Raw genomic sequence first — 144179 nt, 5'->3', positions numbered from 1 at the left:
CGCTATAGTTCATGTGACTCTGGCTCGTCACGCTACACGGTGATCGATTGGCAATAACTCGATAAACAACATGATTTGGACGTATATACCATTATACAAGCTGGAGATGGACCGGGTAAAAATATATCCCATAATAGGAAAATGTATACTCCACGCTCATCGCCCAACGGCGCGAGGAAGATACGGTAAGATTCAGCGTTATTTTTCAATGTCTTCTATACTAACTGATATGATGAACATATGACCCACATTAGATGAATGGTATAACGCTGCCCACGGAATTATAAATGCCCCCTCGGCCATCCGGTCAACATCAGATGACGTGTAGTAACTTCTAGAACCATGTCCAGTTGGAATTTTTTATATCGCGCCGATTGCCATCAAACTATATTTCATCATCAATATAATGCATTTGGGGCTATATATCACGTTCTGGAGAAAGCTGCAGAAAGAGATGAAAACATACTTATACATTAGACCATACTTTACTATGAATATGTGAATGAAAAAGTTTAACGTTGCTACACAATGAACAATACATATAGGACTTTGAATGGGCCCTAATAATGGCAATGTAGCAATAGAATTTAAAAAGTTATAGCCCTGCAAAGAAGGGGACTTTCTCCATAGACAAATAGCGCTGGCAACCTACGGTTGATAATGAATTTAACCCATGGCAGCCAAAGTGTTAATATATAAATAATAATAATAAAAAAGAGAGAGAGAAAAAGGAAGAGAGAGACAAAAAGGAAGACGGAGAGAAATAAAGAGTGAGTGAGTGAGTGAGTGAGTGAGAGTGAGAGAGAGAGAGAGAGAGAGAGAGAGAGAGAGACAGACAGACAGAACTGGTGTGCACACCATGTGTACCGTGTCTCTCTGTGTGGTTGCCTGCACATGTGTACATGTTTGCGTTCCTTTGGATCGTGAATTATTGAACACGGTTCCAGTACAGTAGGTGTTAGTCTTCAAAATGCATCTGGCACTCTGACCCGTTCAGGATGTTCCATCATTGCATCTCCCACTCCACCTGTCATAGCTGTCTGCCTCGCTACACCTGGTATCTACTCTACAATGTAGAGAGTTTCAACTTGACGAAACATTTTTATACAATCATAAACCAGCATTCTAGAACGGACTACGTTTCTGATTTCCAGTTGTTATTGATATTAGCCAACACTGCAACAGGAAATTGTTCCCTAGAAACTAGGGGTGGAATGGTTCACAAAATCTACGGTTCGGTTCGTATCGTGGTTTTCGGTTGGGTATACGTTTCTTTTTCTTTTCTTTTTTTTAACACTCCAAAAATACCATACATAAAATATTATAGCCTAAAAATAATCCAACTTTTCAGTTATTCTCAAGGACGTACAGTAGTCATGCAAAAACTGAAAGAATGAGGCAGTTTGACATCAGGCACATTATGTTGACAGTGACGGTTAGAGCTAGGAGAGAGAGGGGAGGCATTGCTGATTTAAACATGCTTCTCATTTATTTGGTAAAAAAAAAGTTTACCTTTAACACTTTAAGTGCCGAAAACGTGTTTAGGCGTCTTTCCTAGCCATGCTCAAGTTGCCTAGGACGCCGTAACTCGTCTTTGATATCAATATTTCAAACATCTGTGATCGGAATCATATTTCCCCTCTGCAGCCTTCACACACAGTTCTGAGCTCCTCTCAATCCTCTAGCGGTTCAAGAGCGCCATCTGGTGGCCGATCGGCAGAAGCGCCAAACAGGAAGTCATGTGGATGAAGTGGTGATCACCCATATTACTTCCGGGCACTCGCTATAGGTCCCGGGACTCGAGTTCGACACAATACATAGCGATCCGTTGCCAATAACTCGATAAACAACATGATTTGGACGTATATACTATTATACAACCTGGAAATGGACCGGGTATTTCGACATCCCATAATGGAAAACTGTCTACCCCACGCTGATTGCCCAACGGCCCGCGGAGACTGGGGTGAGTTTTAGCATGTAGTATTACCGTGTTCGACACTAACTGCTATGATGAACATTTGACCCACATTAGATGAATGGTATAACGTTGCCCACGGAATTATAAACGATCCCCCGCCCATCCGGTCATCATCAGATGATACGTAGAAACTTCTAGAAGCACGTCCATTTGAAATTTTTCATCTGGCACCGATCGCTACCAAACTGTATTTGATCATCAATATAATGCATTTGGGGCTATAAATCACATTCTGGAGAAAGCTGCAGAAAGAGATGAAAACATACTTATACTTTAGATCATATTTTAGTATGAATATGTGAATGAAAAAGTTTAACGTTCATACACCCTGAACAATACATATAGGACATTGAATGGGCCCTAATAATGGCAATCTAGCAATAGAATTAAAAAAGTTATAGCCCTGCAAAGAAGGGGAACTTCTCCATAGACAAATAGAGCTGGCAACGGATGGTATATCATGAATTTAACCTTAGGCAATCAAAGTGTTAATAGTGTTTGGCACACAAAGACCAAACTGACAAAAATATAGGCAACATTTGTCAAAGTATTAACTTAGTGCAAACAAACTAACTAATTAAACCTTTCTATTTTTGTGGCCACATTATAGACAAAGCCCATCAACATAAAGTATGCATATGCTCAACCAGCACTAGACTTTCTTATAAAAAATGAAAAGTCACTGTGTATATTTAATATATTAACTTTTTAATTGCATGAAACATTCTAAAAGAATCTAAAGTATTATCTTATGCCGCTTTTCACTGCATGGTACCTAATAGACTCGATTCGCTTTTGCTTTTTGAGTGTCATGGATGCCGTATTTGAAGTGACGTCACACAAGGAATTAAATAGTCAACTCGTCAATATCCCCCCCCCCCCCCCCCTTCTCCAAAAAAATTAACTGGTGTCGTGGAGTCACTTCGCTGTGAGCGTTTCCGTGGTTAGCTTGCAGCTAACGCTAGTTAGCTCGCAGCTAACTTAACGTTAGCCTAGCTTGCGGCTAACGTTATAACCAGGGGTGCGTTGCTGATTTCAAAGCTGGTTGCACTGTGCTCCCGTGCACTGTTAAAGCGTTCTTTTAATTGACCTTGAAAGATGAGGAGAGGGTGTTAGCAATCAAATATTTATTACAGAGTGAATATTCAATATTACAGAGTATTTACACAAACAGCTGAGAGTGGACACGGTTCTACTTAGCTTTTGGTGGCACAGCAGAAGTGTGTCGCGCTCCTTCCATCACATTGTCATTTTATAGTTTTTCTGGTTGGTGTTCTGAGCGAATGAGGTGGATCTCTTCCAAATGAGCAGCATGGTTCAGGGCTTTAACAAATGACTATATAAGGTAAACAGTTGAAATGGCAAGGATCTAGAATTACGTCTGTCTCCTGGTGGTTCAGGAGGACAGCTGGGGTCATGGTGACACATAGGCCTTTGCTTGTTTTAATACCATATAATAATAACACATTTGAATGGTACACACATTTGTAGATATTTGTCTATACATTCTTACAATTGATAAATGGATTGACTCATAGATATTAAACATATTGTAGATCCTGACAATGCTGCCTGGTCAGCCAAAATCGTCAGCTCATCAGTCCTTGGTCTGTGGGTTTTAGCAACAGCTGCACTGATGGCCACCTCAGTAGATACAGATGGTTGAGATGTATTCAGGCTGAGACATGATAAATAAAATACATGGATAAATGTATCTAGGGACATAAATATATGGATTTTAGCCCACAGCACAAACTGTGGGCTAAAATCACACTGAGCGCAGGCACAGGGTGCGCGCTCCCGCACATGCGCATAAATGTTCCCTTGCATACGCACAGACTAAAGACAATGCCTAATTTCCTCTACGAATGGAATGTAATACATTTCATTCACAAGTTTTGTGTGAATGTATCTGAGAACGTATTTGAACACACCTGACGACCTGCGCTATTGTTATGCAAAGTAGCTAGGTGGGTACTTAGCGAGTTGGCGCATCAGTCGAGTGCAGCACATTCCTGTGTGCACACGCGTGCACATCCGTGCATGTGCATGCGTGTGCTTCTGCTCACAGAGCCAGTTGCACAGCGTGCAACCCCGTCCCATGAGCAACGCACCCCTGGTTATAACCGAACAATACACACATGCCCCGAACCGGGGAGGTCGTACCGAACGGTGTATGGTTCGAATGCGTACCGTTCCACCCCTACTAGCAACGTGTCGAACATTCCTCCTTAAACCGCCTATAGGACTTCATCAACTGTCAATGATGGGTTGTTCTCCAGAGGTGACCCTTTCTCCATGGCTGGATGACTGGGTTTCAGTTTATATGAAGGATTGGACAACCCATGACATCTTCCCCATGAGCATCTCCCTGTGGACCCACTGTGGCAGTGGACTCTCTCTCTCTCTCTCTCCCCCTCACACATAGGCGCGTGTACTCACACATTTGTGAACACACATACAGTACACACAATTCACACTGAAGCACGTGCACCCATGCACATGCAATCGCCTCTATCAACATTATCTGTCCACCCCCATTTACTATCAATATAATATACTCGTCTGACTTCATCTGATCTTTTCAAACGCACACACACACACACACAGAAGGGAGAATGCCTGCCCCCCCCCCCAGTCCTCACTCTGCCCGTCTGCTGTTCTCTGTCTATGGCTCTGAACAGGGTTAGCTTGTTGTTAGCTTACGCTAACGTAACGTTCATTTCGGTCTTTAACACGACGTGGTCATAAAGGAATGGCGAGGATTGCAAAGCATGTTAGATGCATTTGACCCGTTGCGGAATAAAACAGCAGGGATTTGTTTTGGGTCGCGAAATAGGCACACTAACCTTGTTCTGTTTAAATGTGCGTTTCAGACGCTACTGCTGTGTGCTGTGGAGCCGAGCGTATACGACTCCACAGGATTTTCAAAATAAGAGTAGCGATATGAACCGAACGTTGTTAGCTGCCGGAGCCATAGATATTATGGCTGGAGCTGTGCTTGGGCGGAAATGAGACCTGCCACAGGATTTTCAAAATAAGAGTATCGATATGAACCGAATGCCTATTGCACCAGTGCTACTGAAGTAAATCCATTCATCGCACAGACCGATGTTGCTGTAGCACGTGCGACATATAGGCGAGTCAATATATGGTTTAACCCCAAAAAAATTGATACAAAAGGTTTTTCAATGGATTCTGGTAGTATTGGGCGTGCTAAATAACATACTAAAAGTCGACCAAAATCGACCCCTCCGAAAGCCGTCATTTCCAAGATGGCGTCCCAGATGGCGCCGGGGCGATTAAAATGGCTATATCTCAAATTAAGAAAATGGTGCAAAGGATTTCTCAACTGATTCTGGTACCTCTGGGCATGCTCACTAACATACTAAAAATCTAGGAAAATACATTTTCAAGATGGCGTCCAAAATTGCGGCTGGCCAAGCTTAACACTTTGGTTGCCTAAGGTTAAATTCATGATATACCATAGATTGCCAGCGCTATTTGTCTATGGAGAAAGTCCCCTTCTTTGCAGGGCTATAACTTTTTAAATTCTATTGCTACATTGCCATTATTAGGGCCCATTCAAAGTCCTATATGTATTGTTCATTGTGTAGCAACGTTAAACTTTTTCATTCACATATTCATAGTAAAGTATAGTCTAATGTATAAGTATGTTTTCATCTCTTTCTGCAGCTTTCTCCAGAACGTGATATATAGCCCCAAATGCATTATATTGATGATGAAATACAGTTTGATGGCAATCAGCGCGATATAAAAAATTCCAACTAGACGTACTTCTAGAAGTTACTACACGTCATCTGATGTTGACAGGATGGGCGAGGGGGCGTTTATAATTCCGTGGGCAGCGTTATACCAATCATCTAATGTGGGTCAAATGTTGATAATAGCAGTTAGTATCGAAGACGGTAACGTTACACGCTGGAACTCACCCCAGTCTCCGCGCGCCGTTGGGCGATCATCGTCGAGTAGAAATCTTATCATTATGGGATATATTTTTACCCGGTCCATCTCCAGCTTGTATAATGGTATATACGTCCAAATCATGTTGTTTATCGAGTTATTGCCAATCGATCACCGTGTAGCGTGACGAGCCAGAGTCCCATGAACTATAGCGAGCGCCCGGAAGTACTACGGTCGTCATGACAACCTCTATTCAACATCCTGTTTGGCGATTGCGCCGATCGGCCACCAGATGGCGCTCCTGAACCGCCAGAGAGCTCAGTGGGTCCTGCTGGTGGATCTCAGGCCAGCGGCGGGGACATATGAATCCGATCGCAGATTTTTGAAATATTGATATAAGGACGCTGTACAGCGTCCCCCGGCAACTTGAGCATGGCCAGCAATGACGTGAAAAGACGTTTCATGGCAGTCAAAGTGTTAAAATGGCTATATATATGTCAATATAAAAATTATATAAATGATTTTGTCATTTGATTCTGGTACCCCAAGTACCCCTAGACATACTTAGGAACATACTAAAGTTTTAGGGAAATACACCTTCTGAAGAGGCTTAATTTTCAAAATGGTGTCCAAAATGACGACTGGGAGCTTAGAATGCCTGTATCTCAAATGGGAAAACATTTCTAAAGGATTTATAAACTGATTCTGGCACCTCTATACATTAATAACGAGCAAAATATCTAGCTAAATATATCTGCTAGGAATGCATCATTTGCATCATCAAAATGGCTGCCTGTAGCTTATTTTGGCTAAAATTAAAATTGGTTATTATATTCAACCTAGAAAGCTGGCTTTGGTGTTGAACACAAAATAAATGACCCACTTATTGTGGTCTTTAGGCCTACTCATCATCATCTTCAGGATCCTCTGGGAGAAACTTGTTATGTGGATTGTCACATTCATGAAGTTGACATGGTCCACAGACAGTAGTACAAGGTAGTCCATATTTTCTGCATGAGCAGCGAAGTGTCTTGCAGGCAGTGGTACAGTTACAATGAATGACCTTCAAGAGACTGTCTGGAGCAGCATTCATTGTTGACATGAGTGGGACAAATCTATTGTCCTGCAGGTTCCAGCCCCAGTCTAGAGCATCTATACCATCATCTGTTCCCATCCAGACCATGACCTGGTAGTATGCTCTACGACAGTGGAATTTGGTAGCAGATTCAGTTGGTGGTAGACGTTCAGGCGTTACCGTTGATGAAGCTGAGACAACCTTCTTGCTGAAAATGTTATATCTCATTTTTGCAAGCGAATCTGTGCACTTTCCACCAAAAAAGACAGCCATTGCTTGGCACCCAAGGTCATCGATCACATCTGTTGTCTGGTTTGGTACAGTGAATGCATTGGCACAAGCCTGAAGGACAGGATCCCCTTTTACAAGTTTTTGGAATGCTGTCTTTTTGCCAACTCCGAAGATCCGGGAAGTTGTGTCACAGCCAGTCACAGCATGGATGAACAGCAACTGAGAACACACATCCTGTCCGAGTACTTCTTTCAAATGGTTTATGGCGTACACTTTAAAACTGCCATCAGCTTTCGACTTGTCTGATCTGAAATAAAGGCCCTTGCTATCTCTCTGTGCATAGTAAAGAAGTAAGACGAGGAGATCAGTATCTTCTCCAATCAGCGTCGTGGTGTGAAGAAGAGATGATCCCACTGCGGCCCTTACTATGTCTACATCAGCATCTCCAAGTGAATTGACCACAGTGCAATCCCGTTCTTTCAGTTCATCACTTATCATGTGGATCAGTTTCTGTTTATTCAGATTTCTTGACAGGAACTCCTCCTTCTTACCTGAGAACTCTGTCTCAGCAGTGAAGTTGACAATGGGATGAATATTGTTTCCTCTTCTTTGATGTGTGTTGTCTTTAATGGGTGGCCCATCCTCATAGCCATCAAACACAATGGTTGTAGCTGAGCCATAATGTTGGATGGTGAAGTCTGCATATGACTGTGCAATTTTACCATAGCTTTGTCCGTGCTTCCATTGTATTCGGTGAAGGAGTGAACCACCATCAAGAACATAATGCTCCGTTTCTGGTACAGAATCTAGGATTGCATCACTTGCATGATCACAGATCGCGTGCGCTAGTTGTGGTTTATCAGCTTTGCGGAAGACGTTTCCGGCTTCAAAGAGGGCAGGAGGGAAAGGACTGAGTTCGTAACGCATAACCTCCTCCAATGACAGCTCTCCAGTTTGGGAGACAATAAGGAAACGTTGAAAAAGAAGTGCAGAATCAATGATTCGATCAGGAGCAACCTTGATAGACGATTTTTGTCCAAGGGTTATGGCTTTATCCTTTCTACTAAATGAAAATGTGAATGCCGGCTGTCCGATCATTTTGTGCATGATGTTGCGTCCAACAGAGTCATAATCATGCACGTTCACTCCATCCTCAGCGACAACACCTGTAACAACATTCCTTAAAGAAGAGTCTGGAGAGAAAGGTGAACATATAGCAAGTTTTGAAGTGATCTTCTCCAGGTCAGCAGCATCCCTTTTCATCCTTGCCTCTGTTGAATCCTTGTGCTGTTCTGATGTTGTGTATGTCTGGTTTGAGAACTCCTGCATTGCGGTGTTATACTCTGATGTTATGCCCTTTGACATTGTCCAAAGGGATCTCTGATTGTCGGTCATTCCACTTCCATGTGTCATCCCTCCTGTAGTCTTCAATGACCTCATCAATGTTGTTTCGATTACAAGATCTGAGCTGAGGCCTGCCCATGATTGGCTGCTGCGACGGATAACATGAAAACACTTTTCAAATTGTCTGAAGACATCTGGGTGGTTGATGTGAAGCTGACTCATCTCTTGGACATAAAAGTGTGCCGATTTCAAGTAATTGTAATGCCCAGCCGCAGCGAATATCGGCATGCATTCAGAAACAGCGCGTAAGTGCAAAAGCCAGGAACCTGTGCGATCTGCTGTTATCAGTGACCTAGCAACTTCTAACATGTGTTGGTAATTTAGCCACAACTGACTAGTTTTGGATCTAGCACACAGTTCCATCTTCCTTTTTCCCAGCTCTTCATTTATTGTAATGAGGGTCTCTGATGTGAACACTGTTTCCAATGGCATTTCACCCTTAACTATTGAGGTATACATTGCTTCAGACTGTTCAACCATTGCTGCAAATTCATGACTATCATCTACCATTTCTGATATTATCATGCGGTTAAGACATTTGTCAACCAGAAGATGGCCACGGAATGCTCTCTGAACTGATTTGCCTGTCATCATATGGGCTACTGAGTTCTCCCCATAGACTACCCCTAGAATGTCCTTAAGTCCTGTACCGTCCATCAGTGTACCAATTGCTCCTAGCAAATTCATAAATGTGTGAAATCCTCCTAGGAGCAGGACAAAGGACTTGAGGTGACTGCACTGTGGTGAATCTAGGATTATCTCTGCTGCTTTCCAATATAGGGGTTGGTCAAATGTAACTACTGGGGCAAGGTGGTGTTTGGATGCCAGACCACAAATGAACTCCAGTGTTGACAGAATGCATGTTTTGTCTCCGGAGAAAGAAAGAAACTGATTCAGAAAAAGAAGGCTTCAACGATGGTAGTTTGGGAGCTGGAGAGTGCAAACACCTCTAACTATAACAACTATAATGGTCAAAAAGAAGGCTTCAACTATGCTAGCTTGAGAGCTGGAGAGTGCAAACACCTTTTTTAGTAAGCTATTTGTATTTGTATAGTCATTTTAAGCTCCTGGGCGCCAGTTTGGACGCCATCTTGAAAATGATGCCTTTCCGGAAGGTGTATTTTCCTAGATTTTTAGTATGTTCACAAGCATGTCTAGAGGTACCAGAATCACGTGAAAAATCATAGTTATATATTTTTTTCTATTGAGATATAGCCATTTTAAGCTTGGTCTGCCGCCATTTTGGCCGCCATCTTGAAAATTAAGCCTTTCTGGAAGGTGTATTTTCCTAGATTTTTAGTATGTTAGTGAACATGCCCAGAGGTACCAGAATCAGTTGAGAAATCCTTTGCACCATATTCTCAATTTGAGATATAGCCATTTTAATATCTCCACAGCCATCTGGGACGCCATCTTGGAAATGGCGGCTTTCGGGGGGGTCGATTTTGGTCGACTTTTAGTATGTTATTTAGCACGCCCAATACTATCGGAATCCATCGAAAAACCTTTTGTATAAATTTCTTTTGGGTTAAGTGCTTTTTTTTCATAGATTGCCTCGCCTAATATATCTCGCACTGTACAGCCCTGCATACACACAAACAAATAGTGTGTATGAATGTATATTGCACACAATTCATGCACACGTACACACACACAATTCATGAACGACTCCCTCCATCATTTAGAGTGTACCGTTCCATCAAGCAGTGGGGTGGGGCAGGCAGGAGGCAGCTTACAACATACAGTCAGGCTCTATTTCAGACATGTGACTCACTTGTTCCATGCATCTCGTAGGGAGCAAAGATGAGCAGAGGGCGAGAGAGAGGGAAGAGTGAGAGAGAGAGAGAGTGAGTGAGTGAGAGAGATAGGGGGGGAGTGAGAGAGAGAGGGGGGGAGTGAGAGAGAGAGGGGGGGGCGAGAGGTGAGAGATAGAGGGAAAGCAGGTGAGAGAGAGAGGGAGTGAGAGAGAGAGAGAGAGAGAGAGGGGAGGTGAGAGATAGAGGGTAAGCAGGTGAGAGAGGGGGAGAGAGAAAGGAGATGGAGATAGAGAGAGTGAGAGGGAGAGAGAGTGAGGAGAGGAGAGAAATAGAGGGAAATCGGGTGAGAGAGGGAGTGAGAAGGGTTCTCTAAATCTACCACAGGTTTACTGGACATCACTGGAGAGATAGGACAATGTGCACAGTGAAATATGTTTTACGCCACCGCTCTTATCTTACCTTCGGTTACCTACACACCACAGCACACCCAGCGACGATGGAATAGAAACACCATGTGTTGTGCAGGTTCTGATCAATACATGTCTGGCTGGGCTTAAGAATGGACGTTTTCCTGGACACATTGTCCCATGGTGCAGATTCTACAGAGGCCTTTAGTGGGATTACAGTACTGGTCGTCCCACGGTGCACGTTCTGCAGAAGTCTTTAGTGGGATTACAGTACCGCAAACACCATACCGTTCTCATTTTGACGTCTTCGAATGTGAGGACCTTACAGTAAGTACCTGAGACGAGTCAGCAGAAGGCCCTGTGCAGTGGATTGCTATGCTAGCTCTTTTTAGTCTTCTCCAGGGACGTGCACGGAGAGGGTTCAAGGAGGGTTTGAGCCCTGCCATGCACAGGGAAAGAAAGCCCTCAAAGAAAGTGTGATATATCTCTTAGATCTATTTTAATGTTGGGTCATCTTCTAGGGCGAGATTTCTATGGGTGGTGCATTGGTTAGCACTGTTCCTCACAGCAAGAATGTCTTGGGTTCGAACCCGATGGGGAGCCTTTCTGTGTGAAGTTTACATGTTCTCCTTGAGTTTGCATTGACCAAGGTACTGGCATTACAACTGGAGTTGGACCATGGCTACTTAGGATAGGATAGGTCAAATGCAGAGGAACAATTTCGAGGACAACATTTTGACTTAAAAAGAGGTATCCTATATAAAAAAGAAAACTGTCCTCCCTGAAGAACTATGCATTTTGACACATCTGTGAAGTGGGTGACAAAAGACAAACAGACCTGAATATATATATATTACAGCAACACCGACTTGGCATGTGTTTTTCAAAAAAGTATTTCAGCACCCTTCAACAAAGAGTAGCCTACATTTAATTGTATAATTCTTTAAGTGATTTCATGATAAAATACAAATAAATAATAATTTAAAAAAAGATTGCACAAATTGTGATTAAACTTTAACGTGTTACACAAAGTGCCATGCCTGTGAGCCACCACAAGTGGGTGAATGTGTGAGTGAGTGTGTCAGTGACATATCAGTCAGTGACGTCAGTGTTATCAACGTTGTCTACATCATCTTGTAGATAAAACTCTGATGTTTCTGAAACCAAAACCACACGGACGGACAAGCCTGCCGGACGTCGCATGGTTCCTCCCAGAGACCGCTCCCCCGGGGCGACTTCCGGAAACCAAACTGTGCGCGTGCCACGTCCCCCAAAAAGGCATCTTATTTACGAACGCTAAGAGAGTGCATACAGGTGCTTCACATCGAACAAACACGGTGATCTTTCACAACGGCAGTCATGAACCATGATCTGCTCCGTACAAACATTATACAACAGCAATCAATGTCACTTCTGCCTGATGGATAACCTAAATGAAAGAGGAGAACTCTCATCTGCCAGTGGTGATAACATTAAAACAAAAGGCTGTTAAGTTGTGATGAACGAGCGCTTAGGAAAGCTTTCACGTCACACGCACTGCCTCCACATCCATCTCTACCACTGAGAACCCCCCCCCCCTATCCCCATCACCCCCTTTCCCCAGTAGTCCTGTTTATTTGTAGAGTAAGCAGCCAGCTGGCTGTCTCGATATTGCTAGAAACTTGTGTCAATTGGCGGAGTTGACATAAATCTCTGCGGTGAATCCTAGGCAGGCGATAAAGAGACAAGCCAACAGGTGAAACATTACCTGTGAGAGGCGGAGCCGCAGGGAGTCGTTTCTCAGCTGGCAGTAAACATTGACTCTCCAGGGAGAAGATTGGCCAGGAGCGGAGAGATAGAGGGGAAAAAACAACACCTTTTTATGACCTCTGTCAAAGCGAGAGAGAGAGAATGTAGGATGGAGAGAAGGAGAGTGTAAGAGATTGTGTGAAGAAGAGTGAGGAGATTGTCTGCAAGAATGTGAGAGGAGAGAGATAAAGATAGAGGGAGGGGGAGAGACAGAGAGAGGGAGGAAAGGAGAAAGGAGAGAGATAGAGAGAGAGAGTGAGAGTGCTTTGTCCCCCCCCACACACGATGTGACCCAATGAGCAGTCATAGAGGGTGGGGAAAGACATAAATTTGAGACAGGTCACTGAAACAGTGTGGTCAATCAAGTTTGATTGAGGGTGTTCCTGGCTTGGGATCAAGCCACGGTCAGCCATAAAGTACCTTGTCAAGTGCAATTCAACACAGAGGCACAGTTTCTCCAATCCCATTCTGAGACCAGGAGTTATATTCCAATACTGTTTGTAAGCATATTTAATTGGGTGAGACTTATCTACAGCAGCAGAGCTGCCCCAAATTTGGTCCTTGGTTACATTATTTTGGTATGATTTCAGAAGGTCATGTGGGTTTTCTTTTTTGTCTACTTTGGTGTAATTACATTTTTATTTCAGATTACAAATTGCAAAAAAACACAAAAAACGTGATCATTACAAGGAACAAACACACTGACAGAAGACCTAAGTCATTTCCATGTACATCCCTTTTCAATCACATTCTCTGGCCCATATCATTGCATTTACGAGACTGGCTTTCTGCACCAGTGCACATCTCCAGAATAAATATCTGTATAGTCACTTATTTACAGAGAAAGAGACAAAAAAAAGGATGCAAGTTCTAGTCGGGAAGTAATTCAGTGTGAAATTATAATTCCTGTTACAACCGCTCTCAAACATTTTAAACATCGCGGTGAGTGGTTTTCCAACAGTCCAAACACATTACCACAGATGACTTCCTCAGACCGAAGGAGTGATGGAATTATGCCCCAGAATGGTTGTCGCTTTGCTCTACAAAACCCGTCAAGCCGCACGGCCAGGGAGCGGTGGCGGCGCCCCCGACACCGGGAACTGTTAGCGGGGGCCACTGTAGCCACTGTAGCGTGGGATGACCTTGGTGATGGAAGGCGCCGCATCATTTCCTCTATACCGATGAGAGGAGATGAGATGGTGGCCACACGCCACAGCTCAGCTTGTGTCCTTCCACAGGCTTTAACCGCTACTCCTACCAACAAGCCTTACCGGCCGTAGTGTTGTTCCTATACCGGTGTTGTTCCTGTACCGGTGTTGTTAGATTAGATTCAAATGTATTGTCATTAATATTATACAGCACAAATACAGTACAATGAAAAATAAGTTTGGCATCCAACCAGAGTGCAAATGTAACAGTAAAGTGCAATAGTAATATACAATGTACAGGTGATTAAACGGGGTATAAAATATATAAATCAGTATGACTATAGCGGTGTAGTGCTAATCAGGTGTATGTACAGAGTTGTAATATCAATATGTACAGTGATACAGGCATAAAGACGTACAAAACAAATGTCACAATAGGATGTTTAAAGCATGAGAATGTGCTGATGACAGTGGATATGATCTTTCACTATAAAAAGGCTTCAAGACCGTGGGATTAAGTCGGGACACTGAGAAGCGACCTTGGGTTTCTTGAAAGGCGCTATATAAATTTGATGTATTATTATTATTATTATTATTATTATTATTATTATTATCATGAATAATAATGTGAGATGTGGAAGAATTATCCAACCCCACCCACCACATCCTGTAAGGTTCATGTTGTGGATTGAAGGGCAAGGATGGTTTGAAGGGCAAGGATGCTGTGATATTTCTGCATTAATAATAATAACTTTATTTGTATAGCACCTTTCATACAGGCGATTGCAGTTCAAAGTGCTTTACATCAGTAAGAAATAAGACATAAAATCAGTGTAAAACAAGCAGCAAGAGCAAAGCATAAAGTGGGATAAAGTAATGCAGATATATTAATCAAATCATATCAGAACCTCACGTTCCAATAGGCTTCTGTAATCTGTTACAAAACATGATAAACATCAGGGTATGCACCCAGCGGATAGTGGGGCGTAAAGATAAAAGTAAAAATAACTAAAATAATAGCAATGGTAAAATGAGCAGACATATAAAATCACAGTTTTTCACATTAGGATCTAACATCCCAACAGGCCACCTTGTTTATGGTTTGATTCAGTTTTAGTAGAATAGAAAAGACATGAATGATGAAATGAGCAGAAAAAGTGCAGACATACTATACAATCACAGTTTTTTACAGTGCAATAACATTTTTCTGGATTACTGTTTAACACTTCAAAGTTGTCTACCTTCTGTTTGGTTTCCCAGTTTAAAACCTGACAGCATTACAGACATCCAAGTCTACTTACAGGCACACCATGGGGTTTTGGGTGGACACATAACGTTAGGTTATGACTATAACCAAGTTCTGTTAGTATAGCGACGCTCGGCGTCACTCTCTGCACTGTCTCGCACACGTGCACACGCACTGAATAAAGACCACAATGTACCTTTAATCCCAATATTTGTCTGACCACACCCCTATCAGCTTACCCATATAAGCAGGGGTGGGGCCACCCACTCGCCTCCTTCCCAAGCTTTCACCACAAGGCGAGATCAAGGGCTGCAGCGGCGTCGGACGCCGAGCGTCGCTATACTAACAGAACTTGGTTATAGTCATAACCTAACGTTCTGTATCGTATTAGCTCTCGCTCGGCGTCACTCTCTGCACAAGGGAGGCCGAGCGAGAGCCATCGGCCGACAAATACACCCCGCTGAAAGCCCCCCACAACCATCAGAACAGGGAGGGCCGAGCCCCCCCGACCCACCCTAATGGAGGGCACCCCCCCTATTGGGGCTTCACGGGAGGGCGACGGACCCGACCGTGCGAAGAGGCACTCAAGCAACTCAACGCACAGGGTGAGCAGACCGTGGCTTGACCCCACGACTACACACACGCACAACCCGCATGCCACCCGGGAACGAACGGAGGAAACAACCTTGTTACTGCCCCCAGAATCACGGGGTCAAGGGCAAACCCAACCCTGTGGCAAGGCCGTAGCAACGGAGCGCGAAGGAAGACCCAGACCCACCAAAGGGACTGGACCCCCTGGAACGGGGGCCCGGAGAAGTCCATGATGCCAGCATCAAGACCCCACCAGGTGGGCACTTAGTGACCCCGCCCCCCACATCGCCAGCGTATTCGGACAAAGGCCCCTCAGCCGAGCGGGCCCTGTCCCCCCAATAGTACACCGCCTGGCACACTGACCCTGCAGAACAGGCAGTCAGCATGGCCGTAAGCACACAAAAAAGGTTAACCAACGGAAGCAGGCAGCGCACCGGGGAAAAACCAGGCAACAGGCTATTAACCCTAGCCTGGAGACTGCGGACGAGACAGGCGCCAGAGGGGACAGCTGAACACAGCCGCCCCGGCGGAAGGAGCGTAAGCTGGCGGTGTTGCATGACCAAGCCTCCATTTAAAAACCCCCACCCAGAGGGGTTGAGGCAGAGAAGGCTGACACGATTGGCAGACGTCATGAACGTGCAGGGGTTAACCCAGGCCTATGGGTCGACGAAACATTACTTCGGACTGGGCCCGGCGATACGGGAAGCACAGGGTCACCAGAGGAGGTCAAAGACCACCCCAACAGGCCCCTCTTCGCCATGCGTGAGAGAGGAGCGAAAAAGAATGGAGAACCAGCCCCTAAGCACACCGTACTTGGTATTCCCAGGCGGTCTCCCAACCAAGTACTAACCAGGACCAACCTGTGTAGCGGCCGAGATCCGACGAGATCGAGCGTGTACAGGTTGGCATGGCCGTAAGCCATTACGACAGTGCTGAGTAAAAATGTACCCAACCAGGGTCTCCATAGCGCTTAACCCTGTGACACCCGGACCGACCTGGCATTTCTCCCCCTGAAAAAAGCCCAAGTCCCTCAGGGTACCAGAACAGCAGATCTGCATCCCCGGCGGACAACGGGTTCAACTGATCCGGACCAGCGTGACCAGAACCAGTCCCGTGCCCTAACCACGCCGACATGCCTACTCCAGGAGAAAGGGCAGATATGCGTGTTGATCTTAACATGAAAAGAAGGCGCCACCCGAGACGTTCGGGCGAACCGCGCCCGGTGGCCCACCCCCAGGGCGTGAGACCCCTCTACATATGTTCAGATCCATTCCGTCATCATCCCCCAGACATGAACGAGAATCCGTCGATAACCAACCCAGGTCGTGGGATGTGGTCGTCGGAAGAGGAAAAACCTCCATCCCAGTTGCTCTATAAAAACGCTGTTTTAACCTCAAGCAACCAAGGCGTGCCAGTCAGTCGCCTGTTTACAGCGAGCTAGCACTATACGTGCGTCGGGACACACCCACATCAATGAACAGGCTATTTAGACCTGTCATTGAATCCCCAAGGTGCCCAGGGGAACGACAAGAGGGGTGTGACACTTCCTAACTCCAACTCTTTTTTAATAGAAAAGAAGGAAGCACCAACAGTATGTATCCCAGTCTACACAGCCGGGGGTAAAAAAAATTCACATTTTTACATCCCACCACCCTCCCATAGGAAGGAGACGGGAATCCCCAGAGAGACTTCCCACGCGAGCTGTACAGATTGAAAATAATATATTGTACCTTGAGCCATGTAAAAAATTGGTTTTAGGGCTCTCCGGGGAAGAGGCACTGAACCCATACACACTCAATAATCGAATTGAATCGAATACATACACAATAGAATAGGACACCTTCTAGAGGGTCCACTCACTTTGACAATCTGAGGAGGAGGCTCTGTACTCTGATGGAGGCTCCCTCACATGGAAGGAGGAGTCCGAACTCACAGAAGGCCCGAATAGGCGCTTGGTGAGGAGGAGCCCTGACCACCCCCCCGAAACAGATCCATCACATGGACCTGAACAGCACACGGAAGTCCTACCAACAGAGACGCGCACGGTGACGTACTCTATGGCGGGGGAATTTCTGCGGTGCACACGCCCAATATCCCAGGCCGTGGTACCAGGAAACTCCCTCCCCCCCCCCCCTCACCCCGTAACGTGCCGAACCGTAACGTGACAGGAACCTTGAAGGACAGGGGGTGTACCCCTGACCAACAGAAAAAAGGGGGAGAGGAAAGGTTACCAGTTCACCCCTTTACGACCCCACACCCATGATACGATGTAATGACAAAAAGAGAATATGACACAGTCATAGTCAGCTCCTTGAAGCGTTTGACAGCTTCACACAGCGCATGAGCTAACCTGCTATCTGATTTTTACTAAGGAAAAAAACACAGAATAGAGAGGGCTCTCTAAGAGCCCCGGTCCAACTCACACATGTGCTTCTGTGGCCAGTCCAACCCAGTTGTAGGTCACATGACACACACAACCCATCATCACCTACAAAAAATGGCAAAAACACTCTACAGAGGAACGCCGTTTTTCATAATGAGAGAATACATAATTCTCGATTAGTATCGGCCACAGGCCTTGCTAAGCACACACGAAAGCGACCAAACAATCTTTTCTTTTAGGAAAATAAAGTTTCTCCAGCAGTTTTAGTACAACCTCAGCAATCAAGCTAAGGGTTACATCGCATCCCTACCACACAAAGACACAATGTAGTGCAACAACATGTCTGATAGGAGGATGAAAAAGTCCCCAGGGAACCGGGGGGAAACACAATCCTCCTACTTTACCCTTAATACGGCCAGTTAAAACAGGAAAACCTGTTAATATGTGAACACACTGTTCATTGTCATCACAGGCTGAGAAAAGAAAATTCTTTACTCATTTGTCACTAAGCATAGCTTCATAGGTTAGTTACCCCTTAGTTGTGAGTACACGGTACATATAAACACACATGATGTTTCTCACACAACAACCAGATCATTTTCACATCTGTAACAACAACCCGATTTGCAGAAGCTAATTACCAGTGACAAGACAATTCACACAAAAGTCGCGTCGTATCCTAATGTATTGCAGCAACACACGTTTTTGGAAAACAGCGTTATTTACAAAACATGTAGAAGGTAAAGCCAGAAGACGCGTATAAGGTCTGGCCAAACCTTTGTCCTACCCGGAGCGTAGATCAGCGAAGTGCAGTCTCAAGGCCCCATAGAAAACACAGCAGTCCTGTGTTGTTCGAACTGGGCAGCGTCGCCGCACCAACCCGTCGTTACGGACCCCTTTGTTGACGCAGGCTTTGCCGTCCTGGCCCAGGGCAGGTTCGACGAACATCCTCTGTCAAAGATGACGTCGTAGTCAAGAGTGTTTAAAACATGTTATAATCAAAGCACGTTCAACAGAGTAGCATTAAGCTAACGGCCGCTCCAACCGTCAGTCGCTACTGCCCCTGCCCGCGAGACGCCGAGCGAACGGCGCACGCGACCAGAGGGGAGCTCGCGGCGGCGAGCGAGGAGCCGGAGCTACCCCGCGCTGGGCCTTGGCCGATAGCAGCAAGCTAACGTTTCCTAGTGATCACAGCAAGCTAGCGCCGCAGCTAACAGCTGACTGGCTAACAGTAGGCCCAACATATGTAGGCCACGCAGTGATCACAGCAGGCTAACGCCGCAGCTAACAGCTGACTGGCTAACCGTAAGCTAAGCAGCTATCACCTGAACTTTTACACAATGATATAACACTCACCCAGACAGGCCGCCGTTCTGAAACCCTCCTCACTTTTTAAGAGAAAAGAGAAACAAGATGTCAACACAGCTTTACAACGGTGATTTTACCAACACCCGACGGAGCCAGCACAACACCCAAACTGGCCTGTGTAGCTGACTTGAACATAGATCTTCCGCTATCGAACATCTATGCCCATATCTCCTCGTGAAGGAATACTCTCATTTGGATATGAAAGAAGGGGCTACACGGTGACAGAAGAGATATCCACTCGTCCAGAAACCACAGGGATCACCAGTGTTAATGGTCGCGGCCCACTAGTTAAAACTATAATGGGCTTCAGACCAAGGTCTTCTGTCGCCTAAGAGGCTGAACAAAGGACCCTAGCCTGGGGCCGGTTTTCATAAACATTGTCAATTAGCCCCCATAGCACTAACAGACAAGTGGAGCCTGCCAGCAAAACATAACTCACCAAAACCAGGAACCCACCGCTTCTCACAACAGCGGCGCGTCCTACAGCCCAGCTGTGCCTTTACCGCAACCAGCACACAGCAAGGACTGCAGTTGGAAAAGCATGTAGCGGCGCGAACTCCCAATACGAAAACCGGTGGAGGATTTTTAGAATGATCATCATCTTCCAGACACTCCAGTACGAAGACAATATCGCCGTATTTTCTCGAAAATAGTGAGAGAGAAAATAAAGATATGATGTCAACGTATCCTTGTTTTCCAACTCTTCTCCTACTTCTTCTTCCATCACATCACGTCAAGTGTGGGGATCTACCGAGGCACTTCTTCCTTGTGGTGAAAGCGAGAAGGAGGCGAGTGGGTGGACCCACCCCTGCTTATATGGGTAAGCTGATAGGGGTGTGGTCAGACAAATATTGGGATTAAAGGTACATTGTGGTCTTTATTCAGTGCGTGTGCACGTGTGCGAGGACAGTGCAGAGAGTGACGCCGAGCGAGAGCTAATACGATACAGAACATCCTAACCTGGCTACCAACCCGTTCTGGTTATGAGCAGTCTGGTTAGAAAGCCTGGCTTAATCCAATAATAAACAGGTTGCTGTGGCATGTCGCTGTCTGCAGGTTCAGTGGGAATTTTGATTAAATTAATAATAAAAAAAAACATAGCAACGTACAGTCATCTATTGATAGGTCAAAGAGGGACCAGGGTGGCTGTTGGGAGCACCTATTTCAAATGTATTTCTTCTTTGCAAGTGGACCGTTTTAGGTCAACAGGAATATTCTGCTAATCAGTTTATTCATGATCCATTAACCCAAATACGATCTTAAACCTGAATATGGCCAATAGCCAGGTCACTCTGTGCATATAAATGTAGCCACTTTAGTGCAGTATTTCCTGGTAGAGAATGTTCACATTTCTTTCAGTCATCAAGCAGTCGATCAGGAAGTCAAGAGCCATTTATAATCTGTGTGGTGAAGCTGAGTAGCCTATGTGAATAACGGTGACATCATAGCTGTAAAAACCCCTTTAAAGAGCTTCTAGTAAATGCAGTCCTAGACATAGGATTACTTTAATCATGACTTGAAGCACAACAAAGCAGCACTTCCAGCTGATATACTGATACTAGCCTCATTTCTGTGTAGTGAGAACCTGGGATAAACAAAGCAATACTTCACGCAAACAAGGACACACTGTGTCAAAGATGCGAAGCATTCTGGCATAGATTGAAGTTCCACTCTCCCTCTCCTCCAAATCACCGCCCTAGGTGAACGAGAGGCTGAGTCCTTTTTCTCCCTCTCCTCCAAATCACCGCCCTAGGTGAGTGAGAGGCTGAGCCCTTTCTTTGTCTCTCTCTCCTCCAATAGCGAACACGGTTAGCATTATCTTTGCTATGACGTTACTGTGATAAGCCATTATTTCCATCACCTTTGAGCTACTAAAGGTAAACATAACTGACTCACGGTGCTTTCTTAGAGTAACATGTGCAAACTAACTTTACTGTGATGAACGATTAGCTTCATGGTGCAAACTGACATTGATGTCAACCTAATGCTTGATATTGATGTCAACACAATGCTTGTGGGACACCACTAGGGGGCAGAGTGTCTAAGTGTGAATGAATGAATTAATGAATGAATGAATGAATGAATGAATGAATGAATGAACCAGATTGTTTGCAGACCATTTTATGTTATCAGATTAGTGAACCTCAATAGCTAGGCTAAATGTAGTTTGGAGTGATGTGTACGTACCTACAGTCATACTTAAAACACTCCACCCTAAAAAGAAAGCAGATTTATTATGCCCATAATCTCACAGTTTTGTAGAGGTCATGGTTTAGTATAAATAAGAATACATTTTTCAGTCCAGCTTGAATCATCTTAATGAAATGAAAAACCATTAGACTTTTCTCTGCACTTGGATTTACATGTAGAAGTACAGTATTATGTACTAGATTTGTTCATAATGTACAACATATATTCTTTTTTAGAAACGTCTTGTGGTGGAGTTCAGGCAAGAGCAGAGACTTCAGAAATTCAGAAATTCCCAGTTTCCAAACATAAAGGTCCCCTTAAAACAAAACACAGAACACGACACTTAACTTTCTCTGTAAAATGACCGGTCTGAGCACCCTTGACAAACTGAAAAGCACCCTATTAAATGCATCAGAGCACAACAACAGAGCAACACCTGGGTATGTCCTCCTTATGGAGGGGACGACCCCGGTGTGACCAATGACACATTAATGGGCACTGGCAGCGACTTGATTCACAGATTAGCTGCCAACTAGTGAGTCAAGGTGAGTCAGTTGGAGGTTACTGTTCGGTACATGGAGTGCAGTATGTGCAACATACTACATACAACATACTTGGAGGACCTGCACACCCAGGTGGAAGTGACCATTTGTAATACCAGTGTCAGGGTTCCTGCCTGTCGGTGCTCCTCCCTCTCTGTCTCTCTTCCCCCTTCTCCCGCTCGCATTATGGTCAAGTAGGCGCAGGTGTGGTGTCAGCGAGGCAGCTGATCTGAGGTCTGTGGGCATGGTACATCATGGTATATAACCCCACCCCAGACATGGAGAAGCTGTCAGATCGTAAACTCTCGTTACCAGTTAGTCATGTTATTATGCTTGTGTTCGCTTTTCTGATATTTCTAGTTGTTCGCCTGGATCTCATGTTGTTTGACCATGTCTAACTTGTATTCTCATCCTCTCTCCTACCCTGCATGGCAAATACCTGGAGACACTGGCCTGGTTCACAAGGAAGACCTGGAGACACTGGCCTAGCTCACAAGGAAGACCTGGCCCGGCTAAGACCTGGAGACACTGGCCTGGCTCACAAGGAACTGCTCTGACACATGCCCGGCTGACAATCCCTGTCCCTGCTCTGACCCCGTCTGTCTGACTCTCTTGCCCCCGTGCATACCCTGGACATTACGATTACCACCCCTGTGTACCGACCCCTGTCTGGACATTGGCCATCCCATTAAATACACCCATATTAGGTTTTATCCAGTTCTGTCTACCGTTTCTCCTTGCCTGCACATTGGGTTCCAAAACACAACCGTTACAACCAGAAGAAGAAAATAAAATACAGCAGGGGTGTAAATAGTACCCAGAAATTATACTTAAGTGAAAGTATGGGTACTGTCTCAAAATCTGACTCAAGTAAAAGTCAAAGTATCTGGCTAAAAACACACTTGAGTAAAAGTAAAAAAGTCCTACTTTTAAATGTACTTAAGCAATCTGTTGTTGTCGCGATCCATTCAACTTCGCTCATAGCAGCATTGACTTTCTCTTTCATGGTTTGACCAGCTTTGCTGATCTTCGAGCAGACAGTGGGCCTCGTAACGACGTTAGTGCTTGGTCGCAAACCATTTATCAGGTTTTTGAATGATGGCAACTAGGGATGCTCGATATTGGCTTTTTTACCGATACCGATATTGTCCAACTCTTAATTTCCGATACCAACCGAACTGTTTACCTGCGGTCGCAGGATTAATAGCGTTAATGTTAGTTTGGCCAGATAAACAATTCAAAAATACAAATTAAAATGGTTGGACCTGCGAGATTTGTACTTTGTACTTTGTAGGTCTGCATTTTAAATGTAAGGAGTAAAAAGTACAAAGTATACAAACCTAATAATAATACTCGAGTAAAGTACAAATCCCCCAAAACAGTACTTAAGTATTGTAACGAAGTACAATTACTCAAGAACTTTACACCCCTGAAATACAGTCACAGCCGTTTCCACTTCCTAGCTAAGCAATCAGGAGGATATACTGTCAGGATATACGATGCTTCAGTGGCCAGAAGAATGTTGTTGTTTTTTGTGTGTTTGGAAGATTTTCGCCAACCCAAAAAATTGCACTGGAAATGACCCGGCACAAGAAACTATAGAATTTAAACCAACCATACTTCAAATGTCGGTGCTTTTGCTATGTGTTCCAATCTCTCTTGCTAACATTGTTTGCATACTAACAGATCACATACTGACAACTGCATATAATATAGTATGTATGGAGAACTCAGAAGCGGGGAGTCTCTCTGGGTTGAAGTAGTTGTATTTCCCCAAGTTTCCCCACTCATTATATAGAATTGGCACATATCCAAAATAGAATGTTCTTTGATAGAGTTTCCCTCAGTCGATATTGCATGAGTTGCCGTCTGCACTTTGACAGTGGTTCTATTCCCCTAGGACTTACATTGAACTCTAGACGGGGAGGTGGAGGTTCAGTGTGGAGAAAAAGATGGATTGCTGCAAGAATGAAACCTACCTACATACTACATGAGCAGTGACTATGAAAAACATCCCCCAAAATCCCAAACCTATCCTTTAATATTTGATATCCTTTAATGTTTTCACTTTGACCTTCCACTGGATATTTTTTATGTATTTACAGTACATATTAATGAACATTTTCATGTAAATATGTCAGATTATAGCCAGAGGTTCATTTCCATCTGTAGTCCCTTTGCAGGTTGATGTTAACAGATCAGACAAATACACAAACTTCTTAATCACAAGAACAGACCAAGTTACTAAACTACACAAACATAAAAAACAATAAGTGTAACAATGACAACACAATATGTGTGATGTGGCGAGACAAACCGGGAAATAGGAAGACGTTTAAAGTGCTTTAGGTACAAAGTATTAAAGTGGTGCTTGTACAGAGTGCTAATATGCTAATTGTATTGCACTTGAATTGTAAAGTGCTGGAACAGATTGCATGTTAATTGTAGATTACACGTTGCTCTTTTGCACAAAATGTCAGTATTATACAAGCTATTCCACTGGATACGCATACGTAGATGTATTTATATACACATTTTGCAGAAAGTTGTATTCACAGATTGTAATCATATATGTACTATTGTTCACAGATCAGGTTTATGCACATACAAATTAACTGAAAAATAGTTATGGGATCAGTCCATGCACAAGAAAAAAAAGGTGTAAACAGTAACTCCAGTTGAGTTCCCCGTCCATGCTGCCTGGGACAGTTCACTGGGTGCTCATAGCTGTACATCGAGTCACGAAATCTCGAGTCCGAGTCTAGTCTCGAGACTCCAGTGTTCGAGTCCAAGTCCAAGTCACAAAGAAGAGCACGAGTCTAGTCCGAGTCTGAGTCCAAGTCATCAAGGTTGAGTCCACTCCACTCTGGCAGTCAAAGAGCTGACATACAAATAAAAAAAGGTCTATGAATATGAGGATAGTTTTAGAGTGATCCTGTTGAATCCCAATAAACTCCAGCAAACGGCGCTTCAATGCATTTCCTTAGAAATCGTGCCATTTGTCGCTTGATTTATGAATCATTCTGAAATAAACGCTAGATTATCATGCACGCACGAAAGCGGCGGAGGAAAAGTCGCCCCTCCGTGCTTTGGTTGGCGCCAACGGCACGCACACACACACAGACGTGTTACGATTATCCATGATGGATTCTAAATTCCATGAATTCTGTATTGGATGATTACGAATACATTTCATTCTGCAAACAAAGAACAATACGATACGTTTGAATCTTCTTCTTAGTTACTAAAGTTGCTTATTAGCAATTGGAACTCCTCTGGTAAGATCACTTCAAAATTTTAATGTAATTCATTTCTGCTTTTATTATTAGGTAGGACAGTAGAGAAATAATAGGGATAACACAACACCGATCACAGGCTGGATTCGAACACAGGTTGACTACATAGTATGTGCCCCAGCTCTCTGAGCTACTGGGCATGCCCTGTACTGTACTTACAAGCGAAACCTTAATTTTGTATAGGAACATGTTTCAGACTTTGGCTGTTTTTTGCTAATGTAAGAATATCTATATCTATCCGTCTATAATTGTATCTATTGTAAAATTACTTAAACAGTGTCTACAATGTATTGTTTTTTTTACTGTGTTAAAGATGGCAATCTATTTGTGACGAGAGTCTGTGTTCTAAAACTGTTGAACTAAGCTGTAATCCTAGACCATGGCTTAAGTCTGCTATTCTAAATCTATAACCATGCTTAGACTTGTCAGTCTTGTTTTCTGCTGCTATTTTCTGAAGAAGCATTTTCATTGGCTTAGTGACGATATTTTCTGTTCTTGGCATAATGTTGAATGTACAGTATTGGCGTCTCCACGCTACAGTATATTCTGCCCGTTGCAATGTACTTTTTTCCTTGCAACGTATATATTTCTTTTGTTGCTTTGCTTGTTCACTTTTGAATAAACCTCTGAAAGATGAATTCTACCTTTCATTATTGATGATTATCAGATAAACGCAACACACTCCAACATTATGGGTGCTTACCGTCTTCTCCAGAGTCAGACAAGAAGATAGATGTCAATTTCCTCTTCAGTAGAAAGCTATCTGGCTGCATGCTAGCCTAGCTTAGCACAAATAAATGGAGGCCAGCTAGCCTACCTGGCCAAAAACACCTCCCCCAGAGTTTTAAGCTAGGCTAGCTGATCTCTATCCGCTTCCATCCATTTGTGCCAAACTAAACTAGTTTTCAGCATTCTACTGAACGCACAGAGATGAAATTGGTATCTATATTCTTGTCGGAGAAGACGGTAAGCACATCTCCCATAATGTTGCCGTGTTCCTTTAAGAAATTAAGCATTGTCTTGTAAGCACAGTACAGGGCCTGCCCAGTGGCTCACATTTCTACCCCTATATATTACAATTTGGGTAGGTGTGTTGGACCCAAGTGCAGTGCAGAACAGAAACGACGAGAGACAGTTGTTGATCTTCGGATTTGAGCACTGCTCCTTTAATTCGAGAAGCGTATGTATACGCACGTCACAGTGGACCAAAATAAAATGGAGAAAACGAGTCTCCAAAACACGCTTATACAAAAACACATAAACTTAACTATAAATAAAGAGGGAAAACAAAGGGGAGAAAACACTGTCTCCAAAATGATAAATACGACAGACGGAATACACATCCGACTGCGATACTGCATACACTCAGAGCGATATAACAAATTCTCATAACAGTTGACACCACAGTCAAAGTGGCACGACTGAACAAACTTATCCTCCGAGCGATAAGGCTTTGACAAAAATGCATGGTACTACTCACGGCAAGGTTCAGTGATCGACTGACAGTCTCAATGGTAACCAGGGAGAGCATATAAAGCCAACCTAACTAGACACACCAGGTGCCAATGAATGCAATCACGTCAATTACCATCAGGTAACGCTTTGCTCCCTGAGGAGAGCAAAACCCCAAACATTACACTATAACTGTCCCACATGAGACAAAAGTTATTTTGAAGTGAATTGCAACTGCTTTCATCACAACTTCGATAGCCAGTAGCAAAGTGACTGTGACTATTTCCCCTGTTATCCTTCACAGGAGCACACTTTCTTCTGACTCCACTCTGGTCTCTGGGCCACTTAGCTCTAATTACTGAACTCTAATGGCGGGGCCAATCACTACCAGGTTAATTGTTTGATCTCTGCCATATGTACAGCCTGCCGTCATGTTAATCCACTTCTCCACGCATACATGAATCAGCTGCACGGCCTCCCGCCCGGCCCAGCTGCTGCTGTCAGCATCAACAGCTTGTGTGTGTGTATGGCGTGGGCCATTGTGTCAAGGTGATTTTCCACCACGGAGGTCAAATTTGAACTTAGAAGAGAAAAAAAACAAAGTTATTATAGTAGTTATAGTTCGATTCACACAGAGATGATTGGAAACACTCAGGTCTGGATGCAATGTACTACAGTAGATGTCTGCAGTGGCTCATGGCAATGATTTCCACGCCTCTAGATCCTATAGGCCTTCTGTGTCCAACTTCCTCTGTTAATCCGCCGCACCACGCCGGTGCTCTTTAAAGCCAGCGCTTGTAAAGTGTCAGCAGAAGGTCACGCTGTATGGAGGGAGGCTCAGGAATATGTCGTTCTATTGTCAATGTGAAGAAAATTTACAGAGATGTTGTCCTTGTATGACAAGATTGTGAAACCGCGTGGAGAGAGGGGTCATTCTTATCGGTCGTAAAAAGATAAAACACACGGTCACATCAGCATGCGTGAGTGCACGCACGCACGCACACACACACACATACATACCAAGTACACCAAATAGCCTTGATGGAAAACGGCATATCCAGGGGGAAAGGACAAACATTTCACAGATCATTAGCCGCAAATATAAGAGGGAGCATCACAGCGGCCTAATGACGCTTTGATAAGCTCTGTTCTGGAAGTAAACATAATCTGTCGACTTTCAATTCCTTTGTCACACCCGCAATGATATTTGAGGCAGAATGAGGTGTCCTGCTGTAAATGAGCCACTGCCGTGCGCGGCAAGGTAATAGCCACACAGCTCTCGTCTAGAAAATCATTGTCAGGGTTCAACATGTAAATAAATACCTAATATTATATGTTTATTTTTGTTCCAAATAGATTTGTCTGCCATAGTGCCTATAGCTGTATAGTATCATGCTTTACAGTAGCCTACAGTACTTAGACATGGGGTATTGTCCGATTAGACTCGACCATCAGATGAATGTATGATTACTGATTGACTAGTGACTTGATCTGACATGCTTTTATGATTGTTTCATACAATCATTGACAAAAAAGAATGATTTTCTTATTTCTGGCTGTTTCTCTTAATTAGTTATTGGAAGAGGGCTTTAGACATCAATATCCATTAGGTCACAAGATAAAATCATACAGAAGGTTTAAATATGATATATTTGTATATTTGTCAATATACCATGAGAACATAAAGGTAGAAAATTGTTACGAGGCTGGGGGGGGGGGAAGTAGAACCCAATATGCGGATAGACCGGAGAGCACCGAAACTGCAAAATGACAGGTGAATTGAGGAAACGGAGACGGCAGTTTGCTCTTCTCAGATACTGTGATCCATTTATTAGAGAATCACTAGAGCCATGAAATATAGTACAGGAACAAACCAAACAAAAGGCACAGCAGCGCTGGCACTAGATACAAAACGAACTGATAACACGAGAAAACAAAGAAGCATAAAAACGGAATACTAAACTTACTTACAAACTCTCAAAACAATACAGCAAGGCGAGGGAGACGAAAGGAGACACGACGGGCAAGGGAACACAGAGGTAACTGGAGGTAACACAGAGGGAACTGGAGGTAACACGGAGGGATGACGCCACAACGGGGAGCAGACCGAACCACACTTAAATACAAAGGCTAATTCTAATTGGAACCAGCTGGCGAACCAGTCCAAAACACAGAATCAACAACTAGACACAAAGACATATTACAAAACAACACTAGCCACGGGAACAACATCACACAAGGGAGGGGAAATTCAACAACACACACAGTGACATCACATTAATTATCCCATTCATTATACTAAACATATGAGTTAATACAGGTAGAATCAAAGTTTAAACCATCTGCTGGTGACCACTAGAGGATGGTATGAGAGGGAGGGAGGTAGGCCTCCAATGTTTCTTCTCCCATCACAACCCAACAGAGAGCTGAGTCTGGGCTCGTTACAGGAGGGAGGTAGGGGACCAATGTTACTCCTCCCATCACAGCCCAACAGAGGGCTGAGTCCGGGATTGTTACAGAAAATAATAGCCGCGGCAATGTGTTATCAAGGATTGGCTATTTTGATTAGATGGAATTGTCTCAAGCTCCGCCCTCTTTTATTGATTTTCTAATCACAACGGTTGCTTCTCCAAAGCTCTACTGTATTTAACTACAGTGGACACAATATTCCAATTCACCATCCCTGACCAATCACCAAATCTGGGGTGACAGGGCATTCTCTGTGGATTGCACTTCCAATCCACATAAAATAATTCCCCCACACATTCAGCATTCAAAACAGCCCTCAAAACCCAACTCTTCACACATGCTTTCCCTCCTAAACTGCTGTAACCCCCCCTCGCCCTATGCTATTCCCTTGTTGACACAAACCTATTTTGTGAAAATGTTGTTATAAGTATCTATCTGAATAATGTTGTCATTATTAAGGCAACTTACGAGAATGTTAGTGAATGAGGTCCATTGTTCCACACAGGCACCACACAGACAAGCAGTGGTGGAAGAAGTACACAGTTCCTTTACTTAAGTAAAAGTAGAAATACCCATGAGTACTCTGGTATAAGTAAAAGTCCTCCATTAAAATTCTACTTAAGTAAAAGTAGAGAAGTATTTGCTATTGAATGTACTTAAGTATTGAAGTGGATTCCCCAAGCTATTTCGGTTCTGCTCTGTTCAGAACCGGGTTGTTTAGTACTCTGCGTTGTTTCAATAGCTTTAAAGCTCTGGGAATCACTTCTCTTCTTTCAGCGGTGCAGGCAGAAGGAATTAGGAGGAAAAAGGTTATATTACAGCTGTTTAATCAAAGTTTAAGAGTGTATACAAATTACAATAAGAATGCTATAGTTGTGATCAAAAACACTATGCCGTAATTGAACAAAACTAGGCTAATATAACAGTAAAGAGAATGCTAGTTGATAAGTGGTTGAAAGTCTTTGTTCTCTTGCTGATAACAAAGCAGTTGGTTTTCCCTCCAAAAAGTTCCTTTGTTCCTTCCGCCGACCTGTTTTTGGATGAGATGGTGAAGGAGGTCTTGTCGTGTCGGTTGGGTTTTTCAGAGTCCTCTTTCCCCCATCACACCCAGATCTTATAGCCAGACCTGCATAATCTTGTGATGTCATCAGAATGACATCACCAAATTCTTTCCTCCAATCCCAGGCCTGCTAAGCTTGCATTTGAAAATAAGGGTTTGGCTTAATAGGCCAACCCCCTTCACATTAACCCAGATATATTTCTTTACCACAAAGTCTGCTGACTTTCAATAAATTGCTACCAAATCTAATCATTCTTTTAGCTTACATCAATATTTTATAAACTGAATAGAATATAACTGAATAACAGATCAAATTAGAACTGGATAGAATAGAATAGAATAAAACTGATTAGCATAGATGAAGAGGATAAAACAATCAATTAATCAAATTGAACATAAATGAAAACAGAACAGACACATTAACTAATTGTAGACATTGAATTTCTGCAAACTGTAGTTCAGATCAATACAAAATGCTCATATCTCTGATCTGTGTGTGTGTATATATATATATGTATGTGTGTCTATGTGTGTCTGTGTGTGTCTATGTGTCTGTGTGTGTGTGTGTGTGTGTGTGTGTCTATGTGTGTGTGTGTGTCTATGTGGGTGTGTATGTGTTATGTGTGTATGGGTAACTAAAGCTTCCTGCCTAATAGTCTCACATTGATGATAAACATTCTACCTCAGTAAACACACATAAGTTACTACTCAGAGTTGCATGTCCTTGTGTCCCCCAGGCCGTAAAACAGCTGATAACACTTCATGGGCGCTTTGACCCTTTTAACCTCATCACCTCATTGTGTTCGCTAGGACTTATCTGAAATCCTTCCTGTCCCACCCTAGGAACCAGGTGATTCTATTGTTCAATCACTCCCGAAAGGGGAAGAAGATTGGCTTGTTCAAACAGTTTATTTTAGCTTTTACAGCCGGCTATTTTAAGTGGCCCGGGACACAACCTGTTGGGAGGATTCTTGCGTTGACTTACTCAGGCAGCTGTTATCTCTAAATATAATACCTTAGTTTGATTGTTGTTCCACTTTGACTGTTTCTTTAAGACTTTTACACAACAGTTTGATTAGATCTATGTTGGGAATTTACCACAGTATCTAAAGTAAAAGTAGGCATTCTACATGACGTTTGTGTATTCCAGTGCTTGGGAGCATTCAACCCTCGATACATTGACCTCTACAGGTTATGTTAATGTGGTATGTGGCCCAGTTATGCTGCTCTGATTATGTCCTCATGAAGTTGACTGGCTTCAAATGTGAAAGTATATAATCTTCATAAATGTTTGCCATGTTTTCTATGCAAAATCTTTTTATTCAAAGTAGCTAGTAACTAATGGGTTCAGATAAATAGTGGAGTAAAAGGTATAATATTTCCTTTGAAATGTAGTGGAGTAAAAGTGTAAAGTTCCCTAAAATGTAAATACTCACATAAAGTATAAGTACTGTAGTTCAGCGACAGTGGCTCAGGAAGTAGAGTGGTCGTCTGGTACTGTAATCGGAAGGTTCCCGGTTTGATTCCTGCTCCTCCCGGGCAGCGCGTTGAAGTGTCCTTGAGCAACACACTTAACCCCTAATTGCTCCCGATGAGCAGGTTGGCACATTGTTGCCTGCGCCGTCGGTGTGTGAATGTGTGAGTGAATGGGTGAATGTGAGGAACAAAATTGTAAAGTGCTTTGGATAAACGCTATATAAATGCACCATTTATATTACCATTTACTTGAGTAAAAATACTTTCTACCACTGTGTACAAGAGACTACAGCACAATATGCCGTGAGACATGACACTGAAACATTTTAGAGAAGGCTCTCCCTGCGAATATCCGATGTTAATTACCACGCCTGTGAAAAAATATGTAACCAGATCGCTCTCTTACTGTACTTAGAATGCAAATCATCATCCGGCCGTCATTTAAATGCGTCAGAAAAGCCGCCTCGTGGGGAGAGAGATTATGTTTGCATTTGTGGAAAGGGTCAAGTAAGGCGGCTCTCATTCCTCCTCAATAATCTCCAAATCCTCAACAGCGTTTAGAAGGCAATCCTTGCCCCAAGGCAATGTTTACTTTCCACCAATCCGGTGAGGAATGTGAGGAACACAGAGGGGTTCTCTTTCCATATTCGGCTCCCGCTCCTGCTTATTATAAACTGGACTTTGTGAAGAAGTCTTTATTCATCATGCAGTGACACACACATGCAATGGGCGGCACACACAGGAACACAATTTTCTGGGGTTGCCGATGAAATTGAGTCTCTGCGCTTGACCCATCCCATCATCCTTCCCCCCCAAGGGCAGCCGGGAGCAGATAGGGGCTGCGGCGTGGGGCCGCACCCCGGAGACCAATCGAAGTTCTCCTGTCCGTCTTCGTCAGGGAACGCAACAGCGTTAGCAATCTGTTGTGCATGGTTTTCCATTGGGTTTATCTTATCAGGAAGGAAAACCCTTGCGAGCACGGGGAGAACATGCAAACTCCACACAGAAAGGCCTGGGAGATACCCCACCTGGGTACCTGGTAACGCGGAAACCTGGTCCACAAGTGGGAATCGAACCCTGGACCTTCTAGCTGTGAGGGGAGGGGGGAGGGGGCTTTAAAAAGTACAATACAGCAGCATTAAGGGCTGCACAGATGTAAATACATATAATAGCATGTATAAATTACACAGTGATGCTGTCGGAGTGATATGAGTGTAGAAAGGACGATGTTGTATGCAACAAATGACCTTTGACCAAGGGCGACAGTGGCTCAGGAGGTAGATTGGTCATATGGTAGTCAGATGGCAGTGTGTCGAAGTGTCCTTGAGCAAGACACTTAACCCCTAACTGCTCCTGATAAGCAGGTTGGCACCTTGCATGATTGCCTCCACTGTCAGTGTGTGAATGGGTGAATGTGAGTAACAAAATTGTAAAGTGCTTTTGGATAAAAGCTTTATATAAATGCACCATTTACCATTTACCTGTGCTTCCTCCGAGAAGCTCTGGTTTGAATATCTGTTCAGTTATTCATTGAATATGCTTTGGATGTATGTCATAGGATCTCAGTTTACAGTACTTGCTCTCGTTTTAGCGCTCAGCCTGTCACGTCCACTGTTGACGCGCGTCATTGCATCTTGTGGACACGTATCGCTAACTTCTGAGGAACGCTTCGCCCTTGTGCGCAATAGCACACGTATTTAAAAGCAAGTATACAGAGACCCTGAGGCGAGTGGTTCTCGCTTGCACTCCAGTACGCCTCAGAGCGAACACAGACGTACCTTCAGATTCAGTTCTAAGATGTGAGAGAAAAGAAAATAACGTTCAAATAAAAATATCGGGAAACAATTTACATCAATTGGACATTCGTCACTCGTTCATTACTTTATTAACGTATTATTCTTGTGTTTTCAGTGTCATCTATACAATTGTTCCCATTGTATTGTCTAGGGAGCAGCTTCAGACTTTATTTTCTATTTGTATTGCAATTCTTCCTTTTTTATTTTACACATAATACACATTCACTAAGCCCCTCATATATTCATTGGTTGGTCCAAAGTGATTTTATTTTATTTTATTTATTGTGGAAACTGGAAGAGTTTTAGCACTCTAGTCTCTGTAGTATAATTTGCCTGTTAAATTATACATATTCTTAATAATTATATTAGCTCCCATTTTGGAACTCAAGATAAAGGTTTTAGATTAAATCCTCAGGTGACTTAACTAGGAAATCATTACAGGGACCAGTTGTCTTTGTGTAAATAAGTATCATGCAAGCAGGGATGTCTCAACAGAGACCAACTTTACATATAGACACCTAAGTCAGCGTCAAAGGAACACACACAAAGAAACAGGTTTGATCACATTAGAGTGGGATTTATCAGGGCCTGGTGCAAAGAACAGAGACAGAAGAAAAGTAGCTAGTAAAATAGATGTTAAAAGAAAGCCTTTCTACTTTGGAAAAGTGAATTGATAGATTAGAAGCCAAATACAGCTTAATTTGCAATTCTAGGTATAATAAAGTATATATCTTTTAAGAAAAACTCATTCTGTAACTAAGTAATCCAAGGATCAGGATATGCTGTGATTGAAACTGGAAAGGGGGACAGCTGACAAATAGTATTTGCATACCAGCAGGTCAGCAGCTGTGGCTCACAGAGGTGTGAGAAGTTAACTTTTCTGATAAACAAAGACACAGACAGTGGGAGGATTTGATATGGATTAAGAATGTATTGAAAAAACTTTAAAAGGCAATTGTCTAGATGAAATATAATTTTGATTAAACTACAATTATCACTGAAATTATGTGTTCAATGAGGGGAACAGAATGGTTTATAGCCAAACTCACAGGATTAATGAAAAAGAACTTGCAAATAGATTATATTAGTATTAAATAAATGTAATTATTTAGAAAGGCATGGTTTAAGACTTTAAGGAATCTAGGTAAATAATTTGAATAAGTCAAATGATGAAATGGAATCTTTATACACTGAAATGGAAATAATTAATGTGAATATAAGCTTGGTGGGTTTACTTTGGCACAAATTAGTAATGATTTATGTTGACATGTGTGTCCTTGAGAGAAGTACATTAATATTTATGTATCATGTTTAGCTAAATTAATAGTGACAATGATTTTTGCCTTAAAATGATTTGGAAAGAAATGCTGTCTTAAACCGAGCCGTTACTGGTAAGCCACGCCTACATTTCAAATTCAAAATAGCTGTTTGTAGATTGGAGGAAAACCGGTTGTGATGTCACTTTCTGTGAGGTCATAACCGGGACCAGGGTCTACTATAAGTAGAGGGCTGCGAGACACTGGAGGAAGAGATCAATGAGAAAGGCGAAGAAGACTTGGACAAGACACCTCTTCGATGAAGAGCGATTTCATACTCACGCTGCCAAACAGAGATCACGGAAGACGGTGTTGATAATATCACGTGGACATTTTTGTTAGAATATTTTGGATGCTGTTCAGAGTTTGAACTTCTGTTTACATCAAGTGTTTTTGAGAGCAACTATTGATTGATTTTTGTGGTCAATAAATATCCGATCAGAAGACATTGAGCAAATGTTTGGACTCAGAATTAACAGAATACTACCTCTGGTTTGAGACAACAACAAAAACAACGAGAGTACTGTATACTGTAGACGGTGTATCATCAGAAGAAGATACGACATCTCCTCATGGTCAAAGGTGTTGAAGGCCTTGAAACCACTTAATGCCTACTTTCCCAAGACTTCCTAAACTCTGGAGCTGTTTATCTGTTGAAGTAGGGCTCTCTCTCTCTCTCTCTCTCTCTGTCCCAAAGTCAAAGCAGTGTGGCCACGCTGCCTCACAGCACTGTATATACCTTGGATAACCTGAACTGTGTCGTACACGCCCTGAGGCACGCTGTCAGAAACCCCTGCCTGATGACAACCTGACAACTCCCATCAATCTTATTTACCCGCTGGACGGCATGGATCTGCTGCGGCAATCAATAACGTTCACAATTAGTCCCCCCCCCCCCAGAGGGTAGGAAGAAGGAGACAGAGGTGGAATGTGGTGGGGCGGGGGGGGCTTGGCCCTGGCCGCTGCACAGCTGGACGGGGTGTATGTGTGGCCCTGGTCCATGACGACCACATGTCCTGACATTAGCAGGTCTCTCCTGGGATATGCTGGCATTTACATACACCCAAATAGAAGGAGAGTTGGGTATGGTGTGTGTGTGTGTATGTGTACTGTATGTGTGTGTGTGTGTGTGTGTGTGTGTGTGTGTGTGTGTGTGCGTGCGCATGTACCGGTATTTGTGTATGTGAATGTGCTTTGTGGTTGTTGACATTGTGTGTGTGTGTATGTGTGTGAGTCTGTAAATGGCAAATAGTCTATTTAAGTGAATGGGAAATGGTGTGTGTGTGTTTGTAAATGGCAAATGTTATATTTGTGTGAATAAGAAATGGAGTGTGTGTGTTGTGTGTGTTTGTAAATGGCAAATGGTATATTTGTGTGAATGAGAAATGGAGTGTGTGTGTGTGTGTGTGTGTGTGTGTGTGTGTGTGTGTGTGTGTGTGTGTGTGTGTGTAAATGGCAACTGGTTTATTTGTGTGAATAAGAAATTAAGTGTGTGTGTAGGTGCGTATGTGTACATGCATGTGTATGTGTGTGTATGCATGCATATGTGTGTGTGTGTGGATGGCAAATGGTTTATTTGTGTGAATAAGAAATGGAGCGTGTGTAGGTGCGTGTGTGTGTGTGTACATGTGTGTGTGCGCATGTGTGTGCATGAATGAGAAACGGCATGCATATGTGCGTAGACTCTATTGGCGCTTTCCCACTGCATGGTACCTACTCGACTCGACTGCCTTTTCGTTTTTCCATTGCCGAAATTTGCAGCTGGTACCTGGTACTGGGAACTTTTTTTAGTACCTGCTCTGTCGAGGTTCCAAGCGGGTAGAACAGGGACTAAAAGTGCCCTGAAACACTGATTGGTCAGAAGAGAGAATCATCACTACGTCATCATTGGGGGGCGTCCTGCACAAAAACTCAAACTCGCCATCTTTAAATACTGTAGCCTCGCGACTACTAAACATTAGCATTAGCGTTATTTGTTTGCAGTGAGAACAAAGTGCAATAACAAAAAAAGATACATTCACAGTGTATTCTGCCTCATTTATTGATGAAACAAAACAAACAGCAACACAATTTACCACCAAGAACAAAGAGTTTAGTCTCACAATAAGATAGGTAATTTTGTTGGCTTATGTGCTAATGTGACTGGGATTTCCCATTATAACAGTTAGCATTGCGGCTAGCATGCATTAGCTAATAAGGTACTGGTTTCATAGCTTCATAGCTAGCTTCGAAAACCTCTATTGTGTGTGTGTGTCGCGTTGAAGATGACGTCACGGCCCCCTCGCTATGATCACTGATGGTGGGGGGTACTACCTGCAGTGGAAAACAAACAAAGTACCAGGTACCAAAAGCGAGTCGTGTCGAGTCGAGTCAAGTAGGTACCATGCAGTGGAAAAGTGGTATATGTTTCTCTGTTGCGTTCCACATGCCTGCTGCTGCATCTGTGTTCTTCGGCCTGCATTGGTATGTTTGTCACCTTGACTTAACAACCTGGAACTCTGGTCCAAAAGGGAAGGGCCGCTATATCCATCAGAGTTGATGGATCCATATCAATCTGTAAAAATAGATCATGTCATCTGCCATCGAGGTGTCAGGAAGTTAACCCTGACCAATGAGACTCAGCCACACGGAACGCCGCCAGAGCATACAAATCCCAGCCCACTCGTTGTCACTTGGACACCTTTAGCAAGCAGCTGTGACCCCCCCAGGCTGGTGGATAGATGGTTTCCTGATTATGTTTGACTTTCAAAAACAGGATGACGTAACCAATGACATTAATAAAACTCATGTGGAACATTAAACGGAGTTTACAACAACGAAAGAATCTGGTAATTCAATCAACTGAGTTAATGGGTGATACACTAGGGAACAACAAATGCCTTCCTCTATGCACACACCCTTTAATAAAAAAAAAAGGGGTACTTGAAATATTGCAGACCCCTTAACCTGTCCCACCCGACAGGACCGGTACCGGTCCCGAAATGACATCTGGTCATAAATCTATATTTTTTTGACTGTTGTATAAAATTAGAATTTAATTTCAAACGTATTCAAGTATTAACATCACTAACATGTCACAACAGCATGTAGAATGTATATTATCATCAATATGTTAGTTTAGCAATAGATTAAAAGTGTCATTAGATAGATTTAACTTTTCGATTTGGACAAGTCTAGTCGCGAGGGCGACCATTTGGGATATTTTTTATCCATGGGAATTGTAGTCTTTTTCCTGCCATTTTGTAATAGACATCACTAGCTGTCTATCAGCGTTGGAATTTTTCAGAACTACACTTCCTGGAAGATTCTATAGGGCTTCAAGGTTCAGAGTTCTGTATGAATTATATCAATAACTGTTATTATTCGGGATAATAAGCCACAAAAGGTAACGTTTTTGACAAATTTGAAAACACAGTTAGTTTCTCTTCCCTATTGTTAGCATTCAGCAACAATTAGATTTGAAAATAGTTTCAAAATGGTGCCACCCTGATAAAAATAAAAAAGCTACTGTACATTACAGTAGATTTCATTATCTGTTCTCATGCACGCCTGGTGATACTAAATCCAAATTGAACTCTGGCATTTGAAAGATAATATATATATATATATAAATGTGCGAATTGGCTATAATAAGGTAATTTATAAGCCTCCTATTCTATATTCTATAATAATATTTCAAAGCAAGCACTTTTGTCATCATTGTAGCAAAAAAGACAGGACCGGAAAAGTCTTTATCGTATGTAGGGGTGCCCTGGAATATTTTATTGAACACAGGGGTGCCTTGGCAGCAGAAAGGTTGAGAACCCCTCCTACAGTATTGCACATTGGGTATGTAGCAGTCCAGGTTCAATAGCAGCATTCATAGTTGATGTCATAGTTGACAGTCAGACAGCAGGTAAGCAGTTATATTTCCTTAATAGCTTACGCTTTGCTCTATTGGAACTATCCCTTTAATCATATCCTAAAATGAAAGCTTTCACCTCGTGTACCTGCCCACCTGCCTGACCACTCCCACATCCGCTCCTATAAAGCGGGGTCATGGCCATACAACAGCTCCTTCCCTACTTTCACCACTGAAGCCTGTGTCATAGCACTGCTTTAAGTTTAGTGTTAAAGTAGTTAGTTTAGTTATAGGAGTTGTTTCTCCCTCTCTCACTAATTTACGGGAGAAAGAAACGATAATGTCGTCACCACCGGAGAGTCTAGAAGATGATGATCATTCTGACCTCCACCGGCTTTAGCTTGTTACTGCGTTAGCTGGTTAAGGCTAGAAACGTTAGCTTGATGCTAACCGTCAGCCTGGAGTTAGCTGTTAGCTTGTGCTAAAACCGTTGGCATTAGCCGTGAGGAAGTAGCGGGCCCTGAGCACTCTGACTACGGCGTCATCTCTGGCAGAAGATGTCGTCGGCCTGCACCATGACCGGCCGCAGGATGTGGGCGTTGCGCCGGAGCGAGGCTCCAGCCATCGCCGCTTCTGGCCCCGCCAGCAAGAGGCCTCGTCAACATGGTGGACCAGCCTGTTGTTGCGGCCATTCGTCCTGTGTCCGGGGGTCAGGTAAGGACATTACACTATGCCCCACTCTTCCTTCCTCCCCCTCCTAAATGTTTTTGGTTAATAACAATGTTTTTGTTTAACAAAACGTGTTACTTCACTGCATTTTGGGAGATACGACGTGTGCTATGTGAACTCACAGCTACAAATGCTGGGGTTGCGTTTTCTTGCTTGGAGTGTTGTGCAGTTTTCTTTGAAAATTGTGTTGGTTGCTATTTTGTATAGCTTAGCAAGGCTTGTAAGTTCTAGCACTTGGCCAAGGCTTATGTCCTTCTCTCTACTTAAAAACAGCGTTCTTCTTACGTGAGTAAAAGTTAACTGGGTTTTTTTTATTGTATGATGAGAAGTTGTGTGTGTGTTTCATGTAACGTTTAGGAAACGTAGCATTGAGTCCACAACTGGTCTGGGTGTTAGAGTTATACATACAGAGTTATACATAGTGGCATATGACCAAGGGCCTTGAGTCCCTCTCTTTAGCTTGATATTTTTTGGGTAATGATAAAAATAACGGGTGGCAACTTTTCACACATAAGCCAGAGCCGTGGATAAAGCAATTTTTTTTTACACAAACGAGGTTAAGATAAGATAAGATATTCCTTTATTGATCCCCTTGGGGAAATTCAGGCATCATAGCAGCATGGGGGGAGGGGGGGGTACAGGTAGTAAAACAACAACACAGTGTACAGGTAGTAAAGACAACACAGGCAGTGTAAACAATTTGGTCAATATGGTCAATATAATTTACTATCTGACTAGCTGAAGAAATATTCACATTATTCACAGTGTCACATAAGGTGCAGTATGCATAAGGTAGTGTTATAATTTACTATCTACTGAGTATACATTATTCACAGTATCACGGTATCCACTGAAATATACATTATTCACCGTATCACAGTATCCACATAAGGTGCAGTAAGCCTAAGGTAGTGTAGGTTGTCTTCCTTGGGTTCCTATAAGTCCCAGGTCAATGTCTGGTAGCAGTCGCTGTCGCTGCCCCCTGTTGTGGAGCCTGGAGGCTGCTAGTCGCTGCCCACTGTTGTGGAGCCTGATGGCCGCTGGTATAAAGGACTGTCCGAGGCGGTTAGTTGAGTGTCGTGGGGGAATGAGTCTGTGGCTGAACGAGCTTCTCATCTTGACTAGCTCGTCGTAGAGGGGGTGGTAGGGGTTCTCCATGATGGCAGCCAGCTTCCTTATCATCCCCCTCTCTGCCATCACCTCAAGTCTAGGTAGCTCGACTCCCACCACGGAGCTAGCCTTCCTCACCAGCTTGTTGAGCTTGTTGGTGTCCCTTGAGTTGATGTAGCCTCCCCAGCATGCCACAGCATAGAAGAGGATGCTGGCCACAACAGACTGGTAAAAAGACTGCAGCAGTCTGTGGCTGGTGTGCATGATGTAAAGCTTTTACTCTACAGGTAAGTATGTGCTTTCATCTGGCACGCCATGCACCTGGTGTCACGGCTCTGCTTTTTTATTGGCGTCGTATCAGGGGTGAGGTGGTGAGGGGGTGGATAAAATAAACCTCCCCCCTCCCGGATATAGTTATATCCTTACGAAACTGATTGGCAGAGAGGTTGTGCCTTTCTATCTATCAGTCTCCCTGACGAGGTCTCTCTCGTCACAGGGGGGGGGGGTTCCTGTCTCCCACACCAAATCAGGATAGGTGGGACAGGTTTCCCGCGGCCATTTGAAAACGTCACAGGCGCTTTTTCTTGCTGGCCAAGAGACATGTCCGTGAGTTACAGGGCCTGTGCTACAGACCGCTGTCATTGACGCGGTTGTTATTCCCAGGCTCGGCATGTGAGGACCCGTGTCTGTGTCTTTTGTAGACCGGCTCCCTGCTGCTCGTCCCAGACAGCAAGGGGAAACGTTGTGGCTCTTTCTTGTTAGAAATTCGCCGTCACTGTTCTCGGGTTCTTTGCGAGCATATACACTGTTTTATGAAATCAGCGTATGGTCTTACGAGACCGATCAGTGCTGGCCCAGGGTGTTTTTTCGCACGAGAATCTCAGAGTGCTACAGGAGATAAAAACAAAAAGTTAAATGAATAAAACAATTAAAATGGATAAAACAATTCAAATGAATAAAACAACCAATGAAATGGAAGAACATAAAAGTAAAATAAAATAATAATAAAATGAATAGAAGTAAAAATAAAAGTAAAAGAAAAAATTCAGGCAAAAGCCTTGTTAAAAAGAAATGTTTTTAGGCCCCTTTTAAAAGCCTCAACGGATTGTGGTGCTCTCAGGTGGATGGGGAGAGCATTCCATAGTCTGGGTGCGGCAGAGCAGAAGGCTCGATCGCCCATGGTGTGCAGCTTAGTCCTGGGGGCTTTGAGGAGGTAGGCTGTGCCGGAGCGGAGGGAGCGTGAGGAGGACTGGGGGGTGAGGAGTTCCTTGAGATAGGCAGGGGCACCACTGTGTACGCACTGGTGAATGAGGAGGGAGACCTTGTACTCAATCCTGTGTTCCACAGGGAGCCAGTGAAGTGATCCGAGGGTGGGGGTGATGTGATCATATTTGCGCACCCTCATCAGGATCCTGGCAGCGACATTCTGGATGGTTTGCAGTTTTTTTATGCTTTTGCTAGGGATCCCGATGAGGAGTGCATTGCAATAGTCCAGCCTGGAGGAAACAAAAGCATGGACGAGTTTCTCGGAATCTGCCAGGGTGAGTGAGGAATAAGTGAGTGAGGTTATAATAAACATAGGGGGGTGGTTGTCTTCCCGGTGTGTTGGTAGCAGAGTCGACTCTCAGGTTGAGCCCGGGTCTGACCCCGGCTGCCCGAGAGTATGCCCCCGCATCTTTCATGACGTCTGCCAATTGTGTCAAACTCTTTCTCTGAACCTTGACCCCGCAGGATTAATAAATTGGCGAGGTCAGGGTTCGTGGAGATTGTGACATGGTGCACAGCATACCGGAACACCCTTTCCGCCGGGATACTGTTCTTACAGTAAGCCCCTTAGGCGCCTGTCTAGTCCGCAGTGCTCCGGGCGCAGGTCGAGTTCTACTCAGATTGAGGGATCAACCTCCTTGGAGGGTTGTCTCCCCACCATTGTGGGGGGGAAGCCTCCTTGGGAGCGCTTCGGAGCGGCATGCCAAGGGGAGGAGGGCCTTCACCTGATTTAGGCCCTGTCCGATACGCTGGCGATGTGGGGGGTGGTGTCACCAGTGACCGTCTGGTGGGGTCTTGATGCCACGGCCTCATAGACCTCACCAGGCCCCTTTTTTCAGGGGGTCCTAGCCCCGGGGTGGCCTGAGGCTGGGACCTCCTCCGTGCTCCGCTGCTACGGCCTTGCCACTGTTTTTTTTTTCTTTTACTCCAACTCCGCGATATTGGGGGCTGTGACGGGGGTTTTGCTCACGTCTGAGTAGTCGCGGGCACTTCTAAACAAAGGTAAGTCCCACGGTCTGCTCACCCTGTGCGTTTGAGGCGCTAAACCCTCTTTGCACAGTTGGGTCCGATCTCCCTCCCGTCCCTCGCTAGGGGGGGCGGGGGGGCCCGGATCCTCCCTGGTTCTGATGGTTGTAGGGGACCTCAGCGGGTGCATCTGTCGGGCTTACGCTCTGCTCAGCTCTTGTGTTACAATAGAGCAAAGCGTAAGCTATTAACGAAATATAATGAAGGTTATCCTATAACCCTAGTTATATGAGTAATAGCGAGCGCTTTGCTCTGACTCACTGAGGACCCCACGGTCTTCCGTTTCGGCTGTGAAAGACTGGGGAAGGAGCTGTTGTATGGCCATGACCCCGCTTTATAGGAGCGGATGTGGGAGTGGTCAGGCAGGTGGGCAGGTACAAACCTCCACAGTCTCCTCAGGAAATAGAATACTGAAACTACTCACTACTATAACTCTAATTATGCAGTAATGCCCAACCACCTTTATGATCTGGGGGGGGGGGGGTTGGGGAGCGGCTTAGGAGGTAGAGCGGTCGTCTGTTAATTGGAAAGTTCCAGCTTAGAATCCGGCTCCTCCGGACAGTGTGTTGATGTGTCCTTGAACAAGACACTTAACGTTAGGTTATAGCTATAACCAAGTTCTGTTAGTTAGGGGTGACGCTTGGCATCACACTGCACTCCCTCGCGTACGTGCACGCGCACTGAATAAATTCCACAAATATACCTTTAATACCAGTATTAGTCTGACCACACCCCTCATCAGCTTACCTTCATAAGCAGGTGTGTGGTCACCTGCTCTCCTCCTTCCCAAGCTTTCACCACAAGGTGAGGTCAAGGGCTGCAGCGGCCGTCTGATGCCAAGCGTCACCCCTAACTAACAGAACTTGGTTATAGCTATAACCTAACGTTCTGTTCCGTTAGGGGCTCTGCTTGGCATCACACTGCACAAAGGGAGGCCAAGCGGAGCCGCTGGCTGACAAATACACCCCGCTGAAGGCCCCCCACAACCAACAGAACAGGGAGGGCCGAGCCCCCCCGACCCCCCCTAATGGAGGGCACCCTCCCTATTAGAGGTCTACCGAGAGGGCGACGGATTCGACCGCGCGAAGAGGCACTCAAGCAACTCAACGCACAGGGTGAGCAGACCGTGGCTTGACCCCACGACTACACCCACGCACAACCCGCATGCCACCCGGGAACGAACGTAGGAAACAACCTCGTTACTGCCCCCAGAATCACGGGATCAAGGGCAAACCCAACCCCGTGGCAAGGCCGTAGCAGCGGAGCGCGAAGGAAGACCCAGACCCACAAAAAAGGACTGGACTCCCTGGAATGGGGGCCCGGAGAAGTCCATGATGCCAGCATCAAGACCCCACCAGGTGGGCACCTAGTGACCCCGCCCCCCACATCGCCAGCGTATTCAGACAAAGGCCCCTCAGCCGAGCGGGCCCTGTCCTCCCCAACAGTACACCGCCTGGAACACAGGCCCTGCAAAAGGCAGACAGCATGGTCGTAACACACAAGAGTTAACCAACGGAAGCAGGCAGTGCACTGGGAAAAAAGACCAGGCAACAGGCCGTCAACCCAAGCCTGGAGACTGCGGACGAGGCAGGCGCCAGAAGGACAGCTGAACACAGCCGCGCCGGCGGAAGGGGCGTATGCTGGCGTTGTCGCATAACCAAGCCTTTAAACAGCATGTCAGAAGTGGGATTCAACCCATGCCTCTAATCAGAGACCAGAAGCCCCATTGCTATGGAAGTTTCACCTTGAGTCTGGCTCCTTAGACCACTCGGCCATCCTGACAGCTGCCCACAGAAAAGGCCCATACGATCGGCAGACGTCATGAACGTGCAGGGGCACCCTCAACCGGAGAACCGGGAGTTGACACTGCAGCAACACACCAGAGAACCAACCACCTAGGCATTACCCCATGCAATGGTTGGTCCCATAACCCCTCAGGAAAGAAACCCCAAAAACACACCTGCGGCACCGCCGCAGCCCGCGTTCTGGTTTTCAACAGGGCTATCCCGGGCCTACGGGTCAACGAACATTACCCCGGACCGGGCCCGGTGATACGGGGGGCACAGGGTCCCCCGAGGAGGTTAAAACCACCCCAACAGGCCCCTCTGCGCCAAGCGCAAGAGAAGAGCGTAGAAATGGAAGACCAGCCCCAGCACCCCGCACTCGGTCACCCAACCAAGTACCAACCAAGACCAACCCGCACAGCGGCCGAGATCCGACGAGATCGGGCGCGTACAGGTCGGCACGGCCGTAAGCCATTACGACAGTGCAGAATACAACGCACCTAACAAGGGTTCCATAACGCTCAACCCTGTGACACCCGGACCGACCTAGCATTTTTCCCCCTGAAAAAACCCCAAGTCCCTCAGGGTACCAGAACAGCAGATCTGCATCCCCAGTGGACAACGGGTGCAACTGATCTGGACCAGCGCGACCAGAACCAGTCCCGTGCCCTAATCACGCCGACCTGCCAACCCCAGGAGAAGGGGCAGATATGCGTGTTGATCCCAACATAAAAAGAAGGCGCCACCCAGACGTGTCAGTATGAACCGCGCCCGGTGGCCCACCCCTAGGGCGTGAGACCCTTCCCCATATGTCCAGACCCATTCCGTCATCATCCCCTGACATGAACGGGAACCCATCGACAACCACACAGGGTGTCGGAAGAGGAAAAAACCCCCATCCCAATTGCTTCATAAAAACGCTGTTTCAACCCCAAGCAATCAAGGCGCGCCAGTCAGCCAATGCCCCAAAAGCACATCCTGAGCTAGCACTATGTGTGCGTTTTGACATACCCACATCAACAATAGGCCGTTTAGACCACCATATTGAATCCCCAAGACGCCCAGGGGAACGACAAGAGGGGCGAGATGCAATCAACTCCATGAATGAATTAATGAAAAAGTTTACCCAACAGACTGCAGAAAGGGTACAACCCAGTACGGCAATACACACAATAGGTTAAGGGGAGGCAGACCTGAGAAAGACGTTAGTCTTGTTTCCATCAGGGACCCTCATTTCCAATCCATCATAGACACATTCAACTCTTTATAAAAATAAAGAAAAGGCATCACCCGTATGACCCAACTGCACAGCTGGGAGTAAAAAACCTGTTTTTCACATGATTTCAATCCAGTCACTCTTTTTAATCAGAGTGTAAGACCAGACCCTCGCAGAAACACCTTCCCACATGAGACTATAGTCAAGAAAAAGATATGTAAACTGTGAGTCACGTGACCAATTGACTCAAGTTTGACACATAAACCGGGCGCAGCAGAACTGTGAGCCCTACGCCCAACCTCGACATCTTTAAGACACCAGCTCATGGAAGGCGTCGCCATAGCAACACCGCTACAACGGGCGGGGAAAACCTACCGGATCCTGTCATGTAACAGGAGTCGGTAGAATACCCCTTCCCCCCCCCCCCCTTGCCAAGCACTGGCTTGGCCCTGACTGGCTCAGCAGAAGAGATCAAAAATCCCCTAAACCAATCAAGTGGGAAAGGAGGGGTTTATTCGACACCCCCTCCCGAAAACACACCCTTAATCCCTACACACAGAAAAACAACCGTAGCCATCTTGAAAAACCTCCGGTAGAAAGCAAAGCATAGCGAAGCTAATACAATGTCCGCTACCCACAAAATGTGTAAAGGTTTTACAACAAAACACAAGTCGCCTGTGCGTGAATCCTATACCCGTTGCCTATGTTGTACATAGGAAAAAAACGCTGATCGAGAGTAAACGGCTAGGCCGTGAAAAGTGTGTGTACAAGCATTACTGCAACTAAACAACACAGCCTTGTGAAACACATATACTTAGTTCAAGCAATGGAATAACACCAGTTCTAACTGCATGTGGAGCATCAAGCTAAATAGAACCTATTACCGAGTGTACGTTGCAGACCTTGCTTAACCTCGTAACACAACTCAACTCATCCCACAACGTAAAAAAGGGCAGATTCATATATACACAACCCCACCATATGATTTGTTTGAAGAAACACACAGTTTGTTCGGCCAAAACACAGTCCCCCTCCATCGGGGAACTTTTTTATTTAATAACTAAATCGTGTCAAGGCACAAAATCATAGAGGGGCCGGGGAGGGTGTAGAGGAGAGGGGACACAGAGGGGAAAAAGTCACTCTTAACGGCATCTGCCACCTCGCGCCGCTCGAGTCTTGCCACCCCGAGGAGCCCCGGAGGGACGGTAGGTTACAGTCTGCTGGACACGACGTTCCCTACCGTCTCCTCCGGTCTGGGATGGGCCGGCGGTGGCCGAAGCGCCATGTCGTCCCCTGGCCCTCTTGGCAGGGCCAGCAGCGGCGGCGGAGGCAGTGGTAGCGGCGACGGAGACAGCTCGACGTCGCGGAAGCCTTCTGACTCCACCGGCAAGGACGGGAGGCGGAAAATGGGGTTGGAGAATGGACCTCTCCTCTGCCATCTCTCTGCATGTTGAGGTCATCAACCGCAGGGCCTTCCCAAATAGGCCAGCGTCAGAGAGGGCGGCCGTTAGAAGAGGAGCTCTCTTCTTCTCTGGCACACGGGCCTGCTCCAGCCAAAGGTGACGCTGGCCCAGGGTGGCCAGGGCGTGCACTTTCCCCATGGCTATGGCCAGCACCTGGGAAAGGTGCAGGACAGCTCCCGCAGCCTGGGTGATCTGATCGCATTTCACCTCGGTCAGATCCGTGCCGCCCGTCATTATCCCCGATACAAATCTAGCCAGGTGGGGGCGATGTTAGACGCCGCAGCTAGCGATTGTGTACCAGCGATAAATGACTGGTCACCCCAATAAGCCAATCGCCTAGCCGATTTCCCCTGGAGGACCGGCTTGCATAGTGGTTCCCACACCATATCCGGACAGAGGAGCGTGGCCATCGGACTGTCAAGCCGAGGCACGCCCTCCCCCATACCTTTGACCAACCCCGCTACCCGCGTAACTGGTACGTAGGTAGGAGTTAGTCCCATGATGTTGGTCACCGCCTGACCCCGACGAACATAGGCCCCCATCGATGGGAAAAATGGGTAGACAACGTCCACCCCTCTCACTGGGGGACGCTGCCAGGGATGGCCTATGAGGTCATCAGGGACAGGTGCAGGCAATGGCAGCGGCAGCGGCACGCCGTTTGCGGCGGCGGCTACCGCCATGAGCTCGGGAAACAAGGCCCGCAGTTCCCCCTGCGAACCTTCCTCCACCGACCCCGCATCCCTCACATACAGCAGGCTGCGACTGGTCAAGGAGCCACAGTCTGATGTGGCCGACAGTAGGGCATCCTGCTGACGAGGCCAAGGTGGTTCCTCGACATCCTCGAACAGGGCGCCCCATGGAGCCATTTCCCCCCCCTCCGGGGTCTCCTGAGGAGGGATACTCTCCTCCACGGGGCCCTCATACAAAAACCCGTCCGCCTCGTCCATGAAGTCCTCAGTCTCCATTGGAAATCCCGAGCCGGACGCATCTTCGCTGGTCTCCAGCAGCTCCCCAAACCCAGGCCGTTCGCGTCTGCACGCCACCATCTTGCGACGTGAGCGAGCAGACGCGAAAAGTTTGCGTCGCAAATCCTCTGGTTCCAAGACAACCCCCCGTTCACCAACGGGCGATTCCCCAGAACCAGAGGAACCAGAGTCGAGATCAGGCCATCGCCGGAGCGACGGCACCGAACCCTCGGCTCTTCGGTGAGGCAAACTATCCACCGGCAGTCTCCCGGGCTGGGTCGGCAACCACGAGAGTGGCAACAGCCCAGCACCGAGGCGCACGACCGAGGCGGGAATGGAGAACCGCTGGTGAAGAGTAGGTCTAGCGGGTCTACTCTCCGCGGAATACATTATGACCCAACTTTTTCTTGTACAACAGATGTAAGAGAAGAAAAAATTAAGCACAATGTAAACCTGTCACAACTCTTTTCAACTAACAACACGTCAAGTGGGGTACTACCGAGGCACTTCCTTGTGGTGAAAGCGAGAAGGAGGAGAGCAGGTGACCACACACCTGCTTATGAAGGTAAGCTGATGAGGGGTGTGGTCAGACTAATACTGGTATTAAAGGTATATTTGTGGAATTTATTCAGTGCGCGTGCACGTACGCGAGGGAGTGCAGTGTGATGCCAAGCAGAGCCCCTAACGGAACAGAACCCCTAACTGCTCCCAATGAGCAGGTTGGCACCTTGCACGGTTGCCTCTGCCATTGGTGGGTGAATGTCTGAGTGAATGGGTGAATGTGAGGCATCGTTTGTAAAGTGTTTTGGAGCGCTATAGAAAATCCAGTCCATTTACCCATTGATTTACCCATATTCATTAACACTCAACTCATTAAACTGCTAATCTGGTCTTTTCCAAACAGCTGTCAGTCTGCAGTCTCTTAACCTGTTCCACCCGTGGTGAAAATCCGCCTAAAATATATACCTAGGTAAATGGAATATTGCTCCACTTCTACAAGGTTCATTTGCATATTCTTGGTATCTAGGTACATCTATGGACCTCAGGGAATGTATTCACAGTGTCAGAAATATTGTGTCTATTACTAGGCTTGCTTAAATTGTGATGAAACAAATGAGAATATGAATTATGATTTTTCTTTGCATCTTTGACAGTGAATAACACCATGCTAATAATGACCAAACATAAAAAGTACCTTCTTGAGATCATGTGTACAAAAAATCTAAGGAAATTAATAAAGGGAAGATGATTAAACAGAAGGTTCTGTAGATACAGTACTGAATTCTCCCATCCGGACCAATGCAATTTGAAATATTATTATAGAATATAGAATAGGAGGCTTATAAATGACCTTATTATAGCCAATTCGCACATTTATATATATATACATATATTATCTTTCAAATGCCGGAGTTCAATTTGGATTTAGTATCACCAGGCGTGCATAAGAACAGATAATGATATCTACTGTAATTTACTGTACTTTTTTATTTTCACCACAGTGCAACCATTTTGAAACTAATTTCAGATCTATGTTGCTACATGCTAACAATAGGGAGGAGAAACTAACTGCGTTTCAATATTTGTAAAAAACTTTACCTTTTGTGGCTTATTATCCCGGATAATAACAGTTATTGATATAATTCATTCAGAACGCTGAACTTTGAACCCCCATAGAATCTGCCAGGAAGTGTAGTTAGGAAAAATTCGACACCTATGCACCCCCTCTACGAAATGAAGACTACAATTCCCATGGTTAAAAAGTTCCAAAATGGTTGCCGTCTCGCAATAGACTTCAGCAAATCGGAAAGTTAAAACTATCTAATGGCACTTTTAACCTATTGCTAAACTAACGTATTGATGATAATATACATTCTACATGCTGTTGTGACATGTTAGTGATGTTAATACTTGAAAACGTTTGATATTAAAATCGCAAAATGTATGCAACACTCTGAAAAATATTGATTTATGACCAGATGTCATTTTGGGGGTCGGTACCGACCCCTGTCGGGTGGAACAGGTTAAACGCTTGGTATGGCTTCTGTTTGGTGTTGTCATGCACCACTCCTGTTAAATAAAGGCCAGAGCGGACGTTATGTTGAAGAATTAACTGAAAGAGGTCCTTTAATCCCATTCATGAAGAACATCTTATATCTCTGGTCTCTCCAAGTTATGTTCGCTCTATCCAAACCTGGGTCAGGATATCAGGATAGCTCCAAGCCACCTCCACTAATGCTATTCAACCCCCACTGGTTAGCATCCACAGCGCTAAACTCACCCAAATGCTTATCAAGCAGAAGTAGTTAAGGCACATCAAAAAGGCCACATTCCCACTTTTATGTTCTTTGGAGATGATTAATGTTGCTAAACCCTTTATATAAAATCCTGAGAGAATAGCAAATACATATTCGATTTCCCCAGAGGGCGGACGGGAAAATCTGCACATGCAAGTTATTCTGCAGGAATCCTGCACAGTGGTGGAAAATGTAATAGCTCAGCATTACAATAAAAAAAGCTAAACAAACAAGAGATGTAAACGAGTTTTTAATGTAGGGGAAGAAAATAGTTTTTCCAAGGCTGAAGAATTACTTCAGGCAGGTTTTCCAAGTGTTTGAAGCTGAGTAATATAATTTATTTATCTCTGTTCAACAACCATAAAATCTACACTCTGGATAACAACAATCCATTTCACTTTCACAGCTGAAATAAAAAAATTAAAAAAATTACAAAAATAAACACATTGGAAAAAGTTGAATTGCAAAGTGGGTCAAAGAGGAGGTCTAAGTGAGACTTGGCACCAGTAAAGGAGTAAAGATGAGGTCTAAGTGATACTTGGCACCAGTAAAGGCTTAAAGGGGAATTCCATTCTGGGAAGTTACAGTAGGGAGTAAAATGAGCTCACAGCCAGTCAGGCCAGAGATGAACTACCCTAAACTGGGGTGACAGTGGCTCAGGAGGTAGAGCGGTCGTGTGGTAATCGGAAAGGTTCCCGGTTCGATTCCGGCTCCACCTTAAGCAAGACACTTAACCCCTAGCTGCTTCTGAGCAGGTCGGCACCTTGCATGGTCACCTCCGCCATCGGTGTGTGATTGTGTGAGCCAATGGGTGAATGTGAGGCATAAGTTGTAAAGCGCTATATAAATGCAGTCCATTTACCATCTAAGCTACTGTGCATGCTCCAGCTTCCTGCTTTACAAAGGACTACAAAGGGGCGGGCGTCAGACAGCGCCAGTCAAAGTTTGGCACTCCTACTGTACCAAAACACACCCTGGGAGGGGGGGGGGGGGGTTGAGGTGTTACATCTGGTTACTCCGTTAGCGAGACTCAAGAGCGACGACATGTCATTATGAGAGTTTATCTCTACCAAAGTGACACCTTCCGCTGCCGATATTTCTGAGCAGAGGTCACTTTGGCACATCCTCGGTTTGGTCATTTTCTTTTTGGTGGAATATCCTGTGTATAGCAGTGTGTGTGACTTGTGCGTACGACCTGGTCGTCCTTGAAGGTTTAAGGTCAGGAGTCTCTCGGTGGCATGTGGCGCTATTAAATCACCCCGCGTCAGCGTTTAACGTTGACCATGACAAATAATGGTGTTTTCATGTGAGCCCACGCATCGGACATCAATAAAGCCTAATGGTGTGTCAGCCCTATTAATGGATTACTGCACAGAGCTCATAAAAACACAATATCCCATCAGGCCTAAAGGCCCTAATGATCCCACCGTGTCTAGTAAAGTCACTGTAGGTCCCCGGCCCCTGATAGATATTGGCTCTTAGTCCATTTTACGTCCCACTGCCGTTAAGCAAAGAGGAGGGGACTAATAGGATGAAGAGCAAGTATGATAACTTGCATTGAAGCAAGGAGACTCCAAGACGAAGATGTAGTAAAATAAAATGTAGTTTAATATTGAAGAATATAGTGATAGTAAAGAAGGGCCTGGAGTGTGCTATAACACTAACATCGGCATTATGTAAAACCAGAAAGAGGAGGGTGGTTTAATACATGGTCAGATCCCTCAGCTGTAGGTGAGGATATACTTTTACTGCTGTTCAGTTTTGGCAAACTGCTTTGTTTTGTGTGTGTGTGTGTGTGTGTGTGTGTGTGTGTGTGTGTGTGTGTGTGTGTGTGTGTGTGTGTGTGTGTGTGTGTGTGTGTGTGTGTGTGTGTGTGTGTGTGTGTGTGTGAATGGACTGCATTTATATAGTGCCTTTATCCAAAGCCCTTTACAACTTCACATTCGCCCGTTCACTCACACGACCAGATCGACATTGTAAATAAGAAACCTGATCTTAATGTTTTATCTGGCTAAATAAAGGTTAAATAAAATAAATAAAATGCACACGCCGATGGTGGCGGCGACCACACAGTCAGGGGTTAAGGGTTAAGGGTTAAGTGTCAGGGGTTAAGTGTTGAGGCTCAGGGACACTTTGACGTGCTATAGAATAGAACAGGGAACTTTCTGGTTACCAGACGGCCGCTCTACCTCCTGGGCCACTGTCGCTCTGAGTGAGTGTCGGTAGATGTAGTTTGTGCGTAGAACCAACAGTGACAGCCTTCTCACATGGCCAATGGCCAAGCTCTCTTCTCTAAACGTTAAGCTACAACTGATAGAAAAAACGGAGTGCATGTTACAGGCTCTGGGTATTTGCTTGAGTATACTACAGTAATAGCGACAGAAGCCTATAAACCTGGTGCCAGCATTTAACTGCCTGTGTGTGTGTGTCTGTGTGTGTGTGCGTGTGTATCTGTTTGAGTGTGCTTGTATGTGCACGCCAACAATCATAAACCTGCAAGCATGCATAATGTACATGCACCCGTGGGTGTATGTGTGTGTCTGGTAAAAGCAGTATATCTCCTAACTCCAGTGTGAATACAGGCTGTTAGCAAAACCCTCTTAGCATGCAGGGCTGTAGGGAGCTTGATGCTCTTAGACTCCTCAGTATTTAGCCAGTGTCTACTGTGCTGAATACACCACCGCCATCTCTCCCTGTGCTCAGATAAATGCTGTTTACTTCATTAAAGATCATTAATTGTTTACTAACACACCAAACACTGCCCCTGCTGGGGAATGTATGTGATACATCCGTGAAGCAATGTGAGCAGACTGCAGCAGTCATGTACAGTCATCATTAGAGCTTTGTTTATGACAAGCATAATTGTCATGTTATATGCCACACCGCAGGTGAATTAGCGGTATACAAACTGTACTCGATAAAGATGATAGTGAAAAATGCATACATGAGAACATTTTCATAGCGCACGCGTTGGCGCGCTCCACTGAGACGGCCAAGTCACCACGTCAGCCCAGTTGGCCCTACAACTGGGACCAGCTTGGATGCAGCCACAGCAAAATAAGATCCAGCTTAATCAGGGGTCTGTTAGCAGTCTCTTAGAAGTCTATATTCATACGCACGATAAAAAAATACCCACGTGCCGTTAATGTGCAGAGAAACACGTGCACAGCACATCCACGCCCCGTGCACACCCCCACACAATGTGTAGCTACCGAATAATGCACACACACATTGATGCATAATGTGGCGGCACGGTGGTGTAGTGGTTAACACTGTCGCCTCACAGCAAGAAGGTCCAGGGTTCGATTCCCGCATGGGGACCAGGTTTCCATGATGCCAGGTACCCGGGTGGGGTATCTCCCAGGCCTTTCTGTGTGGAGTTTGCATGTTCTCCCAGTGCTTGCAAGGGTTCCCCCCCCCGATAAGATAAACCCAATGGAAAAACATGCACAACAACAGATTGCTAACGCTGTGGCGTCCTTGACGAAGACGGGCAGGCAGAAGCACTTGGATTGGTCCCCGGGCGCGGCCCTCGCCGACGCCTGTCTGCTCCCGGCTGCCCTTGGGGGGGGAAGGACGACGGGATGGGTTAATCGCAGAGACGAATCGCATCGGCGATCCTACAAAGACAATGCATGTGTTCCGGTGTGTGTGTGTTGAGGATAATTGCATGCCAATTAAAGACCTCCGAACAGGTCCTGCATTATTATTATTATTATTATAATTTTCTCTCCCTTCTTTCTGCACACAAGCATATACACCCTTACACACATACACGCAGTGCCACAAACACACGTGCGCTACCGCCTTGCAGAGGTTTAGCTGGGGAGTTGTTATCTCAGCTGGACAAACTCCCTGTATGATGGGAATGTTCTCAGCGCATTATCTTGTCCTCGGTATACAATGAGCCACAGTCACCTTTATCTCCACCCACAGGGTGTGGAGGGTCCGGCAGCAGATTACTGCACTGAAGACCACCAGGTTGCCTGGGGACACCGCTGGCTGACTGACTGACTCAACACAGAGAGAGAGAGAGAGAGAGAGAGAGAGAGAGAGAGAGAGAGAGAGAGAGAGAGAGAGAGAGAGAGAGAGAGAGAGAGAGAGAGAGAGAGAGAGCGCTGCCTGGGATGGTGATCCTGCAGGTAACCCCAGTCTCCAGGCGGGTAAGTCAGCTGGGGAAATCAACTGGGTGCTGCAAGCCGTTTAGGAGTATATAGTGCATAGTGTACTGTATTGTGTTGTGTCTGGACATCTTGTGAGCAGTGGCGATTCTAGTATGGGGGTCAGGAAGTTGGGTTTATCTAGACAGGTACCCTAAGTGTAGCAGGTAAGGTCATAGCTGTCAACATTGGGTTTTTAAGGGGAGACACTACAGGTGAATAGGGTAAAATAATTAACTAATAGATATCAACTTCCCCAGTTGATTACTTATATTAAGACAAGACTGGTTTGTATTACAAGTTTTCTGAAATTGTATGTTATGCAAATATGCAAATGAGGCATTCTCTACTTAAATATGCACGAATTTGCATATAATTCCAGGACAGAAATCTGAACATTGGATAAAGCCATTTTCAAAATTATAGTTTCATTTTGTTGACATATTAGAGCCAAAGGTTATTACAGAGGGGATTTTGGATATCTCTTTTTATCACACCATAAATCAGAAAATAGTCCATTCAGTAAATTTTTATGGTAAAATTCCATATTTCGCCATGTTTTTAGGAATGAAATGTGATATAAATCAGGGTATGAATGCGATATCAACAAACCCTTCTGTAAATACCTTCAGAACATAGATATGAATAGAACTGGAAGGTTTGGTGTATGTGAGTGCTACTGCAGTGGAGATTTCTGGCTCAGAGTATGAGGAAAAACTCTTAAAACTCATTTTTGGGAAAACGCCTTCAAAGTTCTGTATTGTAAAATGCCATACTTTTTTTTTAAACAGATATTTGCAAACACAAAACCTAATCAAACCATTAGTAATAGACAACCTAAACACATGCCTGATAACTGAATAATAATAATAATGATGTTATTGAACTGAACAGAACTACACACAGGCTACAAACAGTGTAGTACAGTGTAGTACCCCCTAATAGGCAAAACATATTTGAATAGATATCACTATGAAACTTTCCCAGTTTGTTATGTACATATAAACTAAGAAAAAATATATTGCAAGTTTTCTGAAATGTATGTTTATATATGCAAATGAGGCACTTCCCCATTAAATAAGTGGACATTTATGGATGCAATAAGGCAAAATGAAGTAAAATAAACAACAAAATGTGTGTTATTGACGTTTTATTGTCACTAGTTTCATAGAAGACATGTTTAGGAAGCAAAATATAACAAAATCTCAAAATCAACAAAAAAAGTATATTTGCCTATTCACCTGCAGTGTCTCGCTTTAAAATAAGGGAGATTTCCCAGCGACGGAGGGGGGGTTTACCCCCCCTGGTGGATTTTTTTTGGTCAAATCAGTTGTGCAATAGTCACTTTTGGTGAGTTGTTTCTATACAATTCACTTATATGACATTTAGGTATGACACAGGACTACAAAAGCATTTAGTATAGAAATGTGTCAACAGACTAAAGCAGGGAACCACAATATTTTGCATACAAATTATGCTGAGCAGAATGTAATATCATAACTGTCTATTATTTTTCAGCATTGCATTGCACGTTTCTAGAGTTAATTATATTGATTTGTTAAATTGTTTACACTGCTTTTTTATTCAATTTTATTTTTACTTCTCCACTGTACTATAATTATGTCACCTGTACCATGTCTTATACTACCTGTACCCCATGCTGCTATGATGCCTGCATTTCCCCAAGGGGATCAATAAAGGAATATCTAATCTTATCTTATTCATCATAGCTTAAAATGACAAGAGCAGCTACAGTAGCTAAGTTAATAATATGCTCAAGTCACCAACAGTGTTTATGAGCTTTTGAAAAGCAAAGTGCATATTTTTCACAAAATGAAGCAATGAGACACTAGACGATTGCATGTTAGCTGCATTGCCAGCAGCCTGGGTAACCTGTATCCCCTAGTCAAGCCCTTCGTTAAAAACCTGGGTGTGCTCTTTGACCCCGAGTTTTCCTTCAATAGGCAGGTAAACTCAGGCAGCTGGGTGGCGTAGCGGAGATTGCGCTCGTCACCAATGCAAGAGACTCCGGTCTCGAATCCCGGTGTCAGCATTGCCTGCGGCTTGGGCCAGTCGTCATACTATCTCAATTGACAGAGGTAGCGGGTGGAAAGTCGATGGGTGGGCATTGGACGTTGTGGTTGTGGGCTTTAGAACAGTGGCGTCGCATGGATAAAATAATAGAGGATGCCAAAAAAAAAGTTATAAAAAATAAATGTTATTAATATTTTTTTTAAATTTATTAACTTTTTTATTTAAGCCAAGCAGTCACCATGTACAGTATGGCTTGGCGGCCAGTCAAACCAAGCAGTCACCATGTACAGTATGGCTCGGCGGCCAGTCAACCAAGCAGTCAACATGTACAGTATGGCTCAGCGGCCAGTCAAACCAAGCAGTCACCATGTACAGTATGGCTCGGCGGCCAGTCAAACCAAGCAGTCAACATGTACAGTATGGCTTGGCGGCGTTACTACTATGAACAAAACAAAGCCAAGAGAACAGTTTTGACTCTTCAAATAAAGTGACTATATTTATTTTTCCAAATAAATATAATTTGAGTCAATCACAAAATTCACAATCCGTCAATGTCATTAACAATGTGTTTCCCTGAACAATGAGTGAACTAAAAACCAACAGGTGCTTTGTGCTTTGTCACTGTCAGCAGATAAAACATTTGACACTATATGAGAGGATACTGTTGTGGTCTTGGTCCATGAAACAACTATTACTTGGCATTTATAGGACAGCACGCCTCAAAAAGAATTAAATAAACCAAACAAACATCACAGGTCCATATGTCACATGTATCACAAACAGTACTGTATTTGCAAATCTGGTATGTCATAAATGTATAGATGTAGCAGTACTGTCTATCTGTATGTCATGTATGTCATATATGTTATGATGAATTGAAAATGGGGGACCCTGATGTAAACAAGACGAAAGTCTTTCTCTGGTCTGCATCCCCTTAACAATTGTGTCTATTGAGCTGTACTGTATTGTACCCATTCTGCAATCTGTTAAATAAAGTTTCATTCATTCATTCATTCATTCATTCACGTGTCTGGTGCGCCCAGCCATCACAGCGCTCCTACTGTAAAATGCGGAAGCAGCCATTTTAGCGAAGGCTAGCTCAGTTTTACTCGTTTATAAAAATTATTTAAAATGTTTATTAGCAACGCCGAGCTTTCAAACCCTGCCGCATGTGTGTGTGAAACCCTAATGGAACGCTGGGTACCTTTGACATTTATATCCGATATATTTTGGACCCACCGCTAGCTTTTAAGCAGTACTTGGTGGTGCAAATTAACCTGGCTACTATGGAGGAATAAGTGACTGCGTATTCGAGCCCCTGGCTCGCTAGCTTGGTTACGTTAGTTAGCATCCAAGCTAGCCTGATAACGTTAGTAGTTAACATCCAAGTTAGAAACTGCTTAGGCTGCTTACCTGGCCAATAATGTGGTCCTCCTCGCTCCTCCTGGACAGATAGATTTGTTAAATCATAATATCCACAGTGGTCTGCTGTGCTGGTCCTCAGTAAATGTCCCGCCGGCGAAAGATAAGTTGCTAATAAAGTGCTAATGTTTGATACACTACTAGAGGATTCGAACGTGCCCACGAGGGGATGACGTTCAGACGTTGTTTGTCACGTTAGGTGGACGTCAGGTGGAAACGTTCTGGACTGGCCCGCCACCAGAGCGGCAAATTTGAAGATGCTAGAGTGCTTCGCTGTCAGATGGCCCCGTGTTAAGGTGTGGGAACCCCTTTATTAAGCTTGAATCTTATTGGCTAATAATTGGTTGTGGAGTCCACAACCATGAATCACAAGGTGGAAGCTAGAAAAAGACACCTCCCCCTCCCCTCTGTTCTCTATTCTGCCTGAGCTGCAGTGACTGAAGCTGCAGTGAGCACAGAGTGACTGCCAGCCTGCCTCAGTGAGTCTGACAGTGTTAGAGAGTGAGAAGGAGAAGAGGGAGGGAAAAAAATAAAAAATTATAACAGAGATGAAAAATTATGATTTTTTTTAATTATTATTGTAAACTATATATAAAAAAATATTATTTTAATTTTTTATTTTAATTTAAATTTTTTACTGTTCATATTTTTCTGGGAAAGCATGGCTTCCCTTGGCTTCCAGGAGAATTCGCCACTGATTAGACTTCAAGGTCCTCTTATTGGTCTACAAAGCCCTTAATGGTAAGGCCCCTGCTTATCTAGCAGACCTCCTCACCCCCTATACCAACGTCAGGGCCCTCAGATCGTCTGACAAGGGTCTCTTAACCACCCGTAGGTCTAATTTCAAGTCTAGGGGGGGACGTGCTTTTGCGGTCGCAGCCCCTGGCCTCTGGAACAGCATCCCCATGTCCATTAAATCTGCCCCCTCCATCGAGTCTTTTAAATCGAAACTCAAAACCCACCTATATCGCCTGGCCTTCCCTGACTCACTTTGACTCTTGCCTTGCTTGTTGACGTGTTGTTCTGTTTTCCTTTGTCTATCCGTTGGTTGTTTTTTCTGTTTATTCTATACTTTTCTTTGTTCTTAGCTATGTGAAGCACTTTAGTTGACAAGCGTCATGTCTAAATGTGCTATATAAATAAATGTTATTGATTGATTGAGTGTGAAAAACATGATAATTGAGTGTCCCTGTCCTTTACAGTTAGCTAGCTAGGATGCAAATAACGTGAGACCTAGCTAGATAGCTAATGTTAGCTGGCGAGTTTTAACTATCTCACCCATTAATTAAGGCTATACCATTACTAAACAGTGGCTATTATGCTCTACTTACCACTGTATTTCTTTATTTTATCCTCATATTTTTTCTGCTCCAGATGGATAAATCCTCTTCATGTGCGCGAAAGCCACAAGGGACACGTATTAAAAATTTAAAATACGAATTGCACAAACATTTCAATATCAGGATTCAAGTGTGTCAGAGCATTGTTCAACTTACCATAAAACTTAAAAGCAGTGACTCCAGTTAACTAAATTTGCCTTCTTGTCCTTGATGAAATTGTTCTTGTTCTTCTGCAGTCTGACTGAGTCTAGTGCACACCCTTCTCAGACTGTCTGTCGTTGCACTTGCAATTTTAACTGAAGCAGTTAAAATGAGCTGCTTGGCTACAATGGTTGTTAATAATTTCGCCATCAGCTGTGACTGGTCGGTTCAGAAGAACCCACATTGAACTTGAGAGGTTATGTATCCTTCCGTTACCGTTAGTCCCCTGTGTAACTAACCAGCATTATGCATTATTTATTATTAATTTGAGGCATATATACATATCTTCTGTATATTGCTATGCAGGCATGTATAGCAACCTATAATTTACTCTTTGATGTCCGGCTCTGACCTTTTTTTATTGATTGATTGAAAACTTTATTAACAGATTGCAGAATGAGTACAATACAGTACAGCTCAATACACACAATTGTTAAGGAGATGCAGACCAGAGAACGACTTTCGTCTTGTTTACATCAGGGTCCCCCATTTTCAATTCATAATGACATTTATGACATACACGACAACATACAGATATATATCATGACATTTATGACATACAGATATACAGTACTGTTACATTTGTGACATACACGATATGCAAATATATAGTACTGTTAAACAGAGATCCTAACAGAAAATATATACATATGAGGGGGAGGAAACTACATTATTTCGGAGGGGTTTGGTGGGTGGGAGAGGGGGTTTAAACATTTACGGGGGCCAGGTGATCTTTGTCTTTCTTTGAGATTTTTTTACGGCTGTGGGTAGGGCGTTCCACATTGATGTGGCATAATTGCGAAACGTGTTTAGACCCTTGTTTGAGCCAAATCTGGGTTGAACATGAAAGCAGTGAGGTAAGTTTGTCTTCTTGAAGTTGTTCTGAATCTGCAGTGCACCCGGCTTCTCAGTCTGTCGTCGTTGCACTTCCAAATTGCAATCAGCACTGGAGTTGTCAAGGGTTGCTTCTTGAAGCAGTCAAAATGAGCTCCTTGGCTACACCTACAATGGTTGTCAATCATTTCGACATCAGCTGTGACCGGTTCAGAAGAACCCACATTGAACTTGAGAGGTTATGTATCCTTTATTCCTTCCGCGCCGACAAATTATAGTCCCCTGTGTAACTACTGTAACCAGAGTGCTACGGTCTAGTTTAAATTTGCATCAGCTTGCGCCAATATGGGCAGGGGCACAATGGGGGCACATACATTTAGTCAATTAGGGCAGGGGCACATACATTTAGTCATTTAGGGCAGGGGCACAATGGGGGCACATACATTTAGTAATTTAGCTGACGCTTTTATCCAAAGCGACAAGTCATCAGGAAGGGCACAACTCTATCAGCTGAGTAACAATGTTCATCAAAGTGTTGAGTGCTACAGTGTAGGTTAGTATATTAGGACAAGTGCATGATGACAGTAAGGTTAGTTAGGGTTATATTTTTTAATTAAAAAAAATATATATATATATATATATATATATTTTTTTTTTTTTTTTTTTTAAACTGGGGTGGCACCTCAGGGGCACCTGAAATTTCAGGGGGGGCACGTGCCCCTGGTGCCCCAGTGGTAAAATCGCCCCTGCTTGTGAGCATAATGCAGGCCCAGTTATGCATTGATCCCTCACTTCTTTTAGAGAGAGAGAGAGAGAGAGAGAGAGAGAGAGAGAGAGAGAGAGAGAGAGAGAGAGAGAGAGAGAGAGAGAGAGAGAGAAAAAGAGAGAGAGAGAGAGAGAGAGAGAGAGAGAGAGAGGGGGGGGTAGAGTTAAAATTGGCACAGGAACAGAAACAAATAACTGATGAGATATGTGATTGTTGTGGAGCCATCTCCATGGCAACTCTGTTTTCCCAGTCACATCTTTCATGGATAGGTAATGGAGGAAATGCAAAATACACAAATCCATAACTGCTGCCAAAATTTACAATAATAGGGGGAAAGAAATTGCAGATTTCACTTGAGCTCAGTATGTCAAAACAGAACTGCAGCCTTTCTGAAAACCATTTACATGTGTGCACACACACACACACACACAGACACACACACACACACACACACACACACACACACACACACACACATACGGTACTAGAGGGAACCAGGGAAATGCCTTTTCTTTTGCTTTCACTCTTGAGCTTACTTTAGCCGCCTGGCAAATCCTCTGCTTGTTTTCAAAGCATGTTTTCTCTCTATAGGTGCAAAACCTCTCTACTCGACACATCAAAGAGACACATGCACCTGCAAATAAATCACAGCAAATGGTAAAAAATCCAGACTAGGGCCTCCCAACACACGCCGTCTGATTTAATATTCATGAAGGGAGAGGCTTTGGTGGTTGAAAGCTTGTTTACTGAGATGTGTCTTTTGTCTTTGGGAGATGGTTTGATATGGCAGTTGTGTTTACATACATGCATGGATTTGCTTCCGCACTATGCTGTAGCATCATATCATATCACTCACACACACGCACACACACACACACACACACACACACACACAGGGGCACGCATCCTAGCACACATTGTGTTGACTGACACTTGTGTTTCAGTGCTCTTCCCCTAAGAGTCCTCATTCCCCTGTGAAGCATTAAAAGCTTAACACTACTTTGAAAGGGCTAATGAGAGTTTCTGTTTAAGAGCTCCTGAGGGCTCAGGCGTGAAGGAGTCACTGTGCAAGTTATAGCAAGTCAAAAGCAACGCTACAGTCTCAATACTGACACAAAGCTGGCAGCCAGACCAGACCACACCGAACTAGACCGGACCAGACAGACAGGTGTTTTTCAGAAAGAAAACCTCTCTCAAGACGCCCTGACCCTCTTCAAAATGTGTTTTCCATTCATTCAGGAAGGACTTGGAAATATGCTATTATTATTGTTGGTTATATAAAGGCTGCAACACAATATGGTACACACACAACCCAGTCGATAGACAATGTGCTTCATCTGTCTGCTGTGTTGTTTTTGTCTTGTGATGCTGTTGCTGAGTGTTGCATATTGCAATTTATTATTTGTGTAGTGTTTATCAGACAACTGCATGGCATAAGAATTATTTATTTATTTATTTATATGAAATCATCGTCATCATCATCATCATTGACTACTATATGAGTAGTCATGGCTGCACCTGTCTCCTTTTCGGGTACAATCATAACAAATCTCCAACTCTGCATCTCAATGTCAAAATGTGCACCTGCATCGAGGGATGATTTTTTTTGGCAACACTCAGAGAGAGGCTCTCAAAGTGCCGGTTTAGGGTGTGGTGTTGCTTCCAGATGGATCTCACACATCCAACTGCCCCCCCCTCCTCCCACCTTCCTCTCCTTGTTTAGACCTCAGCATGAGTCAGACTGTTAATAAGACCCACTTCACTATCATACTGAACCAAAGTATTTGAAGGTCAGAGCTGCATCTGCATCAACTCATCAGCGCGGCTGAAAGAAAGGTCAGCAGAGAAAATACAGACTCCCCGCTGAGTACTTAAAGTCACAGTGAAATTATCTTTTTGAAGCCATCAAGCGCCTGTAATGTATTTCCAAGTGAAACAGGATAGACAGGCGGGACCTGCTATCGGGAAGGATTTGATTAGATCGTTCAGAAGTGACCGTGGTGCCACCGTAACAAAGCTGGACGCTAGCTAGCCTACACTAGGGTGACCAAACGTCCCAGCATTAATTCTAAAGCGAAAATTTACATTACAGATGAACTGCAGAGAAAATTCCCAATTTACCGTCCCGGTCGAGACAAATGGGAGGCAACTCGTGCAAAGCTTGACCATATGTTTCTGTGTCTAATAAAGGTGCCGGAGATCTCAAAGCTCACATAGACACAGAAAAACATTAAAAATAAAGCTGTGCGAGGCGAGAGTTTGATGGCAAAGTTGACCGAATTGATTGAAGTATGCAGCTATACAGAGAGAGAAAGAAAACAATTTAAACAATTTTGATGCCTCAAAATGATGTTATGATGCCTCAAAATTATGTTTTGGTTTGATTTATGATGATATAAGATGCTTATGATGCAATCATTCTAAGGATTACATGTGTAATAAATAAGGCTGTCAATCGATTAAAATATTTTATCTGATTAATCGCATGATTGTCCATAGTTAACTCACAATTAATCGCAAATTAATCGCATATTTTTTATCTGTTCTAAATCTACTCTTATCAACATGAGTCAACAAATGCTTGCTTTATGCAGCCATTTAACACAAAAGGATGACCCTCATGCATTGCAAATTTGCATCAAATTCAAAACAGAGTGATGCACAAAATAACTTAAAAGAAAATAATAATTTAAAACAATGAATAAAGTGTGCATGAAATAATAGGGGAAAGAAAATGTTAGGAACTTGTTACATTCACCCACACAAGGGCTGAGGACTCACACCACCGCCCCCCCCCTCTCTCACACACACACACACACACACACACACACACACACACACACACACACACACACACACACACACACACACACTCTCCCAGCTCCCTTTGTCTCTTGCCCCTTCCTCATCTCTCACACCCCCCTCTCTCTCTCTCTCTCTCTCATACACACAGACACTTTGAGTCAGAAACAAACATAGTATCATTGAGAGTATCAATAATACACCTGAGTGAAGTCTAAAAAGAAAAAGAAAAAAAAGAAAAGAATTGTGCGTTAACACGTTAATATCGCGTTAACTTTGACAGCCTTAGTAATAAAACAAATTTGTACACTATGGCAAGTTATGCAAATGTATACAAATCTGATAGTGCACTTTATTATTAGTTACTTTATTAATTTGTATCTTTGTGAGGTTACTGTTTTAAAATGTACATCACATTGAAAAGATATAATTTTTAAAGCTGGATATTCTAATACAGAAGTGGTATTATTTAGAACAGTGGTTCTCAAACTGTGGTACTGCTGGTGGTACTAAAAAAATAAATAAAATAAAAATTATAATATATATATATATATATAATTTTTTTGTGCAGTCAGGCCACTGAACTTAGAAGCAGGCCAGGCCAGTGTTTCTAGTTGCGGTGGTGCGATAGTTAGATAACCCAAGTGGGGAACAACCAGGAGATCACTGTGACAGAGAGTAATGCAGTCTAAACAGTCATAAATCTTTTATTCAACTTCAGCCCTGATCATAACCATTTTTATTTTTAGATTTTTTGTAATGTCAGATAAAAAATTAAATACTCCCACTTTTCTGAAAAGAGTTGTTGTTAAATCTGACATTACAAAAAATTCATCAAAATCTGTGTTGTTGCTAATCATTGACACATGCCTAGCCTGTAATAATCCCCCCCAGAAAAAATTACTTTGCATTTGATATATTGAAAATATTTTACTTTTTGTGTGTTTTTTTTACAATAATTTGTGATGCCATCACACAAACTGGCATTTAAAGGGTTACAATTCGAAAATGTATTGAATATGTGTTTTTAAAATTCCTGCACCAGAATGCAGGAAATTAAGTCTTTGTAACAAAATAATTTCTGGTGGGGGAGCCCCACGTAGAAAGTGGCCTGACTGGGGCTATATTTCACACTATATTTCCCAGCCTGAATTATTTCCCCAGTCCGGCCCTGCTTATGTGAGTTGTCAATGGACAACAACATGCTGTGTGTGCGTGTGTGTGTGTGTGTGTGTGTGTGTGTGTGTGTGTGTGTGTGTGTGTGTGTGTGTGTGAGAGAGAGAGAGAGAGAGAGAGAGAGGGAGAGAGAGAGAGAGAGAGAGAGAGAGAGAGAGAGAGAGTGAATATTAGTTATTATGTTCTCAATGACCCTTGCATTGTATGAGTTGTGTGGAAGAGTTTGCTAGTTCTAGTGCTACCCCTTTGTACATTGTGGCTGTGTCTGACAAAAGTTAACAATAAATAATGGTATTATGAATACATTTGCCTCCTGTGTGAACTGTGCATAGCACCTGCAATTTGCATATCGCCCCAACAGGTCCACGGAGGACGCCATAGCCCATGTGCTGCACACAGCAGCATCACACCTGGACAAGAGGCAGGGGAACTATGTGAGAATGCTGTTCATCGACTACAGCTCAGCATTCAATACCATAGTCCCCTCCAAACTCATAGCCAAGCTCAGGGACCTGGGCTTGAACTATGACCTCTGCCAGTGGGTCCTGGACTTCCTGACGGGCAGACCCCAGGTGGTAAGAGCAGGCAACTGCACCTCCTCATCCATCACGCTCAACATAGGGGCCCCCCAGGGCTGTGTTCTGAGCCCCCTCCTCTACTCCCTGTACACACATGACTGTGTGGCACAGCGGAACAACAACACAATCATCAAATTTGCTGATGACACAGTAGTGGTGGGCCTGATCTCTGCCAACGACGAGAGGGCCTACCTGGAAGAGGTAGAGAATCTGTCACAGTGGTGTCAGGAGAACTGCCTCTCCCTGAACGTCAGCAAAACAAAAGAGATGATTGTGGACTTCAGGAGGTCGGGGGTCAAGGACTACAGCCCCCTCAGCATCGACGGGGCACCGGTTGAGAGAGTGAACAGTTTCAAGTACCTCGGAGCCCACATATCCGAGGACTTGACATGGACCACACACATTGACAGTGTTGTGAAGAAGGCACGACAACGCCTCTACTTCCTCAGGCGCCTAAGGAAGTTCCAAGTCAGTCAGAAGATCCTTAGGAACTTCTACTCATGTACAATAGAGAGCATCCTGACTGGCAACATCACCTCCTGGTTTGGGAATAGCACTGCACAAGACCGTAGCAGACTACAAAGAGTGACACGTTCAGCCGAACGCACAATTGGAGGGGGGCTTCCCACCCTCCAGAACATTTACAACAAGCGGTGCAGGGGGAAGGCTAAGATAATTATTAAGGACTCGAGCCACCCGAACAACTGCCTCTTTGAACTGCTGCGGTCAGGCAAGCGATACCGGAGTCTTAAGGCGAGCACAGAAAGACTCAGAAGAAGCTTCTATCCCCAGGCCATCAGGCTGCTAAACGAACAATAAACACTATGCAACAACCATCAAATGCACACAGCACACACACCCACACGCACACACTCACTTAAACCACACAAACACACTTTATATTTATTGATAAAGGATTTGCACTACAACTCGTACACCCACTGTAAATTGTACCTAAATTGCACCTCATCCCATTTCTGCCTTGCACTATATAGTATTGTATTAGTACACTGCACAGTATTGTATATTATTTACATGCTATACTATGTTATTTTATTTCATACTTATCTTGTCTTGCACAGTATCTGGAGCGTAACAGTAAGAAGCATTTTGTATAAAAGTATTCTGTACTTCTGTATGACAACTATTAAAGAAACTTGAAACTTGAACTTGAATAGACTGTATTTTTTTATTTCTTTTTTGCTTTTTCCTGGTCGCGCAGGACCGACAGCTTTTTCTTGGCCACGCAGGACCGCAGGACCGCAGGAGAGAGGGAGAAACGGGAGGAGAAGAAGGGAAGACATGCGGCATATGGTCACCGGGTGTGGGAAACAAACCCGGGATGACCGCTTCACGACTCAGCGTGCTATGTGGTGTGCTACTGGAGCGCCCGAATAGACTGTATTTTAACGTCGGTCATATGGTGGTACTTGGAGAGCCAGCTACATTCTCAGGTGGTACTTGGTGTAAAAAGTTTGAGAACCACTGATTTAGAACATTAATTCTTATTTATTTTCTTTATTTTTTGTCCAGTAAGACTTGAAAATAGCTATTATTTTGTTATAGGTTGATTTTTAAGTTATTTTCTTGAGATTTGTCAGATAGATTACTTTAGGCATACTAAAGCATGTTGAGTAACTTTATAAATTATTTTCTATCCATACGCCTGATCTGACTCTCCTTGTGCATTTATGTTTGTTTAGTATATCTATGTTCCTTTGTGTTCTCCCCCTCTTGCTTTGTCTCCCCTCTTGCCCTTCATGTTCCTCTGTCTGGCTTAGTACTCTTGTCTTGTGTTATCTGTTTAGTCTTAGTCTGTAGTCTCTTGTATTGTGTTTATCTGTTTACTCTTAGTCTGTAGTCTGCCTGTCCCATGTGTGTCTTGTCTTCCATAGTTGTAGTCCTTGTAGTTTTTGTCAGTCTTTCCCATCCCAGGTGTCTCTCGTTGTAATCAGCCCTAGTGTGTCTCGTCTGCCAATTAGCCATGTGTATATTAGTTCTGTGTGTCCTTGTCTCTGTGTGGGTTCATTGTATGTTGCTGTCGTTTGTCGTATGCTGTCGTTTCCTGGATGTTCCCTGGATGTCTCCTGTATCCTCGTGTTTGGTATGTGTTCCCTGTGTTAGTTTTGAGTTTGTGTGTTTTGTTACGTTTTAGTCCTCGTTTAGTTATTAAATACCTCCTTGGAATTATAACCTCATCCACCTGTCTGCAATTGGGTCCTGTCCTCACCACCAACCGTAACACAGGCATGCTTGTGACTGCAACTTGTTCTTGTTCGCGGACGACTCAGCCCTGCTGGTCTCTGACAAGAACAAGTTACATGTTGAAAAAACCCTCAGCTCGGAACTCGGCAGAATCTGCACCTGGCTCACTGATAACAAACTATCATTACACCTGGGTAAAACAGAGTCCATTCTCTTCGGATCAAATAACAAACTCAGCAAGACCGACGGCTTCTCAGTTACAGTGGGTGACAATATTGTCACAAGGAAAGATGAAATTACATACCTGGGTTCCATCCTTGAAGTAGCGGGTGCACGCTGCAACAATGTTTATGACCAATGTGAAATAAACCAAGCCAAAAAGGCTAAAGAGTTCATCGTCTCTCATCGATTCCTTTCCTCCGAATGCAACGCAAAGATAAGCTGCAGTCATTATCTTAACAAACAGTATGTGACATTTTTACATTTAAGTTTGACATATTTAGTACATTTGCTGAAATACAGTTGTTCTTAATTTTCTCACTTGCTACGTGACAGTTATTATGTTCTCAATTGTGGCTGTGGCTGACAAAAGTTAACAATAAATAATGTTATTAGGAATAGATGTGCCTCCTGCGTGAACTGTGCATAGCTGAATAGACTGTATTTTAACTTCGGTCATATGGTGGTACTTGGAAAGCCAGCTACGTTCTCAGGTGGTACTTGTAGTGCGGTGGCTTAGCAAAAAAAATTGGACGCGCCGGACAAAAGCACCAAATTGTTCCCACGTGTTCCTCATCATCATAGCTTTCATTTTGGGGTAGGGGCCACGTCATCATGATGGATTTCAAGATGGCCACCATGTAAAATCAAGGTTCTGCCCATTAATAAATATCTTGGTCCATAGCGCGCTCAATATTTGAGCGAACACAAAGGTATTGGTATCCCTGTTAACTAGAGAAGCTAAGCTTTCCATTGGTATCATTTTCATTAAGCCCAACTGTTGGGAAGGGGGTTTTAATAGGCAATGATTCAAAATTATGTTAAATTTTCGCCTAGAAAAAACTGCCATGCTCATCTTCCAAAAGGTCCCTTGGCCGTTCACATGAATATATCAGAGTGGACATTGGTTTTTTAGGTACCCACAAGCCTCTTCTTTCCAGACATACCCACTTTATCTAACTTGCATGCTATTTGGGGAGATAATCAAGCATGTTTGTGCATGTGGTACAAATGTGTAGAACATTCTAACAACTGCCAAAAATTTGAATGTTGGGTTAGGGTTTGTTGTTAGAATGTTGAACATAGAAGATACATTTTGGTGTCAAACTACACATTTATAAAACTACACATTTTCTGGGTCAATAAATGTGTTAATGCTATGAAGAATGTCACCAGATGAATATTTGTACCATTCTAACAACATATTTACATAATTTTTTACTTATTTAACAGTCAGACATGCATGAATCGAATAGACATTTTATTAGGATCACTCTATAAGAACAAATTATCTCGTAAAGTTATGGCGGAGGGAGGTGGCACAGAGACATAGGAACTTCAATAAATTACATGTATTATTATTATTATCATAACTCTTTAGCCCGTATAGGCGTATTTAACTGTTATGGAGTGTGGAACTAAGTATATGGTGCAAAGACTATGTGGGAATGATGTTGCGTATGACCAATATGCATGTGTGTGCAAGAGTCACACACACAAGAGTGTGTGCAAGAGTCCAGCATGTGTGCATGTGTGTGAGCAAGAGTCCAGAGGTAGGAAGGTGAAGCACAAGGGAGTGGTCCAGGGAAAGTTGGTTGGAGGCGTCACTGGGGAGCGAAAGGAAATGAGTAAGTACAAGCTTACACCACAAAATACAAAACACTGGAAAAGCTTAATAGAATCAAGACTGTACCGTATATGTGTCTAGGTTCTGGCACTTGACCCATGGCATGCTGGCCTTGATCCTGGTCAGCATCCTCATCAGCGGGCAGGCGGTAGGAAGGCTGGAGTCCTGGAAGCATGAGGGAGAGGTCCAGGGAACGTCTGGGGGAACGTGAGGCTTGAGAGGGGTCACAAGGTGTCTTGACGGGTCCAGGGGAATCACTGAGGAGCAAAAGCAAACACTGGTAAGCGCGGGTTGTAGGTTGTAAGGCAGCACAAAATACAAAACGATAAAAGAAGCTTAACACATCCACCGCCGGAAACGCTTTAAAACGTTATTGCCCGCCATGCTTTGACCGCCAGACCACGCTGTACAGCGATATTGAGATCAATATTAAATCTTTTCGCCATAATTCATATATACACCTCCGGCGCTGAAGCTGGACCCTACGGCTCAATACAACAACGGCTAAATACCGCCGCCTGGTGGATGGTCGGGCGAGTTACACTCGAACAACAGGAAGTGGGAGGTGTGCGTCGATTAAATTCATCCGGCCGTCAGATATTGTCGCAAGGCTCCCGACAGACTATGTACATATCGATCGCTTTATAAACTTAATAAGTTCAAGTTCAAGTTCAAGTTCTTTAATAGTTGTCATACAGAAGTACAGAATACTTTCATACAAAATGCTTCTTACTGTTACGCTCCAGAGACTGTCGATATGATTTCGGCGTTTATTGCGACATAAAAAACCTAAGCTACGTTTTTCTCTCTTGTTAGAAGAGGGATCACTTCATCAGTTAGATTTGATCTTTATTTATCTCGAACATTTTCAACCATAAACACACACATTTGTAATAACAAAAAAAAACTAAAACGAAATAAAATACAAATACAATTAAATATATCTTATGGAAGCAATAATCAACATAGCTCAAGACAAAATGGTTTTATTTGAGAAGGGACAGAAAGAAGCAAAGCTTATCTGGTCCTGCCCCTTCCTTACAATATATTATTATGTAATAAGTTATCTATCAATAGTTAACTAACGTAGCTAGCTAAACCATGAGGACTTGGATGTCTTTAACCAGGCTAGCATTTGTGTCAGCTAATCATCAGAGAAATATGAATTGTCCCCCCCAATAATATGTGCTATCAAGAGTAGTGTATCTACTCCCACTCTGTAATTATAGTTTTGAAATACTCTTAAAAGCTTCATTTGCGTATTCAAATCATTAAAATGTTCTACCGGGGGACAATGCCCCCGGACCTCCCTACTCTGCGTCCCCCCCCAAACGTGTCATGAGATCAGCAGCCCTGACCATCCCCCCTGGTTTTTTTTCACAACTCGAGTACTGATTATATCCCTTTCTTTTTTATTTTGTATCAACTTTTTCTCCCATCCCAATTTCGTATTGTCCAATTCTACCCTCCCCTGTCTCGAACGCTGTTAGGCCATGCCTCCCACAGGCCGGCTGCAATGTGGACGATGCCTTGCATCACGTGTCCCCTCCGGTACACAAGGAGGCAGCCGTCGCATCTTTTCACCTGCACAGGGCGATCTCTCAGCGGCGAGGGTCTGCGTGGGAGGGTCACGCCGCCCCCGTTGCTTCCTGATTCTGCTGCGCAGGCGCACCAACCGACCTGTAGGAGTCGCTGTCCACAACGTCCGATCCCCACCCACCAGCTTCCCACCCCTAACACTGCCAATTGCGTTAGTATGAACGACCAGCCAAGCTGGTAGCAATGCCGAGAGCTGGGCTCGAACCCAGCATCTCCTGCATTAGTGGCGAGCGCCTTGCCCACTGCGCCAGTTAGCCGCCCTATTATATCCCTTTCTTATAATTTACAATTAAACCAGAACCCCCCCCCCCCCCCCCTGCGCGCGTGCAGGATTCCTTCCCCCATTCCCCTCTGGTCACACACACTGCTAATGTTGCTCCTGTTATGTGGTTATTTTGTGTATAGCAGGAACTACCATTTGGGGAATTCGGCTGGTGTCTGTAAATGTTAGCATAAATGACAATTAGCACAGCCCTTGGAAGAGGCCCTCCAGTTGGAGTGGTAAACATGTGTTGTGATAGGTTTCCCGGTGCTCGCTTCACAGGAAGCCACTGAGGAGACCGTTGTCAGCTAATTATATCTGGCCCCCTGCTGCGCAACACACTCAGTCCTCCTCACCCCCACCTCCCTCCACCCGGTACCCTGCTGTGTTACGCTCAAAGTCTTCCCCTAGTCGCTCTCATTAGATGAACAGGGAAAGCACACACCCTCTTTCTCTCTTCATCTCTCTCTCTCTCTGTCTGTCTTTCTTTATGTCTCTCTCTTGTTCTTTAGTCCACTCTTTGGGAGTGCCTTTCTGAATGCTCTGTTAAATGAGAACCCCAGGCACATCACCTCCTGCCAAGACACCCACAATTGTACACAGACTACCTCAGACACACACACGTGCTCACGTAATTCAGTGTGAGCGCATTATTTTCACAGCCAAATCCCCCACCACAAGTAAAATGAGCACATTTACAGTTTCTACATTTTTGCTGAGTAATCCTTTGATATTTTTGTATTTTATCCCAAAATACGACCATACACGTTGATCAAAGAAGCTTGTCTGAATCATAAGCCTGAGCTTGTAGGACCAAGTAGGCTGGAAAAGCTACAGTAAGCTATGAAAACGGAAGTACCGGCTACAGGCTTTCCGTTTCCGGTCAGCCCAGTTCTGTTTATAGTCCCCAGCGAAACAAAGAACAAGCAGACGCTCGTAAATCTCGAAAACAAGAAAATGGAGTTATCAGCGGACATTTTCAACAAAACAATTATAGAAACATGTGAAGTGCACAATATTTCCTCGTTTAAGCCACTGCAACGGCTTTGCCTGAAGCCGTGTCGTGATTGGTCCGTTCGGAGGCAGCTTCCAGGGGAGGTACGTTCTACCCGATTCACACTTTCGGCCGTAGTGCTTTACCAGGCTTTATCTCACGGAAGAGATAAAGCTGGGAACGAGGTTAAGGACCAAGCATAAATTATCACTGTGTTCAAGTTCAAGTTTCTTTATTAGTTGTCATACAGAAGTACAGAATACTTTTATACAAAATGCTTCTTTCTGTTACGCTCCAGAGACTGTTCTAGGCAAAAATAGATACGTATAAAATAAGTATAGCCAGTATAAAATAGAAGTCAAGTACGTAGACAAAAATGTTCAGTATATACTAGGGCTGACCCCTATTAGTCGATTAGTCGACTAATCGGTCGAAAGGAGCCGTAGTCGACTGGCCAACCTCTTAGTCGAATATATAAAAAAAAAAAATATGTATCATTCTTTCCAAAAGAAAAGAGGCCTAGAAGCGTAAAGCCGCAGGCTCCACTCCTGGTGGTGCCCTTCCGTCAATTCCTTTAAGTGGCTAACGCTAATGGCACGCATACCAGAGGCGAAAACAGGCACAGAGGCACTGAAAGAGGATTTCACCCATCTAATGAACACACTAGACTAGACAAATAACCAGATGTATCCATCAGTGGACCAATTGCATGCTTTTGCAGAGGACAAGAAGCCTTCAGTCGACTCCTTCAGACATTAAGCACCCCCCACAGCCCAAATGGAATGATAAAAAAATAAAAGAAATTAAATCTACTTTTTATTTAAATTTTTTTGTCGACCAATAGTCGACTAACTGCAAATTTTGGCCAATCATAGTCGACCATCCAAATCCTTAGTCTGGGACAGCCCTAGTATATACATATATACAATGCTCAATGTAGAGTAGCAGTAACTGAGTTCCCATACAATATACTATACAGTGCGAAGCAGAAGTGGGATGAGGTACAATTTAGGTACAATTTACAGTAAGGTGTAATGAGGTATGGGTTGAGTGCAAATTCTTTACCAATACATATAAAGTATGCTTAGGTGTTCTGAAGTGGCTAAAGTGGGTGCTGCAGTGAGTTGTATGTTTAAAGTGAGTGGATGTGTGTGCTGTGAGTGCATTTGATGGTTGTTACATAGTGTTATTGTTCGTTGAGCATCCTGATGGCCTGGGGATAGAAGCTTCTTCTGAGTCTCTCTGTGCTTGCCATGAGACTCCGGTATCGCTTGCCTGATCGCAGCAGTTCAAAGAGGCAGTTGTTTGGGTGTCTCGAGTCTTTGATAATTCTCTTAGCCTGGCCCATGCACCGCTTGTTGTAAATTCCCTGGAGAGTGGGAAGCCCCCCTCCAATTGTGTGTTCGGCTGAACGGGCCACTCTCTGTAGTCTGCTACGGTCTTGTGTGGTGCTATTCCCAAACCAGGAGGTGATATTGCCAGTCAGGATGCTCTCTATCCTAAAGTCCACAATCATCTCCTTTGTTTTGCTGACGTTCAGGGAGAGGCTGTTCTCTTGACACCATCCCGCTAGAACCTTGACCTCCTCCAGGTAGGCCCTCTCGTCGTTTGCAGAGATCAGGCCCACCACTACTGTGTCGTCAGCAAATTTGATGATTGTGTTGTTGTTCCGCTGTGTCACACAGTCATGTGTGTACAGGGAGTAGAGGAGGGGACTCAGAACACAGCCCTGGGGGGCCCCTATGTTGAGAGTGATGGATGAGGAGGTGCAGTTGCCTGCTCTCACCACCTGGGGTCTGCCCGTCAGGAAGTCCAAGACCCACTGGCAGAGGTCATAGTTCAAGCCCAGGTCCCTGAGCTTGGCTATGAGTTTGGAGGGGACTATGGTATTGAATTCTGAGCTGTAGTCGATGAACAGCATTCTCACATAGTTCCCCTGCCTCTTGTCCAGGTGTGATGCTGCTGTGTGCAGCACATGGGCTATGGCGTCCTCCGTGAACCTGTTGGGGCGGTATGCAAATTGCAGGGGGTCCATGTTGATGGGGAGGGAGGAGCAGATGTAGCCCTTTACTAGCTTCTCAAAGCACTTCATGGCTATGGAGGTGTGAGCTACAGGGCGGTAGTCGTTGAGGCAAGCAGGCTTGGATTTTTTGGGTACAGGGATAATAGTGGACTTCTTCAGACAGGTGGGGATGACAGCCTGTTCCAAGGATTAATTTGTCAGTGAATATCGGGGTCAGTTGGTCAGCACAGACTTCTATCAATAGTTAACTAACGTAGCGAGCTAAACCATGAGGACTTGGATGTCTTTAACCAGGCTAGCATTTGTGTCAGCTAATCATCAGAGAAATATGAATTGTCCCCCCCAATAATATGTGCTATCAAGAGTAGTGTATCTACTCCCACTCTGTAATTATAGTTTTGAAATACTCTTAAAAGCTTCATTTGCGTATTCAAATCATTAAAATGTTCTACCGTCCGGTCCTGCTGCCTTCCTGATATTCACTTTCTTAAAGGTCCTCCTACCTCATGTTCTGTTACCCTGAACACTGAGTCTCCATCAGCAGTGTCCCCCCCCCTCCATTGCAGTGGCTTGTAGGCTGGTGCTGTTATTCCCAGCCTCAAACCTTACATAGAAGGTATTGAGATCATTTGCTAAGGAGATGTCACTGTTCAGCTTGAGGGAGGTGCCTTTGTAATCTGTCATAGTTCTGAGGCCCTGCCACATAGCTCTAGAGTCAGCCTGTTCATATTGAAGTTAAATTTGATCCCTGTAGCGCCTCTTTGCTTCTGTGTTGTTTGATGTGTGGAGCGGCTGACTTGTGTTTGTGCTTTTTTTTTCTTTTATGTTTCTGAAATGTTTACAAGGGTAATGTTATTAAAAGAAATTCAAACTTTGCACAAACAAATAACTAAAGAAAATAGTTGGTTAATTTCCTCTTCTCTTAGCTAAGTGGATATGAAGTCACCATTATTCTACGATGCACATACGGAGATGGGATCAATTCACTTTCTATTCAATGAATTTGTGAAGTGGAATTTCTTTTAAATGAAAATATTGAAACATTTGACATGAACATTTAAAAGTGAATTGATCCCATTTCTGCTTTGCACTATATAGTATTGTATATTAGTACACTGCAGTGGCGGCCGGTGGGTACTTCGCCACTAGGGGCGCTATACCAAACATTTTGCAAACATGTACAGTACAGTACCACGCAACAGACTCATGGCAAGACGTGAGCGATTCGACTCACGCTCACGGCAATGAATCGGCTCTTATGAACGAGTCGCTCAGCTGTTACTACAACAACACACAACCAGTCAAATAAAGTATAGTCTAGACTCTAATTCACAACTTGAAACACAATATATAAATAGAAAAGTTAGAAACAAAACTCGCCCGTCTCCAAACACAGGCAGATCTCTCCCTCTCTCCTTCTCTCTCTCACACACAGCGCGACGTGGAATCGATTCGTTACACAATCAGACCTATTATATACCAAGAATAACTTCAGTATGAGTACAGGGCTGTACACATATTTTGCATATTGTTAAACGAGCCAAGGCTAGCTATTAAACTATCGATATGAATAGAAAATCTGGGACCCTGATGTAAACAAGACAAACGTCTTTCTCTGGTCTGCATCCCCTTAACAATTGTGTGTATTGAGCCGTACTGTATTGTACCCATTCTGCAATCTGTTAATAAAGTTTTCATTCATTCATTCATTCAAACATAGACGATATTGAACAAGCCATAATCCACGTATTTTCAATCCGAGAGAGCTGCAGTAGTTAAATCAATGAGCCATCGACATAGTCAGTGTGGTACTGGTAACGTTATTATTGCATCCAAGATTGATACACGGCTGGCTAGGCAGTTGGTAGTCATAGTCTTGTGTTATAAAATAAATAAACAATCAGCAATGTCTCGCTTCATGAATGGCCAGCAGTAGCCTAACAGTACTGCTCCTAAAAAAAACTATTTACAAACGTTAACGTTAACCACAGAGAGAGAGAGAGAGAGACTCACTGTTTAGTTGAAACGTCCAGGGCAGGAGAGCTTGATAAACGTGTATAATCCACTGATGATGTATTCCAGACCACTGTCCACTGTAGTCTGTCTCCAGACTGCATCCGCCATATAGCTTGTTAGCCAAGTGTTAGCTTGTTAGCACAACACAAGTACATTCCTTTGTCCATTTCCGCTCGAACAGACTGCAAACTACCTGGCGTTCTATCGCCATGCTCTAAGACAAACTCTAACCTTAACCAACTTTGAAAGAGTGCCTAAGCTTAACAGTCTAAAAAACTTGCAGTCACGGCACGCTCGTCTAAGACAAACAGCTGCCTGCATCATTCTCACAACAACACAACTATCTCCACCGACCAACCTAGGAATAACCTAGAATTGGAACATTAGAAATTGGATTCGGCCAATCAGAGATCGTCTCTGTGAAATTCTGCTACGGAAAAAAATACTGGCGTCGGCCAATCAGAGAGCGTCTCCGCGAAATGCGGCTACAGATATTCTTGACGCTACTGGCTAGACCGCTTCAAATCGCGCCCGGATTCCAACATAATAGTCATATTTCAACGCACAACGCGTTATGCACTGATTGGCTGTGACGGATACAGCGATCAAACTGTGACGCGCACTCAGAGCGCTATCGCGTATAGCCCGGGCCGAGAAATACGAAAAAATAAAAAAAACGTGATGTCACTTCCTGCTCTGGAAAACGAGTGTTTTTTAATTGCGATAATAACGTTATATTGTGCATTGGAAATACAAACATACTTAAAATGAGTAAATATTATTCATTTTAAACATGTTTATATTATTTATAGGGCTATAAAACAAAAAACTAAACTTATTTTTCTTGTTCTCTCATATAACCAGGGTAGTTCCTGAGGGGGGGCGGCGCCCGAGCGCCCCTAGTGGCGAGCCGCCACTGGTACACTGCATAGTATTGTATATTATATGGTAACTCAGTTACGTCTATTCTGCATCGAACATTGTACATATGTCTATACTGAACACTGTGACCTCATTTTCTACTTCTAATTTACATGCTATACTATGTTATTTGATACTTATCTTGTCTAGCACAGTCTCTGGAGCGTAACAGTAAGAAGCATTTTGTATAAAAGTATTCTGTACTTCTGTATGACAACTATTAAAGAAACTTGAACTTGAAACTTGAAACTTGTGAACGTAGTTTATTATTAATTGCCAATAAATTTATCAAATGGGATTAGCCTATATCAATAATCCATCAAATCAATGTACATGAGGTGCCAGTACACATCGGATTCAATTAATCTGCGCTGTCTGGTGAAAAGATGCGACAGGCTGCCTCCTTGTGTACCGGAGGGGACACGTGATGCAAGGCTTCTATCCTACGATACGAAAAAACAAGACTGTCATTCCATGTCGCCATCCCGTGGGAAAAACATGGCGGCGTAAAAAAACTTCTCTTTTTACACTCTAATGGTTCGTTAAAATATGTTTCTCGCCTACCACCGCAGAGACTCTGGGATCGAATCCAGCTGTCAGCGGTACCTCCGGCTTGGTCAGTCTTCCGTACTAACACAATTGGCAGGAAGCCGGCGGGGTGTGTGTTTTGGTCGTTGTAAACTGCGGTTCCTACTGGCCGGTCGGGGCGCCTGTTCAGCAGGGAGGGGATCGGGGGGAAATAGCGCAAACCTCTGCACGCGTTACATTCCCCCAGTGAGAGTCCTCGCTGTCAGGTGAAAAGAAGCGGCTGGCTGACTCCACATGTATCGGAGGAGGCATGTGGTAGTCCTACACCCTCCCTAGGCCGACAGTGGGGCAATGTGCGCAACGACCAGGAAGGGAATTGGCATAACAACTGAATTGGGATGGGAGCAAAAAAAATATACAGAAAAAGTGAGAAAAAATAAATATATATATGTTTCTGACAACATTTTAGGCAAGAAATAGGATATGCAATTGCTAGATCTGAATTCATATTTGATCTGCAATACCCTAGTTTGACCGTTTGATCTGAATTCCGTGAGCCCAGGCATGCTGCAGTGTAGGTGTATTATCCAAACGTCTTCTAGAAAAATCAAACACCCTTGAAGCCAGAGTAGGGTTGAGTACAGGGATTAAAGCAAAAAAAAATCTCCTGACTGAATTTTTTTTCAGGCCAAGTCATATTCTTATTTTAACCTCCACTGTATTTTTTTTTAATAGCGTTAGCGTTTTAAGGGAGCCTACTTGTAGAGCCTACTGTCCTGACTGTGACTATGGACCCTACTGTTGTGGTTGTTTTGCCAGGCAGGGAGGCTGTGTGCTGGAGAGCGTGAATGCAAGTCTTGTGGCTAGCTTCTGATTGATGGCGAGCTAGCACCCTTTTTCCCTAAAAAAAAACGTTTCGCAATTATGCCACAACAATGTGGAACGCCCTACCCACAGCCGTGAAAAAAATTTGAATCCTCAGTGTTTCCCACAGGATTTAGTGAGACTGTGGTGGTGGGTGAACCTCTGGCCCTCTAGGGGGGTCCGGGGGCATGCCCCCCGGAACTTATTTATAAAAAAAATTCAAGTTTTAAAGTTAAATGCATCAATCTGGTGCACTTTGAGAGCAAAATTAAGAGGCTAGATCTATGATGAACGTTGTGCTCAAAACACAAAATCTACTAGACACTAGACTAGCATACATTTGAGCCATCAAAGAAATTAAGCAAAAGTGGTTACCTGTGTTGAACTAGTTTATTTTTTAGAAAATAAAAAAATAGACTGGATTACTATTACGACTACTACCACTGCCAATACTACTGATGCATCCCTATTGGCAAACTCTATATTTAAAAAAAAAAATTGATTTTTATTTTTTATATAAATCAAAATATTATATAAATATAATCAAATTGACGGAAATCCGTCTCAAGACGGAACGCTTTAATTCCTGTGAGTAACTGTGAGTCTTTTTTGTATCCACTTTTTCTCCTTATTTTTCTCCCATCCCAATTTCGTATTGCCAATTCTCCCCTCCCCTGTCTTGAACGTTGCTAGACTATGCCTCCCACTGGTCGGCTGTAGTGAGGATAGAAGCCTTGCATCACGTGCCTCTCTGTCAAAACCCGTTTGAGGAAGTGTCGGGTTACACTATGCGCTACAACCATAGAGGGGGCGTTACTGCAAATCAGTACCTTATTCACGTCAGCAATACCGTAAAATCAGAACAGCTTAGTTGAGTGAGGGAAGATCTCGTGAACTCGAGACTAGACTGATGAGTCAATATGATAATTAACGACACAGACCACATTGATATAATCCCCAATTGCTAGGATACAATGCTAAACACTGGAAAAGGCAATTTATAATGCATGGGACCTTTAAGATAATGGTTGAAGAAGTGCGTCTTTAGTCGACGGCGAAAGATTGGATGGGTTTCGGCTGCCCTAACTGGGGTGGGTAGTTCATTCCACCATTGTGGGGCAAGGACTGAGAATAGGCGACTTCTCTTTGATGACCCTCCCGGAGCTCGGATAGGAGTAGGTCTGAGGTGGCCAGAAGATGCAGAGCGTAGGGGTCTTGAGTGTGTAGTTAGAGACCATTGACCAGAGGTAGGTGGAAGCGGTTCCCTTTGCTGCACGGTATGCCAGGTCGAGGGCCTTGAAGCGGATCTGTGCAGCAATGGGGAGCCAGTGCAGGTCCCTAAGAAGTGGGGTGACATGGGCCGACGTCGGTAGGTTTGAGATCAGGCGGGCCGCTTCGCACCTTGGGCATGGAATGGGCTACAGGACCATATCCACTTAGACACCCCGCTCTCTCTTGGTGAACAGAATGGTAGCCAACACTCATGATTTGTGATTGATTGGTTAATTATGAAATGTTAATCTTTTAACAGTGTTTTTGAGAGAGTATTCGAAAACACCAAGGAGTATTCAAAGCCTGTAAAATGGTATTCGGAACAGCCCTACACTAAATATATGTTTGAATAAATGATCTGCATTTTAAACTATTAAACGCTGACTTATTCCTTCAGTCCACTCAAAATTATGCTAATATTCCTTGTTGTTTATGATATTAATTGAAAATTGCATGAGAGAGTATATAGTAATAATAACACATGGCGATATACTAAAAAGCTATTTATCATTTTTGGCTGGTAAAAAATCTGCCTGGCTGGTAGCCACCAAAAAGTGAATTTTGTTTTCCCACTCCTCACTGAGCGACACCACAAGTTCACTTAGTAGCTACAAGCTTGTAATTGAATTATAGATCGGTTTCTTTGTAAATAAAAATGTTGCTGTGTTGTACCCGTCTTATTCCTGTTTACAATAATTTACATAACATCTTAAGAAATGACTAATGTGTATGGGAACTGACAAAAAAGGTAAAGGTAATGCTTAAAATGTATTATTGCAGCGACAAAAGGTGCAGTGAATCTTTTTTGGTGCACCTAAATGATGTGCAGGTGCAACCAATGTAAAAGGTTAGTCTGGAGCCCTGCCCAGTGTCAGAAATATTGTGTCCGTTACTAGGCTTGAGTAAATTGTAATGAAACAAAGGAGAATATCAATAAAAATATTTTTATTTTTTATCTTTGATGGTGACGTTCTTGATGAGTTGAAGAGGCGGAGATGTCGGACAGACAGGCCGAGATCCGCTCAGAGACGTGGATATCTGAGGGAGGGAAGGAGAGGAAGAGTTGAGTATCATCGGCATAACAATGATACGAGAAGGCATGAGACGTGATAATGTTACCCAGTGATTTAGTGTAGAAGGAATAATATAATAATATAATATTAGTGTAGCCTAATCTTTATCTGCAACTGTGAAGAATAACCCCATTGGTTTAAACAAAATGAATAGACACGTAAAAAATATATATATATTAGAAAAATATATATATGTTTTTTTATAAAAAATAAAAAATTCGAATGTTGATTTAGAATTCGAATGCCAACATAACGAACGAAGGTCCAAACGTTCGGGGTCAGCCCTAACACATATGCTTTCTTCCTTTTCTTCTCCATCTCTATCTCTCTATCTCCCTCTTGCCTTCGATCTCTCTCACACATCACTTACACCATATACACAGAAATACCTAGAACCATTCTACTCAAAATCACCCACACACACACCAATCTGTTACAAGATAGTAGCAAACACACTCTATCTCTCAACCCAACCCTTTACGGAGAGCCACAGGGAGCTTTACCATAATTCATATGAATGAATGGAATGCTTAAAAGAGGAGATGAGGGGCTATATTTGATTTAGTGTAGATGGGAGGTTTCAGCCGTGGAGATAACAGTCTCCAGGCATTCTCTCACCATCATCATTCATCATTACATGGCTCTTTATGACAAAACAGCACTCCAAGGGAACAAAACAAGACACGCGTTGGGAGATTAGGAGAGAGACAGAGAAAGAAAGACAGACAGAGAGATAGACAAATAGAGGGTTTTCTATTATCTGGTAACAGATTGGAGGAATCTGATATCTGCCAAGACCTTTATAGCCATCATGCATTTCAATGATAGTCCATGTTATCGTTTTATGAAAAGAGGGATTTAACTTTTTTAAATAATAGGATATAAAGGTGTTTTGTTGATATACAGATGCAGCCATTAGTCTTCCTAACCATTTTGCCGTAACGAGCGCACGGTAGTCTAACGGCATGGGAATTAATTAGGAAACCAGGTTGCTGTTCTGTTATAGGCCCGCCAGGAGGCGCAAAGTCTGTTAACTTCATTAGACGGATGCTACAACGAGACCGCAAATGACATCACGCCATAGCACTATGTCTACAGACTATGAATTAATGTTGCTGAATTAAAGAATTAATAATTAAAACATGTCAAATCTAGTCTGTTAACTTCATTAGACTGCCCGACTCGCGGCTCTCTGTTCATTCATCAGGAGGAGCGATCGCAACGCTGTTATTGTAATGCTTTTTGGTAACAATACGTTTGTTTAACCTCTTAAGCCCGTCGAGACAGGTCCCAAAATGACATCACGTCATAAATCAATCTTTTGACAAAAGTAGCGTTTAATTTTTCAAACGTATTCAAGTATAAACATAACCATGTCACAACAGTAGTATTTTCGTTTTGGTGTTGTATAGTTCGCGAAAGTCTACCATTTTGGAAAATTTGAACATCGGGAATTGTAGTTTTTTCAAATGACTTCTGTATGAATTGTTTTAATATCTCTTATTACTCGTGATAATAAACCACAAAACATAACGTTATTGGTATATATTGAAGCACTGTTAGTTTCTCTTCCCTATTTTTTGCATGTAGCAACAATTAAGATTTTAAATTAGTTTCAAAATGGTTGCACCCTGGCACATAAAAAAAGCTACTGTACATACAGTAGATTTCATTATCTGTTCTTATGCACACCTGGGGATACTAAATCCAAATTGATCTCGGGCATTTGAAATATAAGATTTGGCACAATCCATAAATGTGCGAATTGGCTATAATAAGGTCATTTATAAGCCTGCTATTCTATATTCTATAATATTTCAAATTGCATTGGTCCGGATGGGAGAATTCAGTACTGTATCTACAAAACCTTCTGTTTAATAATCTTCCCTTTATTCATTTCCTTAGATTTTTTTTACACATGATCTCGAGAAGGTACTGAACAAGATCAGTGGCAGTTTTCTTTCTTCTTTAATTCTTAGCATAGTGTTATTCACTGTCAAAGATGCAAAGAAAAATCATAATTCATATTCTCCTTGTTTCATCACAATTTAAGCAAGCCTAGTAATACACACAATATTTCTGACACTGGGAATACATTCACTGAGGTCCATAGATGTCCCTAGATACCAAGAATATGCAAATGGTTCCTTGTAGAAGTGGAGCAATATTCCATTTACTTACTTTTATGTATCTTCTTGTCTAACTCCAGGGTAGATGCCAAATAAGCTAATTTCCCAAAATGTTGGAGTTTTCCTTTAAGAGGTTAAGAAAATAAAAGGAAAAGACAACCTGTATCTGGGTTTGACAGCACTGCAATTAAATTGTTCATATCATAATATAACGCAGAGGCTGACAGCGCAAACACACCAGTCGCGTGCGAAGGCGGGCGGGCGACCAGCGCTTCACTTTCGCTCCTATTGGATTATTCTAAAAGATCTCACAGGTAACCCCCAAAGTATCTATGTCCCTCTCCCCCCCCCCCCCCTCTTTCTCTGTCTCTCTTTTGACCTAACGACCTCCCTGTGCCCAACCTCCCTGTGCCCGGTCACTGAAGTCTCTCTCTCGATTGGCTCCTGATCCTCCATATCATGCTTGCATGATATCGTGCATGATGTCATCTCACATGGTGTCATGCGCATCTCTCCACTCTGTTTCCCTCTGTCTCTCTGTATCGTGTCCTGATCATGCTTGCATGATATCATGCATGATGTCAGCTCACAAGGTGTCATGCGCATCTCTCCACTTTCTTTCTCTCTGTCTGTTTCTCTCTCCATACCCCATCTCTCCCCTTCTCTATCGCTTGACCTAAACGACCTCCATGACCCTGGGGCCTAGTTCGACCCCAGTTCACAGACTGGCCCTTAACACATCCACCGCCGGAAATGCTGTACAGCGTTATTGCCCGCCATGCGTTGACCGCCAGACCTCGCTGTACAGCGTTATTGAGATCAATATTAATTTTTTTCGCCATGGCATTCATAATTAATATATACAGCCGCGATGCTGCAGCTGGACCCTACAGGTGAAGGCAACGACGGCTCAATACCGCCGCCTGGTGGATGGTCGGGCGAGTTACACTCACCTACAGGATATGGGGGCTGTGTGTCGATTAAATTCATCCGGCCGTCAGATATAGTTGCATGACTCCCGACAGACACAATGTACATAATGGATCACTTTCTAAACGTAATAATCAATATGATTTCGGCGTTTATTGCGACATATAAACCGGAAATGGACCTAGGCGATCGGCGTCGTTTACCTGGGATCTTTCACTGCCCCTTTGACGCACGGTAAGAGGACACTAACGTTATTTTCAACCCAATTGTGAGTTTCCTTGTTTGCAAACCATCTGATCAATATATCCACCCATACTACATAAAGCATTTACTGATGATCGGGGAATTATAAACGACCCCCCCCCCCCCTTTCCTCCACGCATGATGAAGCATAACGTATACCGATCATATACAGTTTAATTTTTTAATATAAGATAAGATATTCCTTTATTGATCCCCTTCGGGAAATTCCAGTGACACACACATACAGCTCATCGTCTCATTAACAACAACAACAACAACATATCACAATCATTACATTTTTACAGTAACAACAGCACAACATAAATTCAAACAGACATGTACATTTGTTGACGCATGTCGACTACAGAATGCCTGAGACACCATATGCGATAGTCGGCTGCGACAACACCGGGGTGTCGTTGCGCCAGGTGGCGGGAGGGAGGGTGGAAAGATTGTCCAGCGGGAGGGGGCAGGGATGGGGGGGATCGGGCTTTGGTGATGAGACAGTAATTTAGGCTCCCCCTCCAGCGAGCGTACTAGTCGGCTGCCGTCACCATCACGTGGGAGTGTGTATAGGGGGGAAACGGCAATCGATAATCTATATATGCGTTTAGGCCTATAACTCACGTTCTAGGAATTACTGTAGAAAACAATAAAAACATACTTATATTCTAGAAGGTATTTTTGTATGAATGTATGAATGAAAAAGTATAATGTTCGGCAAAGATCGTTAGCTCAAAGCTAATCCGGAAGGGCAGCTACAGATACAGCTGGGAAAAGTCCAGGAACAGCTGTTTGCCTGCTGTTATGACGTCACTTGGCATGGTTAATGTTAACAATGACCAGCGGGGGCGCTCTCATACCGCTGGTGACAACTGCCCGACACGCCGGCTTTTGTTCATTCATTGGAGGAGCTCCGCGCTGGACTAAGCTCGAGTTCCATTCAATTCCATTACAGCTGGTGACTTCATTCATAGGATGCTACAACGTCCTACAGTATGTCTACAGACTGCATGAATGAATGTTGCTGAATTAAAGAATGAATAAGTTAAACGTGTCAATTCAGCAGTCAAAGTGTATAATATTAAAACGTGTCAAATCTAACTTCATTAGATGGCCGACGTACGGCTCTCTTGTCCATTCATTTCATCAAAAGAAAGCGTTAGTGTAATGCTTCTTGGTAACAATAAGTTTGTGTACGCAATGTTGCTGAATAAAATAATGAAACCGTTAAGACCTGTCGAATTAGCAGTGGAGGTGCCAGGTGGGCTCTATTTATAATGATATATTTTGTCTAGTACCGTGGTCTAGTGGTTTATCCCCATTCCTTTCAAGCCGACGCCCGGGGTTTGATTCCCAGCCCTTTCTAATATTTATATATTTTTTTTTATTATTTATAAAATTAAATTGCCCGCAACGATGTGCATAATACAATAGTAATAATATATAATAAGAATCCAACCAATAGAGCGACATTGTGCAATAAACAAGTAAACAAAGTAGGGCATATCGGCATTTGTACATGAGTTAAGAGTGTTCTCACGGCGCGTCATCAAACCGGAAGTCGGCCTACTTGGCGATAAACTTGGATGTAAACAACGCGTGATTGCATCGAACTAGCAACTCTTCAAGTTCATTTTTGCTCAAAATGGTCAATTATTGCCGTGTTCTTGGCTGTACTAATAGGTCGGATAGGGAAAAGCATTTGGAGTTCTTCAGATTGCCAATTGTCATCACAAATCAAGGAGAAGAGGGCAAACAATTGTCTCAGGAAAGGAGACGTTTGTGGTTGGCCAAACTGAACCAGGATTTCCATGGCAAGACTCTTGTCAACATTCGAGTTTGTTCTGCGCATTTCTTGTCAGGTAATGTGAAATATATTCTTGGCTGGATATGATTGTTATCTCATTTCATAACCTACTACAGTAGTAGTGTAAGACTCAGTTTACGTTATGGTAACGTTACGTCAGGTAACGTTATGTGAAATATTAATAACAGCAACTATCATTTTACAGTGGAATAGTATGATGCTGGATATGATTGTTATCTCATTTCATAACCTACTACAGTAGTAGTGTAAGACTCAGTTTACGTTATGGTAACGTTACGTCAGGTAACGTTATGTGAAATATTAATAACAGCAACTATCATTTTACAGTGGAATAGTATGAGGCTGGATATGATTCTTATCTCATTTCATAACCTACTACAGTGTAAGACTCCGTTTCTGTAAATGTTCCTAAAATGTAGTGTCAAAACAAAGTGTTTCTTGTCAGGTAACGTTATGTGAAATATTAATAACAGCAACTATAATTTTACAGTGGAATAGTATGAGGCTGGATATGATTCTTATCTCATTTCATAACCTACTACAGTGTAAGACTCCGTTTCTGTAAATGTTCCTAAAATGTAGTGTCAAAACAAAGTGTTTCTTGTCAGGTAACGTTATGTGAAATATTAATAACAGCGACTATCATTTTACAGTGGAATAGTATGAGGCTGGATATGATTCTTATCTCATTTCATAACCTACTACAGTAGTAGTGTAAGACTCAGTTTACGTTATGGTAACGTTACGTCAGGTAACGTTATGTGAAATATTAATAACAGCAACTATCATTTTACAGTGGAATAGTATGAGGCTGGATATGATTCTTATCTCATTTCATAACCTACTACAGTGTAAGACTCCGTTTCTGTAAATGTTCCTAAAATGTAGTGTCAAAACAAAGTGTTTCTTGTCAGGTAACGTTATGTGAAATATTAATAACAGCGACTATCATTTTACAGTGGAATAGTATGAGGCTGGATATGATTCTTATCTCATTTCATAACCTACTACAGTGTAAGACTCCGTTTCTGTAAATGTTCCTAAAATGTAGTGTCAAAACAAAGTGTTTCTTGTCAGGTAACGTTATGTGAAATATTAATAACAGCGACTATCATTTTACAGTGGAATAGTATGAGGCTGGATATGATTCTTATCTCATTTCATAACCTACTACAGTGTAAGACTCCGTTTCTGTAAATGTTCCTAAAATGTAGTGTCAAAACAAAGTGTTTCTTGTCAGGTAACGTTATGTGAAATATTAATAACAGCGACTATCATTTTACAGTGGAATAGTATGAGGCTGGATATGATTCTTATCTCATTTCATAACCTACTACAGTAGTAGTGTAAGACTCAGTTTACGTTATGGTAACGTTACGTCAGGTAACGCTATGTGAAATATTAATAACAGCGACTATCATTTTACAGTGGAATAGTATGAGGCTGGATATGATTCTTATCTCATTTCATAACCTACTACAGTGTAAGACTCCGTTTCTGTAAATGTTCCTAAAATGTAGCGTCTAAAGTGTGCTATATTTTTCATTATTGTATTCCAGGTAAAAAGTGTCACCTGTACAAGAAAGATGACCCAGATTGGGTGCCATCTGTAAATATGACCGGAAAGCAACAGCCTTCTTCTCTGCAACCACCTAAAGAAACACAATACCAACGGCGTGTGAATCGTACCCAGCAGAAACTGAAGGTGGATGCTGCCCATGCCTTGCTTCTTATGGACATACCAGCTGCTGCTGATGATTCTGCTGCAAGTGATAATGTGTGCAGTATAGGTACTCAAACTGATATGACTGGTGATTTTATTTATTCTATGACCAATGAAGTTATAAATCTGAGAGCGGAAAACCTTCAGTTGCGTTCTGATGTGAAACAGTTGTCCTCTACCTATGACCAAAGTGCATTTGTGGGTAAAGATGAGAAGGTTTTATTTTTCACTGGTCTACCTACATTCCAGATTTTGTTAGCACTCTATGCATACCTTAGTCCCCACCTTCCTGTGAAGAAGTCGCTTAATCCATTCAAGATGCTGATGCTGACATTGATGCGACTAAGGCTTAATGTTTCTACAACCTTCCTATGTTATGCATTCAATGTGTCAATATCCACTGCTTCTAGGGTATTTACTTATTGTATTTTGCACAATCACAATGTTGAGTTTTTTTGTGGAGGACATCTTCAGTTTTGCAGGATTTTGAGAAAGCATGGCACTTGAGACAAAACACACTATATCCTATATAATTGTATTTTAATTCCTCTTGTTTCTTTATATACATTGCGTACAGCTTGTTATATTACATTTTATTGTATTTTCTTGTTCTTGTGGCCATCTTGGTCGACAGGTCATTTGTCAAGTAATTGGTCAAACGTTTCACACCGAAACGTCATGATATGATTTCAGGCTGCCAATAAATTTGGAAAAACCTGGAGTGCGTGCCTGGACATTGTTTTTCCCTATTTTTATGTGTGGTACAATACACCATTCCCATCAGAACACTTGAATAACAGAAGAGACAGTTTTGTATGTAACGTGTTTAATAATTGTTTAATAATTTTGTCACAGGAGAGATTAGCCTCTAGGATGGAACCCAGGTAGGTAATTTCATCTTTCCTTGTGACAATATTGTCACCCACTGTAACTGAGAAGTTACAAGTTGTCGAACAGAACTTGTAAGTCGCTTTGGATAAAAGTGTCAGCTATTTTCTTTTCTATTTTTTTTTTTATATCCTTTATTTATCCAGGAATGTCCCATTGAGATACAATATATCTTCTTCCAGGGAGTCCTGACCAACACGGCACACAACACGTTTCAACATAAAAACAAGGGCATTAAACAAAAAACATACAAATCAAATATGTGATAGTGGTTTAGCCACACATTTTGCAGAGATTTGTAGCAGTGTTCCATTCAGATTATCAACACCGCAAGGTTTATCTGGTTTAAGTGATAGGAGGAGCTTTTCAATATCATTTGGACTTGTGCATTTAAATTTAAATCGGCATTTCTTGTCATACATTATATGTTTTTTAATTACAGAGTCTGACAGCTTACCACTCATTGGCAACATTTGATTTATAATTGTGTTTACCTTGGAAACAAAGTAATTGTTGAAATGAGTTGCAATGTCAAATGGTTCATTCAATGTTTTCCATAGTCTCTTACTATCCCCTTTACACTCCTCCAATCTGGTTTGATAATAATGTTTTTTCTTCTGTAATTGTATTCATTTATAAATGTATAACTGTTGATTGATATGCACTGTCCCTGATCAAATAAACTGAGTAAACTCAAACGAAACTATTGTTTTATTGCACAATCGTAGCGGGCATTGTAACGTTTGGGGTTTTGCGAGAGAACCAGTGTTGCAGTGAAAGATTAAACAAGTGAGAGAGACAGATGGACAGAATGAATTAATGAAAACTTTATTTAACTGATTGCAGAATGGGTACAATACAGTATGGCTCAATACACACAAAATGTTTAAGGAGATGCAGAGCAGAGAAAGACTAGCCTGTGAAGGTGTCACATTGGATTGGCAACCCCCCACACACACCATTGAAATGCTAATTGTTGGGGGACCCTGATGTAAACAAGACGAAAGTATTTCTCAGGTCTGCACCCCCTTAACAATTGTATGTATTGAGCTGGACTAAGCTCATTGAGCTGAGTAATATTATTGGCAAAACTTAGCCTGAAGTATATAATTAGGTTGCTGTATATCAAAAAAAATAAATAATAATAATTGTTCTCGTTACTGACTCGTGTCAATCTTCCATGTTTTCGCTATAGTGTGTAGACCTTGCTACACATGTATTTCGTTCATATTGTTTATGGACAATGAGATGGGAGTGGAACTTTGTACATGCCCTTTGGGCTTCGTTCCCTCCTAGCACTGTTTTTTTAAATAATGTGCTAAATAAATAAAATAAACTAAACATATGAAGCTAAATACTCTGCTCTCACATTGTAGCTTCCTGGGGGCTTGTTCAGAGGAGGCTGAACTCACATTTCGCCGTGAACTCAGCTGTAACATTATTACTGACTGTGGATCGCTCGTGCTATCGCGCAACGTGATTGGTTGTTTCAAAACAAAGTGGGTCTGGGAAATGAAGTGTGGATTCGCGCAAAATGAATTAATATATATACATTTAATAACGTTAATTTTTAATCGTTGGGCATGGGGGAGGTATCAAGTCTTTTCAAGTCAAGTGAAGTTGCGTAGCAACAACAGACGATAAGTTGACTCAGAATAACTCATGTACAAATGCCGATATGCCCTACTTTGTTTACTTGTTTATTGCACAATGTCGCTCTATTGGTTGGATTCTTATTATATATTATTACTATTGTATTATGCACATCGTTGCGGGCAATTTAATTTTATAAATAATAAAAAAAAATATAAATATTAGAAAGGCCTGGGAATCAAACCCCAGGCGTCGGCTTGAAAGGAATGGGGATAAACCACTAGACCACGGTACTAGACAAAATATATCATTATAAATAGAGCCCACCTAGCTATCTACACAAAATATATACATTGACTGCTCCATTCGACAGGTTTTAACTGGTTAATTATTTTATTCAGCAACATTGCTTTAGACATGGTATGGTATTTATTTTAGACAACAAAACATACAGATCGTTATACAGTATACTGTGTAGGACGTTGTAGCGTCCGTCTAATGACTTTGCGCCTCCTGGCGGCATAAAATAGAACAGCAGCCTGGGTTCCTAATTCATTTCCACGACGTGATATAACCGTGCTCATGTCGCGGCAAAGCGCCCAGGAAAACTAAAAGCTTCATCTGTAACAGTAGCTACTGTCTAACTGTGATGCATTCGACAGACAGACCGGCCCAGGCAGTTCAGCGTCGCGGAGCATTTAGCCTGCTGGCTACCTAGCTCCACTCGGGAGCTCCAGCAGCTTGTCGATGTGCTAATAGCCTCAGCAAGCTAACGTTAGCTGGCTCCAGCAGCTTGTCGATCTGCTGGAGCCAGCTAACGTTAGGTTGGCTCCAGCAGCTTGTCGATCTGCTGGAGCCAGCTAACGTTAGGTGAACTGCCAGTTAGACAGTAGCTACTGTTAGCTGCCCTTCTGGATTAGCTTTGAGCTAACTATCTTTCCTGACCCAAAGTATTGTTTATAGTGCATTTCTTGCCACCTTATAGCATTTGTACATTTGTATGACAGTCTATAATGCTCCCGTGAGGTTTTTCCGGACGTTTTGGTAATGATTTTCACTATAAAATCATATTTCTAAATGACAGGAAGTTGATAAACTGGACGGAATAGCTTTGAGCTAACGATCTTTGCCGATGCATTCCATTCTAAACGTAACGTTAGTTGTTCAAAACATTACCCGTCTATATAATTTGTTCCTCAACGTTATATAGACGGGTCATGTTTTGTAAACTAACGTTATGTTTAGAATGGAATGAATACATGGGTCGGGAAAGATAGTTAGCTCAAAGCTAATCCGGAAGGGCAGCTAACAGTAGCTACTGTCTAACTGTGATGCATTTTCTGTTTGCAGTCCAATGTTCACCAAAACACACACCCACACACTTATAATTTGTTCCTCAACGTTATATAGACAGGTCATGTTTTGTAAACTAACGTTATGTTTAGAATGGAATGAATACATGGGTCGGGAAAGATAGTTAGCTCAAAGCTAATCCGGCCTGTTTAACCACTAGCTTCTGTTAGCTAATGCTGGCTGAGCAAGGAAACTAACAGTAAACGTTTTTACATGAAATACAGCCCAAAAACCCTGCTGACAAACGTTTGCTTATTAAATACATTCTATACTATAATAATACAAACGTTTCATTGCCTCTCTGTGACGACAAAGTTGTTTAAATAAGGGGAGAAAAGTAGCTAAAACCAATGTATTTGGATGGGACAGGAAGTACCATTGGCAACCGGAAGTCAGCCGGAAGTGCCTACTTTCAGATTGTGCAAGTGGAGAATGCCATTGTATTCCTCACTACGGAACCCAATTTACTACATACAGTACATTTAAAGTGATCTATTTATAGATGAATTAAATCACTCTGGTCATGTTTTTTTGCATTTGTTTTCCCCTCCAGACTTCTATAGTACTCTATTACACACACCTGCCTAACTACACCTAACCTCAATGTGTGCAGTGATTAAAGTTGCATGAATGTTTGTTAAGACAATGTCTACATTTATGTTTGTTTCATATTATATATTATTTATATTATATATAATGTGGGAATGGTTCATTTTTCCTAAATACATTCTAGGGGTATGATTTGTGACAAGATGGCCACCAACCCTGAGCTGCTGTGATGAGAGTTGATTGCTGCAGGGGGTAATGAGCAGGAATGCAATTCAGGTGTGAATGCCATCTTGGGGTGGAATAGGCAGAGAAAAAAATTCTTTGCAGTGGAAGGACTAGTTTCCTTCAGTGGGAGAAGAATGCCCATTTAGAATTAGAAAAGAGGGAACCAAGTGAAAGAATCACTCCAGAGACGCCATTGGTATGTATGTTTCTAGTTGTGTAATTGTCAATTTAAATCACTATAAATTGTACCTGTGGAGGGCTGGGTTGGTGGCAATTTTGGGAATCATTCCAATTGTGTACTGTGTAACTAGATAGGAGGGGATGCCTTTTGGCAAGTTGTTTTGTTTACTTTGGGTTGGATCTGGTCCATTGTGATCAAGTAACAAGTGTTTGGTTAAATTGAAATTCAAACTAATTGATTTGGTCTGTAAAATAGCCAAAGAATGTATAAAATATAAGTTGGTTAAATTGAAATTCAAACTAATTGATTTGGTCTGTAAAATAGCCAAAGAATGTATCAAATGTAGTCTGGTTAAATTCAAATTCAAACTAATTGATTTGGTCTGTAAAATAGCCAAAGAATGTATAAAATGTAGTTTGGTTAAATTGAAATTCAAACTAATTGATTTGGTCTGTAAAATAGCCAAAGAATATATAAATGTGCATGTTTGGAGGGAAGAAATAATCATATACTGATACATATATTGAAGTGTATTTGATTATTTGGCATGCACTTGTTATTTGTGGAGTGGCTATTTTTTGTGTTTTTCTTTAAAGGTTTTCAACCTACTTCTGCTACTTCTGATGATGCAACAAATGATGATGTGTTGGAGCAAAAAGTCATTAAAATCTGCAATATGAAGTCGAGTTGTCCCAGCGTCCTCTGTTGAGGTTCAAGCCGTTTTCAAGTTTGGGCAGCACTGGTACCAATGGGGGGGGAAAAAACCACATAACTTGACAATGTTTGTGTTTTACAGATAGAACCACACAGATGGCCGGCGATGACGGGCAGCTTATGAAAGGCAAGTCTATTGGACATGGTGTAATTCCTCATGTGTCATTTGCAGCTTATTTTTATTTCTCACTTAATGATTTTAACTCTTCTTCTGAAGACCTTACCATCCAGAAGATGAATTCAATGCTTGCTGAAGCACTTGTGCAGTTCATCAAGAACGAGTTGGCTGAGTGCAACATGACACCGGGTGGGACCAGGGGACACGGGGTGGCCACCACAACCACTATGGTCCCCTTCCATGTCATGGTCCCAGCCAGGGATCATGCCCGAACAATATGAACATGGCCACCCTGGTGGCCAAACGCAGCAGCTCCAGATATTGGACCTTATCAGGCCTTTAGTCCTAGGTCTGCTGGATAATATTAATGCTGTGTTGTTTCCTCTGTTCATGTTGTGTGGTGCGTTTTAGCTTGTGTTTAAAAGGTTTTATCTTTTCATGTTTCCTTTAAAGTTTCACCCCTTTACATATGTCTTCATTAAGTGTTGATAACTTTACATGCTTTTCCTTTAAGGTTCATCCCTTTACACATGTTTTTAATAGTGTTAACATCTTTACATATGTTTCCTTTAAAGGGGAACTATCTTATAAATGACCTTTTCCAGTGTTTAGGGTCATTTTCTAGCTATGTGGACTTATAGTAATAGGATCTATGTCTCTAATTCTTGATTTGGCGCATTCTTCCAATTCTCCTCTCACAATAATGTCCCTCCCTCAAGTGAGTCATCTGAAAATTAGCATATTCGTGACGTCAGGTGGTGCGTATTTGCATAATAACACCCGCCCCCCTCTAGCTGCCAGCCGAGCGAGAGCGAGAGAACTGTAAACACTGCGTGTCTCCCTCTCCTTCTCCATTCGAGGAAGTCCAACACCGCGCTGCGTGTTTACACACTTCTGTTTTTTTCTCTCTCTCTCGGAGACACGCTGAGTTTTTCTCTCTCTCTCGGAGACACGCTGAGTTTTTTTCTCTCTCTCTCTCTCGGAGACACGCTGAGTTTTTTTTCTCTCTCTCGGAGACACGCTGAGTTTTTTTTTTTCTCTCTCTCTCTCTCTCTCTCTCTCTCTCTCGGAGACACGCTGAGTTTTTTTTTCTCTCCCTCTCTCTCTCTCCCACTCACTCACTCACTCACTCTCACACTCTCACACTCACTCAAAGTGCTTATGGGCGGAGCCAGGCCATAACAGCCTGAAATCCGGAGGCTGAAAAATGATGGTTTTGAGTACTTGATTAGAAATATAAACCAATGCATTTTTTTGAAAAAAAACGTACAGATGTCTTCAATAGACTCACAGGAATTGTGTAAAGTTGCCCAAATAGTGCTAGGAATAGTAAAATAGTTCCCCTTTAAGGGTTGTTCTTTTACATGTGTTCCTTTAAGATATTCTCCTTAGGGCGGCTGTGCAGTGGGCAAGGCACTCGCCACCAATGCTGGAGACGCTGGGTTCGAGCCCAGCTCTCCACATTGTTTTCCGTTTGGCTGGTCGTCTGTACTAATACAATTGGCAGTATTAGGGGGAGGGAAAACTGAGGGGTGGGGATCGGACGGTGTGGACAGCGACTCCTACAGGTCGGTTGGTGCGCCTGCGCAGTAGAATCAAGAAACGATGGGGGCGGTGCCCCTCCAAAGCGCAGACCCCTGACGCTGAAAGATCGCGCTGCGCAGGTGAAAAGATGCGACGGCTGCTACCTCGAGTATCGGAGGGGACTCGTGCTATGTATGGCTTCGTCCACATTGCAGCCGGCTTGTGGGAGGCAAGAAACAGCGTTCGAGACAGGGGAGGGTTGAATTGGACGATACGAAATTGGGATGGGAGAAAAATTGAAAATGGGAGAAAAAGTGGATAAAAAAAATAAGTTAGTCATGAGTTAGAGTCATAAGTTAGGGTCATAAGTTAGAGTCATGAGTTAGAGTCATGAGTTAGAGTCATAAGTTAGGGTCATAAGTTAGAGTCATTTATACAGGTTAGAGTCACAGTTAGTGCCACAACAGTTAGTGCCACAGGTTAGAGCCACAGGTTAGAGTCATAGGTTAGTGCCACAGGTTAGAGCCACAGGTTAGAGCCATAGGTTAGTGCCACAGGTTAGTGCCACAGGTTAGTGCCACAGGTTAGAGTCATAGGTTAGTGCCACAGGTTAGAGCCACAGGTTAGTGCCACAGGTTAGAGCCACAGGTTAGAGCCACAGGTTAGAGCCACAAGTTAGTCACAGGTTAGAGCCACACGTTAGAGCCACAGGTTAGTCACAGGTTAGTCACAAGGTAGAAGAACCAAGTTATGGTTAGGTTAGACTCAAAGGTTATGGTTATAGCATTGTACGTTGTATTATACAGGTTTAAGTCTTTGGGCAACACAATGCCAGGCAGTTCTGCCCATCTCCTTGTATTTTCCGTCCATATAAGCTGCCTGTCTAGATGCTTGTGTGGAGTGCGCAGGGTGCGAGACCACGGGAGAGGGGCTAGATACTGGAAGGTTTAGAAATCCAAATGCAACGTATAATTAGCAGAATCTTAAATTCTAAGTGTTATTTTATGTCCAAATGTGTGGAATATTTATTATGTCTTGGAGGCTATATCCATAGGTCATTAGCTGTTTCCTTGAAATGGTGTACGGCTTTGTCAGATATCGTCCGTATGATACAGGCTCCAGGCCTCGCCGTCGGAGAGCGGTGTGTGTAGAGTGGTACAGTATATGGTAACAATCGGTTTCGACAATGTTGACTGCAAACAAGTCATTGATAAACGACAGGCAGATTAGACACATAGCCATAATTTAGGAGAGAGATTATGCGTTCACAACGCTATCATTGAAGTGGGTGCTGGCATTCAACGGTGTTTCCAATGTTTAATGGCTGGCACTCAAACTGTTAATATACTGGTGGTAGGGAGGCCAACCTATTATTAAAGTATATATCGTTCATATTGCATTATTGTGCTGCTCTGCAGAAGAGGGGTGGTGGCTTCGCGGACTTTTGAATCCTTCGCTGCGGCCGCGAGAGGGAGGCGAGGTCTGTCGAACCGCTCACGTTTGAACCGTCTTGGCATTACAGTTTCAGACTATGCGTTGGCGATTAGATGGGTATATCTAGTTAATTAAAGATAGGCGGGCATATACTCCATATAAGAGAAGGAGCTGGTGTTATACATTTACATTTACATTTAGTCATTTAGCTGACGCTTTTATCCAAAGCGACTTACAAGTTCTGTACGACAAGCCATCAGGAAGGGCACAACTCTATCAGCTGAGCAACAATGTTCATCAAAGTGTTGAGTGCTACAGTGTAGGTTAGTTTATTAGGACAAGTGCATGACAGTACGGTTAGTTAGGGTTAGATTTTTTTCTTTTTTTCTTTTTTTTTTTTTTTTATTCAGATAATGGTTGAAGAAGTGCGTCTTTAGTCGACGGCGAAAGATTGGACGTGATTCGGCTGTCCTGTTATATGTATACATATGCTATATTATGCTGACATCAGTTTGGGGCGAGGGATCTTATATATCGTTATTCAGACAAAGGACGCATGGTCAGTTGTGTTTATTTTATGTGGGTTGCATGTACCAAACTTCGTTCAGTTCCCTCAAGAACAGATTAACCACCGTCCCGGTCTTGCTCCACCCAGACCCCAAGAAGCAGTTCATTGTGGAGGTGGACGCCTCGGATACTGGACTAGGGGCCATCCTGTCTCAGCGGTCGGCGACGGACCAGAAGGTCCATCCGTGCGCCTTCTACTCTCGTCGTTTCCTTCCTGCTGAGAGGAACTATGACATTGGGAATCGGGAGCTGTTGGCAGTGGTGGCTGCCTTGGAGGAGTGGCGTCATTGGCTGGAGGGGGCCGAGGAACCGTTCACCATTTGGACAGACCATAAGAACTTGACGTACATCCGCGCATCCAAGCGCCTCAGCGGCCGGCAAGCAAGGTGGGCCAGCATCCTCAGTCGGTTCGACTTCTCTTTGACCTTTCGCCCTGGGTCCCGCAACACGAAGGCCGACTCTCTGTCCCGGTTACACTCCAAGGGGGATCCAACCACTGAGGATCCGACTCTGAGGTCAGGGTGGTGGGAGTGGTCACCTGGGGCATCGAGACCGTGGTTAAACGTGCCTTACGTTTCCATCGCACTCCAAGCAACGTACCTTTTCGTCGCCTCTTCGTCCCCGACTCTGTCCGGTCCCGGGTTCTCCAATGGGGCCATACCAGCCGGTTTGCCTGCCACCCCGGCGTCCACCGCACCTTCTCCTTCCTGGCTCGTCGGTTCTGGTGGCCCACCATGAGGAACGACGTCAAGGAGTTCGTACTAGCCTGCACGGTCTGCGCCCGCAGCAAGGCCTCTCACCAGGCACCCTCCGGTCTACTGCAGCCACTTCCCATTCCGAGCCGCCCTTGGTCCCATGTGGCATTGGACTTCGTCACTGGCCTTCCACCCTCCCAGGGAAACAGTCCTTCTGACTGTGGTGGATCGTTTCAGCAAGGGGGTTCACCTCCTGGCCCTTCCCAAGCTTCCTTCAGCTTCCGAGACAGCGGACCTCCTGACGAGCCACGTGTTCCGCCTCCATGGTTTTCCCCAGGACGTCGTCTCGGACCAGGGGCCCCAGTTCACTTCCCAGGTATGGCGGGCCTTTTGTAAGGGATTGGGGGCCACTGTTAGTCTTTCGTCTGGTTACCATTCACAGACTAACGGGCAGACTGAGAGAATGAACCAGAGCGTGGAATCTGCTCTCCGGTGTGTTGCCACCAAGAAGCCTGCATCCTGGAGCCGGTTCCTCCCCTGGGTCGAGTACGCCATCAACTCCCTGGTCAGCTCCGCCACCGGCCTCTCGCCGTTCGAGGTATCTCTGGGCTACCAACCCCCTCATTTCTCTGCACAGGAGTCGGAAGTGGCAGTTCCCTCCGTGCAGGTTCATCTCGACCGGTGTCGTCGTGTCTGGGAGATCACCAGGACTGCGCTGCTCCGGGCATCAGAGCGCGCCAGTCGGGGAGCTAACCGACGCCGGATCCCTGCGCCGACTTACCAATCAGGGCAGAGGGTATGGTTGTCCTCCAAAGATCTCCCGCTTCAATCCACCGCCAAGAAGCTGAACCCCTGGTTCGTCTGCCCTTTCGAGATCCGGAAGGTGCTCAGTCCCACGGCGGTGAGTCTCAAGCTTCCAGCATCCATGCGCATTCATCCTGTATTTCATGTGTCCCAAGTAAAGCCTGTCTCTCTCAGTCCCCTGAGAGATGGTCGATGGACACCCCCAGTGGAAGGTCCGCCAGCTCATGGACATCCGATGCCGAGGACGGGGGTTCCAGTATCTGGTGGACTGGGAGGGATACGGTCCTGAGGAACGGAGCTGGGTCTCCCGCCAGCTCATCATGGATCCCGCCCTGATCACCGACTTCCATCATTCCCATCCGGAGAAGCCGAGGCCGGGCAGGTCGCCGGGTGGCTCCCGTGGATGGGGGGGGGGGGGGGTACTGTGAGGGCTGGCCCAGTACTGCGCGCTTACAGGTGCCAATTACCATCACGCACCTGAGACGAGTTTCCAATCAGCTCGACGGGAGCCCTCTTATACACGGTTTGCTGAACATTCAGTGTCGGGTCGTTTTGGTCACCACCAGCTACTGCTTGTTCCTCTTGTGTGTTTCTCAAGTACGCCCTTGGAAATTGCTGCTGTTTCCTCTCTCTGCCTCCGTGGACCCGTGCCTCGTATTTACACTGGTGAGTTTTTGGATATCTATTTTTGATGAACTAATATCCTCGTTTTATCCTGGACTCAATACCTTCATCTGTTTTTGTGTGTTCCTTAACACTGAAGACAATACCTTCATCTGTTTTTGTGTGTTCCTTAACACTGAAGAATTGTCGCTTTGTTTTGTTACCAGACTCTGTCTTGTTACTGGACTCTGCCTCGTAGATTTCTACATTTCTATTACTGACATTCTCTGTTTTCTTTTTCTCCACGAGTGGATTATTATCCAGCTGCAGAGCCGCAGAGCCCTACTCGGCTAAAGGATTATCAAGATGCAGAGCCGCAGAGCCCTACTCGGCTAAAGGATTATCAAGCTGCAGAGCTGCAGATCCCTACTCGGCTAAAGGATTCCCCTCGGATGCATTTTCTTGATTGTTGCTCAGTTCTGTTTGTGAAATAAATACGGCCATCGTTTTGGCTAACTCTGAACTACCCGTCTGTGTCGTGCTGTTGGGGTTGTTTACAAACCATAACAATCGGCCACGATATCACTAAAATAGCTGGATCGGGTATCGGTAAAAAATATATATATAATCCGATTTTTATTTTGATGATAGTAAGGCTAGTTAGGTTAGATTTTTTCAGATAATGGTATGGGTATCGGATCGGTACTCAGTATCGGCCGATACCCAAAGCCAGGTATCGTATCGGGGCTGAAAAAGTCGGATCGGTGCATCCCTAGTTTTAAGTACTATGTAATGGTGCTCCGATAGCCACTCACATTACCACCACTACCTTTCATTATTGATAACCATGACAATTTCGATATTGAATATAGTCAGATATACGAGTCAATTTGGGTGAACTGGATTATTTGACAATTTATACGTGAGTAAATATCTCACACTGTCCTTGCTACTGGTTTGTTTTTCATTTTCACTATTAATTTTGTATATATATATATGCACTATGCTGCACATTTTTTATATGCTGCTAATTTGTTTATGCCTTAAGTCTTATTGATTCATTTCTGTACTACTTGTGTTGCTGCTGCTACTGCTGGGGCGAGTAGCCAAGAAACAAAATCATTTCATTCCTACACTACACTATAAAAGGATAGGGACGTGACAAAATAAACTTGAAACACACAATGACAGACACATATCTTACACAGACAGTCTTGAGCTGACCACACACACACACAGTACCTACACATTAACATGCTCAGACAGACTGTGTAACAGCCCGTCCGCCTCAAGCCAGGCCCCATCTCACCCAAGCCTCTCCCTCACCCCTAAATGGGGGCTGTCAAGCGGAGTCGCGGCGACACCCGCCACCTCTAATTGGCAGTGCATTAGCAATCAAATCATGCTAATTAGGCAGAGCGCTGTGATGAGGAATAATATTCTCTCTACGCGATAGTGGCAAGCGACGACTTCCACCGCTGTCACAGAGTCGTTCCGCCGCCATTTGCATTATCTCATTTCCCAGGAACAATAGGGGCTTATTAGACGACAGAGGACAGTTTGGAGGTAGACAAGATCAAATGGAGAGAGAGAGATAGAAATAGGGAGTGAGGGAAAGAAAGAGGGGAAAATAATAGAGATACTGAGTGAGAAAGGGAGAGAAGGAAAGTGAGAATGAGAGAAAAACAGGAAAAACTCTAAATACATTTGTGACCCTGACCAGCGATTGATGCCACATGTCTCCATTTTCATTTTCCAGATTCTGAAAGTACAGAATCTAAGTTTTCAAATGATGTGTCATACGTTGAAATCTGAGAATGTTTGAAGGTGTGCTAATTTGAATGTTGTAAAACAGTATTTTTTCGAGAATATTAACACATTGGGTTGCCAATAACGGGATTTCTCGTTATTTAATCGTTATTTCTTTTATTAGCGATATCCATAAATTTTTCATCTGTCCAGCCTGACATTATCATTGGGAATGGCTCTGAGCTCGAAAAGGGCAAATACCGCCCCCTATCGTCTCCCGGATGGTAATGCACATCATTGGATTGGAGTCGATGGGAAAATGCATCAGAAAAAAACTCCGCCCCAGGGTTTCCCCACCTCTGGAAAGCAGTGTCGTGTTACCAGATACACTGGCGAGGCTGGAAGCAGCTTGGATCATGCGTTTCATTAGACTATAACGTTGGATCAATAAACGCGATCAATATTTGGAATGGCGATCAGGAATTGGATTCATATTTTTGCAGAACATCTGATCTGAGGTAAGGAATCTATTTGACCAGTTTTGGGTTAATCAGAGTTGTTTTCACAACGTATGTGAGTGTGTGTGGCGTTAGGCGCTGAGCGCGATACACATAGCCATAATTTAAGATATAGTTTATGTGTTCGCAAATGTGCTCATCCTCCCATTCATTAACGTGGTGGCATCCAAGCGATAAATCGCCATATCCGGCTGGCAACCAATGTGTTAAAGCAGAGAAAACTGCTCTCAAAGGGAGGCCAGCTTTTAACACGTCTGCCAGTTTGGGCTGGGCATGAACAATACCACCCTACAACCAGCCCATCCACTCCTCTCACCTGAATATCATTAACATAATTAAGTGCTGTCACAGTAAATGCTGTCATGACAGTGAAAATAGCTGTTAAACAAGCTTAACTCATTGAGCGCCAAAAACGAGATATCTCGTTTCTGAAAGCCAACGCTTGAGAGGCAAAAACGAGATCTGTTTTTTTATTTTACATTTTTTTAATTATTATTATTCTAAACAGCTTCCTGGCACCTCTGATTAAGTTAGAATTGAAATGACAGTGGAATCCTGACAGGTGGCAGTATTGCCTACCTTTTGAACTGGGCTAGTTTAGTGTGGGGCCACTTTAGTGTGGGGAGTGTCTAGCACTCAAAGCACTAGAGAGCGAGCAGCAGTGAGCTATGGTGATCGCGACTTGTGGAGACTATTAGAAGATGACAAAACGATGACACTTATGGATGATAATGTGCATTTTCACCAGACTACATTGGACTCAGCACTTCTGGTAAATCATAAAAATACTATAGTCAAACCGGCTGGTGAAGTAACATATTCTGCTCCGTGGTATAGTCGGGCCCGAGCAATCCGAGGCACAATAGTAGCCACCAGCCTGCAAACTGCAATGCAATGGCGAGCGAACTATTGGAGATTATGAAGAAGACGACAAAACGATCACACTTATGGATAGGGTGACCAAATCCGTATGATCCAAATGCAGGACAGCGTGTTGATTTTGTGGGACATTTGTTGAAATTGCGGGACAGTAATGAATATGTATACAAGAATCATGTTTACATAATGTATTCATCATTTTGATCAAAATAATGCATTTAATTTATTAAAAACACAATATTGTTGTATCTTAATTGCTTATGTAGCAGGGTGGATTATCCCTGCTTCGTGGGAACGGTGATGTGCGGTCAATAGGTAGCGAGACGCAGTAGCACTCTGGCCCGCTGCACCTCCGTCTTTGGGGTCCGGAGTGTCAACTGGAGGCTGGCAGTGGGGATGGATGAGGCCCAGGGTTTACAAACCTGGTCCGGTACTCTGGTCTTCCTCCCTCTCTCTGGAGCAGTCAGCCGTACTCCCCAACGCACCCTCACTCTCCACAGTTGCCCCTTTTGCCCTCTCACACCCAATGACCGGATGGTAGCGAACTAACTTGGTTCCCCCCGCAAGCAGTACCCTCCCTTAGTGAACCCAGAACCCTTACAATGGAAATGGAAAAGGTGGAATAGCAAGGGGTTACGATTACATATATTACCCGTAGCAAAGGGTTAGGGTTAGGGTTAGAAATAATGAAATACACACACACAGTGCTCCCGTTCTGGATGACTGTATTGTAACTCAGCCTAGTTACAACAATGCTACGTCTGGTGATTACTGCACCATGGGTATCCATACAATAATTACTGGCATGAATCAATAGCATAAGTCAATTATAGTATCACACACAGGCACCAAGTGCTCTCAGGTACCCAGACTAAACGCTGCCCACGTCTGGGCGGAACACAGTATTTACCTTCTCTAAGGAATTACACTCTTACTGTCCCCGGTTGAGAATATGGGGAAGGAAGGGGGAAGCATAGGGAAGAGGATAAAGGGATTCACAGAAAGGGAATTATTTAGGAAATACACGCCTTATCACGCTCAAAGAAAAGGAATAAAATAAAAGAGTGAGCCCACAAAATACCTTGCAAAAGTCCTATGCTAATACCGGTATATATTGTCTGGGGATCCCCTTATGCACTGTGGTTAACAACGTTAACTTCGCCCGCGGGCAGCACCACACTGTATACTGTATATGGAATCGGGAGCATCACTGCTCGTTTGTACTCATCCGAAATGGCCGCCTCGCCACTCCACTGTTGTCCGTGAGGCAAGATGGCGTCGAACGCTCTCGCGAGGATGTCAGCAGGCGGAGCTGTAGCAGAGAGGCAGCGCTGGCTGAGCTGGTGCCGGCGATGACGACCTCTGCTGGTGGTAAAGAACTCCCCGTGTCTCGCAGGCAGCCTGGAGCAGGTGTGCTGCAGCTCTCCGGTGCAAACAGCTGTTGACGCCCGGGCAGACTGCTTGGAGGTCCCGCACGTCTCTGGCACGCAGACTATACCGTCACTGTAACTAAGTATAACACGAGCAATACTACTGTGATCCTTAGCCGCACGCTACTTATACCGCTCACTGTAACTAGGTATAACTCGACTGTTAGTGCCTGACTCTGCACTTATTGTTCATATCATACCACTGGTACTGCTAGGATATCGTATCCACTAGCCAGTACTTCCTATCACCCGTTGTCCTCTCCCGGGGCACTCCGGCATAAACGTCAGCAACGGGGCTGTCCAGAGCTCCCGTTAGCTGTGTCCTCTCGTTGTCAAGTTCACGGCCGAAGAGAGCGACTTCCGCTGGGCTCCTCCCTTTATCATCTCTCAGCTCTCTCCGCCACTCTCTGCCTGCTACTGCCCCCTGCTGGTCCCGCCTGCCAGTCACAAGGGGAGACGCACTGTAGAATATGAATCAATACTGTCATTTATAATCCGTATTCCAATGCTCTTTGAACGGGGACGTTTGTGTCATTGTTCGTGTGAATCAATGACACTAGTTAGAATGTCTTTGTGTACAAAAAGGGATATAAACACAGTCAGCAGTTCTGAATAATATACCATATTTTCCAGACTGCTACACTTAGTATACTCATAATTACTGTATATAGAAGAATACCATGCAATCCAACATGCTGTTAAATTACCTACCGACTCTATGCATTTTGGAACAGTTACTATATATATAGTCAAGAAAGCATTTAGTCATACTTAAAGTTTAAAGTGCTTTACTTGCATTGAACATTGAGGAGACATCATTAGAAAGCACAATGTATGTTTCCATAGTTACGCAGATGACACACAATTGTACATGTCCGCTGAACCAAAATGATCACACAGCTATAAACTCCATTTCCGCCTGTCTCTTAGCAATAAACAAATGGATGACGAACAACTTCCTAAAATTAATGAGGGCAAAACTGAAATCCCACTAGTCGGTCCTATAACAAAATGAGAAATACAGACCAATATGGGGCAACTTACTCCTTGGATCAAACCCGAAGTTACAAGTCTTGGTGTTATAATAGTCTCAGACCTAAGCTTTAAATCACACATCAACAAGGTGACAAAAACATAATTTTCCCACCTTAGAAACATAGCTAAGGTACGGCCGTTTATAAATCAAAAAGACGCTGAAAAACTGATCCATGCCTTTATCTCAAGCCGACTTGACTACTGTAATGCACTCCTCACTGGCCTCCCAAAAGAAAACAGAACGACTCCAACTCATTCAAAACTCGGCAGCTAGGCTACTAACTAGAACCAAGAGGAGAGACCACATCAGTCTTGTATTAGCTAACCTACACTGGCTTCCGGTAACATTTAGAATTGATTTCAAGGTCCTCCTCCTTATATACAAAGTATAAACATTGTGATCATCTACTACTGGTCTATTGAAGGTTCCAAGCCACAGTCTAAAGAAAATCGGAGATGCAGCCTTTGCAAACTATGCACCAAAGTTATGGAACACACTACCTATGGACATTAGGGAAGCTAGATCTCTTAATATTTTCAGAAATAAGCTAAAAACTTACCTCTTCACCATAGCCTTCTAATACACCCCGCTGTTGATTGTACTGTAGCACTATTTTACTCTGTCCATTCTATTGCATAATTTTACTATCTATTCTACTATTCTATTATTGCACTGTATTATTTTACTCTGTCTATTGTTTTTTATTACAGTTTAAACACTGTAAAATATATATTTTCTTTATCTATTCTATTCTACAATTGTATTGCACTGCACTATTGCACTATTTTACTCTATTTTATCTTACTCCTTTTATTATTGTCTATTTAAAACTGAATCAATCTAAACAAGGTGGCCTGATGGGATGTTAGATCCTAATGTGAAACACTGTGATTTTATGTCTGCACTTTATGTGGTAATTTTATGCCTGTCTTTTTTCTGTTGTGAAGCACTTTGAGCTGCAGTTTGTGTATGAAAGGTGCTATACAAATAACGTTTTTTATTATTATTATTATTATTATTATTATTATTATTATTATTATTATTATTATTATTATTATTATTATTGCATGCAACATGCATTGCTCTCTCTGTGTTCTCTCTGTGCTCTTTTCTTGATCTTGAAACATTCATTTTCTGAGGAGTAAACCGTACCGTCTGGATGTTAGATCCTAATGTGAAACACTGTGATTTTATGTCTGCACTTTATGTGGTAATTTTATGCCTGTCTTTTTTCTGTTGTGAAGCACTTTGAGCTGCAGTTTGTGTATGAAAGGTGCTATACAAATAACGTTTATTATTATTATTATTATTATTATTATTATTATTGCATGCAACATGCATTGCTCTCTCTGTGTTCTCTCTGTGCTCTTTTCTTGATCTTGAAACATTCATTTTCTGAGGAGTAAACCGTACCGTCTGGTTTTCATTTTGGCAAAGTGGTCTATCACTTGACTGTGACTCAACTTGGATAGTTCCTCCCTCTCGACTGACAAGATGACAAGATGTGGACCTCAGCCAGGTGTGGAGCCGTCTCAGCACACTCAATGTCCATTCACAAGTGCAGCTGCTAACTGGGATGGTCAGAGAGATCTGAATGACCTGTGTCAAGGTTGGGAACATGACTTGGTCCAGCAAGCTGAAAACACATTGCATATCTGTGATTTGATGGCTTTCCTGCTTTCTGGCGAGGTAGTTTTTGGCCACTAACACCTCCTCAGGTTTGAGATCAACACTGTAATGGTCTGCCAGACCTCTGAGGTCCTCCTCACAGAGAAAGTTGTCAGATCCCGGATTACAGGCCTGAACACCTCTTAGAACTTGGCTATTGAGAGATAAAAAGCGCTGATCCATCTCAGCGACCATCCTGTCAAGGCAAGGTAGAAACAAGTTCCTTTTCAAATTCTCTTCATCACCTAGGTCACTCCCGGCCCCACCACTAGACTCCACTACATAATCATCCATACGTTTCTGCTTCTGCCTTTGTCTGGTAGCAGCACATGGCTCTGGGATCTGGTTAGCTGCACAGAAGGTCTTTGCTCTAACATACAGCTCAGCAGCCTTCTCCTCTGTGCGCATGTCTTTGAGAGTGGCACACACAGCACTTTTGTACTCTACAGCTTTGGCCAGGTCTACTGTTTTACTTTGCAGATATTTGTGCAGGTTTTTGGTCACAGACAAAAAAGTCTTGAACATCATCAACAGGTACACTGTGGAGAATCGGGCAAGTTTGATATGGAGACCTACTGCCATGGGGTTGTTGATGCTAGATAGGCACTCAAGGACTGCAGGGAGATTGTCTATCATGATGCTGACGGACCGCAACTGGCATGACCAGCGCGTCTTTGAGAGTTGGACAAGTTCAGATGGCTGTAAGCCTAGCTGCTTTTGCGTCTCCTTGAATGTGTGGTGGTTTAGAAGAAAGACATAGAAGAATGTGTACACAGACTGTAACAGGTCAAATAAATCCTTGGCCTCTGGTATGGCTTGACATGTGTAACACAGGACCAGGTTAAGTTGATGTGCATAGCTGATATATGCCACGCTAGATCAGGTCAGTTTGATAACTCATTGGTCTGCTCATCTTGATATCAAGCAGGGCCCTGCGATGTGGTTGACATTCAGAACCCAATGCGTCTACAAAATGTTGTTGTTACACCTGACCGACAGAGATAGCGAATGCATCGTTCCGACCCCCTCCGTCATTGACCAGGTCAAGTGATAGAAGTTGCGAAATCTCTTATTTTATTTGATCACCGGGAAGGATTTATCTGACCAGTATGACCCTGTCGTTAATCAGATGATATCCATTTCCCTAATCCGTCACACGGCAACTTGGAGAGAGTTACTCTACGAAGTCACAATGCAACGCTTACTATCCAGAGTCAAAATTCTATATAATTTTTAATACGCCCATATTATCTACTTCTTTTTTAGGTCTCTGTAGTGAGAAGAAAGACATATGTGATCATTACCTGCAAGCTTGGTGATATTACTTCACCGTCTAATAAGTTTTAATACTGCCAATAGCATATATATATATATATATAATATATAACCTTAGCTGAAAAGCATTAACCAGCAATTGATTCAATCCATAGTACATGCTGCCAGTACAAATAGTCACCCTCATTGGAAATCAGGGCGCGGTCAGCATCATGGCCCATTGCTGGCAGAAATCAGTCCAAGAATTCAATGGATAATTAGAAAAAAGTTATCTTTATTTCAATGAAGTTACAAAAAAGGACTGTATTGGATATGTCCATTACAGTTTAAAAGATTATATAATACAAAACATCTCATCTCTAAGATCGCAATAGCCTGACACGGCTGGTGTCTGCCAGCAAAATCTCAACATCTCAAAAATCTGGCTGTGTTCTGGCGAGTTGGCCCTTATAAAGGAACTCAAGATCTCTTTGCCATTGGTTTAAATACAGTGATGTAATTTCACTAGCCAATCCACGTCTCACACATCAGGACTAACTCTCCTCCCCTCCTAGTTGCTACAGCAACCGGTGAAGTAACGGATCACGTTTTCTTGGGAAAAACCCTAGTCTGTTATCTGTTTCTAGCTGGAGCGAAGGCCTCAAGGTCTCTACACATTCTTCTGGGGTCCAGTCAGTAATGGATGCCCTGTGTACAATACATGACATACACTTCTTGCATGAATAGTCTTATACTCTTATATATATATATATATATATATATATATATATATATATATATATATATATATATACCTGTACTATTCAATACTCATATACTTTAAACACTGATTGACATGCCCAAGCATAATACATGTATCCTGTAGTCTACAGTGTACAATGGTTCTTTGCTTCATGCTTGCATGGCTTTCTCTCCTCTGCATGCTGCATTCCATTCGTTAACTCCCTTACTACATGGGGCCTCTCGTTCTGAACAGTACGGAACAGGCAGATCAGTACGGAACAAGCAGTAAGAGAATGCAGGCAGGACAGGCAAGGCCTTCTGTAGGTATCATCGCCAAGCATATCATTCTTTTTAAGCAGAGAATTATGAAACATATAATTAATATAGCATTATATATATATATATACCTTTATACCAACAGTATATATGTTTCCATAATTATTACATGTGAAAAGTAGTTTATACGGCTATAGGTTACTCCTTTACTACACATTCTTATACTTAATTATTGGTTATATGTGACCCCGACCAGTGCTATAGCCTACATGTCTATTTTTTCATTTTCCAGATTTTTCCAGATTGTGAAAGTACAGAATGTAAGCTTTCAAATGATGTGTCATACTTTGAAATCTGAGAATGTTATTATTGTGATGTGCTAATTTTAAATCTTGTAGCAGTCTTTTTTCCCCAGAGACCTAAGCAGAGAAAACAGCTCTTAAAGATTTGACACCTTTTGCCAGGATTCTGCTGGGCGTAAACAATACCTCCCAGCCACACCTCTCCCCTGAATAGTATTAACATAATTAAGTGCTGTGACAGTCATGCTGACAGATCAGATACAAAATCAAACATTTTCTATTGTAGTAGTAATATAACTACTAGTCTGAATAATGTATATTTCAGTTATTGAATTGAAAACCTTTATTTATGTATTCCAATATCTGTTTTATTGATTAATGATATATTTTGAAAGATTGCAGGTTATAGCTGTATAAAACAAATGTCTGTCCCATTGTACCAATCAATGGGATATATTGCATGTTGGCTATAATGATTTTATAAAAAAGAGAGAGATTAAATGCATGGCCATATATTTATACATTCATGTGACATCACAGCATATTCTTTGTATAGCCCAGTGTTTCCTGAAAACAGATATGTACAGTGTTCAGGTTATACATCTATCATTACACAATTACAACCAAAATAGGAAGAAATTATGTTGACCGCAGGGAATTGTAATGCATAGTTGGTAGAACTGGCCAGCGGAGTGATAGACACAAGCCTCATTATTATCATTATCATTGTTCCAACCTTTCATGTGACAACTGGATGAAAATCAGCAGACAACATCAAATCAATTCAAGAGGTTTATTAGTCACATACATACCAGGGCATACAGTGAAATGCGGGTGGTCATGCCCGCATCGATTGTGCAATAATACTAATAATAAAATACATAAACAGGTAATAAGAAGGCATAAGATGTGCATGATAAAAATAGACATGCTGTCATTATGCTATACTACAATAATCTAAACTATACAAGAACCACATCGGTTCTTTCCTTTAAAGTGACCTTTCCATTTAGTTTAAAGTGACATTTTTTTTTATTCATTGCATACCAGGGCATACAGTGAAATGCGGTTGGCCATGCCCGCTACGATTGTGCAATAAAACAATAGTAATAAAAATATAATGTACATGTATGATGTACCGGTACAACAATACAATTCTTCTATGTCCCTATGCTATACTAGTACTACTATACTATCAAGTCAAGTCAAGAATGCAATAATAAGATTCCAATAGGATGAGAATGCGACATTGTGCAATAATACAAGTAATAAGAACAAGTAATAAGAATAAGACATATCAGGTATATGTACATGAGTTTTACAAAAGCTTTTACTCTACAAGAACCACTCCTGTTCTTGTTTAATTTTTTTAAAGTGACCTTACATTGTGAGCGTGTGCAGCATGAGTGTGTGTGTGTGTTCATGTTAAAGTGACTGCTAGTACAGTGTGTGTGTGTGTGTGTGTGCTCTACATCCATGTGTCTAACATCGTACAGTCTTCTTGTTCTGAGGTGCTCTAGATGTTGGGAGTGGGCATGTAATGTCTTTTGCGTCATCAGAACAGTATTGTCTTATCTCCTTATAAAGATATTCCTGTCGGTCATTGTCTAGACCAGGTGGGGGCAGGACAGGAAAACCAGAGATGGTTGGGTAGCGTTTTGGGTCTTTCAACAGCTGAAACGTGAATGGCTCTGTATCGTCACAGTGTAATTTCGCCGTCACCATGCCAGGACTGTTGGCATCGAAGCTGAAGTGCTGGTATTTCTTTATTTGTGGGAATCTTTTGAAGAAGCCTCCGAGATGTTGCTGCCAGTCGTGGCTTGGAACATAAACTGTGCCATCTTCGCGACCGACAAGTTGGGGGATATTGACTCCTTTCACTGCAGAGCTTTTCCTGACGATGTCTGCGATGCCTGCCAGGGTGTCGACCGCAGTCTTCCTGTAAACCTGCTTTATCAAACCAAAGCACCAGTCGGGGCCAAATTTAGTGTGGCCTGCAATTAGGAAGTGGAGAGCAAGCTGCAGGTGAAGTTTGTGAATAGTACGCCACGCAAAATACCACAAGACATAATTGTTTTTATTTTGCCCGGAGCAATTGTCGCAGTGCAGGTCCACTGATTTTTCTCCAACTCCATAGTTGGTGAATAAATGATCCACATAGCTGATAACGGCATTGCTGCCTTTACCAGTTGACATCCCTTCATCAATTAGGTAATTCACTTGCTTCGTCAGCCCTTCACAGTGGACACCGAACAGGCCACATTTGCGCGGTGTTTGAAAAAAGATGGGACCCACTTGAAAAGGGTGAGATGGAAAATGAACCTGCAGGACAGAGAAAGAAGAAAAAGAAAAAAGGACATTGAAATAAGGGACATTGAAATAAGGGAACAGGGGAGGAAATTAGGCCACTTTACTAGCCAAATGCAAGTATTTTTTATGTTTGGCGAGTGATTCATGAAAAAATACTGCTAAAACTATAAGGAACTATTTTTACATTAAAAATTCTCCTCTTTTCCTATTCTCTCCTCTCTTCTCCTATTTTCTCTCTCCTCTCTCCTCCCACTCTCATCTTATCTAAATACACTCCAAATACAACTCAAACGTTCCTGTAAGTTTTCCTTTAACAACAAAAAGCAACATTATATTGGATATTCACCTGCTGTGCGTAATCAAAGCTGTAGTGCATCGTGATATCTCTGCTTGCAGGTGGGGAGGGGCCTAGCGACAGATCCATGTTCTCGGCGCATGTGCGCTTTGTGGCGGCAGTCATCTCCTGCAACAGCTCGCGTTCTCTGTCAACAAGGGCCAGATGTTTTAACTGCACCTGGATGAAAGCATGAATGAAAGAAAACGTTATTTAACAGATTGCAGAATGGGTACAACACAGTACGGCTCAATACACACACACACACACGGCTAATGAGGTGGCAGTGCTCAGTTATCCTCAGGTTATCCTAATGTCATGTGTGTTGAAGCTAGGGCTGGGCGATATGGCCTAAATATGATATCACGATATTTTCTGACCTTTCGGCGATACACGATACACATCACGATGTTTTTCTTTTTTTCCCCAAACAATTCATTATGAGGCTTACCAAGACAGTATTCGAGTTTGCAAGCTAACATTAAAGACAAAATAAAATACCCATGCATTTAGCATTTTTATATTATATATTAGATTTAGATTATTGGATTATTAGATTATATATTGCATATATTTAGCAATGAGATATTATATGATTTAGATATGAAATATGATTAATTGAAAATGGGGGACCCTGATGTAAATAAGACGAAAGTCTTTCTCTGGTCTGCATCCCCTTAACAATTGTATGTATTGAGCTGTACTGTACCCATTCTGCAATATGTTAATAAAGTTTTAAATCAATCAATCAATCAATCAATAGCATTTTAGCATTTTTATGAGACTACTGTATATTTGTATGTCTCTAAATGTTTTGATGAATTGAAAATGGAGGACCCTTATGTAAAAAAGGCGAAAGTCTTTTTCTGGTCTTCATCCTCCAGTCCACTGTTGTTGTATTGAGCTGTACTGTATTGTACCCATTCTATGTCGTCATCGGACGTTGCTATGTTTGGGTAAATACTGTAAACAAGCCACTATGGACGGGGGTACAGGGGAATAGATGGTGGTAAAAAACAGTCTGTAGTGTAGTAGTGAAAGTAGACTGTACACACCTGGAGTTTCTCCACCTGCAACTTCTCTGGCCTTCCCGCGGCTTGCTGTAATTGGTTATTGTTGGAGTAGCATTGAGAACACAGATCTGTCCTGGGTTTTGTGATCATTATCTGCGGAAGGAGTGCTTTCCACAACCGAAGGAAGGATCTCTGACCAACAACACGAAATCCTGAAAAGACAAGTGTTTTTGTTAGATTGGTAGAATAAGAAAAAGTGGGAACCATGTGTGTGTGTGAGAGAGAAAGAAAGGGGTGGTTTTGTGACATACCTTCTATACTGCTGTAAAGGCGCCACAGGGCAGCTTTGGTCAGATTGGTTGGCAGTAACTTTGCAGTGAAATCCTTGTGACCAGCATGACGGCCAGGCAACACAATCGCATGGAGGACAGCAAAGTTGATCAGAAATTTCACAACCCTTTTTACGTCAAAAAGAGACAAAAAACGCTTGTGATTTCTCGGCTGTTTCTTCCTCTCCCGCGGTGTGAGGCCATCTGTCTTGTAGTGTTTGAAAAGGCTTTTGAGAAGCGCATCGCTGATCCTAAACAAAAATGTTAACAATAGGGAAGAGAATTAATGAATGAAATACACACATTGTACACACTGTATCTGTATGTCATATATTATGTTATGATGAATTGAAAATGGGGGACCCTGATGTAAACAAGATGGAAGTCTTTCTCTGGTCTGCATCCCCTTAACAATTGTATGTATTGAGCTGTACTGTACTGTACCCATTCTGCAATCTGTTAATAAACTTTTCAATCAATCAATCAATCACTCTTGTTTACATTCAGGTGTAGTTTTTAAGAATCCCTATCCTAGCGATGTGCATTACAAAATGGCCGCACAAAAACTACACTACCCAGAATATCCAAAATGGACGCCCTCGCAGGGTAGAATAGGATTCGACGACTATATCTAGACTTTAACACCTATTTAAACCGATTTATTGCTATTGCTAAACATACATATACGTCCAATACAATACATCTACGTCCAATACAATATACAAGCATAAAGACACTTACCCATAAATGAAACAGAACGTTGGACGACAGACAACAACGTCGTGAAATCTGTATGTTGTCCTCGAAGCCACACGAAGAGCGTTCACTCTCTTGGTACTTTGCGTTTTTTCTGAAACATTTTGGCATGTTCCAATAATGGACAACAGACACATGTCCCTTTCTCTTGGTGTCAACGACGCGGTGTCCAATCGGTTTTGGTAAATTAGCTCAACCGACAGTTTTTTTGAACAAGACAGGGCAGATCGTTCTGAATTTTCCTTTCGGCGCGCCTGGCACTTGCAGTGGAAAGAGTTTATCTTTCCGAGTTCCTCTTCTATTTCGCCCTCCACCGTTAAACCAGACATCTTTTCAACTGATCGCATGGTCGATTCAGCTGAAAAGCCCAATGCTACAGTTTCAACGCAAAGGTCTCCGTCTTCCTCTGTTTCACCATCGTCGGCAGGTTCGATTGGATCTGGGACAATTTCATCTGCGTCTTCATCTGCGTCTTCGGTCTCTTCATCGTCGGATGAAAGAGCTGGTGGCGGCTCACCTTCCGTGATGATCATGTAGTCCGTGATGTGGTCACTCATCGTCGCCGAGGAGTCTATACTCATTCCATCTCTTCCTCTATTAAGAGCAGCTGATAATTTTTGTGCGGCCATGTCGATGTTATCTAAGCAGCAAAAAAGTGTTCTCTGGGCTACAGGTGCTGTGAATATAAACACCACACCGTGTGGGGGCGTACCTCACATCAACAGCAGCCTTTCACATGCAAAAATAGGACAGCCCGAGGGAACTGCCCCCACAGCTTCGTGAGAGACGATCAGAGTATGTCTCAAGGAGCCATTTTTAAACACAATTTAAACACAATTAGAGTTATTATATATGTTCGCTGTTATACTAAATATGTTCTTCAACCCTCGAACTGTAAGTATATATATATAAAAAAAAAATTCTTTCTCTTCTCGTGAGGAACCTGGGTCGCCGAGTTGTAGGCGCGCACGCTGGGCGGAGTCACATATGTTTACATATCACACATTGTAGTTAAATGTTGTATAATAGCTTTCCCCTCGGTATTGTGATAGGAGGTCAGACACATGGGGGGAAGCACACATTCTTACAGCATCCTCTCTTATATACATGTTAAATGCTCAATATACATTGGTGGATATGTCCTGCACATCATTCTCCCCATCATTCTCCCTCTGCTTCATAAAGACAAGGGCTAACTCTGCAGGATAGATAGATCTATGCATTCTGCATTCCATTCCGCGTTTCTGCCGTGTTTCTTCTCAACTCCTTTCTGACTGGGCATTACCAGCCAGAATACATATCACATCTAGACACCTACAGTAAGTATATATATATATATATATATATATATACAATAAACCTATTAAATCATACAAGGGACAGAGAGAACAGGATGTCATTATACACTCGTTGACTGTGACTCTCAACACCCCCTCTGTCATCTTGTTCTGTCATTTTCCACTTTTTTCTAGCGTCTGTACGGGGGGACGAGATGGGGATTGCGGGGTCACGTGGCTGTGACTCTCCACACCCCCTCTGTCATCTTGGTACCTCGGTACCCTGGTAGCCGGCGAGAAGACTTGCATCTGTTCCCTGGCTGGACGGCTCGATAGGATAGGGGCCACGTCGTTGCTTGGTATCCGGCGGGAAGACTTGCATCTGTTGTTCCCGGCCAATGCACCCAGGTGTTGTCGTCTTGTGGTCATCTGGTCATCTTGGTCATCTGGTCATCTTGGTCATCTGGTCATCTTGGGGTCACCCCCTCTGACCTCTTGGATCTCTCCCGTAGTTTGAGGTAGGTCGAATTGTCACTTCTCGGGCGACCCCCCAGGTCACTCTATTGAAGTGTGGTTGGCCAGGTCGTGTGACCCTGTCCGTAGGCCTCGCAGGACATCACAGATACAGTCCACAGAGGACTAATTTCTTTTCTCTCTTTCAGGTACATTCAGGGCTCTCGTTGCCCTGTAACCTGGGTCCAGGCCGATGTCTCTCTGTCTCCATGTCACAGGATATGCGGGCATAATCTCCCTTGTGTCATCGCCTGCCCATTCTCCTCCAATCCTGAGCTCCAGGAGAGCTTTCAGAGGAGGCCCCTTGCTTATAGGTCTCAGTTCGGCCTGCTTAGCTCTCTTGTTCGGTCTAGGAGGTTCGTCCCTTGGGTACCGAACTCTCTCCCTAGATCTTGATCTAGATGAGGACCTTGAGGATGCTCTGGAGCTTGACCTATCCCGGTCTTCCTCCATTTCTGAGTTCTGATCTGGGTCAGTATTTTCCTTTTTGCTATTCGCTGCGTCGTCCACTGACTCCGGGGGACAGCCCCCCCGTCTAAGAATGCTCCTGGCCCGAGATAGGGCAGGTTCTGATCCTTCCGGTCCGAACTGTACTGTCGGTCTCCTTGGTGTATCCTAAAGAGGGAGGTCGGTTCATTCCAGGATCGCAACATATTCACTTTGATCATCTGATCCTTTATAGAGCGTATAGCTCTCTCTGCCACCCCGTTCGTATTGGGCTGGTAGGGTACAGAGTATTGGGCCATTACACCCGCTTCCTCCAGTAGTTTCAGTCCTGCTTTCAGATACTGTCCATCCATAAGACAGCTCGTTCCAGGTGAACGCCGTCTTTTGGGTGGATAGGGGGTCGATAGCTACTGACCAGAATCCATTAGCCAAATCAATGCTAGACTTCCAACGTTTGTTGGGCAGATTCCTGGTTGTTTGTGCTATGTTTATCATTGTCCTGGTATCTGAGCAAGTTCTTGCATTCAGGGCAATTAGGTTGTGCACTAATCTCCATGATCCATCGGGTTTGGGGACTCCCATCACAGGGGTATTTGTTAGAGCAGAGTCCAACATAGTCAATACGCCCATTTGTTCCAATTCCGTGATTGTTTCCGTCCACTTCCTTCTTGCACAGGGGGTCAACCCTGTGTTGTGCTTGTCTCGGTCCAGACTGGGTAGTTAGTGACTGTTATGTCTGGTGTTAGCTCTGGCTAGTTAGCCTGCTGTAGACTCAGGCTAGGTAGCCTCTTGTAGATTCAGGCTATGTAGCCTCTTGTAGACTCAGGCTATGTAGCCTCTTGTAGATTCAGGCTATGTAGCCTCTGGTAGACTCAGCTCCTGCTGATAACACCAGCCTGTATGATTACGCTGGTTCCACTTCCGTCACAGTAGCAGGACTTATGCAGGACTTATTCTGACTTTAAGTAAACATTAGGTTACTTCTAGTTCAGGTGACCTGTTACCTGTTTTCTACTTAAGTTCTGACTCTAAGTAAGCATTATGTTACTTCAAGTTTAAGTGACCCTTAGGGGTCACGCTGGAGCTTTGAACCCGTTGGCGGACAACAAAAGAATTAGAATCCCTCTTAAATGCTCAAAGGACATCTTTTCAGAAATCGATAAAAATAGAAAAATGGCCATTTCTAGTGCTTTGACATGTAAGGTATACGTCCCCCAACTTGCTAAACCTAATACGACTTGTAATTACGTTTAATTCTTGCTAGATGGTATGATTGTAATAATCTCCATTTGCAATAAGAACTACATCGCGTCACGAAACGCACATACATGGACGCGCGCACACACAAACCGCATAGGTGTTAATCACTGAGTGATCTAATATGCATATTCTTCAGCGCGAGAGGGGGGGGGTTGTGTTTCTCACTGTCTGTCGTTGATAATATAATCTGAAGAGGTCCTGCATTATTATTATTATTATCATTCTCGAGAATACACGGGACCCGACGGAACGTTAATTTATGTATTAAAAGTAGAACATGCTTTTCATCCTCGCCCGTGTATATACCCAAGTCGCGCTAAAACAACATAAACTACTGTATGGCAGAGACAGAGTGCGTGTGTGTACGAGTTATGAGTTATCTCGCAGTTCATTCAAGCGCGCATCACGGTGATGACAGCTCTCTAGAGTAGAAAGGTGCGCTCACAGGGGCGTAGCTGGAGATTCTGGGCCCCATGAAATAATCAATTTGTGGGCCCCCAATCTATTAAAAAATGTGGGGCCCCCAATCTATAAAAAATACTCCCCTGCACACACACACTCTCTCTCTCAAACAGAGAAATCAAAAGAAATCAGTACATTACAGAAGGAATTTCTTGTACAGTCTTGTACAGTGGGTGACAATATTGTCACAAGGAAAGATGAAATTACATACCTAGGTTTCATGTCTATCTATATCTCCCTCTCTCTCCCTCCATCTCTCCTCTGTATCTCCCTCTTTCTTTCTCTTCCTCTATATCCCTCTCTCCCCCCCTCTCCCTCAATCTCTTCTTTCTTTCTTTCTTTCTTTCTTTCTTTCTTTCTTTCTTTCTTTCTTTCTTTCTTTCTTTCTTTCTTTCTTTCTTTCTGTCTAGTTAGTTGACAGCTTACGCATGATGTAAAGTAGAAAGAGAGGTGAAGACCTGTTCTCTCTCTCTCTCTCTCTGCCACACGTGCTGCCACACGTGCTGTCAGGGTCAAACCAGTCTGGATTGATGTTGTAGTCTGAAAAAATGCCAGGAAATGCTCAGAGAATTGTTGCATATATAGAACACAAATGTTCTAGAATGTTCGATTATGAGATCATACTGTGACATACTCCTCCTGTAGTGTGAAAAAACATGCATTCTCATAAATATTACGATCAAATCTATTTTGTACTTGATGATACATTTGAAATTGATTTGGTTATGATCATGTTATTAGTGTGTGTGTGTGTGTGTGTGTAAAAAACTAATTAATAATATAATTATTATAAATGTCTCTGTATATATCTCTGTATCTCTTTCTTTCTTTCTCTCTCTCTCTCTATTACTATACTATTATATATCTATATATATATATCTAAATGTCTAAACCTTGGTCTATCTAGTGTGTGTATACACCAGTATCACTGACTACCACGGCAAGCCTATAGAAAATGATTCTATTTAATAATAATAATTATTATTATTATAAATGTCTCTCTCTCTGTATCTTTCTTTCTTTCTCTCTCTTTCTATTATATTACTATTATATATCTATCTAAATATCTAAACCTCTGTCTATCTAGTGTGTGTATGCATGGCATCAAATCAAAGTGTGTGTTGCTGTAGGCCTGCCTGTATTGATCAGTCACACTATACCCCCATTCAGCCGTAATTGTTCCCTGCTGGGCCTTTGGTTCATGGTGTGAATTAGTCATTGACATTGACATCACATTGCATTTCTGGGAAGGAGTGTAGTTCCCTTATCATTAGCTGAATTCACTGAATTCTCTTCAGAGGCTCCTGCTGCAAATTGGTAATGACTGTACCAGAATGTTTGATAGGACATTGATTGAAAACTATCGTCTCAAATTTGACAATTGATGGCTTATTTTGAAGGTATGAATATGTAATTTTACATTATGTAACAAAAAAAAAGAGAATATTCTGAGAAGGTGGAGCTAGAAACTCTAGACCTCAGGGGGTTAAAGCTCCCTCGGCCTTGGACTTTAAGGTTCCCTCGGCCTGCTAGTCGCAAGTAGTTTTCAGTTTTGACTCCAAGTAAGCATTATGTTACTTCAAGTTCAAGTGACTGTTTAAAGCTCCCTCGGCCTTTGACTTTAAGGCTCCCTTGGCCTGCTATTCACAAGTCGTTTTCTACTTAAGTTTTGACTAAGTAAGCATTATGTTACTTCACGGTCAAGTGACTGTAGTAAGTATTATTTTACTCCAGAGACACCTGACAGCAGTTATTTCAGTTCATATTCTTTCGGCTGTTAATACCTATTCAATTAGTATACAGCCCAACTCTCGGATGTTCTAAGCCCCAGAACCTCCGATCCGTTTTGACAGACCTATAAACCAGTGACTTGGCCGCCTAAGCACCACAGCGTCCTGTATGCTGAAGCTTCCAAGCCCCCACAAATCTGATAGGCCCGTCGGATACAGAGACCCTGATGCTCGCTCTGTCCCCCCGCGTCAAGGTGCTAAGCTTGATGAGAGTTTGCAGAGTCTCAATTTTTATCCATAGGCGCCGGTGAGTGTACATCTCATGCAGCTGATATGGTTGGTACGGGTGCTAACCTACCAAAATAGTTACTAGTGTCAGGTAATCCTTTTTTTTTTTTTTTTAAACTTAAATTTTTTATTAACAGTTTTTAGACAGACAGCACTTACAAAAATAAATAATAAAAAATAAAGAGACTAGCATCACAATAAAAACAAAAAGAAAAAACGGTGCACATAAATATTTACATGGGTATCACATGGTTAGTTGTCTGGTTCCCCTACTGTTGTTTTCTAGGTATTTGATACAAAGGCTGATTGTGTATCTCCCTTAAACAGGCATAAACAGGTAATTCCTACTCAAAGATGATAAATGCTGACTAAGGCTTGTATGTGTGATCTGGGTCCAGAGACCCTCCTTGAGCTTCTTTCTTCCCTTATCCTTCGTCCTTTCTTTTTTTTTTCTCTTGTTTATTAACTTTCACTTTGCCTTTTGGTTCACCCATACACAAACCACATCATCCCTGAATATTTAATATCACACCGTTAAACAGACATAAATAATAAGGTATAAAAGCATTCAGCAATTGTAATATCCCAAAAACAAAATAGAAAATACTAACTTAAAGCACAGGTGTGTGACATGGGTTCATAGACCCTCCTTGAACATCTTTCCTCCTTTACCCTTCGCCCTCTTGTGTTGCATTTGGTTCTTCCTCTGTGATGTCGTTCTCGTTCCTTTTATAATCCTCCCACTTTCCCCATCTTTCCCCAAATTTCTCTTCCTGTAACCTCAGCATGTGTGTTATCCTTTCCATATCCTGTATTTCTTCCACTATTCCTACCCATTTTGCTATTGTCGGTGGGTCTTCCTTGTACCACAGTCTCGTTATTGCTTTTCTGGCCGCTATCAACATTATCTTTATTAAATATTTGTCCCCCCCTTGTATTCCCTCGTGTGTCAGGTCTCCTAAGTAAAGCACCAGTCCTGTTTGTGGTAGCCCGTATCCTAATATTGCTTCCCCTATCTCCTCCCAATACCCCTTCAGCTTCTGACATCCCCAGAATATGTGCGTGTGATTTGCCCCCTCCTTCCCACACATCCTCCAGCATGCTTTTTGTGTTGGTGCATATTTTCCCTTCAGCTCTGGGGTTATAAAGAATCTGATTATGTTTTTCCATCCAAATTCTTTCCATATTCTCGATCCTGTTGTTGAATGTTGTACCTCGCATATGTTCCCCCATTCCTTCCCTGTTATTCCTATCTCTAGTTCTCTCTCCCATTTCTCCCTTATATAATTGGTCGTGTGTCCCTTGCTGGTCATTATAGCCTGGTATATTGCTGATATTACTCTTCCTTGCCCCCCTTCGTATGCCCATACTATCATCTTTATTATTCCATTCTGTTCCTCGTCTTTGGCCCCCCTTATTTCTTTGTTGTAGTAGTCTCTAACCTGTAGATATCTGAAGTGGTCCCTGTTTTCTAGTCCAAATTTCTCCTTTAATTTTTGTAGTGTCTGCATTTCTCCCTTCTCTATCATTTTGCATATCGCTGTTGCCCCCCCCCTCTCCCACCTTCTGAATCCATGGTCTAACCTCCCTGGTTTGAATCTCTTGTCATGTGCTACCCATCTCAGGACCCCTGACTGCTTCTCCAATTTGTGTGTTTTTACTACTCTGTTCCATATGGTCAAGGTGCATTTGGTGATTGGATCTAATAGTCCCTCTTTTTCTTTAAATAGTTCCCTATCTCCCACCAGAGCTTGTACCTTGTATCCCTCCCCTTCTTTTTCAATATCTTTCCATCTTGCCTCATATCTGTCGTTATACAACGGCATGCAAATTTCTCGATTCTGATTGGCCATTCACACGTCTTTATTGACAACAATCCACGGTCCTGGGCTCAGGACCCGCCCACAACCAAATCACATAACCCTCCCCGGCTCACTCCGGGAGAAAACAGGATCGCGGAGATCAAATGGTTATGTTGAAAGCACCATAACGACTAAATATGAAGCGATTCTGTCAAGGGGAATGTGTTAGTATTTTAAACAATGTTGGATGATGTAATTGATGGGTCTTGACTCAATCTAGAACAAAAGAAAAATCGCGGATTGATTGATAGATTAATTGATTGATTTAAATTTCTTCCTTCCTACTTTCTTGCAGCGTTCTCTCTCACACTGTCCGACGCTGGCGTACCCACAAACACACACACACACATACACACACACACACACACACACACACACATACACACACGCACACACACACTGTGACACACACACACACACACACACACGCACACACACACACACACACTCCTGTCTGCAACAGCGGGGGAGTCAGACTGAGAGAGAAGCAGCGCTGTTTTAAGTGAGCATGGTCTATTGAATTGATTGATTGGTTGATTGCTAATTTTATTACTGTACCCCTGGTTTCCAACTGGTTAAGTTTAGGCTAAAAGAAATAAATAAAAAAATAGGGCGAAGAAAACGTTTTTTTCCTATAGGGCAAAGAAAACGTTTTAATAAATTTTCAATCAATCATTCCAATAATACACAGTTGGATGTGTTAGTTGGTTGGATGCACTTCAAGCTGCTTCCACATGAGGCAACTTCTCTCAATCATTCCAATAATACACAGTTGGATGTGTTAGTTTGGTTGGATGCACTTCAAGCTGCTTCCACATGGAGTTGTGGGAACTACTTTTTCTGGCGGATGGTTTTTTCAATAAATCTTCGATTAATGTGTGTTTATTGTATAGAAATAAGGTTGGATGAATCTGGCAGTTGTATAAAAGCTTTACACCACGTGCAGTCGTGATTTGTGACCAATAAACCATGCCTAGGGGGGTCTAACGACCCTCGGCTGCGCCTCGGGCCTAACAACCACCCCTAGGCATGGTTTATTGGTCACAAACCACTCCTGCGTGTGATGTAATGCTTAATTACACCAGCACGTCACTGCTCTCAGTTGTGCTGCATAGTAATAATCTTGTAGGCTGGGTACTGCCATCCCTCCCTCTTCCTTTGGTAGTTGTAGTGTTTTATATCTGACCCGTGGTCTTCTCCCCGCCCATATGAACCTCGATATCAGTCTGTCCCACTCCCTGAATTGATTCTGTGGTATTTGTATCGGTAGTGACTGGAATAGGTACAGTAACCTTGATAGTATGTTCATTTTAATGACCTCTATTCTTGAATTGAAGTCCAAGGGCATTACTGTCCATCTCTCTAAGTCTCTCTTGATGTTCTGATTTATCTGTGTATAATTCGCCTCAAACAGTTTCTCCACCCCTCTCGTGATGTTCACCCCTAAGTATTTAATCTTGTCCATGTCCCATCTTATCCCGTACTGTTCTCTAATTTCCGTCGTTGGAGAATAGTTCCATGCTAAGGTCTGTGTCTTTGTCACGTTTAGTTTGTATCCCGAGTAGTGGCCATATTCCTTCAGTAGATCCATCAGTGCCGGGAAGCTCTTTTCTGGTTGCCTCATGTATACTATCACGTCGTCTGCAAATAGGCCTAGTTTATATTCCGTTCCCTTTATCCTTACTCCCTTGATGTCCTCGGTCTGTCTGATCAGTTGTGCCAGTGGTTCTATGAAAACGGCGAAGAGCGTCGGTGAGAGACAACATCCCTGTCTGGTAGCCCTCTCTAATCTGATTCTATCCGTCAAGCTGCCATTCACCTTAACCCTCGCTGTCGGTTCTTGATATAGCGCCTTGATCATCTTCATCGCCCTCCCGTTCAGTCCGAACCTCATCAATGTTTTATATAAAAATGTCCAGCTCACACTGTCGAACGCTTTTTCTGCATCTAGGCTAATCAGTACCGCGCTACCCCCTTGTTTTTGTATCTCCTCTACTATGTGTAATGTCTTTCTCATGTTGTCCTGTGTCTGTCTCCCTTTAATAAATCCAGTTTGATCTTCATCTATAATGTCTGGCATAAACATCTCAAATCTTTTTGATATTATCGATGTATACATCTTGTAATCTACGTTAAGTATGGACACAGGTCTGAAACTACTACATAATTCCCTATCCTTCCCTTCCTTCGGTATCGTGGTGATTATGGCTTCCTTCCACGAGGGGGGCATTTTCCCCTCTTCCATCGTGTGTCTGAACGCCGCCCCTAACATGGGTGCTAATTCAGTTCTAAATGTCTTGTAGAATTCCGATGGGAATCCGTCGCTCCCCGGAGACTTGTTGTTTTTAGCTCTACTAATTGCCTCTTCCAGTTCTTGTTCCGTAATTATTTTATTTAATTCTTCTGTTCTTTCCCTATCGATGGTAACTCTAGCTTCTCCAGATATGTTTCTATTTCCTCTTCTCCCGCTGCTTTTGGCTGTGTGTATAATTTCTCATAGTATTCTCTAAATGTCCTCTCTATTTCAGCTGGGTCCCTCAATATTTCATTAGTCTTTGTATCCCTTATTGTGTGTATCGTGTTCAACTTCTGTTGCGTTCTAATTCTCCTAGCCAACAGTCTGGTCGCTTTTGGTCCCCCTTCATAGTACGTTTGTTTCATGAACCTCGCTTTCTTTTCTATTTCCGTCAATAATTCCCTATTTATCCTGGCCTTTACTTCTTTGATTTCTCCGAGCGTTTCCTGTTCTTTTGATATCTGGTGTCTCCCCTCTAGCTTCTTCAGCTTCCCTATCAGATTGTGATATGTCTCCGTTCTGGCCTTCTTCAGCCAGGTAATCCCTTTTGAATGAAATAGATTACAAATTCTTTCGTCCTCTTTACTCTGGTTTTAGAGAAAAGACAGACATCTTTACATAGTATACTTAAAATGTATACAAAATGAATGTAGTCATGTTTCTTCCTAAATGACAATAACACTATATATTATTCCTCTCGACAGATGAGCTGAATGTCAAGTGCAGTGTGCACTTGCTTGAGTGTCATGTGTCAGGGCCCCAGAAGGTACAGTAAGGATACTATTGATGTTTTTCCTTCCGGGCTTTGAGTTCCTCCCTTGTTGCCCTCATCTCTGCTTGCTGTTCTGGGGTTAGTGCCCCCCAATTGTCTGCAGAGAGGTATTTGATGCTGGAAGGATCCTTTTTCCTTGTTCTAGCCTTAGCTGGTGGCTGTTGCTGGGCTTTGGGAGGCCGGAGTTGAGCCTTCTCATCTCACGGGTTCTCCCCTTTCCTTTCCCCCTTGTTGTGTTGGTTGTGAGAAAGCATTTTGACTTTGTCATACAACCTACATTCGGTACGTAACTGGTCTCGTGACCATACTGCGCATTTGGCTGCCAGTAGGTTACCCCCTGGGACACCTATGAATAGTTTTTCAAGCAGTAAGCCTGATCCTTGCATAGGTGCTCCACGTATGACTGATTCTGCTGCAGCAGTGAGAGACTCTCGCACCCGTGGTATTAGTTTCTCCACCATGTTTTCCCCTGGAACTTGACCGGGGGTCCTTACTTCTCTTTCCATCATTTGGGCCATTGAGGCCCTTTCGGGGATCTCTAGTCCTTTGAGATGTCTCAACATGCGAGCTAGCGCAGGGCTGTACGTTAACTTTTTTTGCACATAGCACTGGTGCTACAGAGGTCGATAGTTTTGTAGCACAGGCCAAAATCTTGTAGCACAAGTATAAAACGTGTTATATTTGTAACAGTCACAAATGTGCCTATTGTATTTGTGTTATTTAGTTGCAGTGCCATGTTTGGCTGTCATTTAGTATATCGCCATTATTACTATATATAAAATATGCTATTTTCAATTAATATCATAAACAACATAAGGAATATTAGCATAATTTTGAGTGGACTGAAGGAATGAGTCAGCGTTAATAGTTTTAAATGCAAATAATTTATTGAAACATAGAAGTGGGGTCGGTTGGGACACACACACACACACACAATGGGGGACCCTGATGTAAACAAGACAAACGTCTTTCTCTGGTCTGCATCCCCTTAACAATTGTGTGTATTGAGCCGTACTGTACCCATTCTGCAATCTGTTAAATAAAGTTTTCATTCATTCATTCACACACTGTTTCAACTCACCACCCCCGCATCATATTGTAGTCTAGTCTGTCTTCAAACTTCCAATCCTCTCGAAACTTGTTTATATTTGAATATCATCATTATCTGTCCATCCTCAGTTTACTATAATATACTCCTGTCCTGAGTCCTGACTAGTGACTTCATCGTCTTTCCAAATGCACGCACGCACACACACACAGGGAAGGGGAGAGAGTGCCCCCCCATTTCCCTTTCCACACTGTGTCTGCTGGCTCTGCGCCTCTGATCAGGATTAGCTTGTTAGCTTGCTAACGTTGTAGTGATTGTAATGGTACATAAACGTTAATTTCGGGCGATGTGCGCATAAAGGAATGGCGACGGTGCAAAGCATGTAGATGCATTTGACCCGTTGCGAGAAAGAAAAAAACACCACAGACTTATTTCGGGACGTGTAGGCGCACTGCTGTGTTAACGCAGCAGTGCGCACCAACCGACCAACGCGCTGCTCCTTGCAGAAGCACGGATACGACTCGTCGAGTTGTCACAAGAGTTTTTTCAAAATAAAAGTATCATATGCACCTGAACGTTGCTAGCTTTCGGAGCCTAGCTGGAGCTGCGCGTGGGCAGAAATGAGACCCGCTACAGGATTTTCAAAATAAGAGTATCTATATGAACCGAATCCCTATCGTGCTACTGAAGTAAATCCATCCATCGCACAGACAGCTGTTGCTGTAGCACGTGCAATATATATGTCGCACTGTACACCCCTGTAGCGTCTCTTGTGCTTGCATCTCCTGAGCGAGCATCTGCTGCGCCAGCTTCTCATGAGCTAGCATCTGCTGCGCCAGCTTCTTCTGAGCTAGCGTCTGTTGCACTAGCATCTGTTGTGCTAGCGTCTTCCGTGCTAGCATCTCTTGAGCTAGCGTCTGATGTGCTAGCATCTGTTGTGCTAGCTTCTCTTGAGCTAACTCCTTCTGTGCCAGCTTCTTTTGAGCTAGCATCTTCTGCGCCAGCTTCTTTTGAGCTAGCATCTTCTGCGCCAGCTTCTTCTGAGCTAGCGTCTGCTGCGCCAGCTTCTTATGAGCTAGCATCTTCGGCGCCAGCTTCTTCTGAGCTAGCGTCTGCTGTTCACTTCAGCTATGTAGCCTGATGTTAGCTCGGGCTCCGGCTAGGTAGCCTTCAGATAGCACTCGATTCCCTTTTGGCTAGTTAGCCATCAATTAGCTCTTGGCTAGTTAGCCTGTGGTGAGCTAGTTAGCTCTTGGCTAGTTAGCCATCAATTCGCTCTTGGCTAGTTAGCCTGTTGTGAGCTAGTTAGCTCTGGCTAGTTAGCCATCAATTCGCTCTTGGCTAGTTAGCCTGTTGTGAGCTGTTGGGAGCTAGTTAGCTCTCGTCTGGCTAGGGCCAGTTAATTTGTGTTAGCACTGGCTCGTTAGCCAATGGTGAGCTAGTTAGCTCTCGTCTGGCTAGGGCCAGTTCTTTTGTGTTAGCACTGGCTCGTTAGCCGATGGTGAGCTAGTTAGCTCTCGTCTGGCTAGGGCCAGCTCATTTGTGTTAACACTGGCTCGTTAGCCGATGGTGAGCTAGTTAGCTCTCGTCTGGCTAGGGCCAGTTCATTTCTAGTTAGCTCTGGCTTGTTAGCCGATGGTGAGCTAGTTAGCTCTTGGCTAGTAAGCCATCAATTCACTCTTGGCTAGTTAGCCTGTTGGGAGCTAGTTAGCTCTTGGCTAGTTAGCCATCTGTTAGCATTCAATTCGCTTGTGGCTAGTTAGCCTGCATTCCAAGTGGGCTCCGTTTTGGTCGCCTTCCAGTTAGCATTCAGTTCACTTGTGGCTAGTTAGCCTGCATTCCAAGTGGGCTCCGTTTTGGTCGCCTTCCAGTTAGCATTCAATTCGCTTGTGGCTAATTAGCCTGCATTCCAAGTGGGCTCCGTTTTGGTCACCTTCCAGTTAGCATTCAATTCGCTTGTGGCTAGTTAGCCTGCATTCCAAGTGGGCTCCGTTTTGGTCGCCTTCCAGTTAGCATTCAATTAGCTTGTGGCTAGTTAGCCTGTATTCCAAGTGGGCTCCGTTTTGGTCGCCTTCCAGTTAGCATTCAATTCGCTTGTGGCTAGTTAGCCTGCATTCCAAGTGGGCTCCGTTTTGGTCGCCTTCCAGTTAGCAATGGCTAGGTAGCCTGTGCACCTGTAGACTAGGGCTATGTAGCCTCCTGTAGTCTCGGGCTAGGTAGCCTCCAGTTAGCAATTGTAGCAATGGCTAGGTAGCCTCCTGTAGTCTCGGGCTAGGTAGCCTCCAGTTAGCAATGGTAGCAATGGCTAGGTAGCCTCCGGTTAGCAATGGCTAGGTAGCCTGTGCTCCTGTAGACTACATTTACATTTAGTCATTTAGCTGACGCTTTTATCCAAAGCGACTTACAAGTTCTGTACGACAAGCCATCAGGAAGGGCACAACTCTATCAGCTGAGTAACAATGTTCATCAAAGTGTTGAGTGCTACAGTGTAGGTTAGTTTATTAGGACAAGTGCATGACAGTACGGTTAGTTAGGGTTAGATTTTTAATTTTTTTTTATAGTTTTTTTTTTTTTATTCAGATAATGGTTGAAGAAGTGCATCTTTAGTCGACGGCGAAAGATTGGACGTGATTCGGCTGTCCTAACTGGGGTGGGTAGTTCATTCCACCATTGTGGGGCAAGGACTGAGAATAGGTGACTTTTCTTTGATGACCCTCCCGGAGCTTGGATAGGAGTAGGTCTGAGGCGGCCAGAAGATGCAGAGCGTAGGGGTCTTGAGGGTGTGTAGTTAGAGACCATTGACCGGAGGTAGGCGGGAGCGGTTCCCTTTGCCGCACGGTATGCTAGGTCGAGGGCCTTGAAGCGGATTCGTGCAGCAATGGGGAGCCAGTGCAGGTCCCTAAGAAGTGGGGTGACATGGGCCGACTTCGGTAGGTTTGAGATCAGGCGGGCCGCTGCGTTCTGAATGAGTTGAAGAGGCTTAGTGGCAGTGGCCGGGAGGCCAGCGAGCAGTGCATTGCAGTAGTCGAGGCGGGAGATGACTGTTGATTGGACGAGGAGTTGGGTGGCTTCTTTTGTCAGGAAGGGGCGGATCCTTCTGACGTTGCTCAGGAGGAATCGGCAGGTTCTGGTCGTCGCTGCGATGTGAGCAGAGAAGTTCAACTGGTCGTCGAGGACAACACCAAGGTTCTTGGCGGTCGGGGACGCAGTCACAGCTGCATTCTCGACTGTGATTGAAAGGTCGGTTAGGGGGGAGGATTTGGCCGGCAGGTGGAGCAATTCTGTTTTGCTTAGGTTCAGTTTGAGGTGGTTGGACGTCATTCAGGCGGAGATGTCGGACAGACAGGCCAAGATCCGCTCAGAGACGTGGATATCTGAGGGAGGGAAGGAGAGGAAGAGTTGAGTATCGTCGGCATAACAATGGTAGGAGAAGCCATGAGACGTGATAATGTTACCCAGTGATTTAGTGTAGAGGGAGAAGAGAAGGGGTCCTAAAACCGAGCCCTGGGGGACACCCGTCCGCAGGGGGCGGGTGGTTGACAGGGTTCCTCTCCATGACACTTGGTAGGAGCGGTCATTGAGGTATGATGACAGCCATGTCAGCGCAGAGCCAGCCACTCCCATTCCTGCGAGGGCCGCGAGGAGGATCTGGTGGTTGACTGTGTCGAAGGCTGCAGATAGATCTAGGAGAATCAGGACAGAGGAGAGGCCTTTCGCTTTTGCTAGGGCTATGTAGCCTCCTGTAGTCTCGGGCTAGGTAGCCTCCAGTTAGCAATGGTAGCAATGGCTAGGTAGCCTCCGGTTAGCAATGGCTAGGTAGCCTGTGCTCCTGTAGACTAGGGCTATGTAGCCTCCTGTAGTCTCGGGCTAGGTAGCCTCCAGTTAGCAATGGTAGCAATGGCTAGGTAGCCTCCTGTAGTCTCGGGCTAGGTAGCCTCCAGTTAGCAATGGTGGCAATGGCTAGGTAGCCTCCTGTGGTCTCGGGCTGGGTAGCCTCCAGTTAGCAATGGTAGCAATGGCTAGGTAGCCTCCAGTTAGCAATGGCTAGGTAGCCTGTGCTCCTGTAGACTAGGGCTATGTAGCCTCCTGTAGTCTCGGGCTAGGTAGCCTCCAGTTAGCAATGGTAGCAATGGCTAGGTAGCCTCCAGTTAGCAATGGCTAGGTAGCCTGTGCTCCTGTAGACTAGGGCTATGTAGCCTCCTGTAGTCTCGGGCTAGGTAGCCTCCAGTTAGCAATGGTAGCAATGGCTAGGTAGCCTCCTGTGGTCTCGGGCTAGGTAGCCTCCAGTTAGCAATGGTAGCAATGGCTAGGTAGCCTCCTGTGGTCTCGGGCTAGGTAGCCTCCAGTTAGCAATGGCTAGGTAGCCTCCAGTTAGCAATGGCTAGGTAGCCTGTGCTCCTGTAGACTAGGGCTATGTAGCCTCCTGTAGTCTCGGGCTAGGTAGCCTCCAGTTAGCAATGGTAGCAATGGCTAGGTAGCCTCCAGTTAGCACCAGCTTATTAGCCGGCGCTGCCAGCCTGTATGGCTGCGCTGATGTCTCTCTAAACTGCCAGACATTTTAGAGAGGGTTTTCTTTACTTTCTTTTTCTTTAATCCAATTTTGCGGCCTCAACCGCTCCACCAGCAATGCCCCCCACCACGCAGAATTTGCCTTTTAATTTGCCACTGCTTTCCACCGAGGGCCATACAGATCAATATCCTTTGTCTGGTGTATTCTAAAGCGGAAGGTTTTAGCTCCCTAGGTGCTCATAAGAGCACCTTCAATTTTAAGGTTTAAACTCGCTTTTGTAGTCTGTTCATATTCTCTTGGCTGTTATTACCTTTTCAATGAGTTATAAAAGCCCACCACTAGGGACGCCATGATATATGCCATGCTAGATCAGGTCAGTTTGATAGTTTCAAGTTTCTTTATTAGTTGACATGCAAAGATACAGAATACCTTCACATGGAATGCTTTTTTCTGTTATGCTCCTATGAGGATCATAGGACGCTTGGATCATACACATACAGCTCATTACAGTAATATTCCACAATTATTACATTTTAGATAGTAATAATGGTACAGAGCCTTGAGACAAACATTTACGGAAGGAGGGGGGAGTGGGTTGGGGTTGTTACAGGGCTGTAGGGGGGGGGGGGGAGTGGGAGGGGGGGGGAAGGTGGGGGGGAGTGCACAAGCCAAGTCCTGGGTGGGGGAGGTCTCCCTCACACGAGGCAGCCGACAGTGCAGCGCCAATGCAGAGGAAGGGGGGGGGGGGGGGGGGGACTAGGGATTGGGGGTGTGGGAAGCCGCTCGCCACTCTTATCTCCCAGAGGGCCTTCGACTCCAGAGCTCTCGGTTCGACCTTGGTCCAGGAATTTGTTTTGGCTGACTGACTGGCACAATTTATCCCAGCCACGTCCCTTTAAATTTGATTTGAATAGAGTGGAATATAACTCTATTGATTTGAGTGGAGTGAGTTTTAACAACTCCGTCCAAATGACTGAATGCATTATTAGTCCAAGTGTCTTATCAGTTCATTTTGGTAGATCCTGTGCGCGGTAAACGGATCCAAAATCTTCTTATTGCAGTCCAAAAGCTTCGATAATCCAAAAATGACCACGTCTTCAAGTTGGTAACCCGATTATGATGTCCCAATAGGCAGAGAGGGTTAGCCTTATTCTGCTTCTTGAAGAAAATATGCAATCCACTGATTAGATCCATTTAGAGTTGATTTGAGTATAGTCCGGCCACCGGCACGAAGCAGGGCATAGCAGCGTCGGGCTCTATGGAGCAGTAGAGGGCGGCGGTAGGAACGGCCTTGAGGAGCCTGGGAGAGAGGAAAGAAATGCGACTTGTCTCTGCAAGAGGTGGGAGGTACTATGTGTCTTGTCATGTGGTTGACATTCAGAACCCAATGCGTCTACAAAATGTTGTTGTTACACCTGACCGACAGAGATAGCGAATGCATCGTTCCGACCCCCTCCGTCATTGACCAGGTCAAGTGATAGAAGTTGCGAAATCTCTTATTTTATTTGATCACCGGGAAGGATTTATCTGACCAGTATGACCCTGTCGTTAATCAGATGATATCCATTTCCCTAATCCGTCACACGGCAACTTGGAGAGAGTTACTCTACGAAGTCACAATGCAACGCTTACTATCCAGAGTCAAAATTCTATATAATTTTTAATAAGCCCATATTATCTACTTCTTTTTTAGGTCTCTGTAGTGAGAAGAAAGACATATGTGATCATTACCTGCAAGCTTGGTGATATTACTTCACCGTCTAATAAGTTTTAATACTGCCAATAGCATATATATATATATATATAATATATAACCTTAGCTGAAAAGCATTAACCAGCAATTGATTCAATCCGTAGTACATGCTGCCAGTACAAATAGTCACCTTCATTGGAAATCAGGGCGCGGTCAGCATCGTGGCCCATTGCTGGCAGAAATCAGTCCAAGAATTCAATGGATAATTAGAAAAAAGTAATCTTTATTTCAATGAAGTTACAAAAAAGGACTGTATTGGATATGTCCATTACAGTTTAAAAGATTATATAATACAAAACATCTCATCTCTAAGATCGCAATAGCCTGACACGGCTGGTGTCTGCCAGCAAAATCTCAACATCTCAAAAATCTCAACATCTCAAAAATCTGGCTGTGTTCTGGCGAGTTGGCCCTTATAAAGGAACTCAAGATCTCTTTGCCATTGGTTTAAATACAGTGATGTAATTTCACTAGCCAATCCACGTCTCACACATCAGGACTAACTCTCCTCCCCTCCTAGTTGCTACAGCAACCGGGGAAGTAACGGATCACGTTTTCTTGGGAAAAACCCTAGTCTGTTATCTGTTTCTAGCTGGAGCGAAGGCCTCAAGGTCTCTACACATTCTTCTGGGGTCCAGTCAGTATTGGATGCCCTGTGTACAATACATGACATACACTTCTTGCATGAATAGTCTTATAATAATAATGGATTGGATTTATATAGCGCTCTTCTCTGACTGACTGTTGCTCTGACTCAGAGCGCTTCACAGAGTCCATTATTCGTTCATACACAGTCATACCGGTGGTGGTAAGCTACAATTGCAGCCAGAGCTGCCCTGAGCACTACTCTTATATATATATATATATATACAGATATATACAGATATATATATATATACCTGTACTATTCAATACTCATATACTTTAAACACTGATTGACATGCCCAAGCATAATACATGTATCCTGTAGTCTACAGTGTACAATGGTTCTTTGCTTCATGCTTGCATGGCTTTCTCTCCTCTGCATGCTGCATTCCATTCGTTAACTCCCTTACTACATGGGGCCTCTCGTTCTGAACAGTACGGAACAGGCAGATCAGTACGGAACAGGCAGTAAGAGAATGCAGGCAGGACAGGCAAGGCCTTCTGTAGGTATCATCGCCAAGCATATCATTCTTTTTAAGCAGAGAATTATGAAACATATAATTAATATAGCATTATATATATATACCTTTATACCAACAGTATATATGTTTCCATAATTATTACATGTGAAAAGTAGTTTATACAGCTATAGGTTACTCCTTTACTACACATTCTTATACTTAATTATTGGTTATATGTTTACATATCACACATTGTAGTTAAATGTTGTATTATAGCTTTCCCCTCGGTATGGTGATAGGAGGTCAGACACATGGGGGGAAGCACACATTCTTACAGCATCCTCTCTTATATACATGTTAAATGCTCAATATACATTGGTGGATATGTCCTGCACATCATTCTCCCCATCATTCTCCCTCTGCTTCATAAAGACAAGGGCTAACTCTGCAGGATAGATAGATCTATGCATTCTGCATTCCATTCCGCGTTTCTGCCGTGTTTCTTCTCAACTCCTTTCTGACTGGGCATTACCAGCCAGAATACATATCACATCTAGACACCTACAGTAAGTATATATATATATATATATATATATATATATATATATATATATATATATATATATATATATATATACAATAAACCTATTAAATCATACAAGGGACAGAGAGAACAGGATGTCATTATACAGAGTGTCACTCGTTGACTGTGACTCAACAATAGCAGTCGGAAATTAACGTCAGACTTTAGGCTCATATCATATATAAATATATTAGTTAAATAGGAACATTGATTAAGTTAAAAGTCATTGATAAATAGGATTACAGTACAATCAGTATCATAAACATTTGAGGACACTGTTTCCCTTTACATTTAGAGGCTTTTAGGCCAAGGTTACAGGGGCCCCCTTATCTCCAGAAAGGTGGCTGGCCGGACAGGGGGGGATGCCTGTGCATTTTCCTATTACATAATGACCTGGTCCATGCTAGATCGTATGGGAAGGGACACAGGTGTCTCACACTTGATTGGTCAGCCAGCGAAGACACCCTAGGTGGGACAGTATATCAGACCATCTAGAATAGAGGGAAGGAGAGCTCCTTGGCGACTCTGCTATACACTGCATTGCTGTCAACAAGCTTGTCGTGATCCATGGACCACCTGATAATTCATGTAATTATGCTTTCTGATTATTCAATAAATACCATACATGATGTTTGAACTCATTGTCCTGTGTCTAATATTCGATATCCTTTTGTCCTGATTCGAGGAACAACCAAATGATCCCACAGCAGTGCACATAAACGGCCATTGGATGACTCTCTCTGAACTTGGTTTGGACCCCCCCAACTGCCCCACTCATGACCGATGCACCGTCGTAAGCCTGCGCCACACACTTCACTTGATCTATGCCATTGAGAGTTAGCTGTTCTAAAATCGCTTTGGTTACGGAGTTTGCATCAAATGCTTTCAGTTTAGTCATGGCCAGCATACACTCCTTTACCTTTCCTTCTATCACATACCTGACACAAACAGCTAGCTGCTCAGTGCTGCCATCTCTAGCTTCATCAGCCATGACTGAAAACATCCCTGCCTTTTTTATTTCATCAGCGATAGCTGCTGTGACCTCTTCAGTGCAGGACTGCATAATCTAATTTTGGGCTCCAGCTGATAGATAGGTGCTGTGTGATGGAGCTAAATGACCCTGCAGAAAAGGATCAAACTCTTTCAGGAGTTTCATACACTCAAGAAAATGTCCCCGATTCTGGCTGGAGCTACCCTCGTCATGGCCACGGAACACAATGTTCTGCTTCGCTAAGAACTTTGTCACTGCCACTACACGGGTTATGTATGCCCGTCGCCCTTAGATTTCTGCCTCATTTGCTGATTGCAACTGTTCAATGACAGTACCATGAGCAGCACTGGCTTTATAGCTGTGCCAGGTAAGTATGCTTGCTTTGTGGGCGGGTGATTTTTCATGCTCTCTACAAAGATCCAGAGCCTTTTTCCAATTCTGTAGGCCAGTATATACAAAGGTGTCATGCTTAACACAATGGGGACCGGCCACGTATATATACGGCTTTCGTGCCATGCGTTGTGGACCAGAGGCATGTACATAGCCGTGGCAAGTTGTTATTGTTTTATTCCATATTAATAACCGGATCAAGATCCCCGATCGACTCTGCATATCTACCCTCCTCTATGGAATCGGCAACATGCAATACCGGTCAGATCCTCTTAGGGGCGCCATCGCTCCACTGCAGTATCATTGTGGGCGAATGGAATTTTTTTTTTTACCTTTCAGTGGAGGATCATATTACCCTGATCCCAAACCAACAGCATGCACCATGTATCACGTTTCAAAGCAGAGATTTCACCATGGAATAAGGGGATTTATCATCAACCAATGGACATATCGATCTACCAGATGCCGATCGATAACGGGGAAATGCTGCCGGGTATTACACGGGCTGATGGTAAGACCTTTATCACCTAATTTACAGCCGGATTGGAGTTTGCTGTGCAACGTAAGCAGTCGATCTGTGAATGTGGCTACTTACACGGACACTGTATTGGTAATCAATAATACTAATCGACGTCCCCCGCCGCCCCCCTTTCATCCATAGATGCTCTGGGATAGTCCGGATCATAAGCAGTTTGTTATTTCATTAGCATATATAAAACGGAAATGTCGTTGAATATAACGTTAGTAGCCTTTAGCTCAATAACTAGCTTTCCAGAAAATAGATGATACGAAATCTGCGATAAAGCTTATATGCTATAAAATGACAACCTACCGATGGATTTCTTTTTCTTTAAGCCATTTTGAAGGGACGGTTTATGCACTCAATTGACAATGAGAATGGACAGATAGCAACACTATAAAGTATAGCTGTTACAAAACCCACATGTTTGTTTACATTCCCCGGTCCTCTAGCCACTAATTAGACTAAGCCCATCGGTCGTCAAAGTGTTAACATGTTTCCCAAATATCCTACAAGAAAAACAGAAGGCTGCATTTCTAGACTTGGAGTACTCCAGCCATGTAAAGCTGTCAAACCAGTGAGCATTAAAGGCTCTCTTCTTGACACCAAAGTTGTGCTGGGGATATTGGGTCAACTTTACACAGATATCTTTTTGCAAATTGAGCCAGGATGGGCAGGTCTGCCTCATGTTGCCTCCACCAGGCCAGGGGGTCCTCTGCAGGGCTGATGTCTCTTAATTGTTTATAGTCAGTGATCTCACTGTTTAGTTTGTCTTTGAGTGTTGTGGGAGAACCTTGTCTTGTTGTAGAACTATCTTCTGCCCCCTTCTTTTTTGAGGTTATAGTGCAGAGCAAACTTTTTAAATCACTTCTTTTTTTCTTTGCTGCAGCACCTGCTGTACCATCCTCTGGGTCTTCTCGCTGCTCCTGTCTGTGCTCTGGAAGCTGGACTGTGTTGGCTTTTAGGAGCAGTTCCCTCTTAACACTTTGAGAGCCACTCACGGCTAATCTCGTGTTTACGATAGTTACGTTGAAAGCCACTCACGAGATTTCTCTGAATTATTATTATTTTTTTAGCGATCTGAAATCATATTGCATCACGCGAGCCTACCCTAGCCTACCCAAGGGCCGCCGCCGATCAGATGTGAAATTTCTAAAACGCAATGGCCTGTCGCTGAGACGACGCACCACTATGGCGCAGAAAGATCCAGATCAACTCACGGATAAACTAGTTTCATTTGTTGACTACGTTGGCAAGGCTGTCAGCTCTAAAGGGCTTTTAGAGAAGGACATAATTGCAATGGATGAGACTGCCGTTTGGTTTGATATGGTGTCTCCCACTACTATTGACGCCAAAGGCACAAAGAGTGTGTCGCTGAAAACAACAGGACACGAGAAAAGCCATCTCACCGTTGTCCTAGCTGCCAAGGCTGACGGCACTAAACTCAAGCCGTATATAGTCTTCAAAGGGGCTATTCGTGAAGTGAAGGCAATGAATGAACAGATCTCCAAAGCAGTGGTCGCCACATCTCAGAATGGCTGGATGAATGATGATCTTACCACAGATTGGCTCAAGTCAGTGGTGGGGAAATTCTGTTGCGTACCGCTGCCACATCAGTGTCGCCACCAAAGCCGAACTGAGAGGCTACAAGATGACAACCGCTGTGATTCCGGGAGGCTGCACAAAATATGTCCAAGCACCTGATGTTATGTGGAATCAGCCCTTCAAGGCGAGGCTACACGAGTCCTACGATCAGTGGATGGCTGGAGACGTAGACAAGACGTACACGACCGGAGGTAACCCAAGAGCCCCCGCCCGCCGCCTGCTTGTGGACTGGGTGCTCACTGCCTGGGACAAGTTGGACAAAGATCTGATCATAAAGTCTTTTAAAGTTTGTGGTCAGACTGTGAATCCTGACGGGAGTGAAGACGACCGCATCCTCTGCTTCAGGGAGGGACAGCCCTGCGCCGCAGGTCGAGAGGCCCTGGCCCAACTCCGACAGCAAGACGAGGAGAACAGGCTCGCAGCCGAGGAAGATGAAGAGGAGCTGCTTAACCCTTTATCTGCCAGGGATTATTCTGATCTTAATCCCCTCTCTGCCACCACTGTAAATCTATGGAGATGTTCCCCTTCTTTGCAGGGCTATAACTTTTTAAATTGTATTGCTAAATTGACATTACTATGGCCCATTCAACGTCAAGTATCTATCGTTTAGGATGTAGCAACGTTCTACTTTTTCATTCACATATTCATACTAAAATACGGTCTAATGTATAAATGTTTTTATCGTTTTCTGCAGCATTCTGCAGAACGCGAGTTATAGCTATAAATATATATTACATCATCAAATGTAGTTTGATACCGATTGACGTCATATTAAAACGTTCAATTGTACAAGGTCCTAAACGTCCTGCCTCATCATCTGCTGGTGACCGGAGGGGGGGGTTTATAAGTCCGTGGCCGACGTTAAATCATTCATGTAGTATGGGCGATACATAGATCACAGCAGTTTATATGGATCATAATATTCAAACACGCTGAAACTTACCGCATCTTCCTCTGACCGTTGGGTGGTCAGCGTGGAGCAGAAAGTTCGCGATTATGGGATGTTGATATATGCGATCCATTTCCAGGTTGTATAATAGTATATACGTCCAAATCATGTTGTTTATCGAGTCATTGGCAACGGATCGCTGTCCAGTGTGTCGAGCTGGAGTCGCGCTAACGATAGCGAGTGCCCGGACCGAATATGGATGAGCACCACTTTCGGCGCGTCACTTCCTGTTTGGCCGATCCGCCACCAGATTGCGCTCTTGAACTGTTGGAGAGTTGAGAGGAGATCAACAGGAGATCCCAAATCTCTGTGTGTGAAATATGATTGCCATCACAGATTTTTGAAATATTGATCTCAAAGACGCCTTACGGCGTCATTGGCAGATTACACATGGCGGAGAATGACGTGGTAACACGTCATTGGCGAATAAAGGGTTAACAACGAACTTGTACTGGATGAAGAGGACAGTACTAGTAGCTCGGGGGAGGAATTCCTCGGATTTGAGTTGGATGACATGTAATTCTTTTAGTAAAGCATCAAGGTAAGGTGATTTCACTTTACAAACTGTTGCACTGTTTTGTTAACTACCCATTAAGCTGTAGGATTTTTTTTAGCTGTGCTGTAAATACCATATAATTGTATGGTGTTAATGTTTACCAAGAGAGTAAGCCTACCTCAGAATTTTATAAAACGAAGTTATTATTATTATTATACCAGTATTGTGATTGCACTATTTTACTTTATTTAACTTTTTTTGACCACCTGTAATTGCACTGTTTACTACCGTATTTCATACAGTTCTTGGTTTCAATAAATGAACCCAGTACATGTACAGATGAAGCCTTTAGTTTTCATGGACGCTTTGCCGCGACGCGCGCACGGTGATATCACGTCATTGGAATTAATTGGGAACCCAGGCTGCTGTTTTACCATACCATATGTCTACAGGCGTATATGTGAATAGGCGTTCTAAACCTTTAAATTACAATGACTGCTAATTGCTTAGGAATGCTGAACAATGATCCGCGTTTATGCAGGAATGGAATTTAACTATGGTTACCTGGAACAAAACAACAAGCCGACGTACGTCAAAGCGGTAAAGCGGTTGTGTAAACACGCAATGTTGCTGAATAAAATAATTAACCAGTTAAAACCTGTCGAATGGAGCAGTCAATGTGTATATATAATGGATCTATTTTGTCTGGTACCGTGGTGTAACGATTAATGCTCATACCTCTCAAGCGGACGACCCCGGTTTGAATCCCAGCCATTCTGATATATATATATTTTTATTATTTATAAAATGAAATTGCCCGCAACGATGTGCATAATACAATAGTAATAATATATAATAAGAATCCAACCAATAGAGCGACATTGTGCAATAAACAAGTAAACAAAGTAGGGTATATCGGTATTTGTACATGAGTTATTCTCGAAGTCAACTTCAGCGTGGGGAGAACCTGTTCAGTCTGGTACAGTACATTGTGTACGCTTCATTTAGTGGAGAAACGGATTGTTAAAGCGGCAATTTAAAGACTTTCAAGCAGAATTTTCTTCAGTCCTTCACAATGCCAAAGAGCTGCTGTGTTACGCATTGTACTAATGACAAAAAAAATACCCAAATCTGCAGTTTTATATAATACCCGTCGAGGAATCACGGAGGGAAAAGTGGCTGGCAGCTACAGTATCAAGAGGGCACACGTAGATGCAGACGGGAGAGTCGACCAAAGCAGACCCTGGTCCCCCAAGTCAAATTCTACGTATGTCTGCTCTACCCATTTCATAACAGGTGAGAATAAGGAACAAATATTTATATAGTAAATTAAGTTGTATTGGCTGTGAGGCTGTAAACAGCAGATGTTAGCTGCTAGCTGATTGATTGATTAGCTAGCAGTCTCTAGCTACTTCCCCATAATAGTCCATTCTCAGTGTAGCCTACATGCCTTTTTCATTTTTATGTTACTAGTATACTATTTATCAATCACATTCAGTGTTGTCCTTGCTCTAAGGACTTGTTATTGAATAGTCGTATTGCTTGTAATATACATGTCATATGTATATACTCTCTGTCAGGATCTATGGGTAACAGTACTGTATATTTGCATATCATATTATGTCACAAATGTAACAGTACTATATACCTGTATGTCATGTATGTCCCTATGCCATAAATGTCATGATGTCATGTATGTTGTGTATGTCATAAATGTCACTATGAATTGAAAATGGGGGACCCTGATGTAAACAAGACAAACGTCTTTCTCTGGTCTGCATCCCCTTAACAATTGTGTGTATTGAGCCGTACTGTATTGTACCCATTCTGCAATCTGTTAATAACGTTTTCATTCATTCATTCATTCAGGAGCAAAGGTCAATGACCAAACACACCCAGACTACATACCATCTGTATTCCCTTCAACATCACAGTCTACACCATCTACGTCAACGAACATCAGTCGCCATGAGCGGCGTGCAAAAAGGAGAGGGATGCAGCCAAGGAGGATGGTGACCAACAGAGAACCAAGGTCGAGTCAAGCTCCTTGACCGCTTCATCTGTGGACAGCAACAACACCAAATGCAAGATGATGACAGGTGTTACCTGGCCAGTGCTTCAGCACTTGTTTTCTTTCTTGCACACAGAGAAGACAAGGAGCACCATAATCTCACCCATAGATCAGCTATTTATCACCCTTGTCAAACTGTGTCACGACATGTCCTTTGACCTCATCTCCCACATCAGAGGTGTGTCAAAGGCAACAGTCATCAAAGTGTACTGGACCTGGATAGACCTGATGTACGTCAAGCTTGACTTCTTGATTAAATGGCAGGACAGGGACCACATATTCTCAACCATCCCCCCAGTATTCAAAACAAAGTTTCCTCGTCTCACATCGATCATAGATTGTTTTGAAATTTTCATCGATGCACCCAGAACTCTTAAAGCTCGTGCTTAGTGCTATTCCTCCTACAAATGCCACAGTGAAAGTGTTCATATCGTGCAGCCCAGTGGGTCACATTAACTTCGTGTCCCAGGCCTGGGGAGGCAGAGCCTCATATCCATATTGTCAGGGAGTGTGGATTTATAAACCCTGCGCTGCACATGCCCGGGGATCAGATCTGTTTGCGGTGCACAACTAATTCTACCCCCATTTACGAGGAACAAGAAGCAGCTGTCTGCAGAGGAAGTGGAGAGAGCCCGTAAAATCTCATCAGTGCGGATCCACATTGAGAGGGTGATTGGACTAGTCAAGAACCGATACACACGTTAAAAAAAATAAAAATAAAAAATGTAAGGGAATCGAACTTGTCACCAACGCACCGCAGGATCCACAGCAAGGCGGCGAACCAGTTGAGCTAGTTGTCGATGTTAAAAGAGGGGGAATTACGGCTGCATAATGCTGCCGCGGCAGAGCCGCATCGCCGTGGGGGCGTGGCTAGACGCAAGTTGGTTGCCTTTAATATGCACGCGTCCCGATCGGCTTGAGGAGCGTCAAATGCTCCAGATGGACGATGTATGACGGATTATGTTGGCGACACGATCGACACCAATACTGGGACTCGCGATCAGATAATTGGAATCTTCTTTTTGGGGCAGATCCTAGTCAAGGTAAGGGCTATATGATATCAATCTTGCGTTAATCAAAGCATGCCTTTATTGCGATCCGAGCATACAGTATGTGTGTAACACTAGTCCATAACGTATTCCGTTGGTGACGATCAAAGCATAAAAAAACTACCCCCCCCCCCTTCATGCATTCATGATGGAACATAATACCTATCATATGCATTTGATTTTTTTTTTTTGTAGCGTGTGAAGGGACGGAACGCCAATGCATTTAGTATAATACACGTTGGGGGCTACCAGCCTCCCATGAATTACCCTAAAACCATACTTATATTCACCATGATATAAAACCGTATGGATGAAAAATGTATTTCTTTTTCACATATTGAACGATAGATACTCAACGTCAAATGGGCAATAGTATTGTATCCATAGCTATAATATATAATATAGTTATAGCCCTGCAAACACCGCCACGTATTTTCCTATACTTTAAAGCGTTGGCCTTTCAACCACACAGTACACAGCGCCCCATGGTGCTGAATAAGTTAATGCATGTAAATGTCCAGTTTATTTAGACGAAACAGCATGTACAGGGAGCAGATCATACATGATGCAGTGTATATACACCAGGGTAAGCAGGAAGGCTTGTTGTTGTGAAGGGCCAGATTAAACCGAATATATATATTTATTATATATATATATTTAATTGTATTTGTATATTCTCTAATATTCCTTGATATCCCTTGTATATTCCTTGTACAATATGCATTGAATATCCATTCTAGCCTACTGAACATCCCATAATAGTCTCCATTCTACTATTGGTCGAGACCTTGGTGCCAGGCTGCCATACCCCCCAGACCCAGTTCAAACGTACCGCTCAACATGTACGAACAAGTCCTAGTTCCGCGTAGGAATCTGGCTACCGCACCACTAATGGGACTATTTGTTCATAGTGCGTATATATACTGCGCTACTAAAGTAGGACTTCCTTTTCAGTCCAGTTTCTTACCCTCCAATAGAGTCACAGACGTAAAGCCTCCCCGCGACGCCACGTGTGGGAGTAAGGCCAAGTTCGGCCTACCATCGGTATTGAGACATCGTGTATATTAATATTTGAATAGTCATATTTGGCACTATATCGTCGAGTTGGACGTAGTCTATTAAGCTAATAATAGTCTGTTAATATATAGTGCTTCGTACGGTGAGAATACTACCGTAGTCAGTACCCCATCGTTTCGGGCAGAGAACTGGCTGCTTATCCAGGATGATCGACCCCATGTGAGATTGCACCCGAGGAGCCCCAGAGCCGACGAGCGAGTGGACTTGTATACCGGATTATTCTACCGACGACAGCCCGCCTTCCCAGGCACGGATTATGCTTTGTATACGTTGATTATTCCATGGATAAAGACCCCCGACACTGCCGTGTGTTGGAACCCCCCCCCCCTGGAGAGGACGCAAGGTGAGGAGACGCTCTGCAAGACGAGGTCGCTTCACGTCTCTCCCCCGTGGACCGGAGGACGCCGGCCCACAGAGAGTCCACCTGCTTTCATCTGTGGTCCAAGGATCGCCGGCGCATTGAACGGCACTACAGTGGGTTCACCTGGGATACCCTTGGCCGGATGAGGCAGCCGGACTCTACCCCCCCCCCCCTTCCTACTCCTGTCGGCTTACAAGCGACCGGATTAACCCCCCCCCTAGTGTATCCAGTCTATAATCATTAAAGTATCATTGCTGTTATACTCTTGCCATAAAAGTGCATACTAATTCCCATTCATAAATGTGATTGATTTGATTAAGTGCTTGCTCTACACACCATCGCTGTGTAGAAATAAAGACCTATTTCTAATTCGTACATTTGTGTTGGATCCGTTTCATCTACGTGACAGTGTTCATCATAATATATTTATGCCGAGTACTGGGTGGCCGAATATTAAGTACAAAGGTAGTGGTAGTAAGTATCATATCTAGTAATACAGTCAGGGAATTGTACCCCTCAGTTACACTTGTAGTCCCCATTTACTTTCC

Source organism: Notolepis coatsorum, assembly GCF_963971535.1.
Source record: "Notolepis coatsorum genome assembly, chromosome: 8".
NCBI classification, from domain to species: Eukaryota; Metazoa; Chordata; class Actinopteri; order Aulopiformes; family Paralepididae; genus Notolepis; species Notolepis coatsorum.
The sequence above is the reverse complement of the archived record's forward strand: the minus strand, read 5'-3'. Positions refer to the sequence as shown.